The sequence below is a fragment of the Uloborus diversus genome, chromosome 6, assembly GCF_026930045.1.
Source record: "Uloborus diversus isolate 005 chromosome 6, Udiv.v.3.1, whole genome shotgun sequence".
Classification (NCBI taxonomy): Eukaryota; Metazoa; Arthropoda; class Arachnida; order Araneae; family Uloboridae; genus Uloborus; species Uloborus diversus.
In genome coordinates this window covers 163,810,253-163,954,431 of record NC_072736.1, presented here as the reverse complement: position 1 = coordinate 163,954,431, position 144,179 = coordinate 163,810,253, and the positions used below count along the sequence as shown (strand labels likewise).

At 34.1% G+C, this 144,179-nt stretch overlaps 1 protein-coding gene and 1 non-coding gene across 3 annotated transcripts; both read left to right on the top strand.

Moving 5' to 3' along the window:
- Nucleotides 1-24,346: 24,346 nt before the first annotated feature.
- On the top strand, nt 24,347-89,236 carry LOC129225089 (myosin light chain alkali-like). Of its 2 annotated transcripts, none has more exons than XM_054859643.1 (6): nt 24,347-24,478; nt 37,415-37,442; nt 50,329-50,469; nt 54,132-54,299; nt 69,152-69,238; nt 88,956-89,236. In XM_054859643.1, the coding sequence occupies exons 1-6, from the start codon at nt 24,476-24,478 to the stop codon at nt 89,012-89,014; spliced, it is 486 nt and encodes a 161-aa protein (XP_054715618.1). In that variant the 5' UTR covers nt 24,347-24,475; the 3' UTR covers nt 89,015-89,236. The 2 variants fall into 2 exon arrangements, with proteins under 2 accessions (XP_054715618.1, XP_054715619.1); XM_054859644.1 differs by lacking the exon at nt 88,956-89,236 and adding an exon at nt 73,654-74,135.
- A 31,391-nt stretch (nt 89,237-120,627) lies between these two features.
- On the top strand, nt 120,628-120,700 carry Trnav-cac (transfer RNA valine (anticodon CAC)). The gene has a single exon. It is a non-coding gene; the product is annotated as a tRNA-Val (tRNA).
- The last annotated feature ends 23,479 nt before the right edge of the window (nt 120,701-144,179 follow it).

Genomic DNA, 144,179 nt, shown 5'->3' with positions numbered 1-144,179 from the left:
ATGCATGTAAATATCACTAAGGATGGGGCTAAGTGGGTTTCCCATTGCTAAACCATCCAACATAGTATAAAATTTACCACTAAAAACAAAGGAACATTGCTTTAGACATGTATGAGTAAGGAAAACTAAATCCTCAATTTCCTTAGAGGTAAAATGAAATTCAGACAGTCTACTCTGAAGGCATAACAATGAACCCTCGACTAGAACGTTCATAAATAATGAGTTCACATCAAAAGAAGCCATAAAAGAATAATTTGGAACGCAATTCTGAATTTTTTTGACAAAATCGATAGAGTTTTTTACAGTGAATACATTGTGACTCATAAGGGGAGAAAACACAGAGACTAAATTGATGTGATCAATGCATTGATGCAATCTTCTATACATATAATAAAATAAGATGTTTGTGTGTGTGTGTGTGTGTGTGTGTGGCGCGCATCCCGGGAAAACGGTAAGGCCTAGAAAGATGAAATTTAGTATACAGGTGTAGTTTTTGCTGAAGTTGTGCACCTCGGGCTTCGATTTTTGATATTTTAATTAGAAAAAAAGTTATTTAATGTTTTATGTGTTTTTTTTGCACTTTTTAGTACTTTTTACCTCACAGTCCACGAACCAATCGCACCACACAAATATTTTTTGCACTATAGTGTAGGAAATTTAATTTTAAATATGATGAATGAAAAAAATTTGAAGATAGAGCAATCTTTGTATTTTTTACGAATTTTTGAAAAAACCTTTAATTTGCATTTTTTCCCGGGTTTTACTTTTTTCTAATATCATCCTGCGAGAAGTATCAAAGCCCCATTTCTAAAATTTAAGTTGGTAATAGTAAAAACATTTCGCCCTCTTCAGAAGAAAAAAGTTCTTAAAAATACGCAATAGTTTTTTTTTAACAATTATTTTAATGCTGAACACATTATGTCTCTCCACGCATCGGTCGAAAAAAAAGCGTTCTTCAATCTTTTATGCCTCTGACGTCACTACTTGGATTTCGATTCGATGTGAGGCATCGAATCTTAATCGCTAAATTGTAATTGGAGGAACGAATATTCTTTGCATTATGTCAAGCTGTGCTTTTAAGTTCTTGTGTTTTTTTATTAGCGATGTTCTGAAGTTGGCCATGCTGTGACTTCGTCATTGCTAAAGCTAAGATTTTGATCATAAATATCTTTGATTATTAATATTAAAAACTGAATGCATTTTTTGTTTCATTAATTATTTTTATTTGGTTTCAGTTGATACAATGTTGTGTAATATAATTCAGCTCTTTTTCTTTTAGCGGTTTGGTACATTAATTTGTTCTATAATGTGAATAAAAGTTTTTTTTTTTTTTAATTTCAATAAAAACAATGATTTTTATACTTTGGCAAACTCCGGGTACCACAAAGACATCAAATTTTTGTGCATTTTAATAAATAAGTAAGCGCGCTTTTTTTGCATGATTTTCTTTTTGTTAGGGAATAAGATTGGAGGTTAGATCAAAATAAATAGAGATAGATGAGAAAATTTAGAGATGGATCGAATAGGTAGATAGATATACATTGAATGTACAAAAAATGTTTTATTTTATTTTATTTTTTTGTTCTCGAATTAATACTTTTTTTCTTTGAAAAAAGATTGTTAATTACTATCAGAGGTAAATTTCCATGGATCTAGAGAAAGATAAATCTACAGGTCGATGTACAGTGAGAGATAGACAGACCCCGTTATTTAAAGAACAACAACGGGGGTTGGGGGGGGGGGCGCCGCTGCGATTTGAAAACATTGTTAATTACTGTCAGAGGTAGATACGCATAGATCGTACAGATAGATAGATTGATAGACAAATGCAGAGGTCGATATAGTAGATGGAGAGCAAGAAAGAGACATGCCCGTTATTTAAGGAACTTCAACGGGGTGTCAATGCCCCCCCCCCCCCCACACACACCATGACTTTGAAAAAACAATGCTTTCAAGTAAAAGTGGAAGTGTTTTTTGTTATTTTTCGACGAAATTTGCATGAAGTGCAAGCAGTTTGTGTCTCCTCTCCCCCTCCTTTAAAAGTATTCCAAACGACGGAACTGGAGATAGATCTAGAAAATATTTTATTTAAATTAATAATGATATAGATATAGATCGATTGATACCGCCACGAAACTTATTTAAGCAGCCGCCGAAGGCGGCAACACTGGCGTAAAAAGGCAGATGATAATATTGATATATAGAGAAAAACATTTATTAATACCGTCGCTAAATTGTCTATGCAGCCGCCGAAGGCGGCAACCCTGGCGTAAAAAGGCGGACCAGATGGTCGCCGAAGGCGGCTAGTACAAAATAAAAACAGAAACATCGTTTTTTTCGACGAGATGACCGAAATGTAAATTTTTTCCTTTAATTTTTTGCTGAAAACAGCGAAATTTTTGAAGGGAAAACTTGTCTAGGCGCGTTGAGCATTTTTGAGTTGGGCAAAAACCATTCATTTCGCAACACCGTCGCCGACTTTGGGAATACAGGGCATGCGTGACTTCTCCCTGCTCCTTTACTTTCGTCAGTCGACTCATGTATAACTTTCAAGACGGTTTAAAAATAAACGAGTATAATTCGCCAGTGTAGGCGGGGTATTCAAACAGGTATTGACTATTTCAACTTTAAAGCTCTAGCAACCCTGTGCGCAGTTAAAAAAAAAGGCAAGGCAGCATGTTTATAAAGTTTTAAAAACATTTTAACAAAATTTTTGCTTGGTGATTTAGTCGTTTAGTGATTTGTGGTTTCCTGGTACGGGGAAAAAAACATGCTATTTTCTTAAGAAAACGTTATGACTGTAGATTTTTTTTCATATCATATTTTGACAGGAACGTAATGTAATTATAATTGCTAAAATCTTATTAAATATGTATAATGGATGCCTAATAAGCGGATTTAAAGTGCCGTACAATAATATATGAGTATAATCTAAAAATTTTGTTGTAAACAATAACTGCCACAATTGTTTCGAAAAATTATAGCAACTAGCCCCTTAACGTTTTCACTTCGATTCTACTACTAGAATTTACTGGTCTACAGGAACTTACCCAAACTGGCACTGTATTTGGCATCCCAATTTCCCGCCGTCGTGAAGATATGACGTGAAGTTGGTGACAAATTTGTGGAAAAAACTTGGAGACCACAAGCTTGGCGACATTTTGTTAAGCTAGCGAAAAAAGAGGCAACCAAAAGCATGGTGATACATCACTGAGTGGTCATCAATTTATGACTTCTGCCTGCTTTGACAGGGCAGTGGGTAGCCTATTTGGATTGGGGACTCGAAATTTAAGGTTTCCGGGTTCTGAACGTACCGAATGTCTATCGAGTACACGAGGAGTGCGTGCTCGTGAAATTCGTGGGTCCGAAAGCCATGGGATTGGTTGCTAGCAGTTACCTCTGTTGCAGTGTACAAGAGATTTCCCCTCCTCCTCAGTATTATGACGAAATTACGGTGGTCTGAGTGGCCGACCCACTTGCCACGGTTGTCGTGCCATTTAAACCCGATAAACCAATATTGCACCCAAACCTGTTTTTGTGGATAGGGACCGCATAAAAAAAATCGTTCAAAAAAAAAAAAAAAATGTTGGAAACTTCGCGAGAAACTTTAAAAAGTTGTTTTTGCAACGCAGTTTACAAAATATTTTTTTTTATGCTGCGAACCGCATAACAGGGACCGCATAAAAAAATGTCACATAGAAAAAACCACAAAAACATACAAAATGATCTTTAAACGAAATCAAAATAAACCAAGTGATGATAATTTTTGCCGATTAGTCGGACAACATTTCCCGAATATGGAAATATTCGGGAGGTCACAGTAACTTCCCATCGGGGGGTGCCTATATCATCACTTGAAAATACTACCTCGCACTCGTTTTAAAACTGATTTCGTCAATTGAATCCAATCTGATTGTCCCAATTGATCCCAATCGTCAATGAATTCCAATCTGCGGAACATTTTATTTTCCGCACAAGAAAAATTCACACACACACACACACACACACACACACACAAATAAATAAATAAAAAATAAATAAATAAAATGAAAATAAAAATTTATTTGAATTTTGACATCTGGAATTCAAATTATGTTTTTCGCAATCACGAATGTGTGTGTATGTAGGCGTGTGTGTTTGTGTCTGTGTGCAGGTATGAGTGTGTGGGTAGTTGTGTGTAAGAGTGTTTGTGGTAGAGGGGGAATGTGTATGGGTGTGTAGGCATATGTGTTTGTGTCTGTGTGCAGGTATGAGTGTGTGGGTAGTTGTGTGTATGAGTGTTTGTGGTAGGGGGGGAATGTGTATGTGTGTGTAGGCATATGTGTTTGTGTCTGTGCGCAGGTATGAGTGTGTGGGTAGTTGTGTGTATGAGTGTTTGTGGTAGGGGGAATGTGTATGTGTGTGTAGGCATATGTGTTTGTGTCTGTGTGCAGGTATGAGTGTGTGGGTAGTTGTGTGTAGGTGTGTGTGTATGTGTAGGTGTCTGTATGTATGCGTGTGTGTATGTGTGTAGGTGTATGTATGTGTGTATGTGTTTGTTTGTACGTGCGTGTATGTATGCGTGTGTATGTGTTTGTTTGTACGTGCGTGTATGTATGCGTGTAAGTGTAGGATATGGATTCAACCTGGAGACGGTTTTCGCTATAGGAGCAGCATCGTGAGGAGCCGGTTGACGGTGATGCTGCAGAGGGTGCTGGCGGGAAAATAAAATGATTGCACATCAAAACAGTCAAATAAAAGCAATAAGCAATCGTGATTGCTCAAAAAAAAAAAAAAAAAACCTATGCACGTATGCCGGAAAACTAAAATAGCATTCTTGTTATTTTGCTCACGTTTATTTTACTGTATATTTTTAAATACGCCCAATAACTACACGATCCCATGACGAGCAATAACTAAAAAGATGGAAAATTACTGTGCATTTGACATATTTGTGCTTTTTTTGTTGACTTTTTCAGAAGATATATACAAAAATTGTTTAAAAACGATATGAGTACATAAATACATTAATATACGAGCCTATCTTAAAACATAATTTTTATTTAGGTTAAATTGATTTTCTTTTTAGTTCAAACATACAGTAAGGTGGTCGCTAAGGGGCCAATAACTATACCGTTTCTAAAAACATTTTTATTTCTAAGCTCAATAACGTTTACGAAAAAGTAGTGTTACACATAAGAACTCAAAATAAAGACTAATGAATCACCTTCACAAATATCAAATAGATGGCAGCACTATTTAAAAATCTGCTGTATCAATCCAACGCCTCCTATGAGGCGTTGATTAATCAAAGAACGTTCGTTTCGATGAATTTGTGCGTAATTTTTTGCTAAGAAGTACTGAAATTTTACACAATCTCCAAAATTTGTTTTCATAAGCAAATACGCCTGACGGGAAGTCCGAGTAATGCGTAAAACACCCCGTACAATTAAAAACAATCGAGCTCAACACAGGGCTCCCTGAGCTTAAATTTTTCGGAGAGGAAGGGGGAAGTTTCAATTTACCGAATCAGGAGTGCCCACAGGGAGGGACTATGCGCCATCAAAATTGGGGGAGGAGGATTTATTTATTTAAATTTATTTATTGATTTATTTTTAATTTAAATAAATTATTTTATTTTAATCTGTTTATATTTTATATCATTTATTTATTTAGTTTGTGTGTGTGTGTTGTATGTCATTGGCGTAGCACAGAACTTTTCAGATAAAATAATAATAATAATTGAAATAAATAAATAAACAATAGTGAAAAAAATATATAAAACAAAAAAGAGAGCAAAAAACAAAAAAAGGGGAACACGGTTTATAAATTGTTTGGGGGGGGGGGGATTTTCGCCTTCGAACTTGAGGGAGATGGGCACCCTTGTACCGAATGAGACACCAAGCTTTATCCTATGATAAAATACGAGTGTACACAAACACCTTCCTCTGATGAGAAAATACGTTTGGCCCCAGTTAGAAAAATAAGTAAATTACAATTTTTTCCCCATATATACTGTCTCCAGTTTTTCCAAAACGTCAGACAAAATTTGCAGAATAAAGGGTTTTTGGGTGGACACAGTGACCTCCCGAGAACTCCCGTTGAAGTACCTTTGGCTCAGCAGCAAGCTCCCGTAAGTTACAGCGCGAATTAGGTCCATCCGGAAATATTGCTAGGTTTTTTTTATTTAATTTCAAGGTGTGAAAATACTGCTTGAGATATTTTAGAGGAATGAAATTCATTTTGGAAGAATGAAAATAAACGAAAGCAGTAGGGGGAGGGATATAACAGTGATCAATTCCCTAAAGAAACAATCTTCTGAGTATGAAATGATAGATGACAGGAAAAGAGTGCGTGTGCGTGTGTGTTTTTTTTTTTTTTTCAATATTTAGAACAAACGACATTTTTCAAGAGGGGGGAGGGGTCATGGCGCAAATATTCAAAGGGAATGCGTCATTTTCTCCATTTTTGCGACAAATTTTGAAGTTGAAACTTTTTTTTTTTTTTTTTTTTTTTGAGTATAAATATCTGTTTCAGCCCCATAAGATTCACTGCTTCAATGCTTAAAAAAAAAAAATAAAAAAAAAAAAAGAGTGTGTACCAGTGCTTGGATATGCAAAATCCAGTTTGGAATTTAACTAGAAACTCACTTTATTTTTAAGCACTTAATTATTATTTTTATTTTCTTAATACATTATTTTATATTATTATTATACACATTCAAGGGGGGGGGGGAGACACTTGTAAATATTACCTAGGGTGGCAGAACTACTAGAGCTGGCCCTGGTATCAAGTTATGGTTTTGTACCTCCCGCAGGCCAGCAAAAAAAGTGAGAAAAGAGGGTTCGGGGCTAGCTTTTAAGAAAAAAAAAAAAACCCTTGCAGATGCTCTTAGTTTATTGCGAAAGACAAATTATCTTAGCAGCTCTTGCATTTTGCAGCTACCGGTGTAACTATACGAATATCTTTACTAATAATAAAGCTGAAAGTCTCTCTGTCCGGAGGATGTCTGTAGGATGTCTGTGACGCGCATAGCGCCTAGCCCGTTCGGCCGATTTTCATGAAATTTGGCACAGAATTAGTTTGTAGCATGGGGGTGTGCACCTCGAAGCGATTTTTAAGAACAAAATGATGGACGAGTAAATTACGAAATTATCATAACGTGGAACCGTAACATGGGCACAAGCCAATTGGCGAGAAATTCACCATACATTATTTGTAAATATACAAGCGAACCAGAAGACCTTTTATTTTTTCTACTACGGGCAAGGCCGTGAGGATACCACTAGTTACAAATACACAAATAAAGAATTCGCAAACTGTCGCATACCACGGTTAAATTATGTGACACAATGCTTGAATAAATACTCATTCCTATGATAACTGACTACAGTCGGATCCCGACTTATGCGAGAGATGCGTTCCAAGACTCCTCGCGTAAGTCGAAATTTCGCGTTGTGGAAAAAGACATTGTATATGTCTTTTTTACTAATGTACCCAATTATTTTAAGCATTTTTAAGCACCTTTCAAACAGTTTTAGACCATTTATTAACTATATTTACAGGTTTTTACATAAAGAGCTGAATTTTTACAATATTTTTTAAAAAGCTACATTATTCAACATAGAATACCGGTACGATGGACAAAATCCGTGATCAATGGGACGATATAAGATAAAACGATACGGTTCGTACAGTAAGTAGCAATAATAAAGCGCTGCACTATAATAGTACTGTACAGTAAATACAATTATAGTTACGTTTATAACTAAAAAATTCAAGATGATAATTTATGCTGTGCAACCAGATCGTCATTCTAATATATTTTTTTTAATCAGTAGCTTGACTTTTACGTTTCCATTCTATGGTTACACCCCTCTTTCAGGGTCTCTATAATCCGCAATATAAGAGCAGCTTTCAGTTTCATACTGTTTGCATTTTGCTTAGACATTACTCAGCGAGCTTCGTATTAAAACTAAATTCTGAACTTATACGGATTGCCTTTTCTTGAATTTTACATAATTGCACGCATTGAAGGTTCACTCGGTTCACTCCCCATACCTAATTGTCGTGCTACCTTCGATCCACTTTTCAGTTGGTCAAACGTATCAAGAATCTTTACCTTTTCTTGAATTGTTGCAAACTTTCTTTTCCATCTTCACTAACAAAGCGATGTTTAGACTAAGTGCGGTGTGTGGCAACTTGCGCAGTCAGTGATGCAAAAAGAATGAAAGTGCATTCACGAAGTCAATATTTAGTAGTCAATAACGAAGCAGACACTAAGCACCACGATTCTTTCAAAAATATTTTCGTATTGTGAGCGAGAAATTCGCTTTAACTTTAAAATTCCTTGCTCGTGAAAAACTCGCGTTGTAGCCATTTCGCGTAAGTCGAATCGCGTTATAGCGGGAGTCGACTGTACTCTAAAAACCTCACTAAACGATTACTTGTTCATTCAATGCACTACATTCAAGTGCCCTCTGTTCTTGTTTCTACACGTGGTTGAACAGGTTGAAGGGCAAACTAAAGTCCGTTCTGATTTTTGATTCAAACTAGGATCCAAACACACAATAACTTATCAACCCCCCTCCCCTTCAGAGGCAAAGGTAAGCGTTTATTTGAAGGAGGGTAGCTTATCACTACTATTATGAGAACCATTCCGCTTTCATTCATTATACACATTTCTCTATTGCAGCCATAACCTTATGCGGGAAAAATAAACAGAAAAGAAGCAAAGAAACACTTTTAAAATTATGGCTTCGATGTCTTTTAATATTTTTAATTCAGCTTTTAATGTGTCCTCATTGTAATATTTATTGTAGTTAGTTTTTTTTTTTTTCATTTTTTGTGTCAATTATCTGAGTGCCTTTTCTTTCTTTCTTTTTTTTTTTCAATTTTCTTTTTGAGCAATCACGATTGCTTATTGTTCTCATTTGACAGTCCTTGACGTTGTGGTTCCTTTTTCAGCTTGGACCAGCAGCACCACCGCTCACCGGCAGCGCAAGGCTGCTCTGGTCCTGAGCACTGTCCCCCGGAATCCACTTCTGCTGGGTGGTGGCGTCCATGTCCTACACACGCATGCTCATACACCCTCGTGGCGCGCCTTTACACACATACACAGGCCTACGTGCACACACTTAAGCCTGCACACACACAACTATACACACATAACCACCCAGAAGGAGGGACATGCTTGGGGGGGGGGGTGCCATTTCTAGAAACAATAACTCTAATGAGTAGGGTCTTGTCTCAACTCGTGATTGCGAAAAACATAATTTGAATTCAAAGTTTCAAAATTCAAATTAGAGTTGATTGGAGGAAGAGGGTCGCAGTTTTTTTTTTTTTTTTTTTTTTTTTATTTCTTTAAAATGATTTTTTTTTATAATTATATTCAATTAATTTTCGTTATTTTTGCATTTGTGTGAATGCCTACGTAACAGTTGATTTTGCTTCGGCATTGTTGGACATTGTTGGTGTAAATTTATTTGGAATGCAACAATAGTTATCAATTGTTAGCACAACAGTATTTTACTGCAGATATTGTTTTAATGCCATTTGGAGAAAAGATTTTGAGCATTAAACTTGAAAGCGAATTCTCTGCGACTTATTATTCATTCAAAGATATTTAGTTTATTTGAACTTGAATTTTGAGGTAAGTCTACTTCTGTTACTCAACTTGGTATTCTGTCCTTTCAAAAAAAAAAAAATAGTAATAAACATCACACTTTGAATCCCTCTTTCACATTTCGCGGTACTTTTCCGTTATACGGGCGCAAGCGAAAGTTCGCCAAATGATTACGTACAACGCCAAGCGATAATTCACCAAATGATTCGCCAAGCAAATACGCCCTAAAAGGGCTGTAAGAAAATTGGCGGATTTCTACATCAAGTTGGCGAATCATTGCTTGGCGTTGGGCGTAATCATTTGGCGATTTTCGTTTGCGCCCGACTAACGGAAAACGGAAAAGTACCCAGATTTACCGTTTGCTACAATAAAAACTGTTTTTAAATAAAATTACATACAATTTTTTACAAGAGTTAAAAAAATATATTTCATATTATTCCTAAACAAAAAAACTGGTCTACTGCCTTTAGATTCAAATATGTGAGGCATTGTAATGAAGCACGTTCGCGCAAGCACTTCATAAAATAAAAAGCAAATGTGCAGCGCAACTAAGTTTTTCTTTTTGTATGTTGAAATTATAATCTTTGTAAACATAAAATCATTTTTAAAGTTTACAAAATTGATGCGGACTATGCTCAGATCTGCTCAGGAGAAGTGAGAGCGGGATAAACGCAGGGCCTGATTACTGAATAGCCCAACTAGGCTGTGGCCTAGGGCTCCAGATATTTAAGGACCCAAATAGCTGAAATTGCTTTAGTCTATGGCTAAAATTGTTTCAGTCAACGGCTAAAGTTTGAGTAAGGGGCCACAAAGAAGTATTTTGTCTAGGGCCCCTCCCCCCCACGATATCTTAATCGGGCCCTGGCAACTTGGTTCTGCTATTTCAATTTTGCAGAAGACGATTTGCATGTCCCGCAAATATTGGAAATGAAATTCTGAAATTAAAAAAGAAGGAGATAGATATCATTTAAAGATAAACATATTTAATAGTATAGTTTTGTAAAGCCTCTCAGAGGGGTAGTAATGCTAAAATTATTTATTTTAGTAGAAAAATCAGTTGGGTATTGTTTAAATCATCTCAGTTTCAGTACATAATCCTTTTTTTTTCGTTACGTCTGAAACTGGCTATACGAGAAAAAAACTTTTTTTAATTGCCGATTAAAGTATTTACAAGAGAAAGGCATGTAAAAAGTAATAATTTCAAAAAAAAAAAAAAAAAACGGAAATTTTCTCAAGAACTAATTCAAATTGTGCAGTTTGAACTCATGTTAGAAATAGTTTATCAAAATATTACTGTAAAGTGTTCACGACTTATTTCCTTTTCCCAGATTTGATTTGACCGAAGATGTCTGACATTATTCAACCGGTCGAAAATCAAGCCTTAATGGCTATATCTACTTTTTATGGGGATTATCTTGAATTGTCCAACAAACATGTCACAAGACACTTGGACCATATAACCACTGCTTTCAAACAAGTCGTGGATATAATCAACATGCCCGGAAAATCGGGAGATGGCTTCCCCGACTTTAGCCGTGTCCTGCAAAACTTGGACACGGCGATTCAAACAACAACCGTCATGGTAAATGAATTTGAAATCTACGGCACTGCATTGATTATGGGAAGAAGGGATACAGAATTACCACCAGGTATGAATTACATGAAATGTGACTTTTTATGCATTATTTTTTTTAATTGTAAACTACTTAGATCATTGAGACATAGATACGGCAAGTTTGAGGGGTTGTTGAAGCAGGAATCTTCGCGGGGCAGACAACGTGACTGCGACCTTCCATGGAAGACGTTTCGCCAGAGCTATGCTAACTCTCGTAGGGATTTGAACAGTCGTCGATTTTAATTTTTTTATCTTCTGCCTGAAATGTTTCGGCGCATTTTTTTTTCTGTCACCCGCAAGAGCATAGTTTACTGATTCATGGATAAGTGTTTTTTTCTTTCAATTTCTACAGTAAGTTATGCCGATTTAAAAATGGCTCTAAAAGTTGGCTCTCATTGAGAAATAGAGTTAGTATTTCACGCCAAAATCGAAAGACTTAACTAAGTGTACACGGCGGCAAAATTAGTGGATGATTCCCTCGGAAATAAGACCTGCCGCCCTTACTCCTGCTTCAGCGTATACAATAGCGAATGGGAGGGCTTGTCTACCTCTCAATGGTCTAAGGTAGACTAGCGGTACCCGCACGGCTTTGTCCGTAGTGGAAAATTAAAAGGTCATTTAGTTCGCCTGTATATATACAAACAGTTTATGATTAACTCTCCCATGTTACGGTTCCACAAAAGATAATTTGCAAATTTACTCGTCCATGTTATGATAATTTGCTTGGTAAAATGTTCTTAAAATTAGAATAGAAAAAGAACAAAATCGAATTTTAGAAAAATCGCTTCTTAATTAAAATATTAGTTTGTTTTCTCTAAAAATTAGTTCGTGGCACCCATATGCCACGAACTACTTCTGCGCCAAATTTCATGGAAATCGGTTGAACGGCCTGCGCTATGGGCGTAATAGACTTCTAGACATCCAGAAACACAAACTGTCAGCTTTATTATTAGTAAAGATACGTAATTGGCCTTCATCATCATCTAAATCATGGACTTTCATAATTCCGGACAAACCGGGTTACTTCAAATGACACATTTGTTTTCGAAATGCAATCCATTCAGAAGCGCGTGCAACTATGAAGAATATATAAAAAGAGTGACAAACGTGTAAAAATTTAGATTTATGTTGTCGGGGCCATTGCGTACAGTCACTCGCCTGTCACTCCTCTTTGCAGCGTTGCCCTGGTAAGAATCAACACTTCACACTCCAAGGTCCCCCATGCCTCATTATTTGTGGTTTAACCGATTTGACAGGACCTTATGAAGACAGCACTGTTTTTTTGATCCAGACCAGAAGCCGAGCAATCAATGTTCCAGCTCCCCAAGAGGTATGGATTCACATGAAAAACTTTGTGACCACGACGTATTTAACGCTCCCCAGTCAAAATTAACGAACACGGAAAGCGTGGGTTTCGGAATAAGTCATGCAATTAATATAAAGGCAAGTTAGGAGAAAATGAAGACAATATCAGGCAAGATACAGTCCGAAATTTTCGCGTGGAAACTTTAAAGTGATGGGTGACAACGAGATATTTAACGTGCTCCAGTCACCATTAACGGAAATGGAAGATCTTCAACCGGCTGGAATCGAACCCGGAACCTTTGGGTTACGAGTTCGATGCCCTATTGTAAAGGCAACCTCGGCCTTAATGGTCAACACTGCCGCATGGATGCTAGCGTTCAGTTCTTCTACCATTTTTGGTGGTGGGGGTACATTAATAAGGTTATTAGTGGACCCCTAAAGCAATACAAGAACAGATGAACATCACGCGTACTTAACACACGCATAACATTTGTGGTTGTTTTCACATTCCTGATCCTGTACGATAAAAACTTAAGATATACAGCGTATCGAAAACGAAAGAATCATTGCTAGTAACCCTGTAGAATTTGCGAATATCTTTGAAAATATTCATGGTACATTTCGCAAATATTCATCGTGGTTACTTCAATTGAGAAATTAATGTTAACTTTCATTTCAGACTCTATTCCTCAAAATGGCCAAAGAAAAAAGGGCATTTTAAGAAGAGTTGCAGGATTCTTAATCCCCAAGTAAGTCTCTTCTCATTTATTTTTCTTCGCTTCGAATTTCCCACTGTCATCTTGGATTTACAGTTGAACTCGGTTAAAACGAAATGTCAAAAATCCACGAATTTGTTCGCATTAGTCATTATTCGTAACAATCGTGAATGAGTAATACTGTTAAAAAAAAAAAAAAAGAAATGTTCACAGGTGCAAAGTATTTTAATATTTTTTTCTCAATACACAATGGGAATTTATTTTCTAACACAATGATGAATAATTTCAAAGAAAGAAAATTTCAGTGTTTTACCACAAACATTTTAAGTAAAGATGTCAGAAATTTTTGTTCGTTCTAGCCGATACTTTCAAATTAATGTACATATAATGCGTGAAATTTTCAATGTAATTAGATAGTAAACCAAACTTAACTAACGAAATGTTCGTCTTTGCCGTGATTTCTTATCAAACGTGATAGTATTAAAATTCAACTGTATTTCAAGCTTAAATAATAACAAAGTGCTGTGATTTCTGTTTTCACCTATAAATCTTATTCTTACAATTATCCTTTTTTTTCGTTATAGATTTTGCAAAAAAAACTCCTCTCGCGTGACCTCTTCCTAAGCCACGCAGGAAAAAAAAAAGGATGGGAAAGAAGAAGAGACCGCTGGCGAGACTCTTCGATCGAATGCTAGCTTACGAAGTTTTTTAACGTTTTTCATAAGTATGGCAATTCCTGGCTCTTCACCAAGCTAGTCCCAGAGTTAAGATGTCTTGAAAATATCTCAATAATTTGAAACATTAAAGACCTACGAACAGACCGGAAGTACCAGGAGTCCGAAACGTCTGAAGTCTGCAAAAAGAAAAAGACTAGTTTCTGAGGAAAGAAAAAAAAAAGATGGGAAAGAAGAAGAGGCCGCTGGCGAGTGTGGCAATTCCTGGCTCTTCACCAAACTAGCCCCAGAGCTACGATGTCTTGCAAATATGTCAGTAACTTGGAACATTAAGGACCTCCGAATAGACCGGAAGTACCAGGAGTCCGAAACATCTGAAGTCTGGAAAAAGAAAAAGACTCGTGTCTGAGGAACGTAAAAAGAAAAAAAAAGATGGGAAAGAAGAAGAGGCCGCTGGCGAGTGTGGCAATTCCTGGCTCTTCACCAAGAGCTAGCCCCAGAGCTACGATGTCTTGCAAATATTTCAGTAACTTGGAACATTAAAGACCTCCGAACAGACCGGAAGTACCAGAAATCCGAAACATCCGAAGTCCAGAAAAAGAAAAAGACTTGTGTCTGAGGAATGTAAAAAAAGGGCGGCGCTGGAAGGGGGGAAGGCAACCAACTCGCTAAGATAGCCCAAGGACTGCTATGATCAGGAACACAATGCGCTCTGAACATAGTCTATGTTCAGGAACACACTATGTTCTCGACACAAGACATTCATCTTAATTCATTTCATGCCATGGACCAAATAGTTGACATTAGATTTTTCCGATTTTCGAGAATAACATTGCTTGCCAAAATAAAATTTCATTTTATACTAATATTGTTCCTTGTTTTTTAATAATAATTTCAACATCTTTGCTGACATTTTTTTTTCATATTAAAAAAATCTATTTTTTTTTTTTTTAAGAAGTGTATCAACTATAACCAACATGAGTAAAGTTGATACACCAATGAATGAACTGTTATGTTGACGTAATAAGAAACGAAATGAAGTTTTTAAGAGTTGTTTTTAAGAAAGATTCTCAGAAAATATCTGAAGTCTTAATTGAAGATAATTGATTAACGACAATTTACTTAACAGATTTTACAAATATTGGTATAAAATATGCTCTTTCAGATATTTCGGGGAAATTTCTTCCATGTTTGTTTTTTCGGTCATGTCAAGCACTTCTGGAAAAACAAAAAATGATTCAAATTTCTGAGTTCAACTACACTTTTCAAAAAAATAACACGTCTCAACAAAAAATAACTTCTTGTCAGCACCCTGATCTTAAATAGTCACTTCTTACTAATTTTGGATCGAGAAAACGAATGTGTAAAGCCTATTGCTGTAAACGCATCATTTTCGATTGCTTTTGTACGCCAAAGATGTATCATGGCAGTATTTGGCAAGCTTTAACTCAGTTTAGTGACTTTGAAATCTATGATCCGTTGCAGAGATATCTTGGTGAAACCTTTTTCTTATGCTCATCAAATAAGTGCGATATTTAGAGGACAAAAACTATTTAAGCATAAGGTGTTTAAAGTTTCGATTCTGAAGTCATGCCACTTAGTTGAAAATAACGATTCTATTGATAAAAGTAATAATCGGAAGGACATTTCATTTTGGCCCTATATTGTGCCATTAAGAATTACAAGACATACAAGGTGATCAGCTATCCCGGGTGCGGCGTTTCCTCTAAAATAGCATTGACATTTGTTTTGTTTTTACAACCAGAGGAACGAAGAGCTAATGATGGAAGCAAGAAGAGGAGCAAGAGATTCGCAAGTGCAATTTCTCGAAGTAACAAAAAAAAAAAAAAAAACGAAATTATCTCATATTACGTATTACGTGCAAGTCACACTATACATTCAGATCTCATAAACTCAGTAATACATTTTGAGCATGTTAAAATAAAAGAATACTAAGCTGAATAAGTCCATTTGTTGAAAAATACGAGAATTAGAGACAAATTGAAATTTACGTCTTCATTTTTCAAAAAAGTTATACAGCAAATACCATGTTAAAGTGAATGGCTGGCTTCCTGATTTTAACAACTACAGAACAGCAATTCTGAATCCTGCAATGAGTTTCGATTACATATTAATGAAAATACCATATCAGAATTCTGTTGAAGAAAATAAGTCATTAAACCGCTATTTTTTTGGCCCTTGGGGATTCGAACTCACGCCCTCCGCATTACTATTACGACAACGACCAACTGAGCAATGTGTCCATGTTTAAGAATGCAATGCATTGAAGCAATGCAAAATAAAAACCGAAACATCGTTTTTTTTTTTTTTTTTTTGACGTGTAAATTGTCTCTTTATTTTTTGCTGAAAACAGCGAAATTTTTGAAGGGAAAACTTCTGAAGACGCGTTGAGCATTTTTGAGTTGGGCAAAGACCATTTATTTCGCAACACCGTCACCGACATTTGGAATACAGCGCAAGCGCGACTTCTCCCTGCTTCTTTACTTTCGTAGCTTTCGTTGGGATTACGAGTCTCGATAGTGCAGTCGGCAGCGCGTCAGCCTCTTGATCTTATTCCTGATTGAGCAATTTGACGATCGTAAGTTCGATCCTCACACGGGAAATTGCATTTCTTCTTCAGAAGTAAACATGTTTAAGCTTATATAATATTTTTGAAGTGAAACTTCTTTAGGCGTGTTCGATATTTTTTCTGATGAGAAAAAACAATGTTTTTGATATCGGTGAGATATGTGTTTGCCGTTGCCACTCTGAAAATAGTCAGCTTATTGTAATGGTTGCTGTTTATATTTCACCGGCTAAGTCTATGATCGCAATGCAAGATTTTTATATGAAAAAAAATGTATGTTTCTTTTCCCTTAGGAGGTAGGCACCCTTGGGCAGAAGGATCGATGACAAAAACACCTCAAATAGGCTTATATCGATTACACTGGTGATCGAAAGCAAATAATCGTGAAGAGCAAATAATTTATTTATGAAACACAAACACTTGTCTTGTTGTGATAATTTTGTGGTACCCATAATAGGAGGTTTACCGTGAAAACAAACATTTTCTGTATTTTTTTAGGAAAAAAAATATTGCTAAAATTTTGTTTTAGGTTTTTTAAACTGATATAATCTTAATCTTAGAATATTAAATTTCATATTTCGCTTAGTAATTATTTTTTTTCCTAATCATGTCAGATGTAGGTGGCAAAAATAAAAGGTACCCCATGTTCGATGATTTCACCCTAGCTGAATATTCCTCAATTTCTATCGCAATATTTGCCAATCTATATCTATAACCGCACTATGTCTGAAAAAGGCTAAGGCCTTTTACACACACCCATTGGAGAGAAAAACTTCGATTAAATTAAAACAAATTGAAAAGAAATGCTATCTTTTCATCAACTTCAACCTTTATGAATTTCTCGTTAGCCCAGAATAGTATTACACAGAAAGTTTTGCCAGGGGATTAAATTTAGATTTTAAGTAACAAGCTTCATTTTTTTCTTTTAACACTATTACGTTAAAAACGTACAAACAAGATACTTCTATGTAACTCAGCAGAAAAATCTTTTTTCCACACGTATTTTTGATTCACAACTTATTTCTGCTTGCTATCTTTTGAATATTTACAGAAGAAGTGATGCCAAAATGAAGTGAAAAATAGTTGATTAATCGTTTGGCAGCAGCGGATTCACTCACAAATGATGAAGCACATGCATAAAACTATAAAGAATTGCGCTCATTTGAGAAAACGCAGAAGGAGTGGCAACGAATCGTGTTCCGAAAGCCCTCTCCGAAGTCAAAATTAGACCGTCGTTCCGATTCTCTCTCTCTCTCTACAACAGAAATGTACCATTAGCAGTTTCTATAATTGGCCACACAGTTCAGTGAAGGACGGTACAGGAGCTGGGGATAAATAAAACAAACGCAAGAGGAATGCAAAAGCTGAGTCGGGAACTTTTCACGGCTTGGTGAGGGATGTTCTATTTCCAAGAGGGCCTGTTGGAAAAAGTTCATGATGTCTTTTCAACTAGCAGCGATCTTTTGAAAATCTTGCTCGAGAAGATAAGAGTAAAAATTGATGAAAAGGGCACAAAGACTCGTTATGAGCTTGACCAGCAATACACGAAACTAAATGTTTGGGAGGGGAAAATTTCTCAATTTGCGGAATGAAACTTCAAATTTTCCTTCCTCAGTGGCACGACAACCCTGGGTAAGCCACGGCCTTCTCAACAATTTTTTCCACACCTCTCTCTTTTTGGCCACGGCTTGCAAATTTTTCACTTTTATGGTAGACAAATCCTTTTCAAGGCAATCAACCCATCTGAGGTTAGGTCGACCCCTTGTTCTAACTCCTGTAGGTTTAGTCAAAAAAATTTTGTTTGTTGATCGTTCTTTATTTAATCTTATAACGTTGCCTGCCCATTTGAATCTTTAGATTTTTATGAATTTGACCACAGCTTTAAAAGCATGATACAGCTTTAAATTAGAGTGCTTGTGCCAAATACCATCAACCTCCTTTCCTCCAAAGATGGCCCTTAACACATTGAAGGCTAGGGACGAGATAACTCGTCCTCCAGAATTATACTGTATGCGCTAGGGACGAGATAACTCGTCCTCCACTGCGTTTGCTGTGAAAACATTTTCTGATGCAAGCAGGGGTGCGCGCGATCAAACGAGATAGCGCGCGAGTTTTTTGTGCTGTAGTCTGTGGAGTAAATAAAAACGTAAAATGAGCAAATGTAAGTATATGTCGCTCGAAGATGCAGTGAAATATGTTACTTTATCGGATGATGAACTAGTTGACGATGATGACAGGGACAGTTGCAACTTGAGCGACGGGGAAATCGACAACGAAGAGACTAATTTCACCAACCCTAAGCCTGCTCTTGTAGACCTTCATTGTATGCTGTATTATTCATGAAAAATACCAATAAAACTGTTTTCCTTCAAATTGTTTCAGATAATTAGCTTAGCGCAGGGAGTCCATATATAGGCTGTCGACGACGCAGTCGATGTGTTAAAACGTGGCGTTCAAATACACCAAGGGCAATTTCATTGTTTTGTGCCAGTGTCCAGGTTTCTGAGGAGTATGTGAATACAGATCTGATAAGAGATTTATAGATTAAAAGTACAGTTTTCCTTTTGAGTAGACTTGATTTTAAGTACTTTTACAATCCGTAGAAGCATTTAATGGCAGCACCAATTCTTCTTTGTATTTCAGAACTAATATTGTTGTTAATGTTGACTTCAGAGCCCAGATTGATAAAATTATCAACTTTTTCAAATTTATAGGTACCAATTTGCAGGTGGGTAGCAGCGTCTGTTATCCTAGAGCACTTCATGTATTTAGTCTTCTTCTGGTTGATAGTAAGGTGTATTTTACTTGCCTCCCTTTCCAGGGCTAGGAATGCTTGTTTCAGGTCGGGAAGAGTTCTTGCAACTTCAAATTTTACCGAATGATAAAATACGGTCATACACACATACCTACAACTAATCAGAAGATATATTATAAGGCATGAAGGGTAATGAAACGAGCTGATGTGTGCATCACATGACTTCCTTTTACTCCAAATTTAATGACATTTTCCCATTATTGGCCATTTTAATGTGATTCAATAGTTTACTCTCTAAATATCACCAACAGTGGCCAAATTGAAACCAGATTAAAAAAAAAAATCCACCAAATTTGTCGCCAAGTTGGCGACAAAATTGGCGACCAAAAGACTGGCGATAGATCACCAAGTGTCAGCCAAATTATAACACCACGTGAGTTTACATCGAAATTAACAATGATTTCCCCCCCCCCCCAAAAGGGGCAAAAGACCCCCTTTGGGGCATACGAATGCAACCAAAAAGGAAGGTGCACAACTAGACCCCACTAGGAGTCTACGTACCAAATTTCAACTTTCTAGGACATTCCGTTCTTGAGTTATGCGACATACATACACACATACATACGTACATACAGACGTCACGAGAAAACTCGTTGTAATTAACTCGGGGATCGTCAAAATGGATATTTCGGGTGTCTGTACGTTCCTAGGCACATATCCACGTGTGGTCGGGTTGAAAAAAAAAACTCAACATTCATTTGGGGGTGAGCAAAATGGAAATTAAGGCCGATTTTTGGGTGAAATTTTTTTCGCGAATACAATACTTCCTTTTTTGTAAAAGGAAGTAAAAAAGAACGCATTTATGCTTTAGTATCTTCCAATTGCCGAATCGTCAGATAAAATGTGCCGAATAAGGAATTTTCTGGAATGTCATAATTACCTCCCGTGACCTCTCGTGCCCCTGAGTCCAAGTTATCCTTAAAAATTTATAGCGAAATCATTGATCGAGTAATGCTCTTGATTTCACTAACAATGAACAAATCCACGGCATGATAATTTGATAATATACATATTTTTTTTAATGTTTAAAATGCAGGGAAAACTTTATTGTGACAAGACTGAACTAGATCCGGTAACTTAACTGTTTTACTGGTAAGATTGTCATTTCAGGGGAATGAAGAAACGAAAAAGTAGTCGAGAATGAACGCTATCTACTGGAGTTTAAGGTTAATCCACTGGAGTTGCAGTTAAAATTTCAACTATCAAACTATCACCAAACAGGTAATTTCTTCGTTCTAATGTAGAAGCAATTTTCGCTCGTCAAGGTATGACGGGTCTAGTAGTCGGGGTCAAGGTAGACGATTTTCTAGTCTTATGAATAAAATATGTTTTCCTTAACCTATAGCTTTGGCTAGTTTTGAGCTTTGGCAGTTTCGCAAATTAAAAATTAATTTTCGTAGATTTCACTAAACGCATCATTACATTTCAGAGGTCTGAAAAAGCCTTAACAGTGATGTTCTGGTCTTTAGGAGCGCGTTCAAAAAGGGACTAAGAAAGTTCGAAAGTAAGACAGTAGTAATAAAAAGAAGAAACAGATTTCAATAACATTTACCTTTTCCTCTCTTTTTTAAAACTAATTCAAGATTTTTTTTAAAAATTTGCTTTATGATGTAGACTGGTTTTTCTTTCACTTTCACAAAATTTTAGTTCTTCTAAAACCTTTAGCTTTTTTACTCATGTTTATAGGATTTTTTTTATTTACGTCTCTTCCTTTTTTGAGCAGATATTTGCTCAGCATCCACATCTAGCCCCATTGAATTGGATTGACTAACCCATCCGCACTCTATTTTTCTTTACTCGACCATGATAAATGATCAAGCATTGTTTTTTTGAGCGAATAAAATAATTTTGTTTTGCATTAATTTCTCCCTGCATCTACATTACCTAAGTTATGAACGAAATTGCTGTAAAAAAATGTTTCATAGTTTGAAGTAAATTAAATGAACTGAGTTAATTATCCATTCGTTAACCATTCCATGTGCATATAGAGTAGAGTAATGCCGTGGGCAGGTAAACGGTAGTATCTGCAGAAATGAGTTATCGAGATATTTGACGAAACTGGTTTTGGATTCCAAACTAACAGTAGGGAAATGTTGGAATTAGGCGTTTTTTCGAGTTTTATTTTCAGTGGAAACCGAAAAAGCGAGCTTGTACAATAATTCTAACGTACAATAGATGACAAAAAAGCAAAAAAGTGAAAAATGAAAAATTTGCAGTTACTGCCCTTTACCTGCCCCATTGCAGAGTACTAGTATGTACATCATATTATCTGGTTAATCAAAAAGATTTCATTTTCATGATTGTTATTCCTAAGGGGGCGGCCACCAATGACGTCACGCTTTGACTGGCGAGGTGGTTCGTGAAATTGTGACAGTTTGTAACGACAGCGAGAGACTTGGCGAGGGTTAACGCCAAGTGCAACATCACTTTTTTCACGATCAATAGGCTTATTAAAAACAGCGTGACATGTGGCAAGGGAAGGGAAGGGGTAAGGTGAAGTGTGACAAAGGTGAGGGTCAAAATTTGTTGAAAAAAAAAATGATATCCTTTATAGATAGCATATAAATCAAACGAGCTGATGTGTGCATCACATGACTTCCTTTTACTCCAATTTAATGTCATTTCCCCAGTATTGGCAAGATTAATGTGATTCAATTGTTTTCTCTCTAAATATCACCAATAGTGGCCAAATTGAAACCAAATTTAAATATTTAAAAAAAACGCCAAATTTGTCGCCAAGTTGGCGACAAAACTTGGCGAGCAAAAGACTGGCGATATATCGCCAAGTGTCCGACAAATTGTAACACAACTTGAGTTTACATCGAAATTAACAATGATTTCCCTCCAAAAAGGGGGCAAAAGATCCCCTTAGGCACATCCGTATGCAACCAAAAGGGAAGGTGCACAACTGGACCCCACTAGGAGTCTGCGAACCAAAATTCAACTTTCTAGGACATACCGTTTTTGAGTTATGCGAGATACATACGCATATACATACGGACGGGTCGAGAAAATTCGTTGTAATTAACTCAGGGGTCGTCAAAATGGATATTTCGGGTGTCTGTACGTTCCTGGGCATATATCCACGTGTGGTCGGGTCGAAAAAAAAAAAAAAAAAAACTCAACATTCATTTGAGCGTGAGAAAAATTAAAATTAAGGCCGATTTTTGAGTGAAAATTTTTTCGCGAATACAATACTTCCTTTTTTGTAAAAGGAAGTAAAAACTATTTCTTGTTGTATGATTTTTAGGTTTTTTTTCCTGTTATTTTACCACTCGAATTTGTTTTGAATAAATTATTCATACAGTCAAGTTTAAAACAAATGCATTCGTACAACTGAAGTATTTTTGTGCTGATTCTTATTGTTTATGTCAGAGATAGTTTTAAACGCGTGAGCAAGATTTTAAAATTGGAAATACTTCCCAAACATTTAGTCATGCATGTTATCCCGCTCCGTATCTTGAATAAAACTTTTGCATCGGTGGAAAAGGAGGAAAATGAAGCAAATGGAATTTGGAATCTTTTTAATGTTACATTTAAACTTTTTTTTTCTTTAAACACAACATTTATGTCATTCTAAATGATTAAAATCAGAATAGCAAGCATTTTTTTTCTTTTCCTGCTATCATTCATTTCAACTTTAGACACTTGTTTTTAATGGAATTGATTACCGTTACGCATTACTCGTACGGGGCGGGGTAAAGGGGGGGGGGTGACTGCCCCCTCCCATCCGAAAGTAAAGGGGCTTTACTTTTCAGAGTTAAAAAATAATGATTGATTGAAAAACGATTTTTTACACGATGGATTAAAGAAATTTCACGAAAGTAAAAAGTTAAAATTACGAATAAAGGAACTTTTTTCATTTTATTTCATACTAGTGGCACCCGCACGGCTTAGCCTGTAGTAGAAAATTAAAAGGTCTTTTGGTTCGCCTGTATATTTACAAATAATGTATGGTGAATTTTCTCGCCAATTGGCTTGTACCGACGTTACAGTTCCATGTTATGATATCTTTGTAATTTACTCGTCCATCTTATGATAATTTTGCTCGGGATAATGTTCTTAAAATTGAAATAGAAAAAGAACAAAATCGAATTTTTGAAAAATCTCTTTGAGGTGCACACCCCCATGCTACGAACTAATTCTGTGCCAAATTTCATGAAAATCGGCCGAACGGTCTAGGTGCTATGCGCGTCACAGAGATCCTGCCAGACAGACAGAGATCCGGACAGATATCCAGACAGAGAGATTTTCAGTTTTATTATTAGTAAAGAAGAATGGAACTTTGAATTGTGTGTGTGATGAGGGAGAAGTCTACGGTGGCCCTCCGCCCCTATTTTTGATGATATATCCCACGTATTTAGACGTTAATAAATCAGTAATATTAAAAGCCAGTAATATCTAGCCCAATTTAATAAAATTAAAAAAAAAAAAAAAAAGCTTTAATGGCCACTAACCCCTACCCTTCTTTTGATCCTCCACTTTCTTGGCGCACCAGCCACCTATGCTGTTACGGTCTTCACTGTTTTTGTTTATTTCATTCCTTCAAAATGAATTCCACTCCTATATAAAATGTGAAAGAATATTTTTATTCCTTCAAAAAAAAAAAAAAAAAAAAAAAAAAAAATCAGCTGTAAATTTGGTTTTTGTGAACATCTAAAAATTAAAAATTTTAACTTTAGAATTGAGTACTTTCTTTATAGGAAGAGCATAAATGTTAGTTCATTAGCATGCCTTTACATTCTTAAATACCAAGTAGACATTTCTTAGATTCCTTTAATGCAGCAGCAGAAACGCAACCCCAATTGAGATTTCTCTTCTTTTTCCGGAGTCCCTTCTCCTCGCGACGTGTACCTCCATGACGTCACCAGCTCTCAAAATAACTCTAAATCAGAAAAACGTAACAGTAGGGCACCAAGTCTCTCGATCCAGCACTCGTTTCTTCTTTTGTCTTACGGAATTGTACTCCATTTCTGCCATCTTTTTTTTTTTTTTCAGGGTTCCTATTTCACGCACATTTGACTGAAGCGCCACCTGCGCACTGCAAATTGTAAAACCCTACAGAAGACTTTGCCACAGCAGTCCTGTTTTTCGACTTCGGTTGTTAACATCTGAGTCTTTGATCTTGGTTACCTTTCTTGTGTGAAGCAGAATCTACCATGGTACGTTTACTTTAAATTGATATCATTCTGGTATTTATTAAATTTGATTTTAAAAAATATTTTGAACAGTTAAAGATTTAATTTAATAAAATTCAATTTTAAGCTGCATTTAACACTTTAAAATTTAGATGGATTTATTTTTCTTCATGATAGGGAAACTCGTTTATAGTGATCGCAATCATTTTTCCTCGTTATAAAAAAATTCTTGTGCAACATATGCTAATTCTTAGTTTGTTAATCATGTGTATTTCCTTGTCAGAGGCATGGTAAAATTCTTAAATTACGTATTTTTTCAAATTTGATTCTTAAGAAAGAAGAGAGAAGAAGAGAGAGAGAAAGAAGAGAGACTTCTAAGAAAAAAATGATCTTTACACTTGTCATTCGTTAAACATTTTGAGCATAAGTCAAAAACAAACTTATTGTACGCAGATTCTTTTTGAACATTCTCCTTCCCCTTTAATCTGTCGATGCGCACTATCTTGATCTGATTACTGCAAAGGTACGTGGGGCAAATGTTCAGGGTCCCCTGTCGGAGGAGAGCCTCAAATTTGTGAAATGTTGTTTATAATTTTATCTGCCTAATTAGTGATATAAAGTTAAAAAACTAAAAAATAGTATGATGCCACACAGCAAGATACCTTTGCCTAGTCAATATTTTTGAAAAGTGCTTGATTAGAAACAGATGAAATTTATTTTCAAGTCATTTAGTAAATTATGTGATGTTTTACCACATCACGGCTCATACCGGCTCAGATATTTGGATAAAATTTAATTTTGTACTTTCACTTTTTCAGACTGTCAAAATATTTTATAAAGCACCCACGATGAAATACATGTCTCTTTCCCCCTGTTTATTGTACAGTAAGTTCTATCACAAAAAAAAAGAGAGTAAAGTTTAGTGATTAACAATAAATTTTTCCACTGCATTAAAGTTATTCGCACTACGTGATTTTATTTATCAATTTTAATATGTGAACAAACCTCATTACCAATTGTAGTTAATCTTAGCTTTTTTTTTTGATGAATTTAATCATTTTCATGAAATCTTTTGCGAGAGTATGAATTAAACTTATAAAAATCAGAATTGAGAGCGCGAAGAGAGAGAGAGAGAGACAGAGCGAGAGTGTGGGCGCGTGAAAAGAATAACTGAGCTCCGACAAAGAAGACATTAGGAGGAAAACTTTTATCCATTGAAATCCATCTCACTCGAACCTTTATAAATTTGAAAAACTTTGCTTTGTAGACATTTTTCGATTCTCAATTGTAAATGAAAAATGTGTAACAGTTGATTCTTTAATACAAGAAGTAAAATGTAAGTTAAGAAGATGATAAGCAATTTTATTTTAAAATCGCCAAAAAAGTTATTATTAGATTGATATTGTTTTTGTTATTATTATTATAGTTATTATATTTTTATTACTATTATTAATTATTACATTAAATGTTTTTTTTTTTTTTTCTTTGTAGAATTTGTCACAATCGCTTAAGCTATGAAATTTTAAATGAATGATTTCTAACCTCATATGATTGTGAAGTCACAGTTTTCATGAAACACGTTACTTCATAACGAAATCTCAAAAAAGTTTTACGACAAAATTTTACTTAACATTAATACTAGTTTCGTTAAATTGCGGGATCACTCAGAGAAAAGAGTATCTGAGAGTTTTTCTTTGGTTTCTATTCTTAGATTGTCTCTCTTCAAGGATCGAATCTCATCCCCATTTCCTATTTTTTTTTACCCGATCCTAATAAATTATCAAGCATTGCTTTTTTGGACAAATGAAACATAGGAGAACTTCGTTTGTCCGGGCCCCGTTTATCCGGATCTCCGGTTTATTCAGACAAAATTTGTAGAGTTATAAAAAAATTACTTGACTAATAACTCTAAATTATGATAGCAAGAACGGAACTACAAATGACGCTTTTTATCTTGATTAAATACACAACTCCTACATAGGTCGTGCAATAAATTATAGTCATCTAATAAACAACATGCAAGGACGGATCCAGAAATATTTCAAGGAGGGAGCGGTTATTTTTTCAATTTTCCTCTTACAACGTATCTGGTTTGTTCATGCTTTGGAGGGGGGGGGGGAGGGGACAGCATTTTATCTAAAACAGCAAAAATATTGAGATTTAGTTAAGGAGCTTCCAGAACTTTTCCCGTTGAAAGAGATATTCTAAATTTTCATTTCAAAACTTTAGTAATTCCGGAAGAATTTTTCGAAACCCACTTTTTCTAACGTCATCGAACTTCGCCTAAAATTGCTCTTTTTGGAGCTTCAGTTCCGAAAATAAAATAAATAAAAAAATAATTTGAATTTTGTCATCTTGGATTCAAATTATGTTTTTCGCAATCACGAGTGTGTGTTTGTATGTGTGTGTGGGGGGGGAGGGTATGTGTATGTGTGTAGGCATGTGTGTTTGTGCCTGTGTGCAGTCATGAGTGTGTGGGTAGTTGTGTGTATGAGTGTTTGTGTGCGTGGGGGCGGGGTATGTGTATGTGTGTGTAAGCATATGTGTTTGTGTCTGTGTGCAGGCATGAATGTTTGGGCAGTTGTGTGTATTTGTGTGTATGTGTAGGTGTCTGTATGTATGCGTGTGTGTATGTGTGTGTATGGTGGTGTTTGTGTATGTGTGTGCGTGTATGTATGCGTGTGTGTGTAGGATATGGACGCAACCTGGAGTCGGTTTTCGCTAGAGGAGCAGCATCGTGAGGCCGGCCGACGCGACGGGTGGTGCTGGCAGAGGGTGGCGCCGCGCCGGTGGGAAAAATGATAGCACGCCAAAAACAGTCAAATGAAAGCAATAAGCAATCGTGATTGCTCAAAAATCGATAAAAGTCACTGAACCCTTTTTTCCCCCTAACACTACCTGATACATCTAAAATCACGTTCTTAAGACTTACATTTTTCATAATAACCGTGGAGAAGCCTCCGAACTTCTCCTTCTAAAACAGCCATAATATCATTTAAAATTGCCTTTTTGAAACTTAAATTTCGAAAAGTTTTCAGGAAAGATTCGAACCGAACCCCATTCCTTTCTTAAACGTCATCAAAGATGGCCTACACTTACGTTTCAAGACTTCAATTCTGAAAAAATACCAGTTCAGGGTCCCTCAAGGGGGGGGGGCGATCGCTCCCATCTCCCCTACCTTGTATCTGTCCTTGACAACATTGCGTACTTTTAGCGTCAGTCCGACACCACTGCAGCTGAACTTTAAATGATAAAGTGTGTGTGAGTAACAATCCTATGTAATTCTGTTACAAAGCATTGTTTTTTTGCTGTAATAAAAGAAAAGTCTGCTTATTTAAAAACGTGTTTTACTTCTTTAAGAATGCGTTTTGCTTATTACCCACATTACCCGGATTTTCGTTTATCCGGATTGCTTTTAGCTCCATAAACGAGGTTGTACTGTAATACTATTTAATACTACTTTTCCCGAAGGATACTGAAGATTTATTTTTACTTCAACAACTCAATTGAAATTGAAACAAAATACAGACGGTCTATAATGGTTTTTTACTAATTTGATTTACTTTTTGCATCAAGTTATTCTTATTTGTACTATAGTGATATACTTATATCCTCATTGGTTCTCATTTTTTTAAGGAAACTGAATTTTTGTGGAAACAAACGATAATTAATCTCTTTTTTTCCCTTGAGAATCGATTGAAATTCAATAGATCGTCAAGAGATGGTAGTGATTCATATTTTTTTTTTTACTTTACAGTAGAACTTCGTTTATCCGGCCTCGTTTCTCCAGATCTCTGGATCAAGTTTGTAGTTTCTGTAATTGATACTGAGACATAAGGAGTATAGCAAATATTCCTACATCCAATAATTTGTAGGAACATGAAAACATAATTTATTTGGATTGTTTTTCTTTTCTTTTTTTTTTTTTTTTTTTTTGCAAAATATTAGAACATAATTCAATGTTTAGTTTCTCAGTAACAATAATCGGAGTTGGAAAAACATTATTTTTATTTGGTGAAAAGTCGTTTGTATTTTAGCTGACATTTCTGAATTTGTAAAAGCTGTCAGATGCTGTGATAATTAAATCCTGACAAGTTGGAATCATCATGAACAGTTTAGAGCAAAATGCTTCAATAAATTTTGATACCCTCCTTCCCCCAATGTTATAATTTTAAAAGGTATTACAAAAAAGTGAAGCACAGCATGTTGAATTTTATGGAAAAAAAGGTTTATTGATTTCAATGTAAATAAATAAATAAATAACAAGTAAAACTAACGATGAAAGGCACATATTTTGGAACTAGTCAAACACTTTTAATGCCAGTGTATTTAGAAATGACTTTCCTAAAGATTGAAGAATTTTTGAATACTTCAAACCTGTAGCATTTACCTTTGCAGTATGCATTATTCATTACCATGCTTGAAATCCTTTATATAAGTGAAATTAATTTACTTTTAAACTACTTTTAAGAAGGAAGAATTATTCTATAGAGGGTGTTCTAAAAAACATGAACATCTTAAGAAATTAATTAATGATAATATTACATGAAAAGGGTGTAATGATAATATTACATGAAAAGGGTGTAATGCTCCGAATTGAAATATTTTCAATATGAATAAATTAAGGTATTTAAATTTTACTTAGAAGAATTTATTGTTTAGAATTGAGTTATGCGGGCTATAACTTTTTACAAGAGTGTATTTGGAACTCAAGATATACGAATCAAAACAATAATAGATAACCACGTTAATAACTGATTTTCTTAGACTGACTTGATTACTATCATTTTGTCCGTACATTTCCTGTACACTTTCAAATTAATGCAAACTAGAAGATTATATTTTATGATAAAAAAAGAAAAAAAGAGTGAAATATTTCCATTTTTTTAAAAAAAAAACTTTACCTTTTAAGCATTAATCCGTTGAAATTATTTAGTAGGTAAACGTTAAAAGACAAATGAGGTAATGAGAAGCAAAGAGATGCAATAGAGGACAAGATATAGTACTAGTAGCCCTAGTAGGTGCTGCTGTGCTGCTGTACAGTATGATTTAGAAAAAAATTTCAATGAAAACCTACCTAGGATCTGATCTTTAAACGCGTTTTACCCATAACTTGAAAATGTCCACTTACGTCCCTTTGCTTCTCACTGCCTCAAATAGGAACCTTTATTAAACTTAAAGACTTAAGGAAATTTTATTAAATTAAAAGATTATATATACATATATATATATATATATATACTAAATTTTCATTATTGAATACACCTGTTCCAGACTAGAGGGGATTAAAACTATAATTTCACTCCAGATACACTTCAGAATACTCAAAAATAGCTTTTTAGAATTATTATAAAATCTTATATTACCAAATTTATCCCCCCCCCCCCCCTTCTCTCTCTCTTTCGCTTGCAATTAGACATTTTCCTAGCATAATCTTCTCTTACATTCTCTCAGATATTTCCTACTCACTTGCCATCCATGTTGCACTTTTGGGACTTTGAATCATGTTTTTAAAAATAGTGTGAATTACGAAACAATGATGCTTGCGAATTCTTAGCTGAATTCTGACAAAAGTTACAAGATAATTGACTTTAAGCAATGAACTGGTATTTTTATACTCGCTTGAGCACTAGGAAAAAAAAAAAGAGAGTGATGCGTTTCAGCAAATATCTTCTTATCCACAAGCATTTTTATTGCATCAATGTGACAGTACTTGTCTGATTAAGTTCACAGCAGAACAAGGGCGCCCATATGGAGGGGAGGGAAGGGGGCAAGTGGAGGCTCAAGCCCCCCCCCCCTCCTTCTCCGAATTATAAAGAAATTAGAACTCCTTGCTTTTAGTACTTTTTTTCTTTGCAAAAATGCAAAAAACATTTCTTCTCCAGCCGTTAAAAATGTCATATTTTAATAACTGTAATCTGCACTGAAATCAGTTTTTAATGGGGAAAATATCCTGCTAACCCTTGGAGAAAATATCTGTCCCCCCCCCCCCCTACAGTTTTGCATATGGGCGCCCTTGCAGCAGGATGACAGGAGTATTGAATCAGTATTTTAAACGATTTGGTAAGAAACACACACTTCTAGGAGCTGTTATATCAGGAGGAGCTCATGAATAATCAGCTTTGGATTCGCGTAAATTTAAATAGGAGAAGTTGCAAAAATAAATAGTTTTGCTTCATAGAACAAGACTTGTATTTCTTATCAGTTCCTTATTCTACTCCAAAATGCTAATTCACTATTGACTATTGCTTTTATTTTCTTTTGAGCATTAAGCACACTACAAATTAGATCCTGTGAAAAACTCTTGTGGAGCAGAGAAACGGAAAATAAAAACTACATCAACTCTATTTCCTCTTCTTTCTTTTTTTTTTTTGGTTAGTTTCCATAAATGATGTCACTTTTCTTTCTTTCTTTCTTTTTTTTTTTTTTTTTTGACATATTTGGCCACACACTCACTTTAGGGCGATTCCACCATAGCGTGTGTGACATTTTTACACTATTTTTTTTTTCTTTTCAAAGTTCTTTTCCATTAACTCATTATCAAAAAAAATCAAGCATCGATTAATATTATCTTATTTTACATTCTTTTATAAAACATGCATAAAAAATTGTTCACATGTTTTTGCAATTAATTATTAATTTTATTAAACTTGTAACAGGTGTGACAGATGAAAACTGAAATTGTCAAACACGTTACAAGTTTTTTAAAATTAATAATTAATTATAAAAAAAACAACTAGAAAATTGCGTATGTAATCGATTTATAAATGGATGTAAAATGCGATAATATTAACCGATGCTTGATTTTTTGATGCTGAGCTAATGAAAAAGAATTTGGCCCACACGTCACGGTAGAACCACAAACACACTTTATCACGAAGTGTCACTACTCACCTTACACTTCCCTTCTCCTTATCACATGTCAAGCTACATTACATAAAGATATTGTTGCATTTTTTTTTTCATGTCAACCAAAATTTGTGATGTCACATTTCTTGTTCCCCCCCCCCCCCCTCCTTGCTCCCCTGATCACCGACTGTCGCAATTTCAAGACTCCCTCCCCCTCACAGCGTGACATCATTTGAGAACAACCCTTTAGTTCTTTTAAGAACATATGAACTAATAACCAAATGCTATTTCATCATATAGTATCAACTCACTGGACTTGCAAATGATTTTTTGCCGATACCTATAAGTTAAAAATACTTTTTAAGGATAGAAATAAAAATATATCCGATGACAAAATAATTTACTTAGCTAAACGAATCATAAAAGCAGGCAACGTTCAAAAAATGTCAAATTACAGACAAGAAAGGATATTTTTGATGGTTAAAAATTTAAATTCAGTTGATTGCAATTAACTTGCAAGTTATTGCGACATAAAACGAAAGTAAAATTTTAATTTCATGTGCCAAAACACATTTCATTAAATTGTGGGGAATAATGTGATACTTTATCAAATTGCAGTTCTTCCGTCAATAATCGTATGAAATCGAAGTCAACCAATCATGAGAATTCAGTAAAACTGATTTTACGAAAGTAGAAGCTTTATCAAAGGAAATTATTTTGATCAGAATTTTTATGGGATGTTAATTTAAATAGCTTTGTTTCAAGCATTATGTCAGATAATTGAATGTTTCATGGTGTCCGTTGTGAAGACCAAGAAACTTGATAAAATGTTGTACGTGTACGTTACTAAATATTTGTTTTGTTGTACAAATTAACATCTAACAATATACAATCCTGATACAGCTGTACTTCCTCCCCCTTACCCACACACAGCAGCGAGTGCGTTTTCTGTTTTTGAACATCCACTGGTCCCTTAGTCTAAAAATGGTAGGTATGGAAGATATCGAGGGTTAAAATTTAAAAGTAAAAAATAAATAAAATTTCACAAACATCTCACACAGAAATTGATGAACTAATGACACTGCTGTAATTGAACTAATGACACTGCTGTAGGCTACGTTTAATGCCATTTATAGAAGGACAATGTGAGTTAACATACTTCAACAGAAACGAAAGAGGGTTTGAACAAATGAAAAACACATGGAAATGTTAAATGTTCTCAGAAATTCTTCAACAAGCAAAGCATAAAAAATAAATCAATTCTGATACTTTTGATAACTAAACGTTTATCATTCCGCAGAAAAAAATACCATGTGTCTTGCTGACTAAAGTCTGACTAAAAAGAATGTTTTTCGAATCTATTTTACAGGGAAAAAAGTTAAGTTTATATTGTTGTAAGATAAAGAAACTGTTCAAGTTTGCTATTGCCACGAATGTTCACTGTTATTTCATTTCGTTACTCTGTAAGTGTCCCATCGGTAAATTAGTTCTTTCAAAAAAAATCGGTGCAAAAACATTTTTCTCGCAATATTTTGGTGGGGATACTTCGACGGGATACCAAGTGAGTTTACATTCTGAAACTTCCGGTATCCATTCCTGAAGTAAAATCAAAAATTTACATTCCAGTTAATTTTATGACGAAAACATGTTGGCACAATCTATGCCAAGAACTGATTTACTGACATTTGCAGTGACAAAAGGGATTTCACATGGAGCATTTATGAAAATAGTAAACTAGAATGTTTCTCTATTTTACAAAAATACGTGCCAGGGCCGTAACTAAACTTTTTCTTCGGGGGAGGGGGTTTCAAAACAAATCGATTGAGAATCTATATTTGATTTTAAAGTCTGAAAGAAAACGCCATATTACAAGAAGTGATGTTCTCAATAACTACAATAAATATTAGCAGTACAAATACAGCGCCGAGTTTGTACTAATTTTCAATGACGCTTTCATTTTCAGATGAAATTATAAAAAAATAATAATATGAATAATCATAATTTTTCCACTAAAAATCATGAAGAACTGCTTTTTACGGAATAGTATTGAAAAATTTCGGAGTTGGTTTGAACCCTAAATACCCACCTCCTGCATACGGCCCTGATATGTGCTATATTTTTTCCCTGTAAATTGCATTCAATAAATCATTAATTTCGCCCAACTCATTTGTAGAAACCCCATACATTAACTATGCACTCATTGAATTACAAAACAGCTTTTCAAAAATTTTCAAAAAATCAACGTCGCTTTCAAGATTTTGAACTTAAAAGGTGGTAGTCACTTACTAGTTACAAAACGTAGTCACTAATTAGATTATATAATACATTTACTTTTACAACTTACGATTTGACAATTTTTTAAAGAGAAATATGAAAGTTATCATCAAAGAACTGATCCGACAAGAAAAAAATATAAGGTGACAACAGGTGGTAGAGAGTGATTGGAATGAATAACTGAATAATTAATTTAAACTATCACACTATAGAGCATGGGTCTCCAATCTTTTTCACTCGCGGGCCACATTGTAAATTTTTGGAGACGAGGCGGGCCAGTTCAACAATATTGTAGCTCAGATGGTCTATTTAGCACTAGCCCCCCCCCCTCTACCCATACATAGCGATTTTATTATTATTTTTTTTTTTTTTTTTTTTTATTTAGCGATCAGTGATGGTTTTAGAAAATTTCTGGGCTTGCTTCTAAGTTGCTATATTTCCTTCTACACATTTGCTGTTAACTAAATTACATTACATTTCATGTGCCAGTAAATCTCTAATAATGTAACGATAGGGAATCTTGTAAGATTTAGAATGGTTCAGGAAACTGAAACGAAAAGTATTCTTTGTCACAAAATAAAGTGAAGTTTTTTTTAAAAAAAAAAAAGGCTAATGAGTGAGTGATACAAGACAAAATGATTGCAAAGTACTACAAATTTAATTCATTCAATTAATGACGATCAAACATTTGGAAATAAGTAAGAACGCAACACGTGTAAACTTTTTAAAAAATTTAAAAAGTTAAAAAATTAATGAGAAGATTGCATTTGTTTACCGCTAAAAATTTCAGTCCATTCAGAGACAAAATTCGTACTTCCGATCATTAAGAGTGATTTTAAATGTTCGTCTAATAAAGAAAATCTATATTTAGATTCTACATAATTTTGAAGATGTCTGTTCACACTTGCAAGTGAGTGCAAAAAGAGAAAACATACAGTGGCTCCCAAAAGTGTTCGTACACTTTGAAAATTTTTAGAAAAACCAAAATAACGCGAAACTGAATTCGAATATGAAGTCCATTATTTTTTCACATCATTCCTATATCATTCTAAATACAACCTATTGGTTTTTTCAAAATATTGACGGATCTTCTTTTTGAAATGGGTCAGAAAACGAAGATTCAGAGAAATAACACGCCACAAAAGTCATCGTACACTTAAATATTTTCGAATAAATTCATGATTAAAATTACCATATGCCGTTTAATTAATATTTTTGCATTGTGTTGACCCTTTTAAGTCATTTGGCTTTAATTTTTTGTTTATTTATTTCTTAATATTGTGCTTATTAGTGTAAAATGGCTGGTATTCGTAAAAAACCGCAAACACCATTCAAAATTTGAATTTTTTTCCCACAGTAGTGGTAAAATGGTTTGAAATGTATCTAAATTAGTTAATTTATTTGTTTGTATAGTAAAGTGCTTGATAAAATGCTTTAAAGAAAGGAATCGGACCGAAAACAAGGTAAGAAAAGGTCAACCGGCAAAGTTGACAAAACGTGATCGGAGATTTAAAGTTAAAAAAATTATGAAAAATACACATTTGAGTGCTGTAAACGTTTCTGCAGAGTTAAATGAAACATATTATACTTAATTTTCACCTAAAATTGTTCGCCAAGTTCTCTGATTAGCTGGATTAAATAGGACCTCTTCCCGCAGACATTTTCTTGGTCGTGCGAAAAACAGAAAGCTTATGCTTTTCGTCGCAAAATCAATTATAAATAAGCTAAAATTATTTTAGAATCACGTCTTACTTACAGATAAAAATTAATTCAACATTTTTGGTTAAATTGTTGTATAACTGTAAGTAGAAGAAAAAATTAGGCACTTAATCTCAAGAACTTATTTGGATCAGTTAATCAGGACGGTGGAGGTGTTCTAGTGTGAGGGTGAATATCAGCATCAGGACTTGGTAGTTTGTAATTTTTTGATGAAATAATGAATCATGCTGTTCCTTTAAATATTTTAAAAACCAATTTTGAACTCTTAGCCAAAAATTTGGTTATTGGAAACAACTTTGTTTTTTATCAAGACAACGATAAGAAGCACATGGTTTTCAACATTTGCATCTAGTGCCACGAAAATTGTCCTAAAGTTTAGGAAATATCCTCTAAATCTCCAGATTTTAACTTAATGTAACGTATTTAGAGATATCTGGAGGCTAGATTACAAAAATAGGGCTTTAAAACGAAAATAGAGCTAGAAACAGTAAGACTCGAAGTGTGGTAAAACACTTACTCAGAAATTACGCAAAAAAAAAGAAAGAAAAAGAATGAAATCTATTCCCAGACATTTAAAAGGTGTTATGAATACTGTATGATATTCTACTAATTAATAACTTAATCAAAAGTTAGATTATTCAATAATATATAGACATTTTATAAAGTGTACGAAGACTTTTGTGAGATAAAATTTCCGGCACTTTTTGATTTTTGATTTTTAAAAAATTAAGTTTCAATATTTTTTAAAAACTTTTCATGTAGTTTTGTTAAAAATTGATCATAGATCTTATAATTAAATACCTATTCCGAAATATTAATTCTAACCAATTGATTGGGGCCTATTTCGTTGAAAGTCGTAGGTGTACGAAGACTTTTGGGAGCCACTGTAGCTTTAGTATGAATTTTTAAGAAAGTGTTTTTCTGGTAGAGAACTGTAAAATACAGTACATGTGTACCCTGGGGCGAGGAAAAGCCCAATGTCAGGGGACTAACAGGAAAATGTGGCGCGGAGAAAAGAGATTTGTTATCGGAAAGAGCAAAAAGAGAGATGGGTGCTGCAAACGTAGTTAACGGTAAAAAAATGATTAAAAAACAATTTAAATTAACGGTAAAAAGCTTTTAAGTAATTATTTGTAATTAAAAATATTATCTCAATTATATTTCCAACGAGTCTGTCTCCCAGAAAAAAAAATTGTAAGCTTCCCGCGGGCCGGGCAAAATCTGTTCGCGGGCCGGATCCGGCCCGCGGGCCTTAGATTGGAGAGCCCTGCTATAGAGCATGGGTTTCCAAGCTTTTTCGATTCGTGGCACCCTTTGAAGAATGAGAGTTTTCTCACTGCAACCTAGCCTATCTCTGTTGTATTAAAGGCATGGATATTTTTGGCATTTCGCGGCACCCACTTTAAGAACCTCGGCAGAGAGTAATGATCATATCTATAGAGAAAATTTTACCGTTCATTTGAGAACACCGACTAATGAAAGCATGGACAGAAAATTGTGAATTAATTAATGTTAATGTAAAATTTTATATTAGAAATTTCCTGACTAATTTCACAACCAACCATGAGGAAATTTAAAAAGGAAATTACAATGTCAAAAATCACAAATTGCAGATTACTGCAGACACGAGCTTCGGGGTTACATGGAACCGTTTTTTCAATGCAAAATAGAGAGCTTCAGGGTGCAAAGACATCCGGTTGGCTTTTACCGGACGTCTTTGCAACCAAAAGCTCACTATTTTGCTTTGAAAAAGGGGTTCCCTGTAAACCCGAAGCACGTGTCTGCAGTAATCTGCAATTTGTGGTTTTTGACGTTGTTACTTCCTTTTTTACTTTTTATGCACAAAGGTATTTATTAAACTCATTAGGAAATTATTTGACGTGCTTCTTTTGTATTAATCAAGAAAGTTATTTTGTTCATAGTTCTATTTATTACGCTTTGTTCATATCATAACAGAATTATTACTTTCATTTGTTTTGAGAAATACTGTTTTAACTTCCAATACATGATGATTTTTTAAATGCAAAACTTATGTGAGTTTTTAGTAAAATCTATGAATTTATGTTTCTGTACAAACCAATTCCAGCCACATCTAAGCGTACTACTTTTTATTTTCAGGCTGACTTGAAGAATTACGAAGTCGAAGGTGAGTTTTTTTTATTTAATTTATTTTATTGCTTTTGATTCATCAATGATATTTTGAATGCAATTTGCAATTTTATAAAATATTTAATCGAAGTTTAAAAAAAATACAATGAATAAATATTTTATGGTTAGTCCCTTCTGTAAACATAAACTATACCAAATGGAAGTTGGTATTCGCAGTTACAATGAAGTTTTTGCATCTATCCAGATCAAAAACAACATTCTAATACATTCTAATAACATGGTAATAAAATTTAGTAGCTGAAAGCTTAAGGATAATGTTGTGAGACAATGAATATTTTTATGATCTAATGCAAATATAGGTTTCTTGCTAGTTTGTGTTTAAAAGCGCGGTACGCCCTCTACCTGCGAAATACGTCAAAATATTTGTTCCTCAAATAAAAAATTCCCCAATCCTTTCAAGTTCCGTGTTTAAATGCAACAGTTTCGGCAGTTTATGAAATGTTTTAATATATTTATGCAGTTGCAGCCTAGTGTATTTGTAAAAGTTATTTATTTATTAAATTTATATATTAAAAAATACTGGACACTACAGAAAAATCATGTTACAGTGGCAAAATGAAAATGAAAATAAAGTAAATTATGTGAGCTTTTCGTTAAATTTCCATGTTTGTTGAAAGAGACGAAATTTGTAAATAGTTTAATCCATTTGCTATTCAGGATAAGCAAAAACGTTAACATTTCTAACTTTTCCTTATTAGTGTTGTTAAACTGCCTGCCATAATGGCTGCAATACCAGTATTAAAAGCAAAGAGTGATTCAAATTTCGCAAAGCACACATTCAAAATATAACACACTCTTCACAATCACAACTAACAAAAAAAAAAGAAAGAAAGAAAGAAAGAAAAAGAAAGATTGGTGGCTAATAGCCCTAAATGATGATTTGAAAACAAGCTTATCTTACCTATTTATGTAAATATTGAAACACGAGCTCAGATATGTTTCATAAAAGAAGCAAAATTTTCTGTTTAAAAAATATTATTTTAAATATTATGTAAAATGGTGAAATATTTACATTGTGTTTAGCACCACTCATCTGGTAACATTTTGAATCTGTATTCTATTCTATGTACTGTACCCTAGTCGGGAAAAAGTTACCTCTGAAGATCAAAGCATATGATAATCCAAAAAAAATTTCAAAAATTAATACTTAAATTGTTATATTCTGTCGTAAGTTAAAAATTGTTTTCGTTATTATAAAACGACAAAATTTCTGTTATTAACATTTTTAATTTTAATTGAAACTTACAAATATTCGGTGCAGTATTTATTTATTTAATATTAAGCGTATTTGTATTTTAAATATTCTGTACAATTAGTCAAGTGACACAAAGTATAGTTGCTCATTTCGTTTACTTATTCAATCATTTTCTAAATCACTTACGTATTCATTTATTAATTAACTCATTTTCATTCCATCATTTAACAACTTAATTATTCATTCACTCACTATTTTATGCCCTCATTCCTTTTTTCTCATGCATTAACTTATTAACTCATTCATTTATTTGCTTATTATTCCATTATCTTTTCATTTATTATTATTTTTTTAATTTATTCATTCATTTAATCAAAAATATTTTTAATAAGCGAATAGAAAATATTTTATTAGATAAGTATTTGATTTTCCAATTTGCCCCATCAAAAAAGAAAGGAATTTTTTCCACTTGTTTTTAAGGTTCAAATTCATTGCTAAAAATTTAAAATAGTGTCTCAAAGCAAGTTTTATTATAAAATGCATTGTTCCTTCTTTACGTCCAAAACAAATTTCCAATTTATTCATTTAGAAAAAGGTAAGTTACCTCAACTACTTCACATTGCTCCACATTCCCCTACATTATTTCCCTGTTTTTAAATCAAAACTGAAAAAAAAAAAGTTCTACAGCCTGCTACTTTTCTGACACAGGCAAAAGTTCTTAAAGTGGAAGCTGGTGAAATAATGTTCAACTTTCCTTTCAGTTCTACTTTTGTTAACGCTGTAGGGGAATGTGGGGCAAAGTGAAATAGTTAAGATTTCTAAACTTTTCAAAATGAACAAATTGGAAATTTATTTTGAAAATTACAGTAATTAAGAAAAAACATTGTATTTTATAACAAAACTTGCATTGAAATAGTATTTTTATTTTTAGCAGTAAATTTTCGCTTTTTTTTCCCATGAGCCACAGTGAAAAATGAAATATTTTTTTATCCGATTACAAAAAAAAAAAAAAAAAAAAAAAAAAAAAAAAATTGATCAAATGTATCAGTAAATAAAAGGTTTAATAAATAAATGAAAAGATACTGACGCAACAAACGAAAAATGAGTGGGCAAAAGAATGAATGAATCAGAAAATAAGAGAACGAATAAATAAATAAGTGAGTTACTAAATTACGGTACGTTAATAAAGTAATTTGTAGAGAATATGTAAGCGATTGAATAATCTTTACTAATAATAAAGCTGAAAGTATCTCTGTCCGGAGGATGTCTGTGACGCGCATAGCGCCTAGACCGTTCGGCCGATTTTCATGAAATTTGGCACAAAGTTAGTTTGTAGCATGGGGGTGTGCACCTCGAAGCGATTTTTCGAAAATTCGACTTTGTTCTTTTTCTATTCCAATTTTAAGAACAAAAATATAAGATGGACGAGTAAACTGCGAAATTATCATAACGTAGAACCGTAACATGGGCACAAGCCAATTGGCGAGGTACGAAATTATCATAACGTGGAACCGTAACATGGGTACAAGCCAACTGGCGAGAAGATTCACCATACATTATTTGTAAATATACAGGCGAACCAAAAGACCTTTTAATTTTTCTATTACGGGTAAAGCCGTGCGGGTACCACTAGTGATTGAATAATTAAACAAAATGAACAATTTCACTTTGCCCCATCTATTTTGCCCCGCATGTACTTGTCACATTGTACAAAGTATTTAAAATACAACGAAGCGTAACATGTACTAAATAAATGCTACACCGAATATTAGAAGGTCTCAATTGATATTTTTGATGTTAATTTCAAGAACTTTATCATTTAATTATACCAAAAATAATTTTCACTTGCAACAAAATGCTACACAATGAGTCAATTTTTGAAAATTGCTTGCATTGTCATACTCTGTAATTTTTAGAGGTAATATTTTCTTGACTGGAAAAGACTACATTTGTTATTACATAGTTAAAATATTACTAGATAGTGGCTCTAAAAGTAGAGTAAATATTTCACCATTTCACTTTGCCCCGCTATTTCACTTCGTAGCACATTCCCCTACTTCTGCCAAACTCTAACAAAATTTGAGAAATACTTCTCAACGAGAGTGCTTTACGTTTCCTAGGTTTTTAATTAACAACAGAGCAGAAGTATTAAAAAACGGGGATGGATGAATTTAAATGTAAATGCTTAACTAGTCAAACAATATTTAATGATTCTTATGCTGTGAAAACTTAACTGATTTTCCCATAATAGGTTTCCCAACCTCCTACGATTGATATCTGTTATTTACTTTCTAGAAACGTTTTTCCATGTTCGAAAAAGAAAAACAAATCTTTATCTTTACTAATAATAAAGCTGAGTCTCTCTGTCAGTCTGGATATCTAGATCTCTGTGACGCGCATCGCGTCTAGACCGTTCTGCCGATTTTCATCAAATTTGTCACAAAGTTAGTTTGTAGCATGGAAGTGTGCACCTAGAAGCGATTTTTCGAAAATTCGATTTTGTTCTTTTTCTATTTCAATTTTAAGAACATTTTCCGGGGGTAAAATTATCATAAGATGGACGAACAAATTACGAAATTATCATGAGGTGGAATGGGAGAGCGAATGAACATAGCCAATTGGCGAGAAATTCATCATCCATTATTTGTAAATATACAGGCGAACCAAATGATCTTTTAATTTTCTACTACGGGCAAAGCCGTGCGGGTACCATTAGTAAAAGATAAATGAAGAAGAAAATCTGAGCATTTTGAAAGAGCAAATATCGTATAACCGAAATTTGCGGCGGATAAAGCAAGTAAATTACAGTAGGTGTGAGTGAGTTAGAACTGCCCTAAGAAGACGTTTCAGTGTCAATGACTTATATGCTAGAGACGAATAATAGGTTACTACATTTCTCTTAGCTCTTTTATTCACCCTTATATCATGCGAAAAGAGCATTAATAAATCCGAAAACTTTAAAGTTATTACATAATACATAAAGCAATTATCAAAAATAAATAATCAGAAAAATTAAAAATAAGTTGTAAATAACTGTAAAAAGTACGAGTAGTTACAAAAAGATGCGTTACAGAAATGTTTCAAATTTTAAATGATGTTATCAGGGGATAAGAGGGAGGAAATCTACATTTCGAACAGCATTACAAAATGTAGATTTTCCCTGCATAGGGTAGGGTGAGGTAAAATGAGTCATTTTTGACCTATTTTCACGCTTAAAATTTTCTATTCATAGTCTCTGCAGCTTTCTCAATTTTTCAACGTGAAAAATATTTTTTAATATTGTTGGTCTTATAAGTAAAAAGGTTTGAGTTTCTCTGTAGGCATTTACTCCTAAAAATTTTTGAGGAATAAAAAAAATCCTTCAGAAAATCCATATAAAAAAAGAGTCTTTGGGCATGTTCTTCGACAAGAGATTCCTTTAAACAAAGTTTTCTGGACGCAAATCAGCCCATAACATCACGGTTTACATAGGATTAAAGTTTCCTCGTAAGTGCTATGGTTAAATGTTCTAAACTGTTCAAAACTGAACAAAAATAATGTTCAAACCGAGAAATAAAATGAGAGAATGAGGTGTTCTACCTACTATCTGTTGAAAGAAATATCTATTTTTCGAATCGGACTATTAACTGAAAACATATTAGTTGAACAAACCGAGAGATAGACCTGTGAGCAGAACAAAAAAAAAAAAGCATTTATCCATCTCAATATCTAACTTTAAACTTTCTTTTTTAGTATTTATGTAATTTTCTAATTTGTTTTTAAATATTTTGTGTTTGTTTTTCGAGATATTTTTAGGATGAATTAAGTCTTTTTTCAATTTTTCAAACTCCGTTACGAGAAAAACAAGCTGAAAACTAATTAAGGTATAAATTTATAAGTTATTCATTTGTTAGAAACTAGTAAGAGTTTTTAAAGAAAAACGCTTCTCAAAGAGCTATACGATTACCTAATTTATTGAAGTGAAAGGGAAACTGAAAACTGTTTTGTATAGTTGACGATGTACAATAAGCCAAGCAACTGAAACATTAATAAATTGATTTCATTCTTAGAAGTTCATAATTACGTCTAGAAAAATAAATACATAAACCAAATTTTAGGGGGAAAAGCTTCACTTTTTTCAGTTCAAAAGTAATATTCAACTAGTATTATTTTTCCTTTTTCTTTAGCCACAATAAAATTATATTAAAAGCAAGATAGGTATATATATATATATATATATATATATATATATATATATATATATATAATTAAAATACCAATTATAGTTAGAACAAAATAAGCCCCCCCCCATGAAGAAGTACCAATACTGATTAATAGGCAATGGTTTCATCGTGTACAATTGTGAACCGTTATGAGAACTAGTACCTCAAATCACAATTAATATATATATATATATATATATATATATATATATATATATATATATATATATATATATATATATATATATATATATATATATATATATATATATATATATATATAATTAAAATACCAATTATAGTTAGAACAAAATAAGCCCCCCCCCCATGAAGAAGTACCAATACTGATTAATAGGCAATGGTTTCATCGTGTACAATTGTGAACCGTTATGAGAACTAGTACCTCAAATCACAATTAAACATTCATAACTTCCGCCACTTCCCTTCTCCCGTCTCCTCGAAACGAATGTCTAAAGATAGCTTTGAGGTTTTGCTTAACTGATAGAGGGGGCTCCACGCCTTTTAAGGGGTAGGCGCACGAAAGAAAGAAACCAAGTCAAGAATAAAAACGTCTTTGTTCGCGGATCATATGTTGTGCGCATGCCAGTACTCTAGAGCACAAACAGAACTATTTCCAGCCACTGCCCCCATTTCTAAAATTGCTTTCTGAGAGTTGGAGAAGAAAAAAAAAAAAAAGGCATTTACGCTTTTGTCCTTAATGAAATGACTAAGGGTTGATAAATGCTTTGTAAAACTAGCTACGCTTTGTTTAACTAAACAATTAGTGATTTAAGATTTGAAAGAGTTGCGTTCATGTGTAGAAATATAATAATTTGTTTTGTGGAGAAGTAACATAAGTTACTTTTGTGTTTTGACACAGCTAGAAAAGAAAATTGATATTTTAAAGCAATTACTTGTATGGGAAAATGGACATGAAAATAGTCTATTCATTCAGAAATAGATCACAACCTATGCAACGTACCTGGGGATAAAATAATTTAGAAGCGCATTCAAATATATAGAATATATTCTTCTAAAGTTCCTCTTTAGAATTTATTTAAAAATTTCTCTTTTGTTTTATACATCTTTAAAAGTACAGGTATCCCTCGTATAACACGGTTAATTCGTTCCGTGTATTATCGAAAACGTGCTATACGAGACTTTTTTTTTATAAATGTTTTTTTACCCATTTTTTAACCTAACTAATCACATACATATAAATCATGCCAATGTGTACCGCGTTATATCGAAACCATGTTTCGTGTTATATAGAAACCTATACGAGACCTTGAAATAATGAAAATCAAGGAATGTGTACCGTTTTCTATCGAAACAATTCATAAGGTGCAAATTTTATAATAGATGGAATTTCGGCTCAGTAGAACATATAAACGAAAACTGGCAACCAGAACATAATAAGACCCACTGATTTAAAAATAAGAAATGTTATAAATATTAAAACTTCATTATTTTACATACTACCTTAAATTAAAACTGTTCTGCACAACAAGAATCCACTTTTCTTTCTATACTAGGAACAAAACGCATTCTATAAGAAAAAATATCTGCTCTTTTCGGTGGCAATAAAGTTCGTCTGAGCAACAAACAACAAAACAAAATTTAAAATAAAATAAATAGAATCATTTTATTTATTTTATTTCATATTTTGTTTCGACTACATTTTTCATTTATCGTCTGCCAAATTGAGCTTACGTTTAATCCTAATGTTATTTTCTTATAATGCATTGGAATTGGAAACAAAGTAATATTCACCTTTTTGCTTTTAGAACACTGATGAGAAAAACTTATTATGTATTTAACAGTTGAAAGTAAGTGTTATACGGGGAAACCAAACTTTTAAGCCCAAGACGGACAATTTTTCGTAAAAGTTTCATAAAAACAAAGTAAATATTTATTACAGTTGTTATCATGTACATTTTTTAACAGTGTATCGGACAAAAATTGAATTATTTCTTTTAAAATTCGTGTTACATCAAAACCGTGTAGTTATGAATTAAAGTTTTGTACCATGTAGTATCGAAACCGTGTCATAATAATCGCAAATTTGGTACCGTGTAATATCGAAATTGTATTGTAGAAGTACCGTGTTATACGAGGGACGCCTGTACAGTAGAACCTCTTTTATACGGTTTCCGTTTATCCGGATTTCTGGTTTATATGAATCAAATTCGTAGAGTTTTTTAAAATTTTTATATTCACAAATATTAAACTATGGTAACTGAACTATTAGTCCACCAAACATTCACTTTTTATTTTGAATAAATGTATAACTCCTGCATAGATTATGTAATAAATTATAGTAATCTAATGAACAATATGGGGTACTTGAAGCGTCAACTCGACACTACTACAGTTAAACAATAAATGATAAAGTGTTTGCGAGGAACTAATTGCATAACCGACAATTTTATCGTAAGTAACATAACCCTATGGTAACGAGTTTTTACCGACACATTTTAATCCCCTCCAAGGCAGAAAGTAAACTAATCACCAAACCAAGTGTACCTTTAACAGATCATATGAGAGAAAAGTAAAAAATAAGCGACATACCGTAAATTTAGCGTAACTCAAGAAGAAAAAAAGTTAAGCAACATAAGTCTGCTTATGTATTATTTATACTGTTTATTTGGAAAATAATTGCTGTTTTTTTCTGTTATTTTGCGTGGCATTGCCTCTTCTGTTCAACAACAAGGAAAAGTTTAGTAAATATTCATTTTATTGCAACATGTTTGTTGTGTATTTTTAGAGATAGAGTGTACCTTCACTAATGTTCAATCAAACTCATTTTCACTTCCATTTAAGGGGCATTCCACGGTATTTTTGACATTATGTAGAGTCCGTAACGTGACCTTTTTTTGCCATAACTTTTTAATTTACAGTTTGATTTGCAAAATATTTTAATTTGAGTTGGTGTGTTGGAAGGAAAAGATCAAAATAAGATAATATGCTAATCAAACAGTAAATTAAAAAGTTATGGCAAAAAAGGTCACGTTATGGACGCTACATAAATGTCAAAAATACCTTGGAATGCCCCTTAAACAAACTTTAATATTGTAAGTAAATTTAAATTTTTAAAAGTTTCTCATGCGTTACGAAATTTTTTATATTTAAATATGAAATACTAGCAAAAATACTCGGCGTTGCCTGGTTCAGTAATGATTGTGAGAAACAATCGCTACTTCCATTCGTTTTCTGTGTTAATTGATAGAAATCGAAACACATCGCTTTGGCGTGATTAAAAAATCGAGCTTCTTCCTTACCTATAAAAGTAAAATAGCAATAAGTATAAAGAACGAAATAGTATTCAGTTGGAAACGATAGCACGACATATAAGAGTATAAAAATTTGAAGAATTTCCAAAATATGAACTAACAAAAACAAAGATCACTAAAAAAACGTGCGCTTTATTAAGTAAATAGTACACACACACAAAAAGAAAAAAAAAAAAGCTCTCTACTATGTTTCCCTAAGTGTGCAAAAAGTAGAATTCCCAAATGTTTAAATGACTTTAAACTCATGTTTGCTCCGGAGAAGCCTAGATTCAAAACTTTCAATATGATTACTATTAAAATTTATGTTGTAAGGCAACGAAATTTTGTAACAATGGGTTTTGTATTTAATCATTTAATGGGGAAATTACATGACATTTACTGTTTTCCATCATAACTTTTTTCAACTAAGTTTTTTAGGAATAAATTATAGCCTAAGTGGCTTCCTGATAATGTAGCTATCTATGGTGAAAAAATGATTAAAATCCGTCCAGTAGTTTCGAAGCTTACCCCGGACATACATACAGAAGTAGCCATTTATGTATATAGGTAATAAATTTCGTAACGCATAGAGAAAACGGAACACTTTCGAATATAAACTCGTTTCTTACTAGTTTGTTCAGGTTTAAGAGTTCTAGCAACGCAGCAGCTTCAGCTCGTTTCTACTGCCTTTTATTTTCTAACCAAGTTTAAAATTCTGCTAAAACGAAAATTAACATACAGAATTTTTTCATTTAAGTTCCAATTCAAGTTTATTTTTTGATGACTAGAAAATGTCAAAAGTCATAGACGACTTTAATATTCGCAACGTCAAAAATTTATGACCGTACGTCAACTGCGGAACGATATCAATGAAAAGGGGGGGGGGGATTTCACTTATTTAAAATGAAGTGAAAAAATACTAAAGGGTGTCCCAAAACTTACGCAAGGTTTGAATTAAGTAGAAAACTCAAAAATTTTTACTGATTTTTTTAAAACTGGAACATAAGGTATTTATGGCACATAGGGAAAACGAGCTCCACCGCTCTGCTGGCATATAATCAATCTTATGTCGAAATTTATGATCATACTAGCTGCGTCGCCCGGCTTTGCACGGTCCACCTCGAAAATAAAAGTTATGTCAAGTGACGCGAGTTCAACACTCAGGCTTGAACCAAAAAAAAAAAAAAGTCAGTGAAATTTTGTGGCAGATTGCGGAAAACCCCCATAAAGTAAACATTTTAAATCCCCTGATTACAGGAAAAGCCTCAAAACAAAAACAAGAATTTTACCTGAGCAAAAAAAATGGCAACAGATCTTTCATCTCAATGATTTTCTTCACGCTGTAAATTTTAATAAAAGCGTTCATCCGGAAAGTTGAGTTGAAGCACTGAATAATAATTTGAATGGAGGAAAGCCTTCGAAAAATATGGATTTTATTTTGAAATCTAAGAGTCATAATTAATAATTTTTAATTGATATCTCCGCTAATTATTATCGGAGGATTATGTTAAATAGCCAAACATGAAGACGGGAAGATGACGAATCCATCGATACCTGGTTCGATGGTCAGTTCACTGTCGTTCGGGAGAAGAAGCTTGGACATAGATAGATAGATACTCAGATTTTATATGTATAAGATTGCATAACTATGACTGATTTTCGTTGAAGCAATGGAATCTTCTCTTTCAATCAGCATTTGAGTGTGAACTTGACTTCAAATTACCCCATAGAAGGGAATCCAATAGTGTTAACTTACGACCAAACGGCACGACCTTGAGGGTCACGGATTGGGACAAAATTCTAGATATAGGTACATTCCCACTAGATATGAGCCAAAGTAAAGCGGTTTGACTGCATAGGCCCTAGTTTGGCTCCAATGAGGGTCCAAAGTTGCTAGTTTGGCCATACAAATGCAGTGGTGTTTCCATTGGAATTTCACTTCGACACTATGTTCGATCTTCCAACATGTTTGGCATCTTTTTTTTAGTAAAATGAGTGGAAGGGAAAACACCTAATTATTTATGTGCGTTATTTAAGTTACTTGAAAAGTCGAAATGATCTCGTATTTTTGTTTTTTAATGTGTCATGTGCAATAAATTAGAGCTTTTCCCCCTCTCCCATTTTTTTGCTTATCGTTGTGGAACATGTATGATAGCCGACGATAAATATCCAATAAATGTTTCAATTAGCAAACGATAAATACTTTTTACTAGCAGACGATTAATATAAAACGAAATAATTAGTTTTCTTTGCAAACGATAAATATCCTGTAACTACGTTATTTCGGCATTCAAAATATTGAAATTAAAAGTAGTATCCAATTTTAATTTGAGAAACACCTTTTAAAAACTAGTATTCAAAGCAATTAATTCAAAGGTATGTGCATACAAATGGCTCATACTGCAGTACAATAGCGGAAAAAAGTTGTAAAGATTGTAATTCCGAAGGAAACTCCATTGTATTTCTGGACCCAAATTACCATCTTTGGACCCCCGTTGCAGGGCCTAGGCAGTCAAACCGCTTTACCTGGGCTCATACCTAGTGGGAATGGACCTATATCTAGAATTTTGTCCGAATCCGTGACCCTCAAGTTCGTGCCGTTTGGTAGTTAGATGATGAAGAGACATCATCATCGTTCCGACCACGAGAGAATATTGTCCGCTTTCCACAGGAGAAGGCAATTCGCTCCGCCTTCTCGAGCTACAATTTTACGCGGGGTTATCGGTAAACATATCCCAACGCTTGTAAATGGGACGACCAGACAACCTTAACTTTGATGTGCATTTTAATGTAGAAAAAATTAAAAATTGATTTGAATTTTGACATCTTGAATTCAAATTATGTTTTTCGCAATCACGAGTGTGTGGGGGGGGGGATTTGTGTGTTTGTGTGTATGGGATATGTGTGTGTAGGCATGTGTGTTTGTGTCTGTGTGCAGGCATGAAAGTGTGGGTAGTTTTGTGTGTGTGTGTGTAGGTTTTTGTGTGTGTATATGTGTAAGTGTCTGTATGTATGTGTGTGTGTGTAGTTGTGTATGTATGCGCGTGTGTGTAGGACATGGATGCAACCTGGAGACGGCTTTCGCTATAGGAGCAGCATCGTGAGGAGCCAGCCGGTCCACGGTGATGGTGCGGAGGGTGGCGGTGGGAAAATAAGATGATAGGACGCCAAAAACAGTCAAGTGAGAACAATAAGCAATCATGATTGCTCAAAAAAAAAGTCAGTGTACTTAACATCACTTGCTTCATTTGTCTATTGCTACTTTTGTTATTTTTACATTTTAAAAACTGCTGCTTTTACGGCAAAATGATATGATTCGAATATGCCTTCTGCGAATCGGATACCACCATCGAGAAGAGATAAAATGGAGGGAATGGAGACTTTCATTCGTGAAACAAAGACACCAAGTCACATGATAGATTTTAAAGCGAAGCATTTGAAGAAATCAGGTTTCTCTCGCTAGTTTCACACAAAACGTGTCAACTATTCGTCGTTGTTGAGTCACGTGACTTGAGATCTTTGCCCAAACTTTTGCTAAGCCAATGATGGGACTTGCTCCCTCCATACACTAGTTCCTGCTCGAATTGGATACCACGTGACGAAGGCGGAGTCAAATGCCTTCTCGTGGAAAATGGACAATACACGATCAGGATGTGCCACGTGTAATGTTCAATAATGAAAACGTCTAGTTATTTCGAGCAGTGATGCATTTTCGCCATTCTAATAAACTATAGGGGCGCTGCAGCCAATGTCCAATGGCGGATGGAAAAGGTAAAACAAACAAATGCCGTAACTTATAACTTGCTTTGACGCTTAGCGAATGACAGTAATTTGTCATCGTGTTTGTGGGAAGCTTTCTTTTCTATTCTTCTGAAATTACATTACACTACAAACTGTCTGAAACCTGTAATTTACCCCAAGGAAAACACGTGGAATGGACTGTTTACCTTTTTCTTTACTATTGTTAATCACCGCAAGGTAGCGAGCTCTGGAATTGCGATTTGCTAACCCTAAAATGTCAGTAGTTGTCAGACTCTTTTTTTTTTTTTCGCTGCCAACAGTAGATTGATTAATTTTCTATTTAACTCAAATCTTTCGTAAATTTTAGAGACATTCTTGATATATACAACACATTGAATGCATTTCGCTTTATCGCGTTTGACAATTTATTTAAAACTTTTGTTTCTCGAATAGAATGCAGGGCTGCCTTCGAAGTGTACGATACCACCGGTGAAGGAAAGATTGACGCTGTCTGGCTCGGACCTCTCCTCAGGGCTTTGGACCAGACCGTTACGGAAGACAGTGTCAACAAGGCAGGAGGTACCAAGAAGGCAGGTGAGTGTCAAGCAAATAAATAAATGCATGAAAAGTTTTACAAAATGAAAAATTTAAGACCTTGACTTCACTCCATCCGTTTTTGCTTGAATTAGAGGTCATTTTCTAACATAGGTACGTACTACTTAGGCAAAAATAGAAAAATTAAATTTATGTCATCACCATGTTTTCTCCTCCCCCCCCCCCCCCCCCCAGGTTTTGTATTTTAACGGAACTTTGAGTGTTTGTTAATGACTCGATACATTTTTTCGGAGCATTTTTTTTTTTTTTTCATTTTAATGGGCGTTCAATGTTGCTTTATTTAACTTGTGAAGAATTTTAATGGATCTTTTCGTGGTATTTAATGGCTTTTTTTTAAATTTGTTGCGTTATTTTATTTTTAAAAGGCGTACGGTTTTCTCAGGTTGTACGGTACCGAGCTAAATGGCAGATTTCTTTTAATTTCAATGGAATTTCCAGTTTTGTTTAAAAGTTCATTAAAAATAAAGTATAGCATCACCAAAAAAAAATTTTGGAAAAGAAAATAGAACCGACTTCAAAATTGCTCTAAAAAGTGAAAAATAATTTTATTCTTTAAACACCATCGATAATACTTTTAAACATAATTTTTGAAGTTGGCGCAAAAACGATCGATAAAATCATTCACAGCCATAACTCAACTACAAGTATAAATTTAACCAGGTCCAGTTTCTTCACTGCCACATGCATTACGCATTGATGACAGCATATTTGAGTAACGATATAAATGTTTCGTTCCTAACTTTGGATGATTTTTTGATAAAAATATGAACGAAGCATGGTTACAATGGATTTTACTTTTTGTTTTTGCGCCAACTTCAAAAATTATGTTTAAAAGTATTATCGATGGTGTTTAAAGAATAAAATTATTTTTCACTTTTTAGAGCAATTTTGAAGTCGGTTCTATTTTTTTTTCCAAAATTTTTTTATTTCATTCTTTTTAGTGTAAATGTAGATATTTCAGTAAAAGTAAGAAGTTACCTAGTAAGAAGTTCGGCTCTATATCACTGTATTGCTTTAGAAAAGCCTTTATTCAAAATTATCATTACAATTACTATTAATGTTACTGTTATATGGCACCAAACTTTTATAACAATGAGTTTCATATTGTCGCATAGATGAAGATAGTGAAGACAATGTGAAAGCCAAATGAAGCGAATACTCGTTAGTCTCAACTCGAGATCTTTATTCAGAACCACGAATGAACGTTATATCTCCTTATATACAACTTGAGAAAGTGCTGGAACTTTCCAGACTTGGAAAGATACAGAAATTAACAGAACATTCGAGAAAAAACGGGAAACAGTAGAAACGAAATTTTAGTAAAATTCACTTTGTCCTAGTCGGGATTTGAACCCGGGCCGCTCGTGTGGGAGGCGAGAATTCTACCACTGAGCCACCGTTATCCACGGATGAAAAGTGCGAACTTCGCTACAATATCATTTAATAGGGAGATTGCATAAAATTTACTGTTTTTTGCCCATAACTTTTTTTCTAAAGAACAAATATGGTCAAACAAAGTAATGGGACCTAAGTTGAGCCATCCCCTATCCATTAAAAAAAGAATCATCAAAATCGGTTCACTAGGTGAGACGCTATGAGTGGACAAACAAAAAAAAAACATACATACGGTATGAACTGATAACCGCCTCCTTTTTGAAGTCGGTTAAAAAGAAGTTCTCTCAAAAAAAGTTGCGAAATTTCGATCTATCAACACATCTGTGTTTCAATAAATATACCTCAATTTGTTCTGCATTTATTTTTAAATTAAACCACATTAAAAAATATTAAATATATTATATTTAAAAAAATTACAATTTTATTCAAAAGCAATATATTACTTTCTTTTTCCGATTCTACGGTTCAGTCGAGTAAAAGAGCTCACGTCATAGTAACGTAATAAACTGCTGCAAAAACTATACAAAGGTTTTTGTCAATCCTTGAACTGACAAGTGGTCAAGATGGAGTTCCCGCCGTTTTACAGACACGAAGTTTTCCTCCCCCCTGCTCTTCAGTTTCAGTCTTACCTTTGATATATTTAGAGTGGGAAGAAAACATGTTTTACGTGAAGATAAATAAAAACTGCAAAAAGGTAAATTAAAGTAAAAAGGTTTAAAAGGTAACATTCAAAAATACTATTTTTGTAAGGGAGTAATGTCATTTGGCTAACATTCTTGATTGCAAAAACTTGAATTTTTTAGAAACGAAATCAAGTTTTTATTTTTACTTAGGGGAAAAAGGAGCGCATGTGAACAATTTTTTTCTTTTCTTAACTTTTCAAAAAAAAAAAAAAAAAACTATCAATTTTTCGGAGAAAATATGTCCCCATGATTAAATAGCCTTTTCCTTCTATCCTGGAATTTTTTCAGATTTTTCAAAAAATTATTTCTTTAGTTTATGGAATTTTTGAAATATGTCTTCAATTGTTCACATGTGCCCCTATAGGGGCAAAAGTGAACAAGCCTGAGGTACATATGAACAAGATTAAAAATGCAGGACAAGCATCATATTTGACACAAAAAACTCTTTAATATAGAACGTATGCGTATATGCGAAACACAATGAAGGGTTGGTAGCCTATATTATGTCCGTTTATACTGTACAGTAACTGTCAATTAGAAAATATTTTTCCTAATTGTATAATTGAATTGTATATGTCAAATTTTAAAGGTACACAGTATGTTTTAATTACTGGATCGGCAAGAGGAAATCTTATAAGACTAAACATTACAAAGAATGTTTTATTATGTAAAGTTCTTGATATATAGTGCGTTGAAGCTTCATATATATGATGATTAATTTTAAAATTGTTTTAGTTATTGTTTTTAGTTAATGGAAAATATTTTATATTTTCTTTCCTTGTAGATATTATGTAATACTAAACTGTTGGCCAACTATTTAGTAGCAAAAGAATTAAAAAATAAAGAATAAATAAATAATTAATTAATACTAATGTATAATAATAATTAACAATGAATTTGCCATCTGATTGTAGCAAAATAATAATTATAAATCTTTACACCCTTTTGAACACTTATAATAACCCTATACTAATATTTATATTACAGAGAGGATGTGGGAATTGTTCGCATGTTCCCCAATATGTTGTGTTCACAAGTGCCCAGTCATATACCTTAGAACTAATTTTCAAAAATGAGGAATTCTTAATTTAGTTTAAAAATTTAGTCATAGATTTACTTGAATGTACGTATAATGGTTTGCAATATTTAAGTTTAGCTTATTAATTAGTGTACAATATGTTTTCACATGAAGAAGACAGTGATAAAATTACATCAGCATCTACTAAAACAACATCTACTAAAAGTTGTCACCTCAGGAACATTAACTGGCTCATTACTCTAAAAGTTTGTACAAGAAGTAGGACTGGCACTGCCACAACTTGAGAATTTTTCAAGATTTTTCTCTTAACATGTTCAAATGCGTCCCGTGCTCACATGTGCCCACTTTTCTCCTATTTATTTATTTATTTTATTAATTAATGTATTTTCTTTTTTACTGTCATTCACTATAACTTTACTTATCCTTGAAAAGTTTAAACTTACCAACAGTCTTGCGTTCAGTGGATGTTTAAATTCGGATTTTTTAGAAGTGACTAACACACGCTGTTGATTTTTTATGTACAGGAGAGAAAATGATCAACTTCGAAGAATTCCTCCCCATCTTCAGCGGAGCCAAAAAATCTAAAGACGTTGGCAAAATTGAAGATTTACTAGAAGGTTTGAAAGTATACGACAAGAATGAAAACGGAACCATGATGGCTGCTGAGTTGGCTCACGTAATCCTCTCTCTCGGTAAGATAACTCTATTTCTTTATTTTTAAATCATCAACACTTATTTAATACATAGTGATATTGAAATGACTGCGTATTTGAGAGAATTTCAACCCAAGAGTGTTTAGATAAGGCCGTATAACGTAAGCATAATTTTATTTAAAGCTTCGAAAAGATATCTTAGTTCAAAAAGTGAAAGAAAAATAAAGGTTTTTACTTACTGTCCAACCACGGATTGCATGGAATTTTCAAATGTTCAGAAAAGACGAATCTATTTGAATGAGGGGGAAAAGTAAAAATTTGATGCGCGTATTCCATAGACTAATAATAAGAGTAGACCGAGCTTTCTCATTCTTGCTGATAAAGAAAATTGGTTCATAGATGTATCATGTGACTAGTGGAAGGGCTTGGCGAAGACTTTGGCAGCATGGTTGCTAGATGGCAGCATTATCTATAGTTTGGCACTCGACATGTATTTTAAGACAATGTGTTTCCATTAAAAAAAAAACTTCCAGGTGCAGAGATTGAACTGTTTTTCTTTTAGTTATGCATTATTTCGACATTAGTAATAGTTTTTGATCAGTTTTCGGTAACTTTTATTTCATTTGGAGCTGTCAGCGTTGGCGTGAACGAAATGGCGTAAACGTTTTGCGGTAACGCAAAAATGTACTAATCGGTATCTTAAATTGAAACTGTAGTTAAAATCTTACCGTCTGCTGATTCTTCTTGGTCGCTTGCATCTTTTATTGCTTAGAAAGTTATTGAAATTGACTAAAGAAAATGCACAATACTATCTAAACGAAAAACTCACTATATTAACAAAATATTTACAACTTAAGTAGTGTAAAAAGGCCGGTTTCCCTGCAGCAGGCGCAGCCGCGCAGCCGGCTGCGCCTGTGACCTCGCCTGGTTGCGCCTGCCGACCATTGCCCCTCCACTTCCTCCGACCTTGGGGTTGACCTTGGGTTGCGCCTGAATCTTGAAGAAGATGACCACCGCGTTTTCGCCCTTCCTCGTTTTCGCTCGCGAAAGGTTACGAATAGTTTTCGCGCGTTTTTGAATATTTTCCCGCGCTTTTGGACTTTGTCGTTTTTCTAGTCATAGAAGACTAGGAGGTTTTTCACTTTTTGAATGGCAACGTCAAAGTTTTGGTTGTTATGACAACCAGAGTTTTTAGTTTTCGGTTGGCAACACCTGTTGCTATGCTTTAACTTATGCGGTGTTTAACGTTCATGGCGCCATCTATTGAGAGGTTTATTTTTTTTTTTTTTATTTCTACGAATTTAATTATTTTTATTTTTACAGAGTGTTGAAGTTGGGAATCGAACACCCAAACTTTGAGTTAGCAAAAACGTATGCTAACCACTATGCTATATTTTTCATTACTCTTTCAGTCTTAATGTGAATCTGTACCATGACAACGAATATTACAATTAAATTAATTTTAAAACCATCAGTTAATTTACTCTTTAGTACTAATCATGGCATATCATTAACTGAATTTCAGCTCATAATTGAAACTATCATCATTATTATTATTTTTCATAATAACAAAGTTTTCACTTAAGTAAAGATTTATTTAAATACAACCCATTCGAGATTTTAGATTTGGTTCAATGCTTTGTGGACTTGAAATATATTTTAAACTTTGATTTTCTTTTTCATGCATTTCAAACTTTATCATTTTTATTTTTTCTAACTTGTTAAATTTTCTTAACTAATTTCATTTTTCTTTGTCAAATTTACAAATATTTTTTCTAACTTGTAAAAATTTCGAAGAAATAATTTTCTTAACTAATTTTTTTTGACTTTCATACAACAAAATATTTTTTCTTACTTGTTAAATTTTCAAAGAAATAATTAACTTAAATATTCTTTCACACATTTTGAACTTTAACGTTTTTTCCTGTCATTTAGCACTTTGATTTTTTTTTTTTTTTCACTATTTTAGCGTTTTTCAATTATTTTCAGTCTTTAACTATTTTCTTAACTTTTTAGTCTTTAACTAATTTCAAGCATTTCAGACTTAGATTATTTTTTCGTGATTTCGATTTTTTTTAGTATATTTTAGAGTTTGATCATTTTCTCGCTTGTTTTTACTTTATCGTTTTTTTTTTCCCCCGATATTTTTAAACTTAGAAATTTTTCACAAGTAGTGACAGGAATCGAACCTTCAAATTTTTCAAAACGTTATCATGTCTTCAATTTTTGCAATCATGTCAAACTTGCAATCAATTTACTCGTAGTAGTAATTAACACTTATCATTAACAAATTTTCTCAGATTTTAAAAAAATCAACTTAATTAATTTTTTCCAGTAAGCAAATTGCGCACTCAAGTTACATTCCAACACTGCATATATGTTTCAAGAGTTTCATTGAATTTATCACATTCCATTTAATTAACTCTAATAATTACTTTTTCATTAATACTTAACTTAATCATTTTATCATACATTTATTCCAGTTACAAAATTATGCTTAAAAGTTATTTATTTTTCTTAGCACAAGAGATTTTAACATGTTCCTACTAAAATGCTTTTCACTCTAGTTTGAGTTTACTAAAATAGCAACTCATTTACGATTTAGATTCATTTAATCGTCTTTGATTCTTTTTTCATTGTTAATATTTTAAATTATCACATACGTTATTATTTTTATACATTTATCCATTTAATTTTCGAAAATCTACAATCAATTTACTTTTCGTATTAATTAACACTTATCACTATCAAATATTTTCATGAATTTTAAAAAATTATCTTCTTAAATAATTTTTTACTGTAACCAAATTTCCCACTCAAGTTATATTTTATCACTACATATGCTTTTCATGAGTTTCACTTAATTTATCGCATTTCATTTAATTAACTCTAATAATTATTTTTTATCATCGATATTTAAGTTAATCATATTTTCCTTTCTTTATTTTTTTTTTCATGCAAACACTCTTGATGGAATAAAACAAAATTTTCAACTTTCATGAATTAAATCCCCTCTGAATATTTTATTTTACTTTACCATACTTTACTATTTTACTTACTGCGTTTTACTATTTATCATTCATTACAGCTTTTCCAAAATATTACTTTACAACCAACCAATTTCATTAACAGAATTTTCATTACAATTTATAAATTTCACTTTTATTTAATTATTTTTACCTACGGTAAAATAAAACACATAACACAAAAATGTTAAACATCAATGAAGTACCCAAGAAATGTTAAAATTATAAGTCGAGTATCAAAACTTCATGTCAGCAAATTTTAAAAATAGACTTACCGAAAAATAACTTCTACTGAAATTCATTTCAAAACTTGGAATCAATTTACTCTTAGCATTAATAAACACTTATCATTAAGAAATTTTCATGGATTTTAAAAATCAACTTATTTAATTTTTTTCCAGTAAGCAAATTTCGCACTCAAGTTACATTTCATCACTTTATATGCTTTTCAAGAGTTTCATTTAATTTATCACATTTTATTTAATCAACTCTATTAATTATTTTTTTTGATTAGTATTTAACTTAGTCATTTTATCGCATAGTGTTTTACTTTATTATTTTTTTTTTTCATACAAGCACTCTTGTTAGAATAAAACAAAATTTTCAACCTTCATGAATTAGAATCACTTTGGCTATTTCATTTTCCCAATAATATTTTACTTTAACAACTAATTTCTTTAACAAAATCGATATCATTTATTTTAGTCTTTATCCTTTTCGAACGATACATTCAAATGGACAGCTATACGTTAAATTAAGAAACTTAATCTAAATTTTGACAAATTAAGTTATAGCTAAATACTGACTAAAATTAAGTACAAAAGACTAACCTTTTTGGGGTGAAATCCCTCAAGTACCAGCTATCGCGAAGTTATTTAAAAACAGTGAATGAAATTGTAATAAGTGGATTGTTAATTATAACTCAATCTCACAAAATTACAATTACATGCATGTTTTATTTGAAATCGCTGCATACGGCTGGCTGCCCATCGTCGATTTGCAGAACGCATGCCGTGATATCGCAAATCAACTCGGCTGTTGAAAGAAACTACCGTAATCCCACAGCACTTCGGATCGTCCACACACACACATCGAGGCGAATTGAGAAAATGACTTTATCAATATTGCTATCTACCCCTTTACCGATAACAGATAACAAACCCCACGTGCTAGTATTATTCACCACCTGGCCTACGTCTTTCAAGTGATGTCACTGTTTCTGACCAATTAAAATTAGTTCACGTTTCTCAAATATCAAGCACATAGATCGGCAATAGCCTGATGTCAGGTTTTCCAAACAAAATTTTAGATTTTAATTCGTAGTTTCGAATTAATTTCTTTTTCATTTCAAACTTATAAAAAAAAATTTCCAGCTTGTAAGAATATTTCTTTCAAAAACAGATTTTTGATTCAAAACAGTATTTTTTCAAACTTGTAATATTTTTCTACTTAGAAAATGAAATCAAAAATTTTTGTTTTCTTTAATCATATAAAATGTTTTTAAGAAATAATTTCTCAAACTTGTAATATTTTTCCACTAATTAAAAAAAAAAAATCAATTTTTTTTTTCAATCATATAAAAATAAATTTTTAATCTTACAACAGTAAATTTTTCCGCAAAAATATTTTTTTCAAATCAAAATAATAATAATATTTTTGTAACATATTGTTTTTTTTCCTTTCAATCTTTTTTTTTTTTCAAAAATTTTCAAACTTACAAAATAAAATTTTTTCAACTGAATCTTCAAACGAAATGCTTTAATTAAATTTAAAACTCAATATCACTTTACTCTTAGTATTAATAACCAATAGCACTTAACCATTTACTCTTTGCACTCTAAGTATTAATTAACACACACGCATTAGAAATAATAATAATAATGTTTAAGATACTTACAAATCATTTACTCAAGCTTGTTCATTCGTGTGAGGGAACTTGTAATAAAACTTTACTTATCAACCGAAATTATAAGCGAAAATATCGCATTTTTTAGCACTTAATATAATCCTACAATTAACAAATTGGTTTTAACTTTGAATTTAAGAAAAATAAAAACTATTACACACTTAGTAACATATCTATCGATGTATATTATTTCATGACAAATCACAAATAGGTGAGGATCTTTTATCGATCATGTGACCAACTAAGTTAAGAAAGAGCGTTCTTATCTCATATGAGAATTTATAAGTCTTTAATATTTCTCTTTAATGTAAGTGTATTGATACGTACGAGTTTGTGTATGTGAATATAACTGTGTATTGTTTTCAAACCATTGTCATGTTTAAGCTTTACGGTTCTAATTTTGACTTTCCACTTAGCATTATTTGAAGTCCTTCGCATGCATTAAACTATAGAAATATTACAAAAATTATATTTTCATTCAGTCTTAATTACAAAACCATACAATAAGATGAAGACAACACCGATAGTATAAAGATTACTTACAATAAAGTGCATATAAAAAATATATGTAAGAGTGATTTCAAAGTATAATCCATCAACCATATTCAACAACTCAATCAAAACACAAGTCTCTTTTAAAATGATAAACACAATTTATTCACACACACAGTAAAAGACAATTAAAAAAAACTTTCATCTTTAAGTAAAACTCTTCAAAACTTTCAAGCGTATTTTTAACATCGATTGCATCAAATAAATCAGACACATGACATTTTAAACATGGACTATCAACATTCAAAGTAACGAAGTCACGAGTCAAGTTTTCCCAATTAACATTAAAAAGAGCCCGTTCGAAAAAAAGTGTCGAACTTTCGACCCCTTGTTAATGATTCACATTCATGCACTCTCATGTAAAAAATGAATCCATTTTTACAATCCACACATTCTTTTTTAGAAAGGTAGTTTATGTTGCATATGAGCTCATCAAATAGTCACTTACGTAGAGAATCAGCCAGTTTACGAACTTCTTGTGATGTATATGTGCTGATTTTATCACATCGACAATCACAGGGATATTTTTTCTCAATTTCCGAAAGGATGTACTCTTTTAGAGTATAAGTCATAAGTTTGTCTTTGACACTACGTGAGATACAAGGGGATGCGTAGCACAATTTGTCAATCTGGCTTTCCAAAAGTAGAACTCTATCAGGCATCAACTGGAACACTTCTCGTTTCAGTTTGAACAATCTTTGCACACTAACACAGATGTTACCATTCGCACTCGACTCTCCTTTTTTATAACAAAAGCGAAATCACGGTCTTCGATTAATTTTTGATTTACATTTTTACGTAGGCTTGAAATAAGTGATCTCCACACATCTGGTTCTAAGGAAATACCATCCATAGTTGGTCGAAAAATACCATCTTTCCCACACGTATATCTTCTAATATGCACGCGTGTACGTTTCCGAAAAGTATTCACCTAAAGTGAAAATACAATCACCCAAGTGTATCATATCATCAGGCTGTGGAGAAGCCTCAATGTTCATTTTCATGTTCGTTGCATCCCATCTGTTCATCTTCAGGCTTCAAAGTTTCAGAATGATTTTCACCAGCGTTAGTCATTCTTAACTCTCATAGGATTAGGAGTCACAATACTAAAACAACTTCCTGTGAACTTAAAAAATAAATCAAACTAGGTTTTAACACTAGCTGGTGAAGAAAAATCCTAAGTACATAGAATAAAATTTCACGATCTCTTTCAAAGCTCAGAATCACCCTGAAAATGATTCTCCAAACATCCACTATAAACCAATGAATATTCACTTTAACCAATGAGAAGTGTACATAAATCTCTTGCTACTGACGTCATAGAATATCACATGAACTTTTGAGCAGAATTGAGTTGTTTTACACAGTATTCAGATTTTTAGAAAATGCTAACACTTTGACTTCCAAATTCATCCTGACCTACTACGAGTAATTTTAAGATGGTAGCAGGTTTTCACATCACATCGAATGCCGATGACGTTTTCGCATCTCACGCATGACATGATCAATCACGTGTAATTGATCATGTCAATTTGCATGAGATGCGAAACCGTCATCGGCATTCGATGTGATGTGAAAACCTGCTACCATCTTAAAATTACTCGTAGTAGGTCAGGATGAATTTGGAAGTCAAAGTGTTGGCATTTTCTAAAAATCTGAATACTGTGTAAAACAACTCAATTCTGCTCAAAAGTTCATGTGATATTCTATGACGTCAGTAGCAAGAGATTTATGTACACTTCTCATTGGTTAAAGTGAATATTCATTGGTTTATAGTGGATGTTTGGAGAATCATTTTCAGGGTGATTCTGAGCTTTGAAAGAGATCGTGAAATTTTATTCTATGTACTTAGGATTTTTCTTCACCAGCTAGTGTTAAAACCTAGTTTGATTTATTTTTTAAGTTCACAGGAAGTTGTTTTAGTATTGTGACTCCTAATCCTATGAGAGTTAAGAATGACTAACGCTGGTGAAAATCATTCTGAAACTTTGAAGCCTGAAGATGAACAGATGGGATGCAACGAACATGAAAATGAACATTGAGGCTTCTCCACAGCCTGATGATATGATACACTTGGGTGATTGTATTTTCACTTTAGGTGAATACTTTTCGGAAACGTACACGCGTGCATATTAGAAGATATACGTGTGGGAAAGATGGTATTTTTCGACCAACTATGGATGGTATTTCCTTAGAACCAGATGTGTGGAGATCACTTATTTCAAGCCTACGTAAAAATGTAAATCAAAAATTAATCGAAGACCGTGATTTCGCTTTTGTTATAAAAAAGGAGAGTCGAGTGCGAATGGTAACATCTGTGTTAGTGTGCAAAGATTGTTCAAACTGAAACGAGAAGTGTTCCAGTTGATGCCTGATAGAGTTCTACTTTTGGAAAGCCAGATTGACAAATTGTGCTACGCATCCCCTTGTATCTCACGTAGTGTCAAAGACAAACTTATGACTTATACTCTAAAAGAGTACATCCTTTCGGAAATTGAGAAAAAATATCCCTGTGATTGTCGATGTGATAAAATCAGCACATATACATCACAAGAAGTTCGTAAACTGGCTGATTCTCTACGTAAGTGACTATTTGATGAGCTCATATGCAACATAAACTACCTTTCTAAAAAAGAATGTGTGGATTGTAAAAATGGATTCATTTTTTACATGAGAGTGCATGAATGTGAATCATTAACAAGGGGTCGAAAGTTCGACACTTTTTTTCGAACGGGCTCTTTTTAATGTTAATTGGGAAAACTTGACTCGTGACTTCGTTACTTTGAATGTTGATAGTCCATGTTTAAAATGTCATGTGTCTGATTTATTTGATGCAATCGATGTTAAAAATACGCTTGAAAGTTTTGAAGAGTTTTACTTAAAGATGAAAGTTTTTTTTAATTGTCTTTTACTGTGTGTGTGAATAAATTGTGTTTATCATTTTAAAAGAGACTTGTGTTTTGATTGAGTTGTTGAATATGGTTGATGGATTATACTTTGAAATCACTCTTACATATATTTTTTATATGCACTTTATTGTAAGTAATCTTTATACTATCGGTGTTGTCTTCATCTTATTGTATGGTTTTGTAATTAAGACTGAATGAAAATATAATTTTTGTAATATTTCTATAGTTTAATGCATGCGAAGGACTTCAAATAATGCTAAGTGGAAAGTCAAAATTAGAACCGTAAAGCTTAAACATGACAATGGTTTGAAAACAATACACAGTTATATTCACATACACAAACTCGTACGTATCAATACACTTACATTAAAGAGAAATATTAAAGACTTATAAATTCTCATATGAGATAAGAACGCTCTTTCTTAACTTAGTTGGTCACATGATCGATAAAAGATCCTCACTAATTTGTGATTTGTCATGAAATAATATACATCGATAGATATGTTACTAAGTGTGTAATAGTTTTTATTTTTCTTAAATTCAAAGTTAAAACCAATTTGTTAATTGTTGGATTATATTAAGTGCTAAAAAATGCGATATTTTCGCTTATAATTTCGGTTGATAAGTAAAGTTTTATTACAAGTTCCCTCACACGAATGAACAATAACATGCTAGATGGATATTTGAAAGCTTGAGTAAATGATTTGTAAGTATCTTAAACATTATTATTATTATTTCTAATGCGTGTGTGTTAATTAATACTTAGAGTGCAAAGAGTAAATGGTTAAGTGCTATTGGTTATTAATACTAAGAGTAAAGTGATATTGAGTTTTAAATTTAATTAAAGCATTTCGTTTGAAGATTCAGTTGAAAAAATTTTATTTTGTAAGTTTGAAAATTTTTGAAAAAAAAAAAAGATTGAAAGGAAAAAAAACAATATGTTACAAAAATATTATTATTATTTTGATTTGAAAAAAATATTTTTGCGGAAAAATTTACTGTTGTAAGATTAAAAATTTATTTTTATATGATTGAAAAAAAAAATTGATTTTTTTTTTTTAATTAGTGGAAAAATATTACAAGTTTGAGAAATTATTTCTTAAAAACATTTTATATGATTAAAGAAAACAAAAATTTTTGATTTCATTTTCTAAGTAGAAAAATATTACAAGTTTGAAAAAATACTGTTTTGAATCAAAAATCTGTTTTTGAAAGAAATATTCTTACAAGCTGGAAATTTTTTTTTATAAGTTTGAAATGAAAAAGAAATTAATTCGAAACTACGAATTAAAATCTAAAATTTTGTTTGGAAAACCTGACATCAGGCTATTGCCGATCTATGTGCTTGATATTTGAGAAACGTGAACTAATTTTAATTGGTCAGAAACAGTGACATCACTTGAAAGACGTAGGCCAGGTGGTGAATAATACTAGCACGTGGGGTTTGTTATCTGTTATCGGTAAAGGGGTAGATAGCAATATTGATAAAGTCATTTTCTCAATTCGCCTCGATGTGTGTGTGTGGACGATCCGAAGTGCTGTGGGATTACGGTAGTTTCTTTCAACAGCCGAGTTGATTTGCGATATCACGGCATGCGTTCTGCAAATCGACGATGGGCAGCCAGCCGTATGCAGCGATTTCAAATAAAACATGCATGTAATTGTAATTTTGTGAGATTGAGTTATAATTAACAATCCACTTATTACAATTTCATTCACTGTTTTTAAATAACTTCGCGATAGCTGGTACTTGAGGGATTTCACCCCAAAAAGGTTAGTCTTTTGTACTTAATTTTAGTCAGTATTTAGCTATAACTTAATTTGTCAAAATTTAGATTAAGTTTCTTAATTTAACGTATAGCTGTCCATTTGAATGTATCGTTCGAAAAGGATAAAGACTAAAATAAATGATATCGATTTTGTTAAAGAAATTAGTTGTTAAAGTAAAATATTATTGGGAAAATGAAATAGCCAAAGTGATTCTAATTCATGAAGGTTGAAAATTTTGTTTTATTCTAACAAGAGTGCTTGTATGAAAAAAAAAAATAATAAAGTAAAACACTATGCGATAAAATGACTAAGTTAAATACTAATCAAAAAAAATAATTAATAGAGTTGATTAAATAAAATGTGATAAATTAAATGAAACTCTTGAAAAGCATATAAAGTGATGAAATGTAACTTGAGTGCGAAATTTGCTTACTGGAAAAAAATTAAATAAGTTGATTTTTAAAATCCATGAAAATTTCTTAATGATAAGTGTTTATTAATGCTAAGAGTAAATTGATTCCAAGTTTTGAAATGAATTTCAGTAGAAGTTATTTTTCGGTAAGTCTATTTTTAAAATTTGCTGACATGAAGTTTTGATACTCGACTTATAATTTTAACATTTCTTGGGTACTTCATTGATGTTTAACATTTTTGTGTTATGTGTTTTATTTTACCGTAGGTAAAAATAATTAAATAAAAGTGAAATTTATAAATTGTAATGAAAATTCTGTTAATGAAATTGGTTGGTTGTAAAGTAATATTTTGGAAAAGCTGTAATGAATGATAAATAGTAAAACGCAGTAAGTAAAATAGTAAAGTATGGTAAAGTAAAATAAAATATTCAGAGGGGATTTAATTCATGAAAGTTGAAAATTTTGTTTTATTCCATCAAGAGTGTTTGCATGAAAAAAAAAATAAAGAAAGGAAAATATGATTAACTTAAATATCGATGATAAAAAATAATTATTAGAGTTAATTAAATGAAATGCGATAAATTAAGTGAAACTCATGAAAAGCATATGTAGTGATAAAATATAACTTGAGTGGGAAATTTGGTTACAGTAAAAAATTATTTAAGAAGATAATTTTTTAAAATTCATGAAAATATTTGATAGTGATAAGTGTTAATTAATACGAAAAGTAAATTGATTGTAGATTTTCGAAAATTAAATGGATAAATGTATAAAAATAATAACGTATGTGATAATTTAAAATATTAACAATGAAAAAAGAATCAAAGACGATTAAATGAATCTAAATCGTAAATGAGTTGCTATTTTAGTAAACTCAAACTAGAGTGAAAAGCATTTTAGTAGGAACATGTTAAAATCTCTTGTGCTAAGAAAAATAAATAACTTTTAAGCATAATTTTGTAACTGGAATAAATGTATGATAAAATGATTAAGTTAAGTATTAATGAAAAAGTAATTATTAGAGTTAATTAAATGGAATGTGATAAATTCAATGAAACTCTTGAAACATATATGCAGTGTTGGAATGTAACTTGAGTGCGCAATTTGCTTACTGGAAAAAATTAATTAAGTTGATTTTTTTAAAATCTGAGAAAATTTGTTAATGATAAGTGTTAATTACTACTACGAGTAAATTGATTGCAAGTTTGACATGATTGCAAAAATTGAAGACATGATAACGTTTTGAAAAATTTGAAGGTTCGATTCCTGTCACTACTTGTGAAAAATTTCTAAGTTTAAAAATATCGGGAAAAAAAAAAAAACGATAAAGTAAAAACAAGCGAGAAAATGATCAAACTCTAAAATATACTAAAAAAAATCGAAATCACGAAAAAATAATCTAAGTCTGAAATGCTTGAAATTAGTTAAAGACTAAAAAGTTAAGAAAATAGTTAAAGACTGAAAATAATTGAAAAACGCTAAAATAGTGAAAAAAAAAAATCAAAGTGCTAAATGACAGGAAAAAACGTTAAAGTTCAAAATGTGTGAAAGAATATTTAAGTTAATTATTTCTTTGAAAATTTAACAAGTAAGAAAAAATATTTTGTTGTATGAAAGTCAAAAAAAATTAGTTAAGAAAATTATTTCTTCGAAATTTTTACAAGTTAGAAAAAATATTTGTAAATTTGACAAAGAAAAATGAAATTAGTTAAGAAAATTTAACAAGTTAGAAAAAATGAAAATGATAAAGTTTGAAATGCATGAAAAAGAAAATCAAAGTTTAAAATATATTTCAAGTCCACAAAGCATTGAACCAAATCTAAAATCTCGAATGGGTTGTATTTAAATAAATCTTTACTTAAGTGAAAACTTTGTTATTATGAAAAATAATAATAATGATGATAGTTTCAATTATGAGCTGAAATTCAGTTAATGATATGCCATGATTAGTACTAAAGAGTAAATTAACTGATGGTTTTAAAATTAATTTAATTGTAATATTCGTTGTCATGGTACAGATTCACATTAAGACTGAAAGAGTAATGAAAAATATAGCATAGTGGTTAGCATACGTTTTTGCTAACTCAAAGTTTGGGTGTTCGATTCCCAACTTCAACACTCTGTAAAAATAAAAATAATTAAATTCGTAGAAATAAAAAAAAAATAAAAATAAACCTCTCAATAGATGGCGTCATGAACGTTAAACACCGCATAAGTTAAAGCATAGCAACAGGTGTTGCCAACCGAAAACTAAAAACTCTGGTTGTCATAACAACCAAAACTTTGACGTTGCCATTCAAAAAGTGAAAAACCTCCTAGTCTTCTATGACTAGAAAAACGACAAAGTCCAAAAGCGCGGGAAAATATTCAAAAACGCGCGAAAACTATTCGTAACCTTTCGCGAGCGAAAACGAGGAAGGGCGAAAACGCGGTGGTCATCTTCTTCAAGATTCAGGCGCAACCCAAGGTCAACCCCAAGGTCGGAGGAAGTGGAGGGGCAATGGTCGGCAGGCGCAACCAGGCGAGGTCACAGGCGCAGCCGGCTGCGCGGCTGCGCCTGCTGCAGGGAAACCGGCCTTTTTACACTACTAACTTAGAATAACAAATTTACAAATCGGACTCCATAAAAGATCATTCTTCCGTGTTCCATCAATTCTATTTATTTTATTTCGCGCTGGCGTTGATCGTCTGCTACGATTAACGCCCGCTGTTGCTAGGATATCCACCAGTCACATGGTTTGGTTTATGAGCAGCAAAAGGGTTGCCATAGCTCGGTCTACTCTTATTATTAGTCTATGGCGTATTCCGCTCATTCGAATGAGACTCTGCTTCTGCAACAACTGACATCGGTAAAAAATAATAGATTCGTCCATTTCCGGCTGTAAAACGGATGTTTGTCTTTCCATACAATCCGTGGTCAGACAGTAATATACAAAGATTTATACAAGCTGACAGTAAATAAATAAATGAATAAATAAAACTAAAGTAAAAATAAGAAAAGATACAACTTGTTTAGGTATTTGGTGCTAGACGTAAAGTTTCGGGAAAACCAGAATATTTTTTAAAAGTGTTTGTAGTTTTGTACTATTTTTAGTTGTAGTATATTTTTAGCTTCCTTTTAAAATCTTTTTTTTGTTTCTGATATTTCATCCCTAGTTATTATTTAATTAACTTTCTTGTGTTAAATGCGATTTCGATTTTAAAACATGCACAAAAAAAAAAAAAAAAAAAAAAAAAAACAAATCTATTTACTGTTTTGGTTGCATATTTTTTTCCATAGTGAGTGATCTGAAAATATTGTACTTTTGCTCGTACTTCAGCATAAAGCATTATCTATGACATTTGTACGTTTGTAATTTATAATGGTATCTGTAAAACATTATTATTTGAAATATGTACTATAAATGAAATTGTCTTATTTGACGAGTAACAAGCTATTGATTTCACGTTTTCTCGAGAGTAATATTAAAAAAAAAAAAAAACTCTCACAACTTTACAACCAGACATTATTGCGGCCATTGCTAAAAGGAGAAAATTGCACAGGTATCCGGCTAATAGTCAAATAGAGAGCATTTAGCAAATAAATGTAAGTGGCATCTATTTTAAGTTTATGAAAATGAATGGTCCAAGATTCGATAGTTTTGAATATTTTAAATATAAAAGTAACATGTGCCGTTTTACTTTCATAATTCAGTATTCTCTGTATAGTACAATACCTTTACTGTTTAAGTACTGTTTCCATAACTAAATTTTCAACTAATAATAAAATATCAATGAAAAGCATCCTATAAACAAAATAGTTTCAATTATTAACGATCAGTTAATGTTACTTTCAGTCTTTTTGCGATTGTAGTTAAACGTGTACATTCGTTTTACAAAACAAGGATATTTTCTGCTAAAACTTTTTACATAGAAGTAAAAAAAAAAGGAATAAATCCCTTTTGAGAAAGTGGATAATAAAAGAAATAATTTCTGGAGCACTAAGGACTAAACAAATAAAACACCAAATGAGAGTCACAGATATTACTTCAGTCAGTTTAACGTATCTAAAATATAAAGCACCAAAAAAAAAAAAAAATTATGTCAAAACATAGGACTGAATTTCCGATGACTTTTAACTGTAAAATCAAGTATGTGTGATTATTTTTGAATTAGTTATCCAATGACATTTAAAAACATTATGTAACTGATTTCTACCATTTACAAAGACAATAGCAACTTATAACAGACATTAATTCAAACAAAAATTACAGTATTAACTTTATAACATAATAGATTGTTCAAAATAAAACTGACCTCTTATGTATTTCCACAGGTGAGAAATTGAATGACAAAGAAGTTGACGATATTTTCACAGCTTGCTGTCCACCTGAAGACGAGGAAGGTTACATCAAATACGAAAGTAAGTTTCTTAAATAATGCAAGCTAAAAAACGGAAATTTGTTCTCAATTTTTATAATAGTATTAGTTTTATTTTTCAAATGTCATTTTGTTGAAATTGAAATACACATTTATGCCTGGTTAAATTGTAATCTCATTTGCGTTCGAAAGGAAATTTAGAATTTTCCATGTTAACTTTAAACTAGAATGTTTGGGTTAGTCCAAAAACAAACGGCATTTTCTAATTATGAAAAAAAGTGAATGTAATTTTTTATTTAGTTGATTGTTTTAATGATGTTCAATGATTTAATGGGATGCATTTCGTAAATAACATTTGAATCTCAATTAATGATGAAAATGATAAGTAAATATCAACAAAAAATGAACAGGAAATAGCTTTTGAGTTCTGATAGCACTTGTAATATTTTTTTTAATTCTTCAAATGCTCACCAAAATTCTGGGCAGTTACTTTTAAAACTTCATTTTCAAATCACAGAATATTTCAAGAAGTGAAATATTCAAAACATTTATGTCAAATACTCCATATAAATTTCGTCTAATTAGTTTCTTTTTTTTAATTGAATCAAGATTTTTTTAACACTTTCAACGTCTACTTTCTTTCAAATTTCGATCAAACATTCAAAAGACATAAAACTAAGTATGTTTCTAAGTCAGAGGTAAAACAAAAATTGTAAAATCTTAGGGGCCAGGAAAACATTTTAGGCACCAGACGAATTACTTCTCAGAGTTATAGCAAAATTTCATAAAAATGTGCTTTTGAAGGATTTTCTTGAAAGAACTAGTGCCCAAAGAAATTTTTAGTCGCCCGGGGAGTCTGTCGGACCTTGTTCTAAATGATACAGAAATTACTTTTGAACCAGATTACTTTTTGTTGGAAATGAACCAGTTTTAAAAAAAATACCAATTTAACCAATTTAAGGTAATTAGTAAAATGTCAGATAAACATTTTGGAAGCAACTTTCCTAAAAACTAATTTGCTTCATATCTTTACATATATTTAAGACTGAATGCACAGAGAAATTCGAGAAAAACTTTAATTCAAAGTCTTTTCCTTATTTTTAAGTCCTTTTTTTGCCATGTAGTGAAATTTTGCTTCATACAATTTTTTGAAACAAAAGTGTGTTAAACAATTTTTAAGTGCATTTTTTGTGTGAATTCAGTTTTGCTACTTTAGTCATTGCTAAACAGCATAATTTTTGTGGCTTTTTGCTTTTTGCTTCGTGTGTCTTTTTATTATTATTTTTCCTTGTGCATAAAGCTTTCATGCAATAAGTTTGCTTTTAGTTATGATTGTGCTTTTTACGTGCTTTTGCAGTGGTTTTTTTTTTTCGCTACAACTAGATTTAGCTGTTTATTTTTTTGATTTGTCATAACCTACTGCAGAAAGCAAAGAAATCGAAAAAAACTTGCATAAAACTTAGTGCAGCAGCAAAGCTTAAAGCTCATGAAAAAAGAAATTGCTTTTTTGTAATTTTTTTCCCCCATCTTTGCTTTGCTACAACGCTGTTACTGCTACATTTTAGTTTAGTTGCTTCATTTTTCAGCTGCTTTACGACTGCTTTGTTTTTCTCAAACTTATGTCCAGGTATACAAGCATGTATTTCGCAAACGATATACATACTTTTGCCCTTTTACGTGAACCGGATAAAAAAGTTAGCTCTATAAAGTTTGAAAACATTTCAATTTGAATGTTAAACTTTACGTACGTTTATTCGACTTTTTCTAAAAATAAATAAATGAATTGTAGATATATTTGTTTCAGCCCTTAAAGAATATGATTATTTAATGTCACGCTATTGAAATTGGGCGCGAATCAATTCAGCCAAAATTATTCGTTTTAACTTCAAAATAATTATCAGGCATTAATTACATTTTGTGTAACGAAAATCGGCGTGTCAAGGCCAAATAATTTTGCCACCATCCATCCTTTTCCCTTTCTGGTTGTCATGGTTACGGCACTTTTTGTCTACGTTGCTTCTGCAAATATTATGTGTTGTAGAAACAATGTAGGAAAAAAGCTCATAGTGCCGTAACCATGACAACCAGAAGTATGACAGGAGTGAGGAGTGACAAAGTTATTTGTCCTTGACACGCCAATTCCCGTTACATAGACTATAGCTCCTATTATTTAAAATTAATTATTTTTCACCACAAAAAATATCATTAAGTTATAGCTATTATGTTGCTTTTTGTTCAATGTGCAGTTGGAAATAACGTAATAAAGAGATTAGAGAGTCTCCACGATCGTGTCAGCGGGCACATATGACTCGATTATTTCAGAAAGCGCGTGGGTCCTACTGGAATCCATAGGACTTACGTCCTTTCTGAAATAATCGAATCATATAAGAATTAAACTTAAAAGGCGGAGTATGGGAGAGAAGATTACAGATATTAAAACATATCAAATTTTGCATCCAGCGTGTAAAATTTAACATAGCTCTCGCGAACGATAATGATTCGATAAAAGACAAACTTTTAACAAATAGAACTGCAAGAACTTTAAACCTAAGCTTTTTTACCTTCGATTTGCGAGTTTAACCGTACCATTGCTTGTGGATGGACTCTCGCCGTTGTGCTAAATCAATTTTAGATACCAGTTTGTGGGCGCTCTCAGCTTTACTGAGGTGACACTTGCCTCTAGCTCGGTTATTGACTATTCCAGACTGGTGAGTCCACAACAAGGACAAAACTACAGTCACTGGATGCCATAAAGGGGATGTCGGTTAGGGTGGTTCGAAAAAAATGATTTTTTTTCATTTCGGAATCGCGTTACCTCTCAAAAGTTGTAGTTTGGTATCCTCAATTGGGGAAAAATATTTTAAAAAAATTTCTAAGTTGACATCTTCAGTTCTCGCATAAGGCTGAAAGTTTGAAAAAATATGCAAAAAATTGAATTTTTTAAAAAATAATAAAATTATTTTTTTTTTTTTTTTTTTGTATTTTTTCATAATGCAACAGCAATAAATTGTTAGTATATAGCGTAGTTTGAGCCTAAAAAAATATTTTATAGCTTTTACATAAGATCTTTCGTTTGCGCATACGCCTTAGATGGAGCTAAAATCTCTTGCCCAATCTAAGGCGTATGGCCGAACTAAAGATCTTATGTAAAAGCTTTAAAATATTTTTTTTGGCTCAAACTACGCTATATACTGACAATTTATTGCAGTTGTGTTATGAAAAAATACAAAACAATGTAATTTTATTATTTTTTGAAATTTAAATTTTTAACATATTTTTTCAAATTTTCAGCCTCACGCGCGAACTGAAGATGTCAACTTAGAACTTTTTTTATAATTTTTCCCAATGGGGTTGTTTCCTTCAGTCAAAAGTAGTACTTTTTGTCACTGAAATTGATAGAATAAGCAAAAAAATAGCATGGACCCAGAAAATACTTTCATCTTCCCAACAGTTATTTTTTTATTAATTTCTTAAAAATGTCCGATTTTTCAAAAAACAAGGTGTGGTCTTGATGACGTCACGAATGATGCTCTTTGGCGCATCTTTCTACCGCGTTTCCACGTTATGATAATCAAGAAGCGAATCAAAATTGCGCTCTACGCTTGCTATTAACCCTATCGTTGCCAATACACGTGAGTAAAGATGCGAATTTAATATTTTGCTCTGTGAATGGCAACACTGAATGGCATTTCACCATTTGTGACGTCATCGGACAGAAGCGTCAACAATGAAAGCGCACCGATTAAAGTAATTTTTTAAAAATATTAGACTTAAACGAACTATTTAAAAAATGGTCAGATCCTACACTGTTAAAAATTCAGGAAGATTTTCTGGTAATTGTTACTGTAAAATTGCATCGCCGACGCATCGCTGATTTTTACGGTAATTTATACCGGAGAAATAAGCGATCCCAGCGCCAACTGGTTGCTGTGGCCTACCGAGGAAACCGTAAAATTTTACAGTAACATTTGATTTTTACGGTAATAGTTACTGGCAACATGGATGCCAGTAACAATTACCGTAAATTTTCTGGAAAATTTTTAACAGTGTACGTTTTTAAGCATGCTCTTTCAGAAAAAAATGCTTTTAAAATTTCGGAAACGACCCCATTGAGGATACTGAACTCCAACTTTTGAGAGTTAACGCGATTCCGAAATAAAAAAAACCGTTTTTTGCGAACCACTCTACTTTCGGTATACTGCAATAAAGAACTTTCTTTCTTTTCCTATGATTTTCTTGAGGAAGGCCTGGACATATGTTTGACTTATGCTATAGCTCAGGATGCCCGTAAAGGATACTCTCACCGCTGAGAATCCATAGTGTCATCCTAGCTAGCTCTGGCTCTAGACTCTGCTTGAATGTCTTCCCGCCTCGCTCACTAACCAACCCAACCAACATCTCTTTCTCTCATCACTGATATTTCTCTGTTTTTTTCCCCATTTTTTCAACCTTTTCCAGAATTCGTGAGGAACATCCTGGAAGGACCTCATCCAGAGGCGAAACAGTAATCGCTCTTAAACACTAACAGCAACTTTAAATCGAAGGATTCCTCTGGAGCAAGGACGACAAAACCATCCTGCCGACTTTCCTCCACTCTATACTCCTCTCTGTCACCTCTTATATATCCATCCCTCTTTCTCCAATCACAGTAACTTAAAAAGAGACAAAAACTCTGCTGGAAACGGTAGAGGTAGTGAACATTGCAGAGAAATTATTTATTTACCACGAATATAGTGAAATCGTGCCTACAAGTGAAGTTTTTTTTTTTTTTTTTTTTTTTTTTTCAAGCGTTCAGCTCTGCAGGAAGGAAAAATATGAATTTTATCTCTCAAACATTCTTATGAAATATATATAGTACTGCTATTCATGAAAATGAATTAAATTTTCACATGAAATACGAGTTCAATTTATCATTAAATGTGAACTGTTGTTTATAAAGATTTTGTGTTGTTATTGAAATATTCTTACCATCGATACAGCTTTTAATACAACTTAATTACAGAATAAATAATGTACGACTTAGAGGTAAAAATCATGTTTCAGTAACCGTATGGGAAAAGTCAGCTTCTTGAGTGATAGTAATAATAATGTTATAAATTATGATTATTGTTATTATTATAATGCAGAGGGGCGAAATTAAGAGTGCTCGGGACTTCGACATTTCTGAATTTTTCAAATTTCAGAACATTATTAATTTCTTCACTTTATACGAGGTAAAAGAAAAGCATACCTTCTCTTTGAATAACTTTCATATCAATCTATAAAATATATGTTTTATTCAAATTCCAATAATTAATACATTTGCTTTGTGAGAAACAATGGAATCAGAGTATCATTTAAATCAAGCAATCAAATACTTCATCATTCATAATCAAAAAGCATCAGAGCTTTTCTTAAAATAAAGATTCAAAGATTCAAATATTTTTCTTACCATGTGATGAAATGAATTTGTTCTGATTAAGTTTTATTTAATAGTTAATATTTAAGATATAGTTTAGAAAAAGAAACAGACTTTTATTGACGCCATGGTACAATTTTAATAACATAAAACGATGAAGAATAAAAAATATTTTTGACTTAACTATGCATTTGTTGCCATACACAAAACAAAAGCTAAATAAAATAGAAGATTACAAAATGAAATTCACATGCAACCGATATTTAGAAGTGACAGTTGCATTAATCCACGTCAGAAATTTAGAAGCTGAAGTTTAAGTAAAAAATATTTTAATGCAGACGATATTTTAAAAACCATTACGAACTCAGTATTAATCCTTTTATTCATTTAAAATAAATTCCAACAGCAGTGCAACTAGGAAACTTTTTTATTTAAAATATTCCCTTTTGATCATGGACGTTCAAAGATAAATAAATAAATATAGTCATGAATTTTTTATGCACTTAATTGCTACGAAATATTGAACATTAAGTATATTAACATTTAAAAAAAAAACTAATTTGGACATTATGCCAACTTCCTTCATTAAAGAACATGTATTTTTCAATCATTAAAAATAAATTTTGCGGGAATCTGAAAACTGAATTCTTTCGTGATTGTAAAACTTCTTTAAATGTGCGCAAAAGAGTATGTGCTACCAATAGGCTCCAAATGGCGCGAAATATTCAATTAACAATAGAGATGGCATGAGCAATCCTATGAACATACCTTGATAAGAAAAATGACTCGAAATTAATAATGTAACATCCGATTGCAATCAGAAAAGAGATTTACGCAACGAGACTTTGTACAGGTTGTACATGCAAAGTTTCAACCCTCAGTGACTAACTGTTTTTGAATTACACGAGCAACGAAATGGATTCGGGAATCGTCAAAATAGGTTTTTTTTCGGTTCCTCATCCGCATGCGCTATTAACGAACGTGACGAAATAAATAGTTAAAATACACTCGTGGGTATTTAAAATGACAAGAAATATTGAAGTTTGAGCCGGAAATTTTTTTGTGAATACAATTCTTCCCTTACATCGCACAAGTAGGGTAAAAGATAGTTCAACATAATCCGAAATCAACATTAAAGTGATACATGTTTGTATCAGCATTCACCATTTTTAAAAATTTTCTTTCAGTTATTTATTTCATAACAAATGATAAATTTAAAAATGAATTTTTCAATGACGAAAAAGAAATTAAAAGTTTTTTATTTAAAAAGAAGAAGATGATTAAAAATATGTTAATTTAGAAATATTTCATTGGCTTTCGACACAGCTTTATTTGATGCTTATGTCTCGATAGTCTTATTCGCAACTCCAAAGCTCGAGTACGCTACCTTGCAGTGATTAACAATACTAAAGAAAAAGGTAAAACATTCCATTCCACGTGTTTTCTTTGGGGTCAATTACAGGCTTCAGACAGTTTATGGTGTAATGTAATTTCAGAAGAATAGAAAAGAAAGCTTCCACAAACAGGATGAAAAAATACCGTCATTCACTAAGCGTCAAAGCAAGTTATAAGTTACGGCATTTGTTTGTTTTGCCTTTTTCATCCGCCATTAGACAGTGGCTGCAGCGCCCCCTATAGTTTATTGGAGTTGCGAATTTGGAATGGAGAAAAGAAATCTTGCCATTATTTAAAGAACGTAGTAATTCCAACAAAGTTTCATTATCTGAGTTTCATTTGAACACTTGTTAATTGATCACCATAAATGTTGCAAAACATTTTTATAAATACGCACAAGATAAATTTGTGAAAGTTATGTCATTTTGAGGATTTTAAGCACATCATTTCCTATTATTTGAATTGTATCGCTTGAAGAACGTATTCATTATAAAATTCTTCAGTGTTGGTAAGTACAAATATGATTATTTATATGTTTTATTTTCAATGTTTTAATTAGAAACGCATTTTAATAGTATTTTTATAGGAGGAATTAAAACAACAGAAGGCTAAAAAAAATCGGGTTTTTGTATGATTATTTTGTTAGGAGCACTATATATATATTTTTTTAAAGAAAATAGTTATTTCTAGAACATTCTTTTTAAGGAAGAATTTTTTATTAAACTAACAGAGCAGCAGATTTGCCAATAATAATACATAATAATAATAATATAGAATAAAATGAAGTAAAATAAATAAATACAAAATAAATAAATAAAAATAATAGCGACATATAAATATTTATGAGCGTAACAAAAGGTTTAAAAGACTTGCACGTATTTCAAATATCATACAAGAGCAGAAAAATTGATTGTTTTTTGATTTCATCATTGCGTAAAAAATACGTAATGCTAGTCAAATCGATGTATTTTGCACCACACACACAACTAAGTTGTTTCCCATTTTTCAAAAAAATATTTTTTTTCCCTCAAAGAAAAAAAAATTTTTTAACCACGTCGGGAGTTACTTTTTTTCTTTGACTTATTTTCTCGCTCTTCAAAAAAAAAAAAAGTAATAGACGTTCAGTCGCTGTTTTACTTTTCGCTGCTGACGTCACAAGCGAAGTTGCTAGGGTTACCAGAACAAAGTTTCAGGACTTTGGCAAACTTCTCCAAATGAATATTTTATTCAACTAAAAATTCTAGCTCCGCTAATGATTGCTCTTAGTGAAAAATCATCAAAAAGAGATATCTTGCCAGAAAAAACAACCACGCGATCCGATCCAAGATGGCTGTCTTCATTTGTGACGTCACGCGGTGAAACATCTTGTTTTAGAAATGTGACATCTTAAAAAATTAATTAAAAATTAAATGTTCGGAAAGTAAAATATTTTCTGGCTCCATTGTATATATTTTTGCTTGTTCTATCAATTTTCGCAGGGATGCCCACCAGGGAGGGCGGGGCCATGGCGCAGACCACGCCATTGAAATTTTTAGGGAGGGGGATTGCTTTGAGGGGCATTTTTCTCATTTTTTGGGGATTCTTGGTTTTGGGGGTGGGGTCTCCGCGATATTGAGGGGGTGCGCCCTTGCCCTTAGGGGGTGTGGGCACCCCTGACTTCCGTGACTAAAAGTAGTACTTTTGACTGAAGGAAACACCCCCATTCAGAAAGAATCTTCGCGACATGTAGAATGCAGTTGCACAAAAGACAATATAAACTACTCAAATATACTGACAAAAATTTTTGTTTGATACACAACGTGTTAAAATCAGCATCACATTCTGAACACGTTTTTTTTTTCTTTTCTATTATTTTTTATCCAGATTTTCCTATTTTTTCCTGATTCTGTTTACATTGAATCAAGTAGCTCAGTTTGTACAGTCAGGGGAGGGGGGCGGATAATACTCTTAATTATTTGTCTATTATACGTGCACACACAAAAAAGAATATCACTCGGCATGGATTGAAGTCGTCTGAAAACTATTCGGATGGAATTTTGATAGGAGGCCATTCGAAAAGTAAAATGAACACAAAGATTGAATTTTTGACTGGAAACATCAATTTTTTCTTACATAAATTAATTCTGTGGACTAAAAACAGTCTGAGTATCAAACTTGGTTGTTTCCTATCAATGTAACAAAAGATATTCCCTATAAACGATTTCAAAAATCACAGAAATCTTCATCTCATATAAAATGCTGCTTCCAATGTCAAAACTTATGATGCAACAGAAAAAAAAAAAGATAAAATTAATTTGAATTTTGACATCTTGAATTCAAATTATGTTTTTCGCAATCACGAGTGTGTGTTTGTGTGCAGGGGGTATGTGTATATGTGTGTAGGCATGTGTGTTTGTGTATGTGTGTGTAGGCATGTGTGTTTGTGTCTGTGTGCTGGCATAAGTGTGTGGGTAGTTGTGTGTATGAATGTGTGTGCGTGGGGGCGGGGTATGTGTATGTGTGTGTAGGCATATGTGTTTGTGCCTGTGTGCAGGCATGAATGTGTGAGTAGTTGTGTGTATGTGTGTGTATGTGTAGGTGTCTGTATGTATGAGTGTGTGTATGTGTATGTGTGTATGTGGGCATACAGTTGTGTATGTATGCGCGTGTGTGTAGGACATGGATGCAACCTGGAGACGGCTTTCGCTATAGGAGCAGCATCGTGAGGAGCCGGTCGACGGTGATGGTGCGGAGGGTGGCGGTGGGAAAATAAAATGATAGGACATCAAAACAGTCAAGTGAGAACAATAAACAATCGTGATTGCTCAAAAAACTAACAAAACATAGCATAGGAAATAACCATTGCTAATCACCGTAATTAAGTAAGTTTTATGTAACTGATTTAAAATGCTGTGGCTTTGTTGTAGTCATTTATTTTCAAACTAGTGAAAAACTAGTTCATCATGCTGTTTGAGTTTGGGGGATCGGAATCTACGTATTTCTATATACGTATTTCTGTTTTATAAATCGTATATAATGTATTCTGGTGGCTAGTGTGGAATAGTTTAGACTTGCAATTTGACGTTGCACTTCTTCATAGAGAACGTATAAATTTATACGATTCAAAATTCACGGAAAGAACACTCATGCAGTAACGCTATACCATAAAAAACTAGCTGTACGCGCACAACTGTGCTCGTGCTATAAGTTTTTAAAAAAAGTTATTTGAGCGTATGTAAATTTCCTTTCCCATTCTGAAAGAAAAAAAAAAGATTTTGTTTCGTTAATTAAACTGTGCACACATAACTGTACCTAAGCTGCAATCGTATTCCAGGAATTAATAAAAAATCCTTAGATAATGACGACCTCGGTAGCAGAAACAGCGCGACTCTGAGACGCCCGTTGCAGATTTTTAGGATCTCCAGACTATTTCTGAATTAGAATTTTTTTTTTTCGCTTTCTGCACGAATTTCTTCAATTTAAAATAGCAAAATACAGTTCAAAGGGAAATTTAAAACAACGTGTCTGTCTACACCAGTGTGCAAAATTAAGATAATTTTCAGCTTTGGTCAATTATCTCAAGAACTACTGGTCCGATTTTGATGAAATTTGGAATATATATACATTAGTACAGCACAAAACAAATAATTATCCGACATTTAAATTACACACGCATTATCATGAACAACACTCGTTGGAGCCAGATGGTATGAAACAGCGGTTGCAAAAGTGAGCAAAAAAATGGTTAGTAGGGGGGTATGGTTCTCTTTAACAAATATACAGGCCACGCAGCACAATTTCATACTTGAAATGAGATAGTTTATGAGCTCCTGGGGCAGTTGGTTCCAGTTGCTCAAAAGCGCTGCTCTCGGGGCAAAGAGGGTCCTTGGAGGGGGTTTGAGAGTTGCTATTGCTCTCCCGATAAGGTCCCAGACATGTTCTTTTGGTTTAAAGTCTAGAGGTTTGCTTGGCCAATCCATCCAGCCAATATCTTTAATTTCTTGAAATTTGTCGACCAGAAGAGCTCTATGTATCCTTGCGTTATCTTCATTATGATGAACTCAGGACCAACAGCACCTCTGAAGAAGCAAACATAGGGCTGCGAGATCTTATCACTATACCTCACAACTATCACAAAGACTCTTTCAAAGACATGGAGGGGTGTGGGACCATCAAACAAGATGCCTGCCCAGGCAATTAAACCTCTGCCACCATTATATGGATTTCGCGGATATGGAAGCAAGTAGCGGGTACGTGTTTTTCTAACTATGAAAGTGCGACGAGAATCGTTGGTTAAGCTGCACCGGGACTCGTCCGTGAAGAGCGGTCGCTCATTGGTTCCATGCTCCAATCTTTATGCTCTCTACATCATGCTAAACGAGCTCTCCTGTTCGTAGCAATGAGCGGGACGCTACCAGCAGATCTTCTTGCAAACAACCCCCTCTCATGGAGTCTTCTGGAAACAGTCGACCTTGAAACTTGGGATCATGTGGCCACATGCAAGTCACGAGAAAGCTGAACATCCCTGTTACACCTCGCTATAATGGACAAATTGCGATCTTCTCCGGTCGTCGCGCTTCTCAGATGACCTTGCCCAACCTTCTCGTGATTGATACTGTATCCGGGAACTGTCTCTACAAGTTGCACCCGACACTGGGCGCAGAAAGAAATTCTCTACAAATCTGGACTTGAGACTGGCCTGCTTCTAGCCTTCCCACAATTCACCACCACGTTTCATTACCCAAACTTTTGCTGCAAGAGTCGGAAACTACTGATTGCTGCACAAAACACCAAGAAATTCGCTTGGATGTGCTAGCGAACAAGATACGCGTTTCTTACATTCCGATTCCAATGAGTGTTGTTTTCTTGATCGTGAGTGTATATTTTAAATTTTGGACTCTTGCTCGTTTTGTATTGCATCAATGTGCGTACATTTTCAATTTCATCAATATCGGTCCAGTAGTTCTTGAGATAATTGACCAATAAAAGCACAATTTTTCACAAAAACATGACTTCATTCATTATTGACAAAAACTTCGATTTATTTATAGAGAGTATGAAAAGAATTCATAAGAATTCTCGCAAAAAAGCACACAACGAACGAAAGTAAATTATTTTAACTGTTGCCACTATTTGTTTAGCGAAATGATGCAAATTAAATTAAAAATAAAAACACGGGGATATTTTCTGTACTTAAAGGAAAATTTTACGGATGTTACGTAAATTCGATTCACATAAAAAATAAAAGAATAATAATAATTAGTGAAATGTGTGTGTGAAGTAACGTCATGTTCTCCTCTCCTCTTGTTTATTCTTGCTCTAGCAAACAAACACGATAGATTTAACGTGCACCAGTTAACCTTAGCATACACACCGAACAGAGAATCATTGATCCACAGGCATCGAACACGCGCCTGTCCAATTACGAGCAAGGACGGATACTAGGGAGGTGCGATGGAGGCGATTGCCCTCCCCTTGAGGAACCCTACACCAGCAATTTTTCCAAACTGAAGTCCTAAAATGGAAGTTTAGACCCCTTTTGATGAAAATTTTTTGAAATTGAACCCTTTTGAAATTGAAATTTCAAAGTTTTAGACGGTCTTTGGCGGTTTTAGGGTAGGAACTTTGGAAGCTATTTTCCCGGTCATTTTACAAACTTTAAGTTTTAACGACGCGATTGTAGAAATCTCGGTTAGTGTTAGGAGAAATAATGAGTTCAGTGATTGTCTTCTGGTTAGTTTTCGAAACTGAAGTTTCAAAAAAGTGCAATTTTAGACGACCTTCATTATGTAGGAAGAGCGAGTTTCGAAACATTCCCTCAGAATTATTACGAAAGTGAAGTTCTAAAACGCAATATTAGGTTACTTTTTTCAACGGTAAAGGAAAGGAATAATTTCGGGGACCACCCCCTTGGTTATATTTCTATGTTTTGGTTGCATTAGATAAAAATGCTGAGGCAGTCCCAACCCCATAGAAGGTATAAATCAGATAAGTAGTAAGAGGTCAGCTAAAAAACCAGCCATCCCCTCCTTGAAAACTTTCTTGATCCGTCCTTGATTACGAGTTCAGTGCCTTACTGAACAGACCACCAGGGTCGAAGAAATGAATATACAGAATGTGACTTATAATGCAGAAAAGCACCAATTGACACATCCTGATTGAATTTTCAACAGTCAAAAAGCGCCAAATGAAAGTACAATTATCTGCGTTTACCATTGTTTTATGTATGTAAGATAATGTCTTAAAAACTATTCATTTAAAAAGTGTTGCTGCTGACGGTGGTACATGAGTATCCGCACTCATTCTTTTAAGTTGTTCAAAAATATTGGTTGTTTACGTAAGAGGCCGTAGTGTGGGATCTACATCAGATTTATTTATTTTTTAATTTTCTACTAAAGAAATATGCAGTCGGACCCCGATTTAACGAACCTCTATTTAACGAATTTCGCGATTTAACGAATTTTATACCCTGGTACTCAGTCTATAACCATGCATATACAACGAGAAAAAAAAATGTGCGATTATAACCCTTCTGATCTCATGATAAAACTGATTCTCATCCCTCATGATGAAGCAGGAGGAACTATTATTCGGTCTGAAAAAGTTAGTTATTTATATCTGCTTAAGGATTCGGCACAGCTCTTAGGTCTGATATTCGAGGGAAAAGAAAAATATTTTTCCAAACGGACGAACATTCATCAAATTTTTTTCGCTGTAATTACAACCTTTTCTCAAAATTGGAGTAGAAAAAAAAAAAGAGTTCATCTTTTTTTTCTTCTTTTTTACCCTCCCTTGAAAAAGGTGCACCTATACATTAAGGTGGTTCAAAAATACATGTAAAAAAAAGTTTCTCCTAGATTCCAGGACACTCCTCAATATTTTTAGACTTGTGGATAGCAATGTACTGGTAGAATTCTAGCTTCCTATTTCAAATGAAAGAGGGTGTTCAACTCCCTCCCCCAAACTTTATCAGTATGGGGAGGGGGGTTACAAGAATACATGGAAATGTAAAAACAACGCTACATATTATAATATACACGAGTACTATGCATATACATTGCAATAAAATAATTATTTACAAAAAAAAAAAAAACAGTTGGGGAAATTAAATGTTTCTAAATTTGTGACATTCTCCATGCTACGGCTAATGTTAAATGGAGGGGTCTTTGAGCATCGTCTTAAAATTTTTGAGTAAGAAGGTAAAACTTTTACCGCATAATACTATTAGTAAGTCCAAAAAAATTAGGGGGTGCCCTGAACTCTAGCTGAAAAAAAGTTTTTTTTGAACCACCGTACTGTACATGTTCTGTCTCGTGTCAACACTTAAAATCCAATAAGAAGTCGCAGTTTTTCGCCGATTCGTACAAAATAACGAAAAAATAAGTTTGAAAGCAACACTACCGTGGGTAGGTTAACTGCAGTGTCTGCTGAACTGAGTATTCGAGATAGTTGTAGAAACACGTTTTGGATTTCAATGTTAACAACGTGGTCGTTTCCAAAAATTTAAAAGAATTTTTTTCTGAAAGAGCATACTTAAAAACATAGGATCTGACCATTTTTTAAATAATTTATTTAAGTTTAATATTTTTAAAAAATTACTTAAATCGGTGCGCTTTCATTGTTTAACGCTTCTGCCGATGCATTACAAATGATGAAATGCCATCCACTGTTGCCATTCACAGAACAAAATATTTAATTCGCATCTTTACTCGCATACTGTATTGGCAACGATAGGGTAGATAGCAAGCGTAGAGCGCAATATTTAATTCGCTTCTTGATTATCATAACGTGGAAACGTGGCAGAAATCATTTGTGACGTCATCAAGACCATGCCTTGTTTGAAAAATCGAACATTTTAAAAAATTGATTAAAAAATAACTGTTGGGAAAATGAAAATATTTTCTGTGTTCATGATATTTTTTTTTTTTTTTGCTTATTCTACCAGTTTCAGTGACAAAAAGTACTACTTTTGACTGAAAGAAACAACCCCATTGGGAAATTTTGGAGCTAGATACTTTATCCCACTTTTATTCTAGAGGAATTCAAATAAGCAAGCTTGTACAATAAAGTTGGCGTACAATAGATGACAAAAATGCAAAAAAAAAATTCCAGTTACTGCCTTTTACCTACTACCTATATTGCCGTGCTAAGCACAAAAGTCGTATCTGCACTCTTTAGCAAAATTGAGTTACGGTCACCAAGTGGTTCTTTGTCACATATTTCACCTAAATACAATGTTTTATGGTCATATGCCAATGGGAAATATTTTTAAAAATACAGGTGTCCCTCCTATAACACGGTTAATTCGTTCCGTGTAGTATCGAAACCGTGTTATACGAGACTTTTTTTTAAATAACATTTTTACTTATTTTTAATACTAATTATGTACGTGCATGAGAAAAATCAGGTTAAGATGTAGCGTGTTATGCCGAAACCGTGTTATACGAGACTTAGAAATAATGCAAATCAAGGGATGTGTACCGTGTTGTATCGAAACCAAGTTTCATAAAAACAAAGTAAAAACTTATTGGAGTTATCAACTATTAACAGAATGTATTAAACAAAAATGAAAAAATCCATCTTTTTTAAACATAACTTTCGAGTTATATCACAATCATGAAGTATTAAATTCAAGTTTCGTACCGTGTAATATCGAAACCGTGTTGTACAAGTACCGTGTTATACGAGTACGAGGGACGCCTGTATTCTAGAAAAATTCAATCTGAATCAAATGCATGGAGTAGCACATTTTCAAACGGCAATTTCTCATTTTGAACTCAGTTGCAGGGACGACTTTTGCGCTTAGCACGGCAGTACAGCAAAATACTATTGCATAGTGGTTACTAAAATGCTTTCCCAACTTTTGGACATTCCATTCATATGAAAGAGCCCTTTCAAGATCTGAATTTGATACTAAACGAAGTTTTCTGTTGAGATCAGAAACGGACAATGGGGTAGTTTCCAAAATTTTAAAAGTATTTTTTTCTGAAAGAGCATGCTTAAAAACATAGGATCTGACCATTTTTTAAGTAATTTGTTTAAAATTAATATTTTTTAAAAATTACTTAAATCGGTGCGCTTTCATTGTTTACGCTTCTGCCGATGACATCACAAATGATGAAATGCCATTCACTGTTGCCATTCACAGAAAAAAATATTAAATAATTCGCATCTTTACTCACGTGTACTGGCAACGATACGGTTGATAGCAAGTGTAGAGCGCTACTTTAATTCGCTTCTTGATTGTCATAACGTGGAAACGCGGTACAAAGATGCGCCAAAAAGCATCATTTGTGACGTCATCTAGACCACGCCTTGCTTGAAAAATCGGACATTTTAAAAAATTAATTTAAAATAACTGTTGGGAAAATGAAAGAATTTTCTGGGTCCATGTTATTATTACTATTTATTTATTCATTTATTATTATTTTTTTTTCTTTTGCTTATTCTGTCAGTTTCAGTGACTAAAAGTACTACTTTTGACTGAAGGAAACAACCTCATTGGGGGAGGCCTGAAATTGATTTTAATATACTGCTTGATTAACAGAATGCAAACACAAGATACACAAAGTGTGCCTACTTCATTTACAAATGGTACTGTAGATACATAGAAAATAGCATTTCATCAAGAAGGAAACACCAATTAAAAAATATTAAAGTAGAGAGTGAAGTTATTGAAGGCAAAATTCTAGTTGATACAAAAAAAAATTACGTATGTCGCTTCATTTTAAAAATTGGGACAAATGAAACGATTCGTTTAAAGCATCATCAAGCAAGAAGAATGGGTACAGAAATCTTTGCGACTATACTTATGGCAAACCTTGCTACGTTCGTTATACGTAGTACGATCGAAAAGTTCGGGGACAAGTTGTATAAAATCTTATTCTAAAAAGATCACATCACCGAAGCACATCCACCTTCAAAATAGTCGCCTTGAGCGACTATGCACTTCTGCCAACGATCGTATAATTTTTCTAAGCACTCCTCGATTCCGCATTTTTTTTTACCCAAAAGAGAGACTAACAAACTTTTTTTATTTTTTGGATACAATTTGTTTATTTTGATGAGGTTTTTGTCGTTAATTCTTTTTTTTTTTTTTTTTAAAGTGATTAAAGATTTTTTATGGGAAAAAAAATACATTAACTGCATTGCTTAAAAGGTGCTACTACTTTATTTGCTCATTTTTTACGCATCTATTTTATCAGATGAGAGAAGCATATTATGTTTTTAGAAATTAACTTTAAATGTTTAAAATTTATATTTTACATTATTTGCATTTTTAGCTAATAAAGAGAATTTTGACCAGATGCTAGGAAATCGGTGTTGGTATACGAGAAAGAAGGCTCGTTTAGTTTTGGACGGAACTTCTTGCTATGTTATATCTAAGAGTCATCTATTACTTCCCAGGGTGTAATAAAAATATTATTTCCGCACATAAACAGGTTTATAAAATAAATATTGATTGTAAAACTTCGCAATTTCTGTAAAGTCTTACAAAGCTTGACCGTTTAAAATAAAAAAAAAATCGAAGGATTTTTTTTCCTACCCGCGTTTTGTGTTTTCTGATTTTAGATGTAAATCCGAACACATTCGAAACACTAGACAGCTCATTTTTTATCGAAAAATTAGAAAAAGTAAAAAAAAAATATCCCTGAAATTTTAAGAGTGCATTAGACTGATATATTTGAGTGAAAATGAACAAGGTTTAAAAAACACTCCCATATTGTGCGAAAACAAAATTTAAAAGACAAAAAGAAATGTCAATAGAAAGAACGCATTAACGAATTCATGTATTAAAAAGCATTAGAAAAGCTATTAAATATTTTTTGGCAACAGTAAATTCTCGATTATCCGCGGAATAAGGTGGCACGGTAATAGCGGATAAGCGAATTTGCGGATAATCCATAAGTTAGGTAAAACCGATGCTAATGCAAGGGCTTAAACAAATAAAATTAAAAATTTAAAACAAAAACCGACTGGGTCGCAAAAGTAGAATCAAGAGGGAAAATTGAAAATCCTTTTAAAAGCCTTATACTACTGAAATTAATTACAAGCATTTTATTTGTTAACAAATAGAAACTGGCAACAGATAAAAATTTTAAATCATTGCTTTTAATTTCCTTGTCGACCAACAATGAATTCGGTTACTAATCGCTGGATAAAGGCTTAGCCGTGATTAAAATCTGCTTTAAAAAGCGTTATATTCTATGTAACATGGAAGTACCTAACACATTCTATCAGACACAGGAAAAAAATACTCTTTATTTTGGTACAAAGTTTAAAGTTTTTAAAATATACTTTCATTGCAAAAATCGCGAAAAACCTTTTAGAGGTTTTTAATTAATATCTTCGTTAATTAATGTCATCCGAAGACGCAACCTAGCTAAAAGCACTCTCGATCAACTCTCCTTTCAAACGAATTTTTTTTTTTTTTTTCAAAATCGTTCCATCCGTTTAGACGCTAGAGTGCCACAGACAGATGCACACACACACACACACACACACACACACACACACACACGCGTCAAACTTATAACCCCCTTCCTATGTGTGTAGGGGGTTAAAAAGATTAATAACAGTCGCATGCGTGTAAACTATTGCTAAAAGACAACAGTGTATGTAAAAAATGCATGGAAAAGCTGAAGAAGGATAATTTATTATTGCAAACGCATTGTACACATACTTGAGCAAATCATGTAAACAGATTAACTGCAACAGATCAAACTAGGTAACACACACAAAAAAAAAGATAATGCAGTGGAGGAGAATTTTTTCACCACTAGTCCGATCACTCGCTTACGCGAGTGAGCAGATTTAAAATTTAGTTAGCACGGTAGATTTAAAATTTAGTTAGTAGGGTTGATCTAAAAATCAGTTAGTTGTGTATCTGAAGCAGTAATATACAGTAGACCCTCGTTTTAAGCGGGGGTTAAGTTCCACAGAAATGCCGCGTAAATCGAAGCCGCGTAAATTGAGACCTAATACAAGTAATGTTAAAATAGAGGTTTGGTTCCGTAGATAACAAAATACTTCATTCTAGTGATGACTAATTGTACTATAATAAGTTCAATGTGTACATATACTTATATCGACTTTTATGCACAACATGCAAAAAGAAAACATAAATTAATTTCGCGTTCTGTTTATAAAGAGGAGCTGGTTATGATAGTCTTTCGGCAGTCATTAAGAATTTTTCTCTGTAATTATTTGCAGAGCATTAACGCATCCGTGATCTCTTGCGTCATTTCCATGATAGAATCTTCCTTCACTAACAAGTCAGAAAGATCATTTCTATTATCTAGGAATGGCTCAAAATTTTCAATGTGAACATTTTTGGTTATGCGTCACAGACGCCGGTATTCTCGTTCGTTTTGGCTTCCTTTGTCACTCCTAAAAGCTCTTCTTCCAGTGAGTTCTGAACTGTGTGAGTTTAATAACTTTACTTCTGGAAAGAGCTCTGGAACCCATCGCATAAAATGTCTCAAGTGTCCCAAGCTCGATCATTAGCACTCCAAAATACAATCTATTACGCGTTATCTGCAATCTCAGGAGTTAGGATTTTGAAAAAAGGGGACAATTTTATCTGTTTGCATTGTCGCATCCGCGTTAAACCGAAACTCATCCCCGTAAAATAAAATAAAGGTGTCAAATCTTAAACCGCGTATAATCGAAACTGCATAAAATAAACCCGCGTAAAACGAGGGTTTAATGCACATAGTTTAGATCTAAAAATCAGGTTCCAACAAGTCAGATTCCGTTGACCCTGGAAGGTTTGATATCATTAGAAAGAAGTCAAAATAAGAATGTTCAAAAGCCGATTTTACACTTGTTAAATTAAAATGTGTGCATTTATCTGCATTCGGTTAATCGTCGCGGAAAATGAAACGCCGCGGATAAGACGTCCGCGGATAATCGGGAATTCACTGTATTTATAAATTTTATTTGTTTCCTTCACTCAATTTTAACATTCCCAATATTTCCTTTGCAGCCTTCTTGAGAACCCTGTTTGCCGGACCATTCCCTGAAGCACCAGAAGAAAAGAAGTAAATGTCTTCCAAAGCGTAACCATTCTCTCAGCGGTCTTCATGGGGCAGAAATATGTATGTAAAATAGTAAAAGTTACTAAATGTTCAAATTCGAAGCAGAGCACTTGACATCATGCAAAAGCAATAACAGAAACAACTCTATTGCATCAAAACTGAATTGAACGGACTCATTTTATAAAAATAAAGCTAATGCCGACGCAATAAAATTTCATTTCTTTTTGTAGTTGTGATTTTGTTTTGTATTCATTCCTCCATTATTTGAATTTGAGATTCTGTGAGATTTATAGCAAGTCCTTGCAAGACGACACAAACAATAATTCAAAAATTTTAATCGATTGCTAGCTTCAGTTGGGAGCGAAATTAATGAAACACTTCCATGGAGTATCAAGGGAACAGCAGCTTATACAATTAAAAACTGAGCGTATGTATCTATGTATGTACCTATGTATCTATGTAGTCATCTATGTCCACGTTTCTTCTCCCGATCGACAGTAAACTGACCGTCGAACCAGGTATCGATGGTTTCGTAATCTTCCCGTCTTCATGTTTGGCTATTCAACATTATCCTCCGATAATAATTAGCGGAGATATCAATTAAAACTATTAACTATAACACTTAGATTTCGACATAAAATCCCTATTTTTCGAAGACTTTCCTCCATTCAAATTATTATTCAGTGCTTCATCTCAACTTTCCGCAACAATGCTTTTATTAAAATGTAAAGCGGTGAAGAAAATCATTGAGATAAAAGATCTGTTGCCGTTTTTTGTCTCGAATATGAGCAAATAAAATTCTGGGTTTTGTTTTACAGGCTTCTCCTGTGATCGGGGGATTTAAAATGTTTACTTTTTGGTTATTTTTTAAAACTCTGGCGAAAAATTTAACTGTTTTTTTTTTTTTTTTTGTTTTTTTTTTGTTCAAGCCTGAATGTTGAACACGCGTCACTTGACATAACTTGTATTTTCGAAGTGGACCGTGCAAAGCCGGGCGACGTAGCCAGTTTCCAATATAAATTCTAACCCCAGAGCCAGACGGTCGTAAATCCAAAAATTGCGATTTTCGGTTTATTAGTGCACTACATGTAGAAGCCTATTCCGCACCGAGCCATGAGAACGTGATTCTTAAAATAAAAAAAAATACTTTTCAATTTTTTACCAGGATTAAAAGAGCGCCCGTCGCATTTTTTGAAGTGTCCAGAGGGGGAGGGGGGTTAGAAAAATCTCTACATACCCTTACATGGTGGGAGGGGGAGGGGTTCAAACCCATTCTTACGTAACATTTTCCAAGCCGATATTTTGTATTTGAAATCGCGCGGTCAAGTGGTTTGGCAGGGATATATGACCAAAAGTATTGAGACACTTTCAAAAATTCATATTTTTAAGGATTTCTCGAGAAATAAAAGACCAATTGCTTTGTAACTTTTTTCACATAAAACGTATGTTCCAGCTGTCATTTTCCATTAAAAGTTATATCTCCCATGCATTTAGGGGACCAGCAACAAATTGAGGAAAACAAAAAGGTTTTTTGATCATCGTTCATCGTAAATAACTGAGAATAAGCTTTAAATTTCAGAAATTTGTTACCTTACTGTGTACAATTATTTTACGTACTTTCGAGAAAATATCACTGATATTTATGAAGATACTAGTGGTACCCGCACGGCTTTGCCCGTAATAGAAAAATTAAAAGGTCTTCTGGTTCGCCTGTGTGGCGAATTTTCTCTCCAATTGGCTTGTACAAATGTTACGGTTCCACGTTATGATAATTTCGTATCTCGCCAATTGGCTTGTGCCCATGTTACTGTTCCACGTCATGATAATTTCGTAATTTACTCGTCCATCTTATGACAATTTTGTTCTTAAAATTGGAATAGGAAAAGAACTACATCGAATTTTCAAAAAATCGCTTCGAGGTGCTCACCCCTATGCTAACTAATTTTGTGCCAAATTTCATGAAAATCGGTCGAACAGTCTAGGCGCTATGCGCGTCACAGAGATACTGACAGACAGACAGAAATCCGGACAGAGAGAGATCCGGACAGAGGGAGATAGATCCAGACAGAGAAACTTCCAGGTTTATTATTAGTAAAGATAAAGAAGAAAGATAAACACATTCTTCCTCATATTATCAAATTTATATGAAAAATAGGCTTAAAATTGGAATAGAAAAAAAACAAAATCGAATTTTCGAAAAATCGCTTTGAGGTGCACACCCTCATGCTACAAACTACCTTTGTGCCAAATTTCATGAAAATCGGCCGAACGGTCTAGGCGCGTCACAGTGATCCTGACAGACAGAGATCCAGACAGAGAGACTTTCTGCTTTATTATTAGTAAAGATGGGCATTTTTCTCAGAACTACGAATTTTATTTGAAGCTTTTTGACTCATAACACGTAAGGTTTTCCATCAAAGCGTACCAAACTTTCAGAAAACTTGACAGTACACAAGAGAAGTATAATATTAAAATTCAAAAGTAAAATGTTGAAAACTTGATAAAATATGGACCTTTAAAGTAATTGATTTTTCTCTGCGCATGCGCGAAAGATAGCAATTTACAACTTTTTTCTTTATTTCAAGGCACAGTAAACTATCGTCATTGCAATGTTCCAGAGTTCTGGCATTAGTTTATTTCACTTGGTATATAGCCCCTTGGAATCCGTCCTTAGTAATTGGCCCCCAGTGTATAAGTTACCTAGGGTCCGGAACCTAGGACCTTTTATACCTAGGGCCCGTATAAAAAGTTAAATTTTAAGTTTTTTGACTCATTTTTATTTTTCCTTCATACTTTCAATATCTAAGCTCTGCATCTGTTTTTGAACATTTTTGCAATTGGAAGTATACATCTAGGACTAACGGTTGCAAAAATAGAGGTCTTGCAGGTTCAACCCGGAACACCATGTACAGACGAAATCTTTAAAAATGAATTTTTAAAACGGCTTTATGTGATTCTTGGAAGTTTTTAGAACGTGCAGCAGGGGCACCCAGACGGAGAGTCAAGGGAGGTCGTTGTGACCTACCAAACAATTTCTGCATTCGGTAAATTTGGACTCATAACTACAAAACTGCCATTTTTTAAAGTCCCTTTTCGATAGATGGTCTTATGGATGCATACTCGTATTTAATCGATCGGAAAATTTTGGAGTTTCAATCGGCAATACAACAGTGTTGCTAGATGGTCAAATCCAGATTTCCCCAATTTCCTTCCAACTTTTCCCCAAAAAGCGATGTTTTCTATCAAAATTCCCCAAATTCAAGAATTATTTTTCTATTAATACTTTCTCAAAATGAATCGACTTCCTTTAATATTTTTGTCTCTTGAAAAGTTTTTTTCCCCCAAATAGCCAAATTTTCTGATAAAATTCCCCAACTTTTTTTCTTCCCATTTTCGCATTTTTTTTTTTTTTTTTCGTCTTCTTTATCTTTATCTTTACTAATAATAAAGCTGAAAGTCTTTCTGTCTGAATATCTCTCTGTCTGTCAGGATCTCTGTGACGCGCATAGTGCTTAGATCGTTCCACCGATTTTCATGAAGTTTGGCACAAAATTAGTTTGTAGCATAGGGGTGTGCACCGAACATTTTCCCGAGCAAAATTATCATACGATGGACGAGTAAATTACCAAGCTATCATTACGTGGAACCGTAACGTGGGCAAGCTAATTGGCGAGAAATTCATCATGCATTATTTGTAAATATACAGGGGAACCAAAACACCTTTTAATTTTCTACTGCGGGCAAAGCCGTGCGGGTGCCGCTATTCATAAATACAAGCGCCTGACTAAAAGATAAGAAATGGCCAAATATTTATTTTTCTACTTGCATTTACTATTCTGCTTCTGTATGTACATTTAAGCTATGATTTTTGTATATATTTATCCAAGAACATTCTTCATCACACTTATTTGTACCTGTTTCACGTATCAACTAGTTACTCACGCAGAACATAAATGCGAATTCCGTGGCATAATATTCCACATAATGCGAAATGCGAATTCCATAAAGTATAGCAAAGCTAAACCAACGCTATTTGATACAAACAATGTAACTACTACTTCTTGTCGTGAATCTAAATTCTTTTTTCCCCGAGGTTTTTTCTTTCCCCAGGTTTTCCCCAAGAAAAAAATTTTTCCTCAAAGAATTCCCCTCAAAACTCATTTCCCCAAAATTTCCCCAGAGAGCACCAGATTTCTCCAAAATGGGGAAATTTTCCCCAATCTGGCAACATTGAATACAGGGTTCCCGCCCACCAAAAAATTTAAGTTCAGGGCGCCCCTGTGTGCAGCTATGTTCCCTTCTTGCACCGGGGTTTTCAATTTAATAAAAAAATCTCAATAATCTGTACAGTGATGAATCGAAAATCAGATGTGAAATGCATGCCAACTAATGGCACTCATATAGGGGAGCAAGTGGGGGCTCGATCCCCCCCTCCCCTAGAAAATAGAATTTCTTTGCTTTTAGTACATTTTTCTTTTTAAAAATGTAAAAACATTTCTTCTCCAATCATTAATGAATAAGTTATTAAAAATTTCAAATTTTAATAACTCCAATCTGCCCTGAAATCGGTTTCCATGGGGAAAATACGCAGCTTAAAAATGGGGAAAATATCTTAGACCCACCCTCTTTTCAAATTTTGCATACTCGCGCCCTTGGGAGAGAAGATATTCTAGAATTGATATAAAAATTAATTTTACATAACTTTACTAAATTTTCTTCTTGAATGAGTAAAAAGGATTTTATTTAATTAACTAGTGGTACCCGCACGGCTTCGCCCGTAATAGAAAAATTAAAAGGTCTTTTGGTTCGCCTGTATTTACAAATAATGTATTGTGAATTTTCTCGTCAATTGGCTTGTACTCATGTTACGGTTACACGTTATGATAATTTCGTATCTCGCCAATTGGCTTGTGCCCATGTTACGGTTACACGTTATGGTAATTTCGTAATTTATGTAGTTTTTTTTCTTAAAATTGGAATAAAAAAAGAACCACATCGAATTTTCGAAAAATCGCTTCGAGGTGCACACCTCCATGCTACATACTAACTTCGTGCCAAATTTCATGAAAATCGGCCGAACGGTTTAGGCGCTATGCGCGTCACAGACATCCTACAGACATCCTACAGATATCCTACAGACATCCAGACATCCAGACATCCTCCGGACAGAGAGACATTCAGCTTTATTATTAGTAAAGATTGAAAAACTGCCAAAAGCGTGCTGGTTATTTCTTGGTTTTTCTTTAAAAGGAACGAGATTCGTTCTCCCATTTCATACCCGCATTTTCTAAAAGTTATTTCATACTGATTGAAGTTCATGTAATAGCAACTTTCATTTGCCCATTTATTATTACAGATAATATGAAAAAGATAATCGGAAACGTTAAAAGAAATATCTCCTGCTCCAAAGCGCCTTTTTTAAAAAAAATCTATATAGATATTGATTAACTTCACATTTCAATAAAAATGTTTTTAGTTGTTAGAAAACTGATCCAACAGATGGCAGCACCACTCTTTATCGGGAGAAGACAAATTTGGCTTTTTAGCTTTCTCTAATCCTACTTTTTTTTTTTTCTATTTAAAACAAGGGCGCACTTGGTTCCCCAAAGAGGACGCCAACCTTGATTCCAAAAGTACGTACAGGCTCAGGACGGAAAAAAAAAAAGAAAGAAATTAAGGTGCATCGGTTCGAGGGCGCAAAAAAAAAAAAAAAAAAAGAAAGAAAGAAAACGAAGACGCATAGTTCGCGAGCGTGAAAAAAAAAAAAAAAAAATTAAGAAATTAACTTGGATTCTGAAATTTTGAATTCAAATTATGTTTTTCGCAATCACGAGTTGCAACAGGGCCCTACTCATTGGGGGCTATTGTTTCTAGAAACAGCTCCTGTCCCCCCAAGCCTACCCCTCCTCCTGGGCGGTTACGTGTGTATAGTTGTGTGTCCGTGTGCAGGCATGTATGTGTAGGCCGCGTGCTTGCATGTGTAGGCTTGTGTGTGTGCGTAGACCTGTGTGTATGCACGTAGGCGTGTGTGTATGTGTGTAAAGGCTTGTGTGTATGAGCGTGTGTGTGTATGTATGTGTGTGTATGTATATGTGTGTATGCGTGTATGTGTATGTATATGTGGGTATGCGTGTGTGTGTATATGTGTGTATGCATGTGTGTGTATATGTGTGTATGTGTGTGTATATGTGTATGAGCACGCGTGTGTGTAGGGCATGGACGCCATCGACCAGGAGAAACAGATTCCAGGAGGCAGTGCTCGGAGCCGCACCTGCAGGAGGCCGGTGGTGCTGGTGTCCCTGGTCCAAGCTGAAAAAGGCACGGACCTCAAAAACGGTCAAGTGAGAACAATTAGCAAACGTGATTGCTCAAAAAAAAAAAAAAAGAAGGCGCATAGGTTTGAGGGCGCAAGGAAAAAAAAAGTCACATAGGTGCGAGGGAGTAAAAAAAGAAAAAAAACAAAGGCGCCCTGGTTCGAGGGCGCAGGAGAAAAAAACCCCCGAAAACATGCAGGTTCGAGAGAAGACGCAAGACGCAATAGTAAAAAAAAAGTCTCTCAGATGCGAGAGCGTAAATAAACCTGAAGCTCACAGGCTCCAGAGCGCAAGTGAGCACGCACTGGCCCGCGGGCCGATGAGCCGACGGCTAGTCCGCCCCTGATTTAAAATCCGCCCCTGATTCGAAGTATGTCCACTTATAAGTAAGCCACTTATTGCGGGTGCGATCCACGATATCATAATCGAGAAAAAAAAAAAAAGCATGCCGAAAGAAAGTGCTTTACGAATCGGAACAGTTTGGGATCAGGTGCGCCCCGATGGGAAGTCACAGGAGGTCACGATGACCTGCAAGACATTTTGTTATTCGGCAAAATCATTATTCGGCAAACATTGGAGTTCTATTCGGAAAAAATTATCACTATTCGTCGAAATTTGGAATTCTATTCGGGAAAATTATCATCATTCGGTACAATTTGGAATTATATTCTGCAAAATTGTCATTATTTGGCGAAATTTGGAGTTTCATTCAGCCTAACTATCATTATTCGGCGAAATTTGTTCTATTCGGAAAAATAATCTCTATTCGACGAAGTTGAGTTCCATTCGGCGATTTCAACTTCCGAGAGTCAGAGTCTGTCATCTTTCCACAAAGTGCGCCACTCTGCGAGTGCTTGCGGAGTCGGGATCAGACTGATTTTTTTTGAAGTAAAAGAGTCGGAGTTGAACGCTCAGAAATTTTCGGAGTCGGAACTGAAGTCAGTCATTTTCGCTCTGACTCCGCAGTCCTGAATTAATTTGCAAGACAGATTATAGACAAACAGAAAATACTTGTTTCAGCAACGACTGAAATCAAAGGCAATAACGGAAAGATGGAAAACTTTTGTTCCAGATACAAAGTATAGCCATTGAGAAGAGATAAAATGGAGGGAGTGAAGACTTTCATTCATGAAACCAAAGACCCAAAGTCACGTGATAGATATTACAGCAAAGCATTGGAAGAAATCAGGTTTCCTTCGCTTGTTTCACGCAAAACGTGCCAACCATTCTTCGTTGTTGAGTCACGTGACTTGGAGTCTTTGGGTCAGCTTTTGCTAAGCCAATGATTGGACTTGCTCCCTCCATTTTAATCTCTGCTCTAAGAATGAGCATAATGGGGAATGCGGGGCAAAGTGAAATGGTGAAATATTTACTCTGCTTTTAGCGCCACCTATCTAGTAATATTTTACCAAAGTAGTAACACATGTAGTCTATTCCAGTCAAGAACAAAATACCTCTGAAAATTAAAAAATATGAAAGTACAAGCAATTTTCAAAACTTGATACTCATGTTGTAATATTTTGTTGCAAGATTTTTTTTTATTTATTTTTTTTTTTATTATATTAAATCATAAAGTTCTTGTTTTAACATTTTAAACATTATCAGAGATTTACTAATATTCAGTGAAGTATTTATTTTTTAAATACAATTAAACTTATTTGTATTTTAAATGCTTTCTACAGTTAGTCCAGTGCATGCGGCGCAAAGTGGATGAAGCAAAGTGCAATAATTCATTTCATTTACTAATTCAATCTGTTATCAATCCACTTAAGTATTCATTTCTTAATTATTTCATTTACATTCCTTCATATAATACTTCACTGATTTATTCACTCATTCACTAATGTATTCACTCATTTATTTTTTATCACATATTAACTAATTAATTTTTTTTCTCGTTTATTGTTTAATTTCCTTTTCATTTATTCATTTATTGTTTTATTCACTCATTTATTTGATCCGAAATATCTTTAATAATCGAATAGAAAGCATTTCATTTTAAAAATGTTTTTTTTTTTTTTTTTTGAGCAATCACGATTGCTTATTAATTGTTCTCACTTGACTGTTTTGATGTCCTTTGATTTTATTTTCCCACCGCCACCCTCCGCACCATCACCGTCGATCGGCTCCTCACGATGCTGCTCCTATAGCGACAGCCGTCTCCAGGTTGCATCCATGTCCTACACACACGCGCATACATACACAACTACACACACACACACACACGCGCACACACACACACATACACACACACAAATACACACGCACGCACACACATACACACACACAAACACATACACACCTACACACATACACACACGCATACATACAGGCACCTACACATACAAAAACATACACACAACTACCCACACATTCATGCCTGCACACAAGCACATATGCCTACTCACACATACCCTAACCCCCCCACACACACATTCATACACACAACTACCCACACACTTATGCTAGCACAAAGACACAAACACACATGCCTACACACACATAAACATACCCCCCCCCCCACACATTCATACACACAACTACCCACACACTTATGCCAGCACACAGACACAAACACATATGCCTACACACACACATATCCCCTACACACATACACATACCCCCTGCACACAAACACACACGCCTTCATACACACAACTACCCACACACTTATGCCAGCACACAGACACAAACACATATGCCTACACACACATATCCATTACACACATACACATACCCCCTGCACACAAACACACACGCCTACATACACACACTCGTGATTGCGAAAAACATAATTTGAATTCAAGATGTCAACATTCAAATTAATTTTTTTTTTTTTTTTTTTCACTTTGCCCCATGAAAGTGAAAAGTTTCCACTTTTTTTTTTTAGAAGTACGAAAATACTCAAAAAAATGAAAAATAATGTTTCAATGCAAGCTTTATTAAAAAATATATTGTTCTTTCGTTCAGCACCGTAATTTTCAGAACAACTTGTTCATTTTGAAAAAAGTAAGAAATCTTAACTATTTCACTTTGCCCCGCATTGGCCTAACTGCTAAAACAACAAGTATATCCAAAGCAAGAGAACGTGTTTGCATAATTTCTCGGCATCTTTCATTGCATGTCTAACATGTGATTGACACGTTATAATTACTCAAGATAACAAAAATAAGTCTTCACATCTGATGCGTAAGGTTCACGATTTCCTTGGATGGGTTGACTGTCTTTTGTTTGAGAAAACGTTCTCACAATCTCCCCCTTTGATCGGATCCGGTAGGGAAGTGGGCGGTGCAGACACATGTTGGAGGGAAGAGAAGTTCATTCTCTTTCAATTTTCGGTCTCAATAATTTCAAGTTAGCTTCCTCCACCTATAGTCACTCTATTAAGAGAACAAATTGGTCACGGGAAAAAAAAATGAATCCATAAGAAGAGTAGAGTCTTATGCTCATGCGGGGTCTGGTCTCATTATCATCATGAAGATCATCATGATTGTCAAATAAAATAAGGATTAAAAGAATTTTTATTTTATTTTCACGACTTTCACTGGATAAGTTATTGGAACAAATGTTTGTTCAACCAAAATTAATTTAAAAAAAAAATTATTTTTTTAGCAATCACGAATTACTTATTGCTTTCAGTTGACCGTTAAATGACGTCCGTGTACTTTGACTTCATTTTTCCATGCTTATAATGCAGGCGTCCATGTGCCTCGGAATCGAATTATTTATAAACGATCTCCTCGACTTTACACAATCCTTTTAATACGAAACCAGCACACAACACCTAGCATCAGCACACAATATCCAGCATCCAGCCCCTGGCATTCATTTGAATTTCGACGCCTTGAATTCAAATGACGGTTGCTATAAAAGTCATTAGTAAAAACAAGAAACCGAAGTATGTAAAGTACTTGGGCGTGAGCTTAGACAGAAAACTCACATTCAAATATCACATTCGTGAAACCATTAAAAAAGCTAAAACAAAAATTGGCTACATGTACGGTCTATTAAGCAAGACCAACTCATTAAGCACCCCCAAGAACAAACTCGCCATATATACTACCATCATCCGCCCAGCAATGGTTTACAGCATCCCGGTATGGGGTCATGCTGCAAAAACCAACATGATGGGGCTCCAAGTCATCCAAAACAAAATACTGAGAAAGGTCTTTAATGCCCCTTGGTTTGTCTCCAATGATACGATCCATAATGATTCCCACATTGTGTATCTAACAGATTTCATTATTGACAAGGCAACAAATTTCTTCACTCGACTCACCTACCACCCCAACCCACTGATACATGACCAAATACAATACACATACAATAAGGGAGGCACAGGCTTCCCTTCGGACACAATGTTCATTACTTACCAACACAAGTGGCCCTGAAAAGATTCCTTTTTTTTATATATATTTTCCTCCTCCCCCTCATACCATCAATGATCTGTTCCATGCTATGACCCTATACCCTCACACCCGGCAAAAGAGCTCACGCTCTCCACCGAAGAAAAATCATGATCCGTATCCGTAGAAACCGAAGGAGTAAGGTCATATCGCAATACGTGATTGCGAAAAACAGAATATGAGAATTCAAGATCTCAAAATTCTAACTTTTTTTTTTCATTAACAATGCTAAAAACGTTTTTCAGGGTTTAAAATTAATGGGAAAATACTTGCAACAACTACTTGCATCATCTGCAATGCATAGAAGGAGTAATTAAGCCAAAAAAGCAGCGTAAATTTCACATTTGTTATTCGTAGTCAGTAATGAATACCCTCTTTTTTGCAAACAGACACATACACGTACAAATATGTATCAGTGCGCGTATTAAATGATAGACAGTGTATTATTTGTTTAATTTTGTGTGCCCTATTTTGATAACATGCAGATATATATACTCTTACTGTACTATACTGACCGGGTTAGGTAAATGGCAGTACAGTGTACAGTAAAACCTCGTTAACGAAAATCTGCATAATCAGGATAATTGCCAAAACACATTCTGAAATAAGCAAACTCATCTTTTATTGCAGAAAAAACAATGTTTTGCAAAAAAAAAAAAAACTACATCGTACAGTTTCTCGCAAATATACTTTATCATAATTATTGTTCAGCTGCAGTAGTGTCGAACTGCCTGCCGCTGCAAGTACGCTGTATTGTTTGTTAGATAAGTACTATTCTTTATTGTACGTTCTATGCAGGAGTTGTTCGTTTAATCAAACCAAAAACCGAAAATTTGCTGTATTTATAGTTCCGTTCTTGAAATCATAATTTGAAATTGTTATTTAAGTACATACTATATGTATCTTTTATAGCACTACAAATTTGATCCGGATAAAACGGAGATCCGGATGAACGACGGCCTATTAAGCAGGGTTCTGCTGGATTTACAAATTTTTCGTTTTTTTCTTTCATTTCTCTTCCCCCCCCCCCTTTTTTTTTTTTTTTTTTTTGAACTTGCACTTTTTTCATTGATCTCAGTTTAGTTTTATTGTACCTTCGTAATTAATATGATTTCCTCTGAAAATAAAGCTTTATTAATAGAGGCCTAACTTTAAATGTTCGATATCTAATTGATGTCAACGGGGAACCAAAAACGTTTTTCTTCAAATATCTTTGAGCTTTATTGTTTGCACATACTACCATTGACCAGCATGTTCACCACGATGGGAGGTCTCTATGACCTCGCAAAAATGTCCTTATTCGGGAAATTTTGACTGACGATTTCGCAAATTTGGAGATGGCATTGCAAAATTGCAATTTTTTCAAAAAAAAAAAAAAAAAAACAAAATTATAGCTTTGCTTAATATCCCTTCTCATTAGACTCATGTGTGCATGCTCATATTTTATCATTCAGTAAAATTCGGAGCTTCATTCGGCAAAATGAAAATTCCCTTCTGCCAAAAATTTGAGTTCGGGGCCTCCTTGTTAATCAACACAGGGTTGTCAAGTTTGGCTAATATTTTTGGCTATTTTTGATCACACTTGGCTAGAAAAAATTCAAAAGCTTTAGCCAAACCAGTATTAGGCAATTTTTAAGCAAAACTGTTGAATGAGCTATTTCACTATTATTTTTGTTGTTAAAATGGCTTTATGTAATTTCAAAATCATGCATCTACATTTTACGTAATATTTATCATACAAAATATAACGTCCTGCAAATCCGTAAAAAATGTCAAACTAAAGTCTCAAATTTTGAGTCTCCTATTTTAAGGGTTGACTGACGAAAGTGATTTTCAGAAAACATTTCTTCATTTAGGATGCCAGAATTAAATGTTTATTACCAAACTTTAAGATGAAATTCTGAAAAAGATTCACAACTGAATTTGAAAGCCTCCCACAAGTGGTGTTTTAAGCATTGAGAAGAGATAAAATGGAAGGAGTGAAAACTTTCATTCGAAGATCCCAAGCCACGTGATAGTGATAGATTTTAAAGCAAAGCATTGGAAGAAATCAAGCTTCTTTCGCTAGTTTCACGCAAAACATGCTAACCATTCGTCCTTGTTGAGTCACATGACTTGGCGTCTTTGGCCCAGCTTTCGCTAAACCAATGATTGGATTTACTCCCCCCAATTACTAATTCATGCTCTAAGGCTTTAGGCAGAACATCAAACAGATCGTATGAGCTATTATTTAACATAGCAATGTGGGAAAGTGGATCCCAACCTAAAAATATCCAAATATCTAGGTAGAAAGGTATGTGGTTTTTGTACAGGTTGTATATTTTTGGCTAATTTCCCGCAGCGGTTTATCTATTTTCCTAAATGTTCACCTGGCAACCCTTAACGATTCACCATTAACGATTTAAACCGCAATTCCATAAAAATTATCGATGACTTATTAAAATGATTTACTCTGGCCCTCTAGCCAGTGGCGCAGCGAAGAGGGGGGTGGGCGTAATAACACTCCCCAGATCCCTAGGTTTTAGCATTGTTGCCAATCCTAATACAGTAGCTTATACACACATGCAAGGGCTGTTTTGACTTTAAAAAAAGCCTTCCAGTAGGTAATTCAAGTTTCGCTAGTGACTATAGCTGATGCACTTCAAAAATTGCTATTGTATCCGTTAAAAATAAAATCTTTTCCGAATTCCGTTAATTAGTTTATCACCAGCTGACTCGGTATTTTACGCCAGCCAATCTAGAATCGACATTTTCTGTTTCATCATTGAAGCAGACATCATTCCTTCGGAATATTTATCGATTATGGCAAATGGAACATGTAACCTCAGACACCGAAATCGCGCGTTGACATTTTATTTAAGTGCACAAACTGTCACCGTAACCCCAGTTATCCGCAGAACAGGCGTGTCAAAAAGGAATCATAAGAATGTGACGAGGACACATTTTCGCCATTTCGAATCGCGTTTCCTGTTCAACTTCGAAGCTTCATTTAAAACTTTCTGAGCCAACCGAGGAGGCGAATTTAAATTCGTTGACAGCGTTCGTTCCTGTTAAGTGTAGTTTCCTGTAGCCGTCACGTATGGATCTGATGCTGGAAACTTCAAATATTGAAGCGTTACAGTTAACTCACCAAGTTAATCGGTACGGTTGCAGCGTAACTTTTCTCCCGTGCCCGTTGTTTAAAGCTTTGATTTGAGCTTCAATAGGGGAAGATTAAAAATTGCTTTTCAATGAGTTTTTAGAAACTTGCGGAACCATCAATCTAGTTCCATTACTCTATTCATTGAAATGTATACATATTCGTTTGTAGCATACTTTCATGAAATTGTGAGAAATGGCGGGGGGCATTGTCATTTTGAATTAAACTTTTTAACAGCTATCTCAAATGAAATGCAATTCAGAACTTACCTTCTTTTATACAGCCTATAATAATATACACATAAAATAACTTTTGAATTTAAACGAGGCTTTTGAAACGAAACATCACAAAAACGCAAAAACATACACGCACACATGGGCGTAACCAGGACTCTCGTTTGGGAGGTGCAAGAATCGACGCAAACAGAGAGTGGTTTTCAGTTGCCCCCCCCCCCTCCAGTACTGAATCCCGAAATAGCTTGAAATAAGTCCCCCCCCCCCCACCCCTTTAAAAAAAAAAAAGAAAAACATTTTATGCTATTTATGTCAGGTGAGAGGAAAAGGGCAGTTAAGGCGGCTCTCCACCAGAATTTTTTTTTAACTGAAGTCCTAAAAATATAATTTTAAATTATCTTTGGTGACATTAGGGAGAAGTGTGAGAATAAGAGGCTCTCTTCTACGGAGGCTCCTCTTTCGTAGCTAGAGCGGAGGGGAGGCACGTCCATACACACACACAATCCTGATTAAGAATGTTTTAATAAAAGGACAACTTCCTGTAACGAGCAAAGGCGAGGAAAGGGGAAGGTAAAAAATATTTAGAGAGCAACTGAAACACAAGGTATAAGTATTCAGTCGAAAAAGGGAATCAACTATCCCCCTTACTTTACCACAGGCATGTCATTTAAATTTTCCCATGGGCGAAGGGGTAACAAATACGTACTCGATGCTTTTTAATCGAAAAACAAGAATTCCCATACATATGTAAATGCATTGATTTCTCAAAAGTAGGGGGGGGGGGGTACTCTTTTATCCCAAAAGCTTTGCAATTTTAAACATTATCGTGCCCTCACGAAAAAAAAGTACCTTTCACAGTTTCTCAGGGTCTAAAAGAAAAATAGAAATGCCGTCTGCGAACCGCAAATGATTAACCAGCTCACGACTAATTTCAATTATCTTATAACTCTAGTGCAAAATTCTAAGAAAAATCCATTACTGATGGAAAAACCAACGAATCTCCTCAAGGTGACAGTTACTGCCTGCTGTTCAGCGTAAACGCTTTTAATGATTTCGATGTACACTTTTTCTGCCATTAGTTTTAAATCCGTTCGGCGCAACTAAAAAGCAGATATAATGAATAGAAGCGACCCTTTATATGGGGAATAAATATCATTTTGAGCCAAAAAAAGTTAAAAGTGAATGAAATCGTATTAGAAGATAATGGGGTGTCAAATGTTGACGGCTCTTGGGTTTCCGGTGACTTTAATCCAAAAGTAAAGAATCCAAAGTTAACAAAGAAAGAAACGTCAGGAAAAAGTAAGGTTTTGAAAGTAGGGGAGACCGGGGTTAGTTGTTACAATTTTTTTCAATATTTTTTTTGCGCTAAACTATTTCAATTATTTGCACGCGGGAAACTTTAAAATGCATCTAGATTGTTTAACATTCATAACATATTTTTTTTAAAAATGATTAGAAGTCAATACTTTAAAATATTTCAAGTTTTTTGAATAGATGTAGATTATAACAACTTCCCCCACCACGGGGCATATTGTTACAGCATATGGGGTTAGTTGTTACATGAGATATATTTTAGTAATGAAATGAATTTTACACATTTTCTGGTTTATTCCGTTAAATTTTAAAAAATTTTAACCACGTTAAAAATCAAAAACTTTTTGGCTTTACAAATTTACTTCATTAATGACTTATTCTAATAAACTATCATAATCATTATCATTGTCCGCGAATTACAATTTTCACAAGCGTATAATTTATCAAACTTAGCCCATCGGTTATGTGCCCATTTGTCGCAATTACGACATTAAAGCCGTTTAGTTGGTTTTTTGGATTCTGAGTATACGGTTTTAAGCACTTTATGCAGAACCAGTCTTCATCATCTTCATCCGAAGGTTGCACTGTTTGGACGCACCTTTTTGCATTTTTTTTTTTTTTTTTTTTTTGCTTTTGTATCTGTTGATTTCTTCTCTGTTAGATACAATTTCCTTTTCACATATTTTTACTTCCTTTTACAAAAAAGGAAGTATTGTATTCGCGAAAAAAATTTCACTCAAAAATCGCCCTTAATTTCCATTTTGCTCACCCCCAAATGAATGTTGAGTTTTTTTTTCGATTCGACCACATGCGGAAAAGTGCCTAAGAATGTATAGACACGCGAAATATCCATTTTGACCATCACCGAGGTAATTACAACGACTTTTCTCGTGACGTCTGTATGTATGTGCGTATGTGCGTATGTATCTCGCATAACTCAAAAATGGTATGTCCTAGAAAGTTGAAATTTGGTACATAGACTCGTAGTGGGGTCTAGTTGTGCACCTCCCCTTTTGGTTGCTTTCGGATGTTCCTAAGGGGGTCTTTTGCACCTTTTTGGGGGGAAATCATTGTTAATTTCGATGTAAACTCAAGTGGCGTTATAATTTGTCGGACACTTGGCGATATATCGCCAGTCTTTTGGTCGCCAAGTTTTGTCGCCAACTTGGCGACAAATTTGGAGGAGTTTTTTTTTTTTTTTTTTGGTTTCAATTTGGCCATTATTGGTGATATTTAGAGAATAAATATTGAATCACATTAAAATAGCGAATAATGGGGAAATGACATTAAATTGGAGTAAAAGGAAGTCATGTGATGCACACATCAGCTCGTTTTTTTTTTGCTTTTGTATCTGTTGATTTCTTCTCTGTTAGACACAATTTCCTTTTCACATATTTTTATTTCCCAGCTTCGGCTTGCAAAACATTTTTTACTGGTGTATCTGTTAAAGTGGCGCTGACCTATGGTTTCCGCTTGCGAACCGTCTTCACTTCTGCACTGCCTGCAGCGTTGGAGAAAGACCTATACATTCGAATAATACATTATTCATTATTATTATCATTGTTGCAATAATTATTATTATTTATTCAACCATACATATTAACAACAAATTAATCATAGAATGAAAGATATCAGAATTATTATTACTATCGTCATCCAACTACAGTACTTTATATGAATTAAAACACGCAATAACACAGATCAGAAATACTACTTACCACCACTAGCATTTTTCATCTTACTGCAGAGTCTCTCTAGTGTCATGAAATTCATCGGCTGCTTTTCGTAATGAACTACCTGCAATTACTTCTTTAGCCACATCCAGGTATGTTTCTTTAGGTGTTTTGCCCCTGCCCGTCTTGCTTTTATAGTCCCTCGCCATATCACATTTAAAAAGAAAACATAACATGGAACTACTTTGATATACACCCCCAAATCGGAAATTTGGCGACTTTTTTTGTTTTTGTTGACATAAAACTTTGTTGCCACAAAAATTGTTATCACAAAACTTTAAAAAAAAAACTCAAAAAATTGTACAAAATATAAGAAAATACTAAATTTGGCAACAGCAAAAACCTAAAAGCTGAAAAAACCTAAATTGGCAACACCAAAATAAGAAACAGCAACCCTAAAAAGTCCGTAGGAAATGCCAGATTTGGCGCGTAATTTTTGGGGGTGTATATCAAAGTTATACCCATAACATAAAATTAAAACTTGCATGGGGCAAGTTGTTACTTGTAACAACTTGCCCCATACGACGCCACTTTAGTTCTTGGCACATATTACTCGGATTATATCTTTGTACAAAACTTTTAAATATGTTAGCACTTACCCAAAAATGTAGGCTTTCACGTGGTACAGAAATAAATTCGTTATCTGCAACGGCTTCGTCATAAATAGAAAAATAACAGCGGAAAGAAAAATTACTTCCAGACTCAAAAAACCGATTTCCTTCAGCACTCTTCATGCTACTGACTGCAAGCACTCCAGTGATTGTCAGGGAATGCAAGATGGGTGAGTGCTATCATCTAATTGCAAGGGAAAGTCAGTTTCTCCTGGCGGTTACATTTAAATTCGAATGTAACAACTTACCCCGTGTAACAACTAACACCGGTCTCCTCTAAATATTAGCTCTTTTGCCATTAGTATCAATCTAATTTCAAAGGGCGGGGGGTGTTTTGACTAGAAATTGTAAAAATTAAAGTGTAACACTGCTTTGTTTTTTTAGCAATCGAGATTTTACATTGCTCCCACTTTTGATGTAACGATTTTTTTCATAAAGAAAGAGGTAAATGGTTCGTAGTAAACTATTCTTCATTGAAAAAGATCGTCTGAGAGCTAAGTAGCGTTATTTTTTAAAAAGTTTGGCAAAGATTCGACGTTTTCTGGATTTGCACAAAGAAATCCCCCGTGGGGTGCTGTCGTCCCCCGCCTCATAGAGAGGTAAAAACCCAGCTATACAATTCCTGAGCATCAAAGAACCGTTGTGCCAAATTTGGTTAATTTCCGACGAAAACTGGATTTGTGTAAGGAAAATCTTCCTATGGAGGGGGGGGGGTTCCCCGTGAGGGGCTTTGGGGGGGGGTATTTGGATTCCCCCTTTAAGGCTAAGGGGGTTACCTCTGTTGCAAATTCGGCAAAAATGCGACCCAAACTGTACATTTGTATAAACTTCTATTTTTTACAGATATTTGTTTTAATTTTTTATCATTTTAATCATTTTTTTATTTCCTTCAATAGCTTTCTCCCTCCCATAGTTATGAATTTATGAGAAAAAATAAATATGTAAGCTTCATCAATGAATGACCTACAGAATTTTCCACACATTTCACGGATCTCCCCTTCTAAACGCAGTTCCCTTTCGTTGTATCCATTGTGCTTTCAAAATTGATCGACGTTTTGAGGCGAGGAACTCTTGTAAGCTGTCAGTTCGAAATCCTGCTTTTAAAGCGGAGCCGCGAAAAAGAAGAAGAAAGCTATTTAATGAATTAAACTCGAAGAAAAAATATTGACATTATTCCGCCACTTTTTTTGGCTCTTTTCGAACGTGGAATAACTTGGTTTTCTCGATTTCTTTGCATTGTGCGATTGTCGGAACGAATAATTATTTGCTCGTAATTGAAAGATGTATTTCCTTTCGTAACTTTTCTTCGGTGAATAATATTTAAATATTTGAATTTAAAAATTTCTTTTTCTAACCGTAGTATTTCAACTGCTTGACTTTTGTTTCATAATAGAATGTTAAAAGAAAAAAAAAAAAAAACTAACGAAAAAAAGGAAGCTTGAACGATTTTGATTACTGTTGAGAAATGTATTTTAACTACTCGTAATACAGTGAAACCCGATTTTAAGTTTCTCAGGGGACTCGGCTTAAAAAAAAAAGTAAAATACGGGAAATACGTAGAAAGCAAAAATCAAATACGAAAATCTAAAGGTAACAAAAATATCTCTTTTAAAAGGTGTAATATCAACAGTTTGGGAAAAGAACCTCATCCTCATATATGTAACTAGCAGTACTCGCACGGTCATGCCCGTGCTAAGAATTTAAAAGAAGTTCGTTGAATAAAAAAAATCCCTCCCCCCCCCCCCCCGCCTTCTGATGTAAAATGATCATTTTTCTTCAACTAAATTGCGTACACACCTTTTCAAAACCTATTACAGTCTCTTTTGAATTTAAAACTATTCGCCAAAACACATAAAAAGATTAACAGTAGCTGTAGAAAACAACGCATATATGGCGCTAATTCTACTCCTTCTTAGTTCAATGTCTCCCACAGGGAAAGATAAAGGGTTTTGTTCATGTTTTGGAAGTATCATATACTACTGAGCTCCCCCCTCCCCAAATAAGATTAAAACTCTTTCAAATTACCCCCCTCCCTCCCCTTAATTTTTCGATGGCGCTAACTGCGCCATGTCTCCATACCCTCAAATTTTCATCGAAAGTCATATTTCTTTAGGCAAACAAACTGGACACGTTACCGTAAGCTTTGAATATATTGTTCTTTTGAAAGTAAACAAAAATATCAAAATAGCAATAGCCCAGTAAACAAACCCAGTCAATCGTTTGAGTTATAACGTGCTACGAAGAAATACTTTACAGAGCCAAGCAAAAAAAAAAAAAATTAATTTGAATTCTTAAATTTTGAATTCAAATTATGTTTTTCGCAATCACGAACTGAGACGGGACCCTACTCATTGGAGTTATTGTTTCTAGAAACGGCTCCTGTCCCCCCCCCCCCCAAGCCTGCCTCTCCTTCTGGGCGGTTACGTGGGCATTGTCGTGTGTGTAAGTGTGTAGGTTTGTGTGTGTGCGTAGACCTTTGTGTTTGCACGTAGGCGTTTGTGAGTAGGTGTGTGAAGCCGTGTGTGTGTATGTGTGTGAACGTGCGTGTGTGTAGGACATGGACGCCTCAGACCAGGAGAAGCGGATAGCTCCAAACCGGAGCAGCCGCCAGCAGAGGACGGTGGGTGGTGGTGCTGCAGAGGCTTCTGATCGAAGTTGAAAAGGGCACGGACACCAAAAACGGTCAAATGAGAACAATAAGCAATCGTGATTGCTCAAAAAAAAAGGTTATCATTTTGACTCCATGTACTATTTTTCCTAATCTAAAAAATTGAAGTTAATAATTATCATAATAAAATTCATGCCACAGGAGGGTCAGCTGACCCTTTGACCCTCCCCTGAATCCGCCCTTGTGGCGGGGGCGGACTCCTTTGGCTCCCCTTCCATATCCCCTGGATTCGACTTTATTTCTATCCGGCCCTCTCGAATTGACACCAGGGATGCGGAGTCGGAAGGAAATTTGCCGACTCCGGCAAACTCCGGATTTTTTAATTGTATTCAAAAAATCTTTTCCATTCCCTCCCCCGCCCCCGGAAAAATCTCTAAACAGAAATTGAAATAGTTATTCCTTTCTATAAAAATTTCACATTTTGTATTTCATTGTAAACCTAAGATGCATACAACGTTAGAAACTCAATTTAAAATCAAATTTTCCAATAGTTACGAGTTTAAAAGTGAAATGATTTAAAAATCCTACTTTTTTTTTAATTGGACAGGATAAATTGCCCCCTTTTAATGTTTAACAAATAGATATTGATCAAATCGTGTGCTTTCAATTTTTGAAAGCTGTAACTCGGAAGATAAAAAGCTTTTTTTTAAGTTTAATTTCTTGAGAGGGGATGGTTTGCCCTGGGTGACTGATCTGGCAGGTGACACCCCAAGTTAATTTCAGAGTTTATAAGAAACATAAATACTCTAAGTCTGAAAATTTTCCTGAATATATTTTAAATTACATTTCATCTACAACATTTCAACGAAAATAAGGCACTACACTGCGGGGAGACTGGCTACATGTACGTCTGGAGCAAATTTTACACAAAATGCGGCGGTATACAGCTTTGTATGAATAGTTTTTACTGTGCCTATATTTTTTCTTCGCTCAATTTTTAATTTAAATTTTATTGGCTGCTTTAGAATTAACCTTAATATGAAGATTTTAAGATTACTGCAATTCCTGAAAGTTGTAACCAAGAAATCATTTAAACTTATTTTGTTCCATACTTTAAGTGAAAATCAAGCTTATAGAAATAGGCTTAATAAAAAAACATTAGATATATTTCATCGGATCTTTTGGATTTGTGCTTTCACGTCAAAACGTATTTGAATTTGCCGAACATCCAAGAAATTTCCACTTGTTACGTTCTTTTTACTATTTTATAACTGAGATCGAACAAAACACTATATTTCTATTTTTATTTGAAAGTGATTACTTGAAAATGTTAGGTAACAAAACCGTTTGCTGACAGTTGCTATTAGTCATGTTAAAAAGCAAGCAAACTAGGGGACGGTTACAGAAAGTTCGGTAAACACTCGAGCCAGCTGATGCTATAATGTCAGTTATTTTCTCAGTAGTAGGCTTTTTATACATGTAATCGAAACAATTGGTAAACAGTTTTTAAAAAATGCAAGGAGAGTCAGTGAAAATTAATGAAAAAAAGAAGTCCGGAGTCGGCATGTTTTCTCACGACTCCGACTCCTTTGCCTCAAAATCAGTCCGACTCCGACTCTTCGACTCCAGAGCCCTGCTTGACACAACCCTCTTAGACATCCACCACACAACATCCGGCTCCTGGCGTCAATTTGAATTTTGACATCTAGAATTCAAAATATGCTTCTTGCAATTATAATTGCGATAGAAATCACTTGTAGAAACAAGAAACCCAACGAGCAGGGCCCCATCGTATTTCGTGATTGGGGACCATTCATTAATTACGTAAGGATGATTTTGGTAAATTTTGACCCCCCCCCCCTCCCCCCATGTAAGGGTACGTAAGATTTTTCAAAGCCCTCCCCCTATTCTCACGTAAGATTCCATTTCGCTTTTCAAAATAATAAAATGTTGTTAGAAAAGATTTAGTTACACAAAAACTCCCAGTTTGACGCAAATCAGATTTTTATTTTTCAAATATATTATATGATGCGATACTAATTAAAAATGAAACATGCCATGAATAGTGCGAATGTTTAACTAAATTTTACACTATTCATTCTTCGTAAAACAAGTAAAAAAACAGTTCATCCTAATACGTTTTTTGCCTTCCAGAAGCAAATGAAATATGATCTCTTCCAAATCACTATAAAATATAAAATATCGACTTGGAAAATATTACGTAAGATCGGGTTTGACCCCTCCCTCCCCCCCAAAGTAAGAGTATGTAGAAATTTTGTTGGTATATATTACTTTCGGGCATTGTTTAAAATCTTCAAGAAGAACATTATTGCCTCATGTATGCAAATTAGTTTCATTATATAAGAACAGGCATTTCTGTGTTTTGTGGGGATTGAGATTCTGAATTGCTAGTATGCTGCCTTTTATTTACGCTGTAGCTATTTTTAATAAATATATTACTGTTGTATAAATGCTTGATGTTTTTTTTAAACGACGAAGCTGCAACTCTGCTATGTTGGAAATTTTTCCAACAGATTTTTGTAACCCCCTCTCCCTCAGGACACTTATGTAATTAATGAATGGGCCCTTGCGAAAAACATAATTCGAATTCAAGATGTCAAAATTCAAAAATTAATGCCCGAAGATGGATGTTTAGGGCAGAATGCTAGATCTTGTGTGATGGATATTTATTTATTTTATTTATTTATTTATTTATTTTTTATAATTTTAAGGAATATTTAAGGATTCATTTTGAATGATGGCTCGGATGGATGAGAAACAGAAAAAAAAAGTTCTTACGTCACAAGATTGCATCGATCTTCAATGATTTTTTGAGCAATCACGATTGCTTATTGTTCTCACTTGACTGTTTTGATGTCCTTTGATTTTATTTTCCCACCGCCACCCTCCGCAGCATCACCGTCAACCGGCTCCTCACGATGCTGCTCCTATAGCGACAGCCGTCTCCAGGTTGCATCCATGTCCTACACACACGCGCATACATACACAACTACACACACACACACACACACACACACACACACACAACTACACACCATGCCAGCACACAGACACAAACACACATGCCTACACACACATACACATACCCTCTACACACAAACACACATACCCCCCCCCCCACACACACACAAACACACACGCCTACATACACACACTCGTGAATGCGAAAAACATAATTTGAATTCAAGATGTCAAAATTCAAATTAATTTTTCTTTTCTTTTTTCTAGGTGTGAAAACACTCTTTGCCATTTTTCAGAGGTACGAAGTTCATTGTGAAAGAATGAAATGCGCGAAAACAGTGAAAACTGTAACAGTGATCAATGGGGTCGTTTCCGAATTTTTTTTTAAGTATATATATATATATATTTTTTTTTTTTTTTTGAAAGAGCATGCTTAAGAACATAGGATTTTTTAAATAAACTGACAAAGTTTAATCTTTAAAAAAAATAAATAAATTAATCGTTGGGCAGGTGTAATTTTATTTTTTACGTTTCTGCACATGACATCACAAGGGATGAACTGCCATTCACTGATGCTATTAGCACAAGCGCAATGTTTAATTCGCATCATTGCTCACATGTACTGGCAACGATATGGTTGATGGCAAGCGTAGAGCGCAATGTATAATTCACTTCTGAATTATCATAGCCTGGAAAAGCGGTAGACCACGCCTTGTTTGAAAAATCGGACACTTTAAAAAACTAATTAAAACTAAATGTTTCGAAAATGATTTAGGAATGGTTTTTTGAAGTATTTTCTGGGTTCAAACTTTTTTTTTTTTTGCTCATTCCATCAACTTCAGTGACTAAAAGTAGTACTTTTTGACTGATGGAAACAACCCCATTCCATAAAAAAACTAGTTACTAAAGTTGAAGTGGATGATGGCAGAGAAAGAAGAGATGCGTGTTATTCTGATTTTTAGCATTTACATTGTTTCACAGCTCGTATTTGAAAAAATATATCAGAAATCATTCCCGAATGACATTTGAAAAGAAAAATCATTTTTAAATTTTTTTTATTTACCCAAGACGTAAAACTTTTATTTAAAATACGCAAAGTGCAAAAGCAAATGACTAATTTTTTGAGTTGTATTTCCGAATATCAATGCTTGAAATACAAGTGTAAAAGCATTAAAAACTATGTCTGTTTGCAGAATAGAACATAGATTTACGAACAAAGATTTACAATGTGGATTAAAAGCAATAGTTCTGATCAAGGGCGCCCACATGTAAAATTGTAAGGAGGGGAGGGGGGGCTCAGATATTTTCTTCATGGTTTAGAAGGACATTTTCCCCATGGAAACTGATTTTAGTACAGATTGCAGTTATTATAATTTGACGTTTTTAATGATTTATTCATTAACGGCTGCAGAAGAAATGGTTTTACATTTTTGCAAAGAAAAAAAGTATTAAGAGCAAGGAAGTTCTAATTTCTAGGGGGGGGCTTGAGCCCCGATTCCCCCCCCCCCCATATGGGCGCCCTTGGTTCTGATCGAGGGTTATCCGAATAATGAAGTTAGCTCAGCCCCCCCCCCCCCTCCGCTGATTGCACCCTGGTTTGACCTTGATTTTAACATAATTGCTTTCCTTGGTAAATTTGTTTCGAGGATTATGCATAATGGTTTGGAAAACGATGACGATGGTTTCAATGGAACTAAAAGAATTTAAAAACTGATTAAACTCATTCCTTGCAATTAGCTGCTGTATTTAATATTGTTTTTTTTTAAAACTCTTTATAAGAATGAAAGCAATCATGAAGAAAAATGCTGCGTAATTTTTTAATTTCTTCTGATAACACTGTTCAGATATACCGCAGACATAACCCTCAAATTAATGCCAAACGAAATCCATTATTAAGTGAAAGTTGAAGTTTTTGCTTCGTTTCAGTAAAATAACTATTGTTCAAGAATTTAACCAATACATCATTTTTCACCCGCCTTTAAAAAAAAACATATCCTGTAAAATACGCCCCCCCCCCCCATTGTGAAAATTCCATTGTTTTCTTTATAGAAATAAAAAAACACGACAAGTTATCATCAATACTATTCTTATCAGAAATTGCAGGATTTAGTTTTTAACATTATGCACCAGAAAAGTGTCTGAATCAAATTCCTGTTATTTCATATCTATTACTAATTTATAAAAGAAAAAAAAATCTTCTCAGCATTATTAGTTGAAAATTAATCATCGTACTAGCAATGCAAAAGCAATGTAATCGAATCTAACAATCACAGTCATTTGACACCATAAAAAAAACTTCCATATCTGCAAACATAATAAAATAAAACACAAAACCGTACCGTTTTGTTCGAAAACCAGCTTGTGATCTCATTCTTTTTTTTCCTTCCATTTTGTATTCTTATATTCTTTCGAATGTGTTGGGGAACATATCCGCTATTGTGTTCGAGCATGTAAAGGCGGCGAAGTACAGAGAACATTAATAGAACGTTTGCGAAGATCTAAATTATAGGTTTCGACCGCAGCACAGAAGGAGAGAAACACGAATTCTTTTATAGAGCCTTTAGGACATTATGTCCATAGCTAGCATTTATTGGGTTTCGCGGTTTTTGCCATAGTTGGCGACGAGATGCCTTTCTTTTGGCAACAATCGCAGTTGCTAGGCGATGATACGGAATGTAAGCAACGACATATTTTTTTCCTCCTTAATGAACGAATTGGGTCATTCTCTGAAAAAGGGCATATTTTATCTTTAAAAAAATTAAACATAAATATTTTTTTTATTAGCTATTTTTTTTCTTTAGTATATAAGCAGTTATTCAGCATCAGGAAAGGTAGTCCCCCCCCCCTCTTCCAGACGGGTGATACCTGGAGAGGACCGCACCCCCCCCCCCCCCTCTCTCCACAATGGCGACGCCACTGATTAAAAATCATAATTTTTTTTTTCAAAATTTTCAAATGATACTACCTCAAAAAGTTTTGAATTTTTTAACTTTGCAATTTACGCGAAATTTGAGATTAAAAATTAAAACTGATTCGAATTAAAAAAAATAAAACCCCAGTTGCACAGCCCCGGCGCGAGAGATAATTTTGTACAAAATTTCAAGGCTGTAGGTGCTATGGGGCGTCCTGGACGCACGTCCGCCAAAGACTTCCCCCTTCAGAATTTCTTCGAAACCTTACTTTTATCTTTACTAATAATAAAGCTGAAAATCTCTCTGTCCGGATCTCTGTCTGTCTGTCAGGATCTCTGTGACGCGCAGAGCGCCTTAGACCGTTCGGCCGATTTTCATGAAATTAGGCACAGAGTTAGTTTGTAGCATGGGGGTGTGCACCTTGAAGCGAATTTTCAAAAATTCGATGTGGTCCTTTCTACATTCCAAGTTTAAGAACAAAATTATCATAAGATGGACGAGTGAATTACGAAGTTATCATAACGTGGAACCGTACATGGGCAAGCCAATTGGCGAGAAATTCATCATACATTATTTGTAAATATACAGGCGAACCAAAAGACCTTTTAATTTTCTATTACGGGCAAAGCCGTGCGGCTACCACTAGTTTACTATAAAGAGAAAATAACTTCGTTATGTTGACATTTTATTGTTTTTAGTTTGTTTTAAAAGTACATTTATTCATTTTTTAAAATTATTTTTTGGCAACAGGGTAAAAACAAACGATTTTTTTTTTGTCATAATGTATTTATTTTAATGAGGTTATTTTTCATCCTTTTTTTTTTCTTTTTGAAATCAAGTTAGTATATTTTTTTAATGGATAAAAATGTATTAGCTGCTTTGTTTAAAAGGTGCTACTACTTAATTTGTTCTTTTCTTTTATTTATTTTATTTATTTATTTATTTTTTTTTCACGTATATTTTTCTTTGGATAAGCAAAGCATTTTTTTTTAGGAATCTGGGGTTGAAATTTTGAAAAGTTATGATCAAAATAATTTGCGATTTTAGCTATTTTTGATAATATTGATCAGATACTGGAAAGTCGATATTGGTTTACGGGAAAGTAGGTTCGTTTAGTTATGGACGGAACTTCTTGTTGATATATCTCAACAGTACACGGAATATATATATATATATATATATATATATATATATATATATATATATATATATATATATATATATATATATATATATATATATATATATATATATATATATTTTGTTTAAATATGGTTTTGATATTCACTAGCGTAATAGGAGAGAGGCCCGGCGACAAAACGCACATAGGGAACTGGGCGGTCATTCCAAGCTCGTCAGCTTGCGAGATCGAGATTCTCGCTCACGTGATTGGTTATGACGTAGAAATGTCGCAGAGTAGTATTCTAATCTACTCGAACTTAGCTTGCGGCTAGATTCGAGTAGATTAGAATACTACTTTGCGACAGTTCTAGGTCACAACCAATCACGTGAGCGAGAATCTCGATCTCGCAAGCTGATGAGCTTGGAATGACCGCCCTGATGTTTTCGCAACAAGAGGAAAAAATCGAGGTCGCAAATTGCAGGTTGTCTGCATGATACTTACTAATTCTTTGAATAAATTTCAGGTTTTGTTTCAAACATGTATTTCATTATGTATTTATTTTTAAAGCTGTATGCTGTATATTACTTGTTCCATTACACCAATATTACTTATTGGTTACGTTAAAATTTCATACCACGAAACAATAGACCGCAGTAGTTGTTCATGTGCACCGTCTTTCCCAGGGTTTTATGTATTGTAAAAAAAAATGTGCAACGTCAAACACTTCTGTGCCCTTTCAAGAACTACAGTACTTTAATCTAGAAGTTGCAGCCCTACACAAATTACAGCCTCAGCTACTAGCTAAGGCAGAATATTGCAACTATACAAGACTGCCGTGGAAAAGTAAATCTCAGTGTCTGCAAATTTATGTATCAGTGGCGTACCTAACATGAGTGCCAGCCGGGCCGGTATTCAGGGGAGGATCAAAGAGTCAGCTGACCCCCCTGTGATAAGAATTTTACTATGATTGATGTTAAACTTCAATTTCTTAGATCCGAAAATTTAGTACAGGAATCAATGTTAACTTTTTTTTTTACTTCCTTGCTTCTGATTGATGTTTCTTCTAAGCGAGTCATAGTTCAATGGATTGGCTGAGTTTGATTACTGGGCTATTGCTATTTTGAGTTTTTTGATCATTTTAAAAAGAAGCAGTATGATCCATGGCGCAGGTATCGACAAATTTAAGGGGTGGGGGTGCAATTTGAAAGGGTTTTGATCTCATTTGGGGGAAGGGGGGCTCCGTTCCATATGAGGGGGTACACCATTATTCTTGGGGGTATAGCCACTCCTGCTTAACTGACACTTTTTACATAGGAAGTATAACATGCTGAAGCCATAGAAATGACCCCCTTACAAAAATTTCTGGATCCGCCCCTGCCGGTATTGTGGTGACGAGTAGCAAAGGAATGTAAGTGCCAAAATTTAAAAATTGGAAATGATCAGTGCAGTGCAAATGGTAGTAGAACCAAAGGAAGGGCAAGATATGGTACTAGTAGCTTTGATAGACGCTTCTACACAGCATGATTTAGAAAAATATTTCAATGAAAGCCTACCTAGGGTCTGAACTTAAACGCGTTTTTCTTGAAACTTTAAAAAGTCCACTTTAAATCCCTTTGATTCTTACTGCCTCAGCTGTGCTTTTCTAAGTTGAAAACTAAAAAATTTCCGTTGTGAGCCCCTGAAACTTCCTCATTTTCTTAACACCCTCTAAAAAATAGACTAAAATGGTATATTTTCAAAACTTAAATTTCAGAAAATATTCAAGAAAAGCCCCTAACGTCCTCACCAAAGGGCGCCCATATGCAAAATTTCAGGGGGGGGGGGCCTCAGATATTTTCCCCATGGTTTATAAGGATATTTTCCCCATAGAAACCGATTTCAGTACAGATTAAGAGTTATTAATATTTGACATTTTTACTAACTTATTCATTAATGACTGGAGAAGAAATATTTTTACATTTTCGCAAAGAAAAACGTACTAAAAGCAAGGAAATTCTAATTTCAAAGGGGGGACTTGAGCCCCCACTTGCCCCCCATATGGGCGCCCTTGCTTAAACTGACTTCAGCTTTGAAGAAGATTCGGGAGAGAACCCTCCCTCGAAAGCTGCCATAAATGTTTGACGTAAATTTAGGGCATTCTTCGGGAGAGGGGCCGCCAACCCTCCCTCTCTTTTTGTAGGAAGAATACGGATTAAATTAGTTCATCTTTTTCCTTAAATCAAGTTTTCAATTTTAAGTTCAATAATTTTAAATGGATTTAAGGGGTCACAGTACCTTTCAAAAATTTTTTTTTTAATTTAAGTAAATTTTATATTTTTTTGAAACCATAACATGCATACTTATTTCTTAATCAATAATTTATTTTCAAAATTTAAAAATAATGCCTATTTTTTTTTTAAACTTCGAAAAATTGAGAAAAATTTCAATTTTTTAATATCTCTAAGGCTTTTTATTTTTGCATTAATTAAAAAAAAAGTTGTTTGCTAAACGATCACTATAATCATCTCTAAAAATCTGTGCATGCATTTGCTTATGAGTTTATTATTAAATTTTCTGTGTTTAATTATGTAAAAAATCAAAGTTTTTTTTTTTTAAAAAATTTTTGGTTTTTAAAGGTTTAACATGCTCTAAACATTTGAGTAATTCATAAAATGCTTATCCAATGCACAGTTTTGTCAAATATGTTATCCCAATTGCAAAAAGTATTATTTTAAAGCTGTATCTTTAATAGAAAGAAATCCTTAGGGATTCTAATGACATGAAAACACTAAAAAACCATCATCGAGGAAAAGCAATTTAAAGTTTTTCTTTTGCATAAGAACACATAGCGAGCATGGCCTAAAACCACGGATAACTTTTTAAATATTTGAACTAAAGCAATGAAACTTTTCCCCTGTGTTCAGAATAGTTTTTAGTTTTGAAATCTTTACTTATAATAAAGCAGAAAGTCTCTCTGTCCGGAGGATGTCTGGATGTCTGTAGGATGTCTGTAGGATGTCTGTAGGATGTCTGTGACGCGCATAGCGCCTAAACCGTTCGGCCGATTTTCATGAAATTTGGCACAAAGTTAGTATGTAGCATGGGGGTGTGCACCTCGAAGCGATTTTTCGAAAATTCGATGTGGTTCTTTTTTTATTCCAATTTTAAGAAAAAAAAACCTATCATAAATTACGAAATAATCATAACGTGGAATCGTAACATGGGCACAAGCCAATGGGCGAGATACGAAATTATCATAACGTGGAACCGTAACGTCGGTACAAGCCAATTGGCGAGAAATTTCACCATACATTATTTGTAAATATACAAGCGAACCAAAAGACCTTTAATTTTTCTATTACGGGCGAAGCCGTGCGGGTGCCACTAGTAAGTAATAAAAATTTTTTTGACCGTTTCATCATTTTTGAGGTACTGTAACCCCTTAATGTATTAGTAATGTGTTAATGAAAGGGCGGCAAATAGAGGAGCCGCCCAAGGCGGCAGAAACAGAGCTACACCATTGCTTCTGCACATTTTTTTTAAAACTGCTGACTAGTGATTCCATCAAAGAAGAATTAATAGACGTATCGCGATATTACGTTCCCTTGAATTCGAAACATACGCTTTTATTCAACATATGCTGTGTGTGCATAAAAAGTAGTCGAAAACTTTGTACTGTATAGTGAATAAAAAATGACAACGTATATAAAGTACAAATTGAGAATGAAAAAGGTTAAAAAAACCAGCAAACAGCTGTTTCGGCAATCGGCACTCTAAAATACAAGTGCCATCAACAGTGCATTAAAAACGAAGACGGGTTCACCCGACTAAAACACAGTCGAGGCGAACATTGGAATGAGAGACGAGTTGTAAAAGATATGAGAGCAGTACCATTCACTATGCTGTGTGTGTTTTGCGTTTTTTTTTTACAACAACTGCAAAAAAATTATGCTGTAGAGAAGAAAATTACAATGAAAAAGGAAACAGTTTGATGAATTCATCCCCTTGGGGAGGGGCCCGTGTCCCCTGCCCCCTAGATTCAGCTATTATTGGCACTTGACCCTGAATGATGATTCTGTTTGAAAGCAAATAAACTCACTCCCAAAAATTAAAAATATATTCTCAACACAAGAAGTAAAAAAAATTATTTTGTTGCTTCTTAAATCTTTTCATTCTATACTTTTGAAATTGAATATCAAATTTCTTGATTTTGGAAGAATAAGATTAGTTTTGTTTAAGTACAGTATTTTGTCACTCCGTCTTGTCGTTTCCGTAGTGTAGTGGTTATCACGTGCGCCTCACACGCGCAAGGTCCCCGGTTCGATCCCGGGCGGAAACAAGGTAGAGTTTTACTAAATTCTTCTACCTTTTCGAGTTTTTGTTGAAGTTTTCTTATAAGGAGGAATTTTCAACTGGAAATTAATTCATCGGAAGTTACGTAAGTTTTTTTGAACTAAAATAACACTCTTTAATTTGACAATTAGTAAGCGTGCAATAGAAATCAACTGGAAAGAGTAAAATCTCATTACAGCGAATACCAATACACAATGAAATATCTGCTTCAGCGAAAAGCGTAATAAATGCCGAGTCCCGTTTTAATAACCAATACATTGTTTGGATTCCATAACAATGAAATTCTTGTTACAACGACAAAATTTGCAGTCCCTTGAAATTCGCTGTATCGGGATTTAAGTATACACCCAAACCTGTTTTTATGCGGTGAAGAGGGATCGCATAAAAAAAAATCGAAAAAAAAAAAATTTGTTCGAATCTTCACGAGTAGCTTTAAAAGGTAATTTTCGCAACACAGTAAAAAAAAAATATTTTTTTTTATGCGGTTTATAGGGACGGCATAAAAAAAGTCTCACATAGAAAATAACCAAAACCTTTAAATGAAATTAAAATGAACCAAGTGATGATAATTTCTGCCGAGTAGTTGGACAAAATTTCCCGAATAAGGAAATTTTTGGGAGGTCACAATGACTTCCCATGGGGATGCCTATGTCTTCACTTGAAGATACTACCTCACACACGCTTTAAAAAATAATTTCGTCAATTGAATCCCAATCTGATTGAAATTTTAATGCACCGCACAAAAAAAAAAAAAAAAAAAAAAAAAATCGCATAAAAATAGGTTTGGGTGTAATGTGTTTTATTCTATACAAAAAAAAAAAGCATTTGATTCCTAAATTTATTCCTCAATTATGATATGGAGTTGTCCACATATGATGTTACGTTTTAGGGGGGAGAGTGTAAAATTGAGACAGTTTGTGACAAGGGGGAGGGAGGGGACAATAAGAAATGCGACATCAAGCATTTTTAATAAGAATGTATGTGGGAAAAAATAGCGTGATGTGTGGCGAAGTGGGGGAGGGGGTCAAAAATGTGGAAAAAAGCGTGTCATTTATGGACAGCTGCTATGGAAGAAATAAAAAACACAGTAATAGTACATAAAAATGGCAATGTTAAATCGAGCGTCACTTATAGCAGGGGTGTCTGTCCCCCTAAGAGTAAAGGCATCCCTCCCCCCAAATATCAAGATGACCTCCTCAAAAGCAAGAGTCCCCCCTCCAAAAAAAGTAAAAAACACGCCTTGGATCCCCCCCCCCCCCCCGCTTAAAAATTTCAATGGCGCAGCCGCTGCTTATAGCAAACTGAGGCAAGAAGTCACCGTAAGTTGATACTGCAATGCGTTAACATTGAACAACCGGTTTGCAGAGATGCCAATTTGCCAAATTCGAATAAAAAAACTTTTATTTTTAAGAAGACAAAATGCAAATGAAGGGCATATTTTAAAATGAATTCAATATTTGGTATGAGGATTCTCGCAATTTAGTTATTGATGTGTAGTTTAAAGAATACATTATCACATTCACAATAACCGTATTTTCCATTGAAAGGTTAATAATGTTCAAAAAATATACAAAAATAATGACAAGCACAAAAAAAAAAAAAAAAAATAATTTGAACTTTGACATCTTGAATTCAAATTATGTTTTTCGCAATGACGAGTGTGTGTGTATGTAGGCGTGTGTGTTTGTGTGTGTGTGTGGGTAGTTGTGTGTATGTGTGTGTGCGTGGGTAGTTGTGTGTATGTGTAGGTGTGTGTGTATGTGAATTGTGTGTATGTACTTGTGTGTATGTACTTGTGTGTGTATGTGTAGGTGTCTGTATATATGCGTTTGTGTGTATGTGTTTGTGTGTAGGTGCATGTGTGTGTAGGTGTATGTATGTATGCGTGTGTGTATGTGTTTGTGTCTAGGTGTATGTGTGTGTAGGTGTATGTATGTATGCGTGTGTGTATGTGTTTGTGTGTGTGTGTTTGTGTGTGTATGTATGCGTTTGTGTGTATGTGTTTGTGTGTAGGTGTATGTGTGTGAGTGTAGGTGTATATATGTATGCGTGTGTGTACGTGTAGGTGTGTGTGTGAGTGTTTGTGTGTGTGCGTAGGTGTGTATGTGTAAGTGTAGGCAAGTAAGTGATGCAACCTGGAGAGGGCTTTCGCTAGATGAGCAGCATCGTGAGGCTGTCGGCCGACGGTGGTGCTGCAGAGGGTGCTGGCGGAAAAATTAAAATAATAGGACCTCAAAACTGTCGAGTGAGAACAATAAGCAATCGTGATTGCTCAAAAAAAAAAAAAAAAACAATCTGTTAGTTTCATATTAAGTAATGTATTAAATGCTAACTAAAAGTTTATTTGACGACACGTAGCAGATAAATTTCAAATCAAGTATTAATCGTCGGCTAAAATAAGATAACACATAACAGCCAATGAGAATCAAAACCCTCAGATTCCGTGCTTACAAAAGGTTATAACTTCCATTCTAACTTAGAAAGAAACTGCAGACAAATTCCATTCCTCGCTGAAAAATCCGCTCTTCAATATTTTAAACGTACGACGTACGTATAATTTTTTGCCACTCATTTTGCTAAAGATTGCCAATTTTACAGAAGAAAGATTGAGACTGGAATAAATGGGTTCCGGAAAATTTTGAATTTTTTAATACGTCACTTAACCCCAAACACCTAGCAATTCTCGAGGAGATAGTATACAAACGTTTGGTTGAATGGTTTTGAAAAAGGAGTGGAATTGAACTTTCGGTTGTAAAATGAAGAAAAGCAATACTTTATTGCTCATTTAAACTAAATTGGACTTTTATTGAAACGAACATCCTTTAGTGGCAATAATTATATTTTACAGTAATTAACTCCTTTTAATAGCTACTTATTAACTGAACAGAAAAGTGAGTATTGTAATGTTATATTATGAAGTTGAACGGTTCTAAAACGCGAAAATTCTAGCTCAAAATGAAATAAAAAAAACAAATGAAAAAGGAAATTCGAGCGGAAAGTGTCTTACAGATTTTTAAAAAGTTAAACATGTTTAAATATAAAACAACTAATACCGTGCCGTGCTAGAGCTAGAACATGCATCGTAGTCTCAGTTTCTGTTAGAAAAATAGCAACAATCATCATCATTTGTAAAAGAAAAAAAAAGATCTACAGCAAAAAAGAAAAGGTTCTTGAGAAATTTAAGAAATTTTACTTGCACTCACAATGTCAATTATTCCCTCGTCATTCATTTTTCACCACGCACTGTGTTTTAGCATTACTTAGGAGAATATGGTGAATGTTAGCATTTAAATGCAACTTGTCACTCTAGATGGCGCCACCAAAATTAGACTATCACTTGAATGAAATACTTCTCCGTACTCTCTCTTATTTCTTTTCCTTTTCTTTTTTTCTTTTAAAGCGTGTAATTTTTTTTAACGATCAATTTTTTTTTACGTCATTTTTTCATTTCACAAAATCTGTACGCAGATGTGCAGAGGCAAACCTAAAAGAGAGACAACTAGATGCAAAATCCAGGGGTGCCCCCTCCCCCCCCCCCCCCCCGAGAGCAAGGGCGCACCCTCCTAAACATCACAACACCCTCTTCCAAGGGTAAAAACCCCTCAAAACACCACCATCCCTAAGATTTTTCAAAAATTCAATGGCGCAGTCTGCGCCATCACTTCCGTAGGTGGGCACAAAAATTTGCTCGGGCTGGTTTTGAGAGCAGATGAGTGGTAATTTATGTAAATCTAGCAACTCAGCTCACTTTTTTATTAAGTTTATGATAAATTTTGTACCCAATAACTTTCCCCGAAGAAATTCTAAGACATGAATTAGACTTACATTATTTATTTACCCCGAAGTATTTTGAGATGTCAGAAACACTTGGTAATAATTGCATTGAACAAGTATGACCAGGATATCCTCTCTTCTGCTTTAAGGCAAGACAGTACTAGTAGCCCTGGTCAGGGGTGCCCATCCCCCCGTCCCCTGATTCAATGGCACAAATCCCCCCCCCCCCAAAAAAAATCTTTTTCTCAACCATCTTCCCCTATTTTATTTTTTAGCTCTCTTATTTTATTTTATTTATTTTCAAAAAATATTATTTATTTATTTATTTATTTATTTATTTTTAATTATTATTTTATAAGAAAAGTTCTGTGCTACGCCAATAACATACACACAAACTAAATAAATAAATGAAATAAAGTATAAACAGAATAAAATAAAATAAATAATTTAAATTAAAAATAAATCAATAAATAAATTAAAATGAATAAATAAATAAAATGTAAAAAATCCCCCTCCCCGTTTTGATGTCGCGGTCTTCCGCCATAATCTCACCCCCCCCCCTGCCTCCCTGTGGGCATCCCTGGCCCTAGGTGGTAGGTGCCGCTATAGAGTATGATTAAGATAAAATTTTCAATGAAAGTAGACCTAGGATTTGAACTTCAAGCGCGTTTGACTCAAAACTTTAAAACGCTCACTTACATCATCACTTGACTTCTCACTGTCTCCTTTGTAGACGAAACCCTACCGGAATTATATGAGCATTGGTTCAGTTTTATGACAACAGATTTCACGCAGTCTGTTTCCTGTACAAGAAACGCTTGTAGTCCACTTTTCAAATGTATAAAACGGATAAATAGGGGAATGTGGGGCAAAGTGAAATGGTTAAGATGGCTGAGTTTTTTCAAAATGAACAAATCGGAAATTTGTTTTGAAAATTACAGTACATAAAGGAAGAACATTGTATTTTATATTAAAATTTGCGTTGAAACAGAATTTTAAATTTTTGGCAGTAAATTTGAGTCTTCAAAAAAAAAAAAAGGGGGAGGGGACATTTTCCTACTTTTTTTCCATGGGGCAAAGTGAAAAATGAAATATTTTTAATGAAATATTTTCTATTCGATTATAAAACATATTTTTCATCAAAAGAATCAGTAAATAAAAGGTTGAATGAATAAATGAAAAGATAATGAAACAATAAACGAACGATTAAATGAATAAATCAATTAATATAGAAGAAAAATAAATGACCGAGTAAAAGAATGAATGAATGAGAAAGTAAGTGAATGAATGAATAAATAAGTGAATTACAAATGAAGGAATGTGAATGAATCAATTAATAAATGAAAACGTAAGTGATTTATATTAAATGATTGAGTGAGTAAATGAAACAAACTATTTCACTTTTCCCCATCCACTTTGCCCCGTATGTACTTGACTAATTGTAAAATTTATTTCATATACAAATAAACTTAATTTTAACTAAACTAATACTGCATTGAATGCTAGGAGGTCTTATTTAATACTTAAACTGTTAATAGCAAGAACTTTATCATTTTATATTAACAAAAATAATTTTTGACTTACAACAAAATATTACAATATGAGTATCAATTTTTTTTTTTTTTAATTGCCTGTATTATCATATGCTCTAATCTTCGGCGGTATTTTTTCCCCTCACTGGAATAGACTACATATGGTACTATATAGTTAAGATAATACTAGATAGGTGGAGCTAAAAGCAGAGTAAATATTTCACCATTTCACTTTACCTTGCCACTTCACATTGCCCCATGGTCACATTTTCACATGACCATTCCCTATACGTCAAAACATGAATTGGAAGGAAAATCGAATTTAGCTTTCAAGTTTCAAAACCTGTAACAAAACTTTCTGAGCATTGGAAGATTTCAAATGAGGAGTTTTTTAACCATCATAATTTCATTTGTATGCAAAATCTGGAAAAATGTTTCAGTAGTTTTTTTTTTTTGGGGGGGGGGGGGAAGAGAGAACGGAGGAAGAAGTATGTATTTTATTACGCGTACTGAAACGTAATGCACACACAATGCCCATGTTTCTCAAAATGTGCACAAACATGTCTTCGAGATGTATTTCATTACACCAAGCCTTGCTTCACCGATTTTTATGGTTTGATTAAAATTAATGAAAGGTGAAAACAGAAAAAAACAGGAAATAATTAATGAAATAAAAAAGTTTTAAAGTACCATGTTTTTATAATGAACTTAAAAGTATAAAATAATTTCTCTAAAATTCAAGTAGATTTAAATCCCCATACTGTTTCAGGATTTCTTACAGATTGTCTGGAAATTTTGTGATTATGAGTGTTTAATATGTCAAAATACTTGTAAGCTTTTAAAAGGAAAAATATAGGGCGCACGCAACAGACAATTGATTCATTTATAATTTAACTAACAGTTTTATCGGCCTGCAAATAGTATAAACTGAGATTTTAAGTTTTTCATTGGTAACCTTTCTTTGCCCTTGTAGTTATATATTGTACAGCTATTAAAAACTCATAATCACAAATTTTCCAGACATTCAAGAAATTCTGAAATTGTATAGAGTTTTAAATCTACATGAAGCTTAGCGAAATTATTTTATACTAGTTACTTCATTTTAAAAACATGGTTACTTTTTTATTTCATTGATTATTTTTGCTTTTTAGTATTGTGTGTTTGAAATGTTCCATTTTTAGTATATACTAGCTGCGTGCCCGGCGTTGCACGGGCTACTTAAAAAATGAAAGAGATGTCCAATTGATCTTTTTGTATTACTCTGACATCAGTTTCTAAAGCGCTAAGGAGTAAATAAATACGCGTAGTGCAAGGTTTGCAAAACACCAGTAGAGCATATTTTTGGCAAAAATCTCTTTAACGTTAATCATAGTTATCAATAATGCAAGTTGTGAGTATTTTCAATTAGCACAAAAGATGAAAATATATGCATTATCAATTATAATCTGTGCTCACTTTAAACTGAATTAAATCTGATATACTATACCTGAAACATTTGTATGTACAATTACGATCAGCTTTTTACATAAAATGACACACACTTTTTGGTTGCTTACGTGAAACTAAAGCACCAAGACTTAATAAATACCAATCAGCATTAATTTAATACCAAGTCATCAGATTCGAATTAAGCTTTAGTTAAAATCCTTAAAAACAATATTTTTGTTCAACTCTGTTTCACTTAAAGAAATCCAAACAATCTTAATTTAACATGTTCTTTTAACAATACAAACTATATTTCAAAAATAGAAACAGGAAAGAAAAAAAGAGTTATTACAATTCGAAAACTCACAGATGTGACGGGAAAAAGTCCAACAAAATAGACATAATTAGTCGCACATCCTAAATGTACCAAAATATGAGGCCGGTGAATGATAAACTCACACTACAATCAATAAACATAACTAAAGAAACAACTTTCATATGTTGAAAGGAGTTAAGAACGTTGAATGTAAAAAATAAAAAAAGGACAGACGATAAAATAAAGGCTATATCCGAATAGAGCAACCAATTTTAAACTAATTTAAAATGAAATTCTAGATTGAAACGTTGTTTTAAGATTTGGACAGCAGCCAAAAAAATCTCTTTTAAAGCAATTATTAGAATTTTACTTGCTCACGCAAATTCAAAATGGCAACAGGAAAGAAATAAAATTCCCGAATAACTTTATGTTAATTAACGTTTTAATTAATATCTCCGCTAATTAAAGTCGCACAATTACGAGATTGGTCCTATTGTTTTCTTTGGGAAATTTCGAATTGATCGGTATCTCGTTTGACTCCCGATTTGCAGCGGTTCTCGAGAAGATAGATCTTCAGACAGACAGACAGACGCGAACAGATTTTAATATTATAGTGGATGAGGCAGTGAGAAGCAAAGGGATGTAAGTGGACATATTCAAGTTTTGAGTGAAACGCGTATAAAGATAACGTCCTATCTAGACTTTCATTGATTTTTTATTGAGCAATCACGATTGCTTATTGCTTTCATTTGACTGTTTTTGGCGTGCTATCATTTTGCCCACCGGCGCGGCGCCACCCTCTGCCAGCACCACCCGTCGCGTCGGCCGGCCTCACGATGCTGCTCCTCTAGCGAAAACCGTCTCCAGGTTGCGTCCACATCCTACACACACGCATACACACACGCACCAACACACACGCACACACAAACACATACACAAACACCACCATACACACACATACACAAACACATACACACACGCATGCATACAGACACCTACACATACACACAAATACACACAGCTGCCCACACATTCATGCCTGCACACAGACACAAACACATATGCTTACACACACACACACACACACACATGCACATACCCCGCTCCCATGCACACAAACACTCATACACACAACTACCCACACACTCATGACTGCACACAGACACAAACACACATTCCTACACACATACACATACCCCCCCCCCCTCCACACACACATACAAACACACACTCGTGATTGCAAAAAACATAATTTGAATTCAAGATGACAAAATTCAAATTATTTTTTCTTTTTTTTATTTATTTTTTCTAAATCTTGTACAGCAGCTTCTACCTGGGCTACTAGTACTTTCTTATTGCTCCAAGACGGAGGAGAGGTTCACCTACTATTTGTACTGGTTACCTCCAATTTTTACTTTCTTCTATATCTAATACATAGAAGAAAGTATTGGATTCGTGCAAATTTTCGAATTTCGAATTTTGACGGATTCGAACGTTTTGAGGTGTGCTGAGTTCATTTCGACTATTTTTGGAAAATGTCTGTCTGTCTGTGTGTGTGTGTGTGTGTATGTATGTATGTGTGTGTGTATGTGTGTGTGTGTGTCACGTCTGTGTGTGACCAGTTTTTTGTGGCCGCTCTACAGCAAAAACTACCGAATGAAATCGAACGAAATTTGGTACACATATGTGCCCCTATGTGAACTTGTGCCCATTGGTTTTTGGCGCGAATTCCTCCAAGGGGGATGGAGCAATGGGACGTTTTTTGAGTTACGCGTGCTTGCTATTCCTCAGGAAGTAACTGGTGAATCAGACAAAATTTGGTCCATATGTTGCCATTAACAGGAACAGGTGCTGATTCAATTTTGGTGTCAATAACTCAAACGGGGGTTGAGCTATAGAGCGTTTTTTGTCGTCAATTGTGACTGCTGTATCTCAAGAAATAATGAACAGAATGAAAGAAAAATTTATCGGCAAGTAGTCCTTAGTGGGTATAAGAGCTGATTTTATTTTGGTGTCAACAGCTAAAAAGGGGGTAGCGCAATCGTCCGTTCTTTTTTTCCATTGTGATTGCCCTATCTCAAGAAGTAATGCTACGTTCTGGTTGAAATTTGGAACATATGTGAATCCATATGTAAACAGGCTTTGGTTCAAATTTGACGCCAATCGCTCCAAGAGGTGTTGATTTTTTTTTTTTTTTTGAATAAAAATAGCTTTATAATTGCAACAATAAGAAAGATAAATCGTAATAGATTGTCGTCTGCGTATTTCTCGTGATTTTAATTGTATGGAAATGATCGGAAATATTATCTCAATGATTTAAAATTTTTAACTGTTGCCATCTTATGTTTGTTAACAAATAAAATATTTGTAATTAATTCAAGCTAGGCTTTTAAAATAACTTTCCATTTTCGCTCTTTGTTTTGTTTTTACAATAATTCAGACATTGGGATGGTCGTCAAGTTTTTGCATGTGTAATTTTGTTTTTGTTGGGAATATTGCTTCCTCGTCAAGCATGGGGAGGGATCAGAAAAAAAAAGAAAAATATAGAAGAAAGTTTCGTAATGGCCACAACATACTAGTTTAATTTTGCAACTTGCATCCCTTTGCTTCTCACTGCCTCATATGTGTTTATACGAGCCTCGTGGAAGAAATTTGATTTGATCTGTTTAAGGGACGACGTATTAAGCGGACTTTCGAAAAAAGGTGTGACGTAAAATTTGGAATATTTTAACATTACTGGTATAGTAATTTTCATGGACCAACAGAATAGGGCTTCAGAAGCGTGATAACGTATGAAGCGGACAATGTAAAATCGGGGTTCCACTGAATATTTTTTTAATGGAATCCTTTCCAAATCTAATATTAAGTTAATTGAAGCTAACGATGATCGTGCGAGTTTTTATTTCATAAAACGCATAAGTTTTCGATTCATCATGTTTCTGCAATAGCGTTGTAATTTCGTTGCTGCATCTAGTTTATAATTTCTCTTTAATGAGGTCCTAATCTTTGCTCTTTGTCAGTGGCGCAGCAAGGGGGGGGGGTTGAAAACACCCCTCATAGTCATTAATTTTAACATAAATGTAAATTATAACAAGTAGTTTACGCATATGAAATGGCTGTTTTGATTTTTTTTTTTAAACCTTCACAAGGTTTTTTGATCAAAAAAAAAAAAAAAAAAAACCCTCCAGAAGGTATTTCTGACTGCGCTAGTGCTCTTTGTACATTGTGTATGGTCTTCGTTTGGAAATGCATTTATTTTTCGAAAGGGAATCGAGAATAATTGTTGTCTGTCAGCCTATATTTTTTTTCTTTTATTATTATTATTTAGGCTGTATTTTTTTTTCCCTTTGTTCCGGGACTATCGTTGTAATGAAATTTGGGCAATGTAATGTCAATCAAAACGGGAAGGATTTTTTTTTTTTTTTTTTTTTTTTTTTGAAATTAGTATTTTGTTGTGTTGGTATTCGCTGCAGCGAGATATTACCGTATACACTCTATCTTTTTTTCATTTTTTTTTCAATAAACACTCTATCTAAAAATTATACCAAAAGCCTGGCTACATTATAGACGACGCAAATACCCGATAACCATCGAGATGGATCGACAAATATGCGAGATAGATCCATACAGAGAGATCCATAGACAACTACCAGATTGAGAACAGTCCACTTTGGTAGCGTGAAAATAAATGCAGACAATTAAAGAACTTACTTAAAATGTAGAAATTGTCCTGATGAAGAGCGAAGAGCTTTATCCTATTAGAAGACGATCTCTATACACAGAAGATATAGTACAGCTGGCAAGAGCAGTCACCCAAGTCCATGGATCCGTTTGACTTCTTGTTGGACACGACACCAACCAACCAACAACTCTCTGAAAAAATAAGATATGTGCAGTAACAGCGAATGCCAATTTAGCGAAATATCTGTTAGTGAAACTTGTGTAAATTGACCACTTGCGGAGCACTACTTTAGTGATCAACTTAAGCAGGTGGTCAACTTGTAGAGGTTAAATTATATGATAAAGATCTAATTCTGTTGCCTGAAAATAGCGGTCAACTTAGACAGGTGGTCAACTTACAAGGGTGGTCAATTTTACAGGTTTTACTGTATAACGAAATAAACGTTCGGTTCAGTTTTGACTAGCATTTGGACAACGTTAAAAAAAAGTCCTGTTTTGACGAAATGGTTAACGATGGAACCCAAAAAACCATTACAAAGAAGCAACTTTTTTTTTTTTTTTTTTTTTAGCAGCAGCACTTGAACATATGAATTCATTGACTGGAGTAGAGTGCACATAGCTAGTGCACACAGCACACATGAAGAGAGAGTAAAATATAAAAATGTAACAAGTAAAAAATGAAAAGGTAGAACCTACAAATGTAAAATATAAAATTGTAAAAATATAAAAACACAAAGGGATAAAATGTTCAAATATAAACTGTAACTGTCCAAAAGGACAAAATGTAATACAAGTAAGAAGTTAATAGGGTCAATCAGTCTGTAAGTCCTGTAGGTTTTCTCTGGCCTTCCAGTATCTGTTATATATGTTTCCGGACACTTCCGGGCATTCCCTGAGATGCACCACATCCATAGCAGTGTCGCACAAGAAAGCAACTTGATATGGAAAAAACTGTTAGTTGTACTAGCTTTGGAACTTAATAAATGAAAAAAGTTCTGAGGGCTCAAAGCGTAAACTTCAAAAGATGTCTTACCTGCAGGTGACAATATTTTTACTTGATATGCATACTGCCGATATTCGCAGGTGGCTATATATTTTGCTGATTCATTCAGAACAAATGATACAAGCTCTAGCTCTAACTTAATCTTACTTTTTATTCACGTTCCTAAATGTTGAAAATGAGACTTTTCTTCCGACAAAAATATCATTCCGTGTTACGGCTAAAAATATGCAAAATAATAACAATTAAAAAAATTCTAAAATTAAAGAATGCTTTTCTAGTGTTTTATCATCCTTGAATTGCTAATAAAAATGAGATGAATGGAGGGAAAAAAATGCATGTTTCAATGCACATCACAGTCACTTGAAAAATGATTTTTTATCGAAAATATCCCGTTGTTACTTAGGAAATCTGTCCAACAGCCAAAACTTTTTATTTGTTTGTTTATTATTCTATTTATTTTTAAGGGTTTTTTTTTTCTGTTTTTTGTTTTGCTTAAGAAGATATTTTCACAACATCCAAAGCTCTTTTTCTCCAACTTTTTCCGAGAAAGGAGCCAACCTTGGAGAAACAATTTGAGGAGCATCTGTGGTGCTTTTGAGGAGCATATTGAAATGTTGCGGAGCAGTTCGGTATTTTGCATTAAGTTCAATAACAAAAACCCGACACTTTCATAAAATTGTTTTTGAGCTGTGATAATCACTTTATGCACTATCATAAAAATGAAAAACAGCTTTAAACTCTGTCATGCTTGAAAACACTCAGCCGGAAATGCGGAGCAGAATAACTTTTTTTTGCGGAGCTGAGGAGTTTCGCTATTTTTGCAGAGCAACTCAGCAAAAAGCGGAGCAATTGGTAACCCTGGGAGTGATTCACAATAAATAACATTTAAAAAGGTGCCCCTAAAAACTGACATTAAAAAAAAAAAACACACACACACTCACACACACACACACATTTTTGCATGAACAAACCATGACTAGGTGAACCATGATAACAAAAATCTTCCCTCTATTTGTATACTTTTCTTAAAATAAATTTATCTCTTCTACCCCCCCCCCCTCCACATTGTACTTAATTATTTCTCCTGTAGCAAACGAAGAATAAAAAGAATCATGTATTTTTCGAATCTAGCAACCCTAAATAAGTGGGTGTCTTCCACCTCGAACATACCTTTCCCGAACACTTCTCTGAAACCGGGTCGGCAAGAAAAAAGAACCGAAAAGTAATCTGATTGCAAAAAAAGAGCGACACGATAAAGATCGGGACAGCCCTTTTTTCGCGACTCCGAAACAAGGAAATGAAAAAGGAAAGGGGTGAACATGTTTCGTTCTATCTCTTCCGAGAAGTGTGCTCCGATGATAAAAAAAAAGGGAGAGACGTGGTGGTTTGTGCTAGAACCCCTTGAAAGGGACAGGCCGACTTTTATCCGACATTTTGGTTCCAAGACGACTTTGGATCCAACCCTGTTTCTAGTATTTATAATTACGTTCAGTGGCGCACACAGGAATTTTGCAAGGGGAGGGTCCAAGATCGAAAGCCTCATTCTCATATCATAACCCCAATACGCCGTCAAACATATTGACTCGATTTTTTTTTATTATCGAGAACGAAATACAGTAAAAAATAAACTTTTGAACAAATAATTAGCATTATTGAATGAAATATACTTAAATAAATTACCAGAAGGCAAAATAATATACGCATTAACTTTTCTCATAATTAAAAAAAATGGATTCAAGAAATCAAATTCATCGTTGCAGAAGCACCTTATGATAATAGAAGTTCATAGAATCTCATTTGATGTAATCTGTAATTACAAAACTAAAAACATGTTTTTTAGTGTATTTAATTTATAATCACCATTCTACTTGTTATAGGCAATTCGTTATAGGAAAAGTGCACTATATTTTTAAAAATCTTTTATCATGAGGATTTTTTTCCACTTATTAGAACTGAGACTTTGACTATGACCTTTGGGAGGGGTTCGGACCCCCTGGACCCCTCCCTTGTGTGCGCCACTGATTACGTTATGATATTCGCCGGTTGCTATGTCGTAAAACAATTGATCATAAGGTGAGTAACATGTCACTTAAGGTAAATCTAGAAAGATAACTTAGTGCACAAATTCAACAAAAATGTATCGGGAAATGTTTACTGTAATGAACCTCCTTTTCACTCCTTATTTCTTTTTTATTAATTTTGTTATAAATCTTCTTCATTTACAGAACAAAAAAATTCAAACATCCACCAAGCAACACATCTATAACTTGGGCGCCAGTTTTCTGCAACGACGCCTTTGTACAAATACTAAGTTTGCCACCTGACAATTTTGGAACCAAAATGTCGGATAAGTCAGCTCCCCTTATATTGCTGCCTTAGTTCGTGCGAGTTCCATTCAACTGGGGCATTTCTCTTTAACCAGAAGTATTCCGTTGATTTTCTGTGAAAGGATTCGGTATATTCTCAGAAATTATTATATATTTTCGTGAAGAGTTTTAATAGACTGGGTAATCCGTGTATTTTGACATGGAGTGAATTGCACTTGCAAAGAAGTGGCCAAATTTTTAAACGATAAAATGAGGACGTGGGCCTTTTTTAACGCGCTTTTATTAGCTTCCCCTTTGTGTATGGATGCATGTATGTATCTTGTAACGGAATCTTGCAACTCAAATTTCGCCCACTTCCTGCGATCGGATTCTTTTAAAATTTGGCAAGCGACTTCAGATCCAATGACAATGCAATATTCTAGAATCAAATTAGTTAATTAACTATTAAGTGTTAGTTTATTCCAATTTTAATCAATATTTTCGCATAAATCCAACATTGTGAGAAAAAAATTTAAAAAATATATTAAAAAATACTCGTAAAAATTATGTAAAAATATCTATAAAAACATTTGATATTTCTGCATCAGACAAAATCTGTTTCAATGTTGCAAGGTAATTAGAACACGAGTTATAATTGTTTTTAACTAATTTCATGCCAAAATTTAGGTGAGCCTTCAATTGGTAATTCATTGTTGATCAGGCCATTGTTAAATAATACTTTTATTCAAAAGTATCTCAAATTTTCACAGTAAAATAAATATGATTTCCGCACACATACATCAATGACTGAGATGGATTAGCTGGCTCAATTACTCGACAGGCAATTTATCGGCGCAGTGGAATATTTTCAGAATTCAGCTATTACACTTTAAGAAGTATAACTACTCTTTTTGGAGTTCGAGAGACCGTGTTTCGAATGCTGCCCGAGATATTTAGTCGCTCTTTTTGGGGGGCAATTTTCATGAATATAAAAGATTTTAATATTTTTTCTCAAAACAAGTTAAACTAAACAGAAAAAAAAGAAGAAAAAGAAAAAAAAAGGTTCAAAATACTTAAAAAAAAATTTTAAAAAAAAAAAAAACACGTTTTTATAGCAAAATGAACTAAAACGTAGAAAGTAATCTTTGGATGATAAATATATATAGTAATTGACCCAACACTTAATTTTAATGTAATACAAAAAAGCGTGGGAGGCTTCTTATCAGTTGTCTTGAATTTCTTCCATTTGTTGTCCATGCAAAAAGGTAATTCAACAGCACCCCAAGGGGTTTTTTTATTGCATTAAAATTAAGTGTTTTGTCAATTACTTTATAAGCTTAGCATCCATAGATTTTTTTTTACTTTTTATTTCATTTTGCTACAAAAGCGTATTTATTTTTTTTTTTTTTAGTTTTTTAAATTTTAAATGAAAAGCAAGGACAGATAATATTGTAGAATCTGTAGATGAAGCAATAAGCTTAAAAATGAAAGAAGCCCATGGAATAAGTTATATAATGTACGTATAAATTGATATAGTATATCGCATTTTAAAATTTTTAAGGTAATGATTATCTGGGGCCCATTGAAAATTCTTTAACCCAGGGCCGTTTTCTTTATTTAATCCGCCAATACCTATACAGGGTGACAAGAAATAACTTGATCACACATGATGCATTATAATTTGAATGCTAATAAAAAAACAACGAGCAAACTTCAGAATAAATATGTATACATCATTTCGTCTAACGTATTTAAAAATTTCAAAGTGGCTATCTTTACCCTTAATTTAGAGCTTTAAACGTGTTACAAAATTTTCGGCTGTGGGCCGCAACTCACTTACTGATATTTTATCCCATGCATAAGGATTTCTTTATAGATGCCAAAGTTTTATGAGGTATAGCACACACTCTTGTCTCCAAGATGGACCGAACAGAATAAACCATTGGGTTCAAATCTGGGGAACACGGTGGCCATTCTTGAGCTCCATGAAGACCGGACAATGCCCGGGTGATGCTCCGTAGCATATGAAGTGAAGCGCTACTTACCTTGGGCGAATGGGCACTAGGGTGGTTCAAAAAACCTTTTTTTTAGCTAGAGTCCAGGACACCCCTACTTCTTTTAGACTTACTAATAGTATTATGATGTAAAAGTTTTAGCTTCTTACTCAAATTTTTAGAGGGTGCTCAATGACCCCTTCGTTTAACATTAGCCGTGGCATAGAAAATGTCACAAATTTGGAAACATTTAATTTCCCCAGCTGTTTCTTTTTTTTTTTTTTTTTTTTGAGCAATCACGATTGCTTATTGTTCTCATTTCACTGTTTTTGGCGTCCTATCATTTTATTTTCCTACCGCCACCCTCTGCACCATCACCGTCGACCGGCTCCTCACGATGCTGCTCCTCTAGCGAAAGCCGTCTCCAGGTTGCATCCATGTCCTACACACACGCGCATACATACACAACTACACACACACACGCACACAAACACACACACCTACACACACATACACACACAAACACACACACCTACACACACATACACACACAAACACACACACCTACACACACATACACACACAAACACATACACACACAAACACACACACAAACACATACACACACATACACCTACACACAAACACATACACACAACTACCCACACATTCATGCCTGCACACAGACACAAACACATATGCCTACACAAACATACACATTCCCCCCCTTCCACACACACACACATTCATATACACAACTACCCACACACTTATGCCAGCACACAGACACAAACACACATACACATACCCCTACACACATACCCCCCAAACACAAACACACACGCCTACATACACACACTCGTGATTGCAAAAAACATAATTTGAATTCAAGATGTCAAAATTCAAATTATTTATTGTTATTATTATTATTATTTATTTGTTTTGTAAATAATTATTTTATTACAATTTATATGCATAATACTCGTGTATATTATAATATGTAGCGTTGTTTTTTCATTTCAATGTATTTTTTTAACCCTCCTCCCCATACTGATGAAGTTTGGGATTGTGCACCCTCTTTCAGTTGAAATAGGAAGCTAAAATTCTTCGAGTATATTGCTATCCACAAGTCTAAAAATATTGAGGGCTGTCCTGTTGACTAGGAAAAACATTTTTTTTACACGTATTTTTGAACCACCCTAATGGGCACCCCTGCTTAACTGATACTTTTTATGCTGGAGGTATAACGCTGGCAATTGAAACTTGATACCCCCTTACAAAAATTTCTGGATCCGCCCCTGTTGCAGATGTGACTCATTTCATGTGCCATTACTAACTCTTTGACGTCTCCGAGACATCATTGTATGTCAAGGATTTGACATAAGGGTGCCCCTGATGCTGAAAGAGTTTCACCCTAAAAAGTGCCATTTGCATCCCAATACCGACACTGCGACACCTTAATCCGATAGTACCTCATAGCTCACTAGCGCAGCCAGAAATACCTTCTGGAGGGGTTTTTTTTGATGAAAAATACCTTCTGGATGGGGATTTTTGATGAAAATACCTTATGGGGGGTATCAAAAATACCTTTTGGAGGGGTTTTTTTTAATCAAAAATACCTTCTGGAGGGTTTTTTGATCAAATATACCTTCTGAGGGGGATTTTTTGATCAAAAATACTTTTCGGAGGGTTTTTTTTTTCCTTCTCTTTTTTTTTTTTTTTTTTTTGATCAAAGATACAAAGATATCTTCTGAAAGGGATTTTTTGATCAAAAATACTTTCTAAAGTTTTTTCCTTTTTTTGTTCAAAACAGGCCTTTGAATTGCATACACTACTGCATTAGAATTTGCATTTATGTTAAAACCAATGGCTCTGGGGGGTGCTTCCCCCCCCCCCTTCGCTTCGCTGCGCCACTGTATAGCTCCATGTCTATGATTCTATAAGCAGCACCATGACCACCTCCATACATTTTATGACGGTCCCTCTTGACTCGCGGAGATTGACGTCTGACGAAGGGTGGGGGGCAAGGGGGTGCATCATTTTTTCTCCTGTTCCTCAAACGCAACCGCGGAGAGGCGAGCCCCGTCTTCGCACGTTTCGTGGTAAGTGGCCTGCATTGCCGAAGCTCACTGTCATTATCTCCGAAGCCGACCCATTACCGGGAGGCAAGCGATCTCCCATTTTTTCGTTGACAGCAGAACAATATTAGCTGGCCTTCGTAGAGGTTGTCCCTGTTGTACGGAGCGGTTCGTATTTATGCAGCCCAGTGGTTATCAACCAGGGGTGCCCCCCTTAAGAGCAAGGGCGCACCCCCCTAAAAATAGCAAAGATCCTTTCCCCACCAAAAAAGTAAGAGCCCCCACCCAAAATAAGAAAAATAACCCTCAAAACACCCCCCTATCAATTTCAATTAAACAGTCTGCTCCATTCCCCCCCCCCCCCCTTAGGTGGACACCCCTGTCTCAACCTTTTCTCTTCTGAGTGCCACTTGGTGTCCTTCCGAAACCTAAGCAGACCACATAAAATAGAAACAATATCTTAACAAAGTTATATAGGAATGAAACGAGATAAATCCAAAAGTTTTTTGTGAACATGTGCGCTAATTTTTGCCCTCCCCCCTCCCCCATATCCATGATTAATATTCAGTCGCTGTTCGTGTACCACAGGTTGAGAACCACTGATGTAGACCAGGGGTCTCAAACCTTTTAAGCTGAAGGGCACATTGAAAAGTTTTGGGAGACAAGGCAGCCAACAATTACAACACTATTTCAGTTCAGATGTTGATGGTCTAGTTGCAGCCCCCCTCCCTCCTATGTAAACCCTCGTGTTGTTTGTAACTAAGCGCTGATGATGAGTGATATTTGAAATCTTCTGGGCTTAGTTTTCTTTAAAAATGGTTAAAAGAAAATAGATTATCAAATAAAAATGCTTTTTTTTCTTTTTAGTTTATCAGCTTCTCGCGTTTCCGGACAAAATCTCTTTCAAAGGCGGGATAAAATCTCGAGCTCTAGATTGGAGCCCCTGATGTATAGGCAATCAGCTGCGTAGAACAAACGTGGAATTACTCTTTTTCAAGTAAGAGAAATAATTCAGCAATTTAAGTATATCAGCACTTCAACGTATGCATATAGTGAAGGACTGACATAGCTTCGTGCAAGGGCTGATATAGCTTCTAGGAGTTCATGCCCCCCTCGGAAATGAAACGTTCACTCAGAGGAACTTTCAATCGCTCGACTAATTTCGTCATTTACGTCGGTTATTTCCTCTCTGGGTCAAAAGCTCATGCTCAAATCTGATGAAATTTTCTTCAATTTGATGAAAAGTTTCAACAACATATCATCATCGACAGCCCGTTGTTGATCTTGGCCTCCTTTAAAAGATCCAACCAGGCCATGGAACTCCATTTTTTTTTTTAACTTTAATAATACTAACCTCAGAGTCCGAATTTTCTACCCATCTGTTTTTTCGTCTACCTATTTATTGCTCGTTACCCAAAAGGGACTGCATAGAAAACTTTCAAAGCACTTTCCATACTCATGAGATGACCTGTTCGATCAAAAGTGGAGCATTTTTCACGGAACAATTTCGTCAAATACGACGAAAATGCTAGGATTCATTTTACTGAGTGTGTCGAAGCAGAAATCAATCATACATTTTTTTAGTAGTTTAGCATTGATAAAATTTTAACTGAAACACACAAATCAGTATGGATTTATCAAAACAAAAACCAGCTCAGAAAACCATCTGTTTTCTCGTGTTTTTAATGCTAAATTCAGTAAAAAATAGTATCATTCATTGAGACCTCAACATGCATTGAAAGTTTAAGAGACATCCACGAATATAAAGGGTGTCGCAAAATTAACGCAAGATTTGAACTTGCCGCCATTTTTGCAATAAATGGTTGGCAACCCTGAAAAAAGAACAATTTGACAGCTGAGAGTTTAGGGTAATCAAAAATGAAGCGTTATACGATACAATAACGCGCTTTCATTATTAAACAATTGTTTCAAAAATAATGAAAGTTGAGGCTGGTCAAGCAGTTACTGTTATTGGCGCTCGGTATCGCAACACGGTAATGCACGGGTGGTTGTGGGCTTGTTGACATAAAAACCTTTGAATTCAAATAACCCCATAAGAAGAAATTTAAAAATGTTAAATCACACGATCTAGGGTGCCAATTCTGATGACCGAAATGAGAGAGTACGCGACTTAGGAAATGCCTTATGCAGTAATTGAAATGTTTCACTCTCTCTAGCTGTATGGTACAATAACATCCCATTTTTACTAACCCTAAACTCTCAACTGTCAAATTGTTCTTTTTCCATGGCTGCCAACAATTTATGGAAAAAATGGTGGCAAATTCAAATCTTGCGTTAATTTTGGGACACCCCTTACTAAGAGTGGGGATGATTTATATTAACTTCTGCAGCACCATAAGGAACTTTTAACAAGTCACACTTTTGTATGTACATTTATCATATTAGGATTGGCTGAAAATCGGGGCTGTGGAGGCTAGTCCCCAAATCCTCTCCCAGTTCTTGACCGCTCTCTTATGGACTTCGAAGATTCTACAGACCATCCCATAATCAGGATATCACAGGCATTGCATACAGCTCAAAACTCATAACTTTGCTCATTGATAACATTTTTAGGGCACATTGATAGGGTTTTGTGACACTGATACACGAGTCTGAAACATTTTTGTTATTTTTTCATTAAAGATTTCTATACATTTGTTCTTTTTTTAAAATAAATTTATGCTTAAAAATTAATTTTTATACAAAGGTTATAAATTATTTAAAAAGATGTTACGTAAAATTATGTTTCATGCAACCATAGCTGATCACTGACATGCACATACACACACCCACACACAAACTTTAAATGATTGCCTTTTCACAATCCAGTGTGATAAGCCAGAAATTTTCTACGAAATTTAGATGTACATTTTCTTGAGCTTGGAGAAACCCCTTTTTTCATGTGCAAAAGGGAAATTTTAGAAGATAACAAACGCTTTTGCTGTTTTGGTTGTATTACTTCATTTCCTTGCAATCAAAGGTGCCCACGGGGGGGGGGGGAATTTTAAAATTTATTCATTTAAATCTATTTATTGATTGATTTATTTTTAATTTATTAAAGTATTTATTTTATTTATTTTATTTTATTCTGTTTATATTTTATTTCATTTATTTTTTTAGTTTGTTTGTGTGTGTTATGTCATTGGCGTAGCACAGAACTTTTCTAATAAAATAATTATAATAATTAAAATTTTCTAAATAAATAAATAAAAAATATTTTTAAAAAAATAAATAAAATTAAAAAAAATATTGTTTAAAAATTAAAAGAAATAAAAAAAGATAGCTAAAAATATAAATAAATAAAAAAGGGTAAGCGTTGAGAAAAATGGGGGGAGGGGAGAGAATTTGTGACATTAAATTGGGGGGGGGGCACCGCTGCTTGCAATGAAGAAAGTCTTCCTCGATACTCCGTAAAAGGCGTCTGCAATTTCTGTTGAAAATTTGTACCCTCGCGATGTTTGGATTTCTTCAGTTGCATAGCACAACAGTTGAATGCCAATTACATCATGGTTCCACCATATTTAATCGAAACCTTTAAATTGCTGTTTGCATTTCGAAGACGGTCCCTCGGAGTTCAATGTGTGAAATAATTACAGTGATTCAAAATAGTCGGCTCCACGTCATCTTAATCGTGGCAAAGTAAAGGCTCTCTTACCGACTTTCTCCTTCATAGTTACCGAAACGGGCGGGGGGGGGGGGGGGCACATGATGGTTTTGGTACCGACTACAAAACGAAGCCTTTTGCTAACATTGTTGTCAGCACAAGGAAGATGGGAGAACTTGACGCTAGGTAGCGTTTATTGAATAATAGCGGAAGGAAAAAAAAGCTCAGGTACAGAAAAGAGGAATTGGAGTTTTTTGTAGTTTTTGTATGTTGACTTAAGAAGAAAAAAATCCGATGAGGATTGTAAAATAATGAGGTGATCTTAACTAGTTTTAGTGAAACAGTTGTGTAGTGTTTTTTTTTTCTTTCTTTGCATAGTAAAAGAAGATTTTATTTTAAAGCGGTTCTTCCCAAAGGGGAATTTAGAGCAGGGATCGGCAACCTGAGGCCCATGAGTGGCATACGGCCCACAGTGAAAGCCTAACCTGCCCGCTGACGAAAAGAGAGAAAATGCTCAGTAAAAATAAAACAAAATATAGAACTATTTTTTTAATTTAGAAAATACATCTTATTTCAGTTCAGAAATGAAATTGATTATTTTTCTTAATGTACTTGAATCCAAATACAGTTTTAGTAACTAAACAGTTAATTTCAATTAATTTTTATTTATTTATATACATATATATAATTTCCGTTTTTTAAAATAACTTAGTGCGATCCTCCGATACGGTATTCAGTGCCCTATTTACTACAATTAAGGCGCGGATACTAATGGCCCGAAGAATTTTGACGCCTTTTTTTTCCACCAGATCTCGAAAAACCACCAACTGACTACTTGGAGCACGGGTTCAGAACCCGCTATCAAAGAGGTACGAGGCTAACACTTAATCATTACGCCACCCAGCTTGTAGAATATTATTAACAGTATTCCTTACATCAGTACTACATTATTACAAAATGGGTACGGGACAATGGCACATCATGCCAAAGTATTTTTTTTTTGCTCTGAAAGCGAATGCCAACGTCGACCCCTGTCCCATTTTAACCTTTGAAAAACATACTACTTCTATCAAATTTCGAGTTAATTCCAAGCAAATCCTTATTCCTCAAAGATCAGTAAGTCTTGACTTCTGAGGGGGGGGGGGGAATCTACTACGATTGTTGAAAGATAAAATAATTTTTCTCCTATCCCATGAAATGTACATTAGATGGAATATTTGTTAACACAATTGAACAACAAGGTTTTCAATTGATACAGAAAAATGAACGTATTTTACAGTATGAGGGAGTGAAAAAGACTATGTAAAGCAAGCAATGGAAATTTCGGCAACAAAAGGGCAGACCAACTTGCTAGGAGAAAACTATCGCAGACTGGAACACGGAGTATCTTGCCTCCTCAAATGCACGGTGGACAAGGAGGTTCTACCCTACTGTTTTTCATCGTTAGCAGTGCAGCTATTTTTCTACAAATTTTAAACTGTCTCAATTTCTCACTGGACATGGAAATTTTAAAAGTTACTTGTTTAGATTTGGCATTTCGCCAAATTTGCTTTGTGACTGCGGAGTTGGCGAGCAGAGCGCTGAACATGTTCTTCTGCACTGCAGTTTACAAGATGGTCCTAGGACTGTCTTCAGAAAAGGTTTGGCAAATTTTTCCTTATGCTGGCCGCCTGTTTTCTCGGATCTTGTTAAAAGATCCGAGACTTTTGTCATCTTGTCTGATTTTGTTAACAGTCTAAACTTTTAAGGTTT

Excerpts from the sequence above, each read along its gene's own strand:
- LOC129225089 (XM_054859643.1), top strand. Across the intron at positions 37,443-50,328 it reads GAAGAATTACGAAGTCGAAG|AATGCAGGGCTGCCTTCGAA; the intron begins GTGAGTTTTTTT and ends TTTCTCGAATAG. Across the intron at positions 54,300-69,151 it reads TCACGTAATCCTCTCTCTCG|GTGAGAAATTGAATGACAAA; the intron begins GTAAGATAACTC and ends GTATTTCCACAG.